Here is a 144,179-nt window from a genome sequence, read left to right on the forward strand (position 1 = left end):
GAACAGAATTCACAAAAGATGTTATTATGAGAAATGTGATAAAAAATAACATAAATATTGAAAAAAGAACTATAGAAATATTAATTACCAGTGCATACATTTATTTTAAAACAATGGTTTATAGATGAGATATTCAAGAAAGTAAGATGAGAAAAGTATTTTCTGATATCCAATGATCTACAAATGTTTTAAGGGGATCTTATGTATCTTCAGGTACCAGTCTTCAATTATTTTTTTTTTCAAGCAGTCTAAGAGAGCTAGGCACCTCAAATCCTTAATAACATATTCCACCTTAAGTTCCTATAATGTGCAAGGAAATATTATTGCCTACCTTGAAAGGGAAAAGAATAACTATATGTTATGTATAGGTTGACAGTCAGAGCTCTGTGCAGGCAGGAAATAAACCTTTCTTCCCAAATTACTTAAGCTACCCACTTGTATTAGACAGCCATGACTACAGGCTATGGAGCTTTCAGAGATTCTTGGATTCTTGACATTAAAAATTTCTGCCCTGCCAGCTGACAACTGCATTCACTCCTCGTCAGATAGCCTATGGTTAGAAACAAGGGGTCACGCTTTAAGAACCTGATTTCTAAAGAAGACCAACACAAATGTGTAATTTCTCAGATGATGTTGTCAGGAGTCCTGTAAATTGTAACTGGCATGTCAAATGTCGTAAGATCTCCCTTAGCGAGAAAGCAGAGCGAGCGAGTACCTTTCCTGATAAAAGATTGCTCTTCCCTATGAAAATTCCTTGTGACAGGCAAAATTTCAGTCGCAGAGATGCCATCAATTGGTCAGTTTCACTTAGGTAACAAATTAAACTATTAAAGGTTTTGTATCTGGCACAAGAGCAGCTGCATGTTTTTCCTTCCTCTTGTAACAGGTCACTGGTATTTGTTTCCATGCCTTTCTACAGCTTATCAGCAGTGGTCGTCTCCGCTTCAGGGTCCTCGTTGAAGCGTTCATGGAAGTTGAAGCATTCTAGAAAATAAATCTCGGTTGCATTTACAGAAATCACTGTAATCCTAACGAACTGAAACTGCCATCCCACTTTCTCTAGGGGTGTGGTGCCAACACAGTATTTCTGAATTGGACTGAGGTGCGTACACCCGCTCGACCGTCCTAACGATGTACCTTCAGGAGGCAAAACTTCTAGATGATTGCTGTTGCAAGCTCTTCAAATTTTCTAAGTTCTTATATGCAATCTTGTCTCGAAGGTGTAGATTATATCCCTGTCCTCATCTTTCTGCATGCGCAGGTATGACGTGCTGTGGTGGTCCAATGAATAAGGCCCTTTCAGGGTACTGCGCTGGGCTCAGCATCCAGCCAGCTGCTCTCCACCATTGCTGCAGCAAGTGCTGCCTCCGCACTGGTGCAGCTCTTGCAGTTTTTCCGAGAACTCTGGCTGACCTGGTGAAGGCTGCGGATTTTCCAGAGTGTAAAGAATTCTTTGATATTTTGTAAACGGTGTCCTAACTATTGACCATGTGTAACTCTCTTTCCCAGCCTCTAGAAATGTAGATGAACAATATTAATCAGTTTTATCTGAACTCTTCAGCATATAAAATAATAAACACTTTAAATTAAGAATTGCTGCGTGATGTTCTTTGAAGTTTTGTTTGGTTTTGATTTTATAGCCATTTTGTAAATTATGTATTGCAAAAATATATTTTTATTTCTCGCACATAAAAGGTATAGTTTTAATTTTACTTATGTAGCTCATTGGGTAACTCATCGGTCTGTTCTTTCATCAAAATAGACAGTATCTTATTAGGCTAGAAAATAACTTAATGTGTGTTAGGCTAGGCCTAGAATGAGGTTTATGGCTTTTTCTCTGAGAACATGTTTTTGAATACAATTATCCAGATCTCTCAATACATTTTTGTACTGGGTTCAATATATGAAACAATATGAAGTCATTGAATCTATCTCAAAAATATTACATCACACACACTTTTGTGCCCTCAAAGAGAAACATGAAATGTCTTTGAAAGCTAGCAAGAGTCTACGATTCTTGCATAGACATTTAACTGCACAGTCTAAAAATCTAGACTAAAATTTTAGCTTTCTATGTTGTAACTTCATATTCACACCTCTCAAAATCTAGAGGTTAGAGACAAGCAGAAAATAATAAATTTTTCCCTGAAGTCTCTTCTTTGCAGGTATTGTCCTAGGTTGCTGAACGTGCCCAATGATACGTAGAAAACAGATTCCAGAATAAGTCCTTCCATGGGCTTATTACCGATCAACATTGTTGCAGGTTTTTTGTTGGTTTATAGGTTTTTGTTTTGTTTAATTTTTTTTTTTTTTAAATAGCTATGCAGGTATAGCCCAAATTCAGAGATAGAAATCTCTCCACTTGTAGATTAGAGCATCTCCTTCCATGTTCAATAATACCCTTCAAAGCACAGGAAGTATTTTACACTTGTGTTCCTTTCTCATACTTAGTTGTTCAACTGTCAAGCATCTTGATTAATTTACTCTTTAGTGCTACCATCCCCAGCACTAAATAAAATTAAATCTGAACCTTTTTCTTAGACCACTACAATTTCTTTTCTTCTAACAGACCTTTTATGTCTTGGGGTTTCATTTGTAGGGGAAAAAAAAAAAGTGGTTATGCTAGAATGATCCTAGCATCTTTGAAGCCTAGAAAAAGCCTAGTATTGCCCTCTCCATGATCAGTCCCAATATAAAATATTTTTCTCTGTTTTTATTTATTATTAAATAAATTAGATTTTATTTATTAATCATAGAAGTATTTTTATTTTAGATTGGTACTGGCTTTTACACTGTGATTTTGCTAGGCTACTGAAAAGTTCCAAGTAGGCCTGTCATTTTTGAACTAAAATTTCATTAATTCCCAGGTAATTTCTCCTACTATAGTATCTCTCTCTTCTTGACTTCCTCTCTCTTTCTGTGAGCAAATCTGTCTTTCACTATTCTCACTACGAAAATCTCAGTATGTATTACGCTTGTTAGTGACATCTTCATGTTAAAGTTATGGAATTCAGCTGAAATTTCCAGACTCATGATCTAGAAATATTATTAATATGTGGCAGGTCAGACTGTTCTACACTACATGCTTCTAGACTACTAAAATCTGGGGTATTGCAGAAAGGGGTGAGAGATGTATTATGCCACCGTAGTAGTCCTGACCAACTTCGGAGCAGCACAAACATCATCAACAACCTGTTACCATTCTCAAAACAAGGTAAGTCAGCACAATACAAAAGCAGGAAAATGAGTAAATATGAAACACGTAGTATGAATTTAAGTGTATAAAGAATGGTATAAGGTTAGATTCTCTATGAAACTGGATGAATCCACAGTTAAAAGAACAAACCCTGTTGAACCCTACCAAACATAACGTTTAAAAATATTGTATTAAAGCACAGTTCAGCTGGGTGATGACTACCTTTAAACTTCACAGAACTCAATGAACACTGTTTAGTTTAGACTGTGCCCTTGAGTAGTGTCTCTTTTTAGTGCTGAGCGTATTTATTACTGGGAGCCATCCAGTTCCCTCCAAGTGGCATGGACCCAGGCAATTGGGAATGGTGGTGTGCAAAAGCAGCTGTGTTCTTCTCACCCCCTGGGTTGCACTGAACATTGCCTGGTCACAGCAAGGATCAGGGGCTCTGTCTTTATTCTTTCAGTTCTACAAAACCACTTATTTTTGCAGTTAACAGTGACTTTGCAGTAAATATATGTTCTGAGAAGCAAAAAGCAAAGGGTATGTTGGTGGCACAAACCACAAGGTGTTTGTTTTATTACTCTCCCTTAAACATTGTTTTTAATCAGGCAGAGTTGCTCCAGGGATGTTTGACTTCTGCACGTGTTCCAGCTGTACAATAAGCTGTATTTCTGCAGTACTTCTGTGTTGGAGAATTGACATTGAGATGACTGTTCTCTAGATGTTTTTTTTTTTCCATTAAACTTATAAAACACATTTTGAATGTAATATGGTTAAGATTATGGTTTAAACTATGTATGCCAGTTTAAAATGAGGTTTTCACCATTATGACAGATTTGGATAGAAACATTCAACTGAGTAAGGCAAACCGTGACTCTAAAGGAAACTTGAAATCAAAAGCATGTAAGATGAAGTGTTACATTACCAAGAGACGATTCCTAGCTGAAGGAATCAAATGCATTAAAGTCTTGTATCTGTATTTAGTGAAGTGGCCATGCTAACAGTAAATTAGATATAGACATTAACGGGAGGGAGGCATTATTACAGTATCTTGTATGAAGAGCATAAATTGAAAAATTGTATCCCAACTTGCAAATTTTTGCACACACAGCTCTGACTTTTGTACCATATGGAGACACACTGGAGTATAGCAACAAAAGTGGTCAGGATCTTAAGTTCTTTTTCTTTCTGGAGTTCAGCTGTTTTCCCAGATAGCTACAATCAGAAGTATACTTATTGTAGGCTCTATTATTTTTATATATATATATACACTCTCCCACCCCACCCCCTTACTTCATGTAGCAAACTGCTTATGCCTGTATTGTGCTTATGAACTGGTGAGGGGGGAAAAAAAGTTAAACTTGACTGGCTGCTAAATACCAACTTTCTGGTCATAGACAAATATTCAGCAGAGTTAAATATTTTTATTTTAAGAAGACAGTCAAAAAGTTTATCTTCTGAGAGCTATCATGCCTGCACTACAAAGATGGACAACAAAATTGTCTGACAAAATGTTAGGATGGTGAGAAAATGTAATAAATGGAAAAGCTTCCCAAAAGTAGCCTTTCAGAAAGTTTGTGGTCTTATCAATAGAGCTAGGCAAATCCATCCCTTACTGTTGCTGTGAAATAGTCTTGCATAACCCTACTTTCAGGATAAGTATGGATAAAAGTGGGATGTCTTGAACTTTAGAAGGGTGGAAAACTAAGGTGTGTTTATTCCATTCTTGAAGAGGAAATTAAATTTGGTTACTGAAGTTTTAATTTAGGAATGTGAAGGATGCAGGTGCTGCTCTGAAGTTATTTATAGATGTTTTCAGTTAATTTTAATATTTCTGAATGTTCATTGTAGTAATCCATTGGCTTCATTCAACAGCTAAGTAACTATATTTTAATCTGAGTTAGTTGGTTGATATTTTTTCCTCTTAAATGTATAGTGTTAGATTTTAAGACAGTAGAGAGACCATATAAGCATGTTACCAGCAAGAACTATGACTGATTATCACTATAGTAATAGAAAAGCTCTAAACGGATACATTTTTTTCCTCAACCATATTGTAAAATCTCATGTCACTGAAAAAAGTTCTAACAGCCATTTTCTACGTGTAATTCCAAATTAGGTTTAGTAAAAGTGTCCTTTCTTAGAAAAAAAAGAAAAAATATATTTTTTTTAATGTTCAAGATTATATTCCTTTCATTGTGACAGAGATGATATATAATCTGATGATACTCTCACCTTGACTCCTTCACTCTGGTGTTTTTCAAGTTTTGAGAATTTTATTTTATGGACTTAAAATAGGACATGCTGTAAGAACAGTTTTTACTGCCATCTCTCCTTCAATTTTCTTAGCAGGCAAACACTTGATGGTGCCTCTCTTTAATGGTTCAGAGAAGCGGAGCCTGAGTTAAAGAAAATGTCTTTAATTTTTTGAAGAGTCCTGGTTTGACTTCTATAACATTCCACAATTAAGTTTTCATAGATTCTAAATGTTTCATCTTTAATTCTTGCAATCTCTATTTTATTCCTACTTTATTATTTATTTAATTGCCATGTGAATTGTTATAAATAAATCCTAATGTGTTTACAATGGGATCCCCTTGTCCATATGCCATCTTTATAATATCCAGACAAGCACGAACAAAAATCTAGTAGTGTGCCTAACCGCCAGTTCTCCTTTGGATCCAAAAAGTATATAGATGCCCAGGGCGCTTTCTGGGCACTGTGTGTTTCACCTCTCCAGTGCTTCCCGCTCTGGTGCAGGATTGTTGGGTCAGGAAACAGAGGACCAGGAAATTTGAGCCCACATCTCTACTTGCAGTGAAGAGCGTTACTCTTTGTGCCTTGATGTTTCACTTTCATTTATGTTACTATTTCCACAAGGGTCCAAGTTCTTCTTCACAGTTTCCTTGCAAGCCATAATCATCTCAGAATGCTTTTGGAGCTCACGTTCACTAAAAAAGCCTCTATATAGAGAAGGACATCCTAAATAATAGCATCGCACATTTTGACAGGGCCAATTTAGGCTGAGAGAATTGTTGTTTTCTTCCTGAAGATGTATTTGTTTATTTTTGGCAAATTCTTTTAACAGAACTCACATGAAGTTAGATGAAAAAGGAATTCTTTTTCAGTTAAAATATTTTGAAAGACTCACAAAAGGAAACTGCACATATAGCTAAGGTAAGGATTTATATTCTTGGTAGTTTCTGAAGATAATGTTAGCGCAGATTCATGACAGAAGAAAGAATTGATCTAGACACATAATGCAGATAAGGTGCAATCTATTGACTCATATTAATTTAAAATCTTTTTTTTCTGTACAAATTATATAATCAAAATAATGCTATGCAAGGGAATTGGTGATCTTAATGACTCTTACAGCTGGTTAACTCTTCATTCTGTTTACAGATTAAAATTATATACTTGTTTGTTTGAAACAGAAAATCGAAAAAAATGTTTATTCCGAGAACTGTCAGTGTAGCCCCAAATTTACATGCTTTATTACCTAACACCTCCTAGAAATACTGACTTCTGAAATCCATCACTTCTTCCCAGAGCTGACCCGAGGGTCAAATCTAGCCCTGCGTCTGAAGACTGAATAAACAGGCTTTGCATTCCTGTGTTCTTCCTAGGGACAGCAAAATTGATTTTGCAGAGCCATTGCTGAAGCAGCAAAAATGCAGGTTAGTATAATAATGATCGCTCATTATGCTAAATTCCTGCTTACAGGTTAAATGGAACCCCTGTGTGGAGATAATTTTTTTAGCACAACTGTAAACTCCTGCAGATGCCTTTTACTTCCTCCGGCCCATTTTGGCAGATTCTGCTGGACAGGGCTCAGCACTCCTCTTCTGGAGGTGGAGATTGTACTCCTCAGCAGCAGCAGCTGTCTCTGAGGTTCTGCTCTCGCTCTCTCCCCAGCTCTGACTCACTGGGCCTGGGAAATTAAATCACTTTTCCTTGCGTCCCAGTTTTCTGTGCGGAAAGGATGAAAATATTCACTTTTGTACAGTAGCTGGGAGTCCTGACAGCACGTAACTAAGTTACTCTTACAAGCTGTTTGGGAAAACCCCCTGATGGCTCATTGCTCCACACCTAACATGTTTGTGGCTTATTCCCGCACTCCGTGCCTGCCGGGGAATCATGGAATCATAGAATGGTTTGGGTTGGAAGAGATTTAAAAGATCATCTAGTTCCAGCCCCCCTGCCATGGGCAGGGACACCCTAAGGAACCGCAAAGGAACCATCCCTCAGAGAAAGGGTTACACAGGACGGCTACAAGAGTAAACCTGAGCGAGTTTGTCACCTGGAGATAACCCAGCCAGGGAAGACCTCCTCCTACCCCTGCGGCAGGAGAGGGCGAGGAACCCTAGGAGGACGCTGCTTTTCCACACGGATCCCTCGGACTGGTTTCGCACCTCGGGTAGCCTCAGTTTGGTGGAGTTTTTGCCCCATCACCTTTTTTTTTGACTACGGATGCCGAGGCACGGCTTCGGAGGGGTTAAAGGAGGGAGGGAAGAGGAAATGGAGGGCGGCGCGGGCCGACCTTTCCCCTCGCGACGCTCCCGACCAATGGGCGGCTTCGGCCCCGCCTGTTCCGCCGGCGTGTCCGCGTGCGAGGGGCCGCTCGAGCCTCTTCCTCTCAGGCGGGGCCCGCGCAGCGCGGCTCCGTCAGCTGAGGTGAGGCGAGCCCGCCCGCCCGCGCTCCGTCTCTGTCTCTCCCCCCTCAGGCCTCACGTCGCTCCGCCGGGCTGTGGGGAGGGGGAGTGCGGTAGGGGAGCCGCCGGGACGGGGCTGAGGGGCTGCCGAGGCCTGGGAGGCGCCGCGCCTCCGGCTGGCAGCGCGGGGTGGGGGAAGGTGTTTTCTCCGCGGCCTTTTCCAGGCGGAGGCTCCGGGCGCTGCGCTCTGCTGGGAGCGTCTCTCGGTGAGGTGGAAGGGTGCGCGGCGGGACGCGGAGCTGTGGCGGGGGCGTTCAGCGTGCTCTGCTCTGTGCTTTCAGATGCCCCCGAAAAAGGGAGGCGAAGGGGTTAAGTCGCACCCGATCATCGGGAGGTTTGGGACGTCCCTGAAGATCGGGATCGTCGGGCTGCCGAACGTTGGGTAGGTGGTCAGGGGAGCGCGGGGCTGGGGGCCGGCGGCGGGGCGGGCCGGGCCGGGGCTCCTCGCTCTGCCGGAGTTTGTTGCTGCTCCAGGTGGAGTGACCTGACACAGTTGCTGGGTGAAGGTGGTTTCCTGTAGGTTCGTATACGAGCTGAGGGATACAATCCGTGTCGTTTTGGTCATCTTCAGCTTGGACTACTTATAGGTGGAGCCATGTAAGACACTCAGGTAGCGTGAGGCTGGTAATTACAAGTGTGGACGAGTAGTAGTGAAAAATGGAAAGAAAAAAAGTCTTAGCAATTGCTGTCTTATAAAATACTACGTCTTTGGATGAGGCTTTGGGCAACCTGGTGTAGTGGAGGGTTTCCCTGCCCATGGCAGGGGTGTTGGAACTAGATGATCTTTGAAGTCCCTTCCAACCCTAACCGTTCTGTGATTTTGCATTTGCTTACTTCCACTGTTGTTGCGTGTTTTTATGCAAATACATATGCACACATGCATGTGCATACAAATTCCTTTCATGTCATATTATTTTTGAGGAGATGATATGTGCAGGAAGGAGTTAATGATACCTTAAGTGTCATTAGCAGTGAAGAAGACTTCGATTCTTGAAACTTATTCCATTTGTGATGGAAAAGTTTTGTAAGTTACAGTTTGGGAGAGGTGATGGAAGATGAATCATTTTCTGTCATGCTTCTCATTGGTAGTTGTTAAGGCTTCTCAAAGGAGTTATACTTAAGGCACTTAAAAGGGATGATGGATTACCTGGAGGATATCTGTGTGAAACTATTGATATTAATTTGTGTTATAATTACTAAAAGAAGTTCTCAGCATTCTCAAACTTTAAATCTTTAAAAAATTAGAGGAAAAGTCTTTGAGCGTGTCTCAGAACTGTAAGTACTACTTTCTTGTCTTTTCATTATAACTTATTTTATTTTTCAGGGTGTAGATAAGTTGCACACCAGAAAGCAAATAATTAGCAGTAACATTGTATATAACATGGGGCAAATAGTATTTGCAGTTAGGTTCTGATGTAGCTTTCAAAGAAAACCATGACTGACTTTTTAGCATTTTGGCTGTATGCAAGGCAGCTTTCAGATTTTTTTTTTTCCAGTGGCTGAGAAGTTATGTGAAATTAAAAAAAAAAAAAAAAAAAAATCCAGAATATTTATGGTAGAAGATTGAGGAGTTGAACTTTCTCTTAGCAATAACTCAATAATTTTTCTCTTTTGGTTTAATAAATGCTAGCTAATAAGATAATCTGCTGCTTGGTTTGAAAATATTCTTTTTTCCTTGATACCACTTGCAGGTTTTTTTCCATTGACATTTAACAAGGATGAAAAATGTTTGGTAAGGTAGAGCTGTCTAGATCATATGCACAAAAGATTACTTGTAATTGATTAACTGGTGTGTTTTGCTTTCTGTGCCTCTTTTTTCTCTTTTGATTATCGACTTTTATCACTTAGATACTGACGTCATGTTAAAATGTAAATAAATCTGAAGAAACAGTACAGTTGTGGAAAGAGCTGGTGAGTCTTGGCAGAATAAGTTTCAAACATCCTTACCAGTTTCTTTCTTTGTGCTTGAGGAAAATGAGTGGTGGCCAGTAAAGCTGTGCTTTGCTTTTGACTTAAAATGTCTTTGCTGACTGACATGTGCAATATAGTCACTTAAGGGAATTTTCAAGGGCAGGAAAGAGAGGTAAACATCATTGAGGTTCCATGGGACGCTCCGTGTGCATATTTGAAAGTGTCTTGCGCTAGAATCAGGGCAATGGTCACTTGTTGAAGCAAAGGGAAAGTTCAGTATTGCTTTTAGGTTGGAATAAGATGTGTTTCTATCCAGCCCTTTTAAATGCTTCTAATTTGAACTTCTTTAAGAATGTGTGTATTTCATTTATAGGAAATCGACATTTTTCAATGTGTTAACAAAGAGTCAAGCAGCAGCAGAAAACTTTCCTTTCTGTACTATTGATCCAAATGAGAGTCGAGTACCTGTGCCAGATGACAGATTTGACTTCCTATGCCAGTACCACAAACCTCCAAGGTAACTCAGTTTCTTAATATTTTTCTTCAGTTAAGCTACCGAATTAGTATTACTGAACCCAAAGTTTTCATAGAAGTTTAATGCAACTATAGTGTCTTTAAGCCTTTACTTACATCCGTTTTAGAATGTGAAATTATGTATATATACCTGGATTATACCTCCCCCCCAATATGACCTTCATGGTATGAGAATGAGAAATCCAGGAGCTGCTAGTTGTTGCTCAGCACCGTTTGGTGCTTGGTGTTCCTGTCTTTGAAGGTAGTGGCTCCCAGGTGACTTGGAGGATGATCTGAAGAGATTTGGAAAATGAACAGTAGTGAACATAGCTAATGTGTCATGGGATTACTCACTTGTAAAATTTCCACCCGGTATTTTGTATTGTTCAGAATATTTTTTTATGCTGTAGTAGCCAAACAAATGTCTATCAATGTACCTGTGTCCTCAGTCTTTTGATGGTAAGTTTTATGAGCAGCCTTTTTTCCCTGACTTTCCTTTTTTCCTCCCCTTTTTATAGGCTCTCCTACTTGTAACCTGGTATATTCAGGGATATTCCTACAATATGTCTCTCTAATTGTTTTCTTATTCTAGGGATGTATTAATTTTGTCACATCAATGGTTTTTGGTGTTAACCATTTCTGTAATCTGCCCTATATGTTCAGTGTGGGAACAGAATTTTTGCTTGAACAGCAGAACTTAAGGTGCTTTCAGAAGACAGAAACTTAAATAGACACTTACGGCTTGTTAATTTCGGTTTGCAGCTACTTGCAGAGGTACCTTGAATAAAGCGAGTGTACATAAATCTTAGGGCAAATTAGCCTAGACCTCTGTGCTTTTGTGCAACAGTTGGCCCTCAGTTTTAGAGTCAAATCACACCCACAGTTAAAAAAGATTGATTAGTCACTGATAAAAAATTCATTTGTTAGCTTAATTTTCAAGTTCAAACAAGTTGCTTCTGTCTGTAATTCCTGTGCACTTTTCAAATACTGAAAATGCATTAATATGGAGCTGTTTGTTTAAGTGGATCGTTATAACATGTTACCTTGTTTTTCCTGCTCAAGTGAGCATTAAGCATACTTGTTACTCTATGGATCATAAGACAAAACTCTGCTGAATTTGACACACAACTTTGTTCATTGTGCAGAGATAATGGTGCGGCTTTAAGTTTTGTTGACAAATTCGTTCTAAATTGTAGTGTTATTGCTGCGTTGGCCGCATCAGTAATACCTTTTTCTTCTCTCTTAGTTATGACTAGCTACTTCTAAATTAATAGTTGAAGTGACAAAGAGATTATTACCTCTCCCCTCATCCTGCCTTTGGCTATCTGTCCTTACAAGGAGTGCTAAGATTGTAAATACTGGTATGCATGTTCTCCAACTTGCAAACTCTCTCTCTGGAAAAAAATCACCCTTAAATATTAATGAAAGTAGTATATTAACTGAATCTGTATTCAGTAAATATACTGAATTGCGTAATAAGATGGATATAAATAGTAAATCAGCTTTCATTTGAATGGTCTTTTGACTTTAAGAGAGTATTTGTTACTTAAAATCAATGGATGTGGGGATTAGCAGATAGTCATAGCTCCTGAGTTCACTTATGCTGCTTGTATGATTCCACTATTTCACTATACAAGTAATAAAGCAGTGATAATTCAGTAGCACAGTAAACTAAGGTCACTCTTCCTTGGGCTGTTTGTGCTTGTCTGTCTGAGACTAGCTCAGGAAGAGAAAGCTGTGGTCATTAAGATGCACAACTGAATTGTAGTTTAAATTCCTAAATTTCTCTTGTGTAGTCTTGATTTTGTTCTTCATCTTTGTGGTACGTTCTGTGTTAATTTTCTACTTGTTTGGATTAGTAGATGTAATCAATCTGTGCACAAAGAATGTTTTGTAAACAGTGAGTTCTACTTAAATTAGGCTTTTGTCTATCCTCAAGATTTTGTCTTATAAAATCTAAAGCATTTGGGTTTTTATTTCCCATATGTTACACTTAGTCATCACATAATTGCAGTCATTGTTGGGAGGTGAGGGCGGAAAAAAAAAAGGGGACTTTGTCTTAGCTAAAATAATGTATGACGGGCCAAAGTGATGTTGTCTTGATGCCTACTGTGAGCGAGGGAAGGAAGGAGTGGGACTGGGCCAGGCTGGCAGTTGCTGTCTGTCACGCTGAGCTGGGATTACTGCTGCTGCTGCAAAGAGACGGGCTCTATTGCCAGGCTATTGCTCATATGAGTTTGTGGCCATTCTGCCACAGGAGGAAGAGTTAGGCTCTTCAGGTACCGTTTGTTGCTTGAAAATCTGTTCCTATCTCCAAAAGAAAAAAGCATCAGCATGGATGGGAGTGGTGTGCAGTTGCTTGCTAGCCCATGCTGGAAGCCAACTGGTATTACTTAATTGGAAATGTAAGTGTTTGTAAATGAAATCATGTAGGCGACAGTTTAGAGACTATTATGTGAAGGTAGATCTGTACTTAATAGATTAAGGTACGCTGCCAGAACTTAGAGCCTGTGCTTTTTTTTCTTTCTGCAGCAGTGGATGATGTATATGACTGTTTACAATAAATAAGTTCAGTGATGTAGACTGTACACAGAAGGTGGACTCCAAGAACTTCCAGCAAAAATTGCTATGTCACTGCCGAATAAATTAGATGAGCAAATTTCCTGGAGCTTTAGTGTTACCTGTGGCTCACTTTCTAGTGTGAATGAAATTGTGGATATTAAAAAAAGATGAGACCTTAATATATTAAAGTTAATTCTGAATGCTTGTTATTTTAAGGTCTTAGTTTATATCCTGTTACTAACTTAATTTATGTATTTAAACTACTTGTTTGTTTTAAATTTTATACAATTTTCAGTGAAAACTCCTATTTGTTACATTGTGCCAACACATAGCCTTTTCAGAAAGGAAAGACTGTTGGCTCTTTATTTTATTGTCTTCCTACCCCTGTTCGCCCATGGGTATTTTCAGGCGAGTTTTGCAACGTGTCTACTTTCAGGCAAGATTTGACAGACTAATTTTTTAATTAGTTCCAGTTTAGCAATTGGAAAGAGAATATTTTCTTTGAACTGATTCACTTCAGCAGGAACTAAAGGAAAAAGGTGTATTTCTGCCCTCCCCTCACCATGAATCTTAAGCAGGTAGCAGAGGATGAGATCCGCTAATTCTAAAATGGAAGAGATGTTCTTCTCAGCAGATAGCTCCTGCCTTGAAAATTGGGACTTGGAAGCCAGAAGCAGTTGATCTGTTAACTGCAGTTAATGTTTGAACAGGACATTTTGTGTTTAGAAGTGATGGGTTTCTTACAGAAGAACTGTGTGTGTAGCACACTAGAGAAATTCTAGTAACTTAATAAAAGCTTTAATAATGCTTGTGCTTTTTTGTTCTAAATTTCATTGAGATGCTACTTAATCACCTTAAGCCTAAAAATATTTCTTTAGTCTAAGTGTGTCTGATGTCATTTGGACAAGTGATTTGTGTCATAACTCGCAATATCTTGAAAGCCTCCGAGCATATGTACCCACCACGCTCGGGCTGTATGGTGCTGCCTACTACCACAGCTGTGCCTGACCAGGTGCTGTGTCTCAGTAGTGACGTTTGATTCAAGCCTCAGAATGATTTTGAGTGAGGTCTGGTGGAAACTGCTATTTCCTCTTTTTTTTTTTTTTTTTAATTTTGTGCCTCAAATAATCTCCTCTCTGTAATTATTTGCATTCTTTCTTTTTTAAGCTGTGTGATTGAACTATAATACTCAGGTAGAATCACTGTAACCCTAAGATATGTTTTAATTGTAAATAGTTAAAATTGAAGGCCGGTATTGGCTGATAGTAATCAACCTGTGTGAAAACATTAATTAAAAAAGTGATTTTTAAAGTCTATGTTTCTGCTTCTTCCTCTGGTTAAAATCAAATGAGATTATAAACAGGAGTGAGTAAAATGTAAGTGTAGTTTGGTTCATCCTTTCTCAAGTTATCAGTATTCATTTAATTCCTTGTTTGTTCGCACCCGTAAGCGGGTACGTTGCCTTACACGTATGTGTTCACATAACACTGTACTTATTGCAACCACAAACGTTTCTATTTAACTTAGATGGGTTTTAATCTATCTTGGGTGTCTTTTTCAAACTTCGATTTTAAAGCAATCCTGGTTATCTCACAGAAGGATAATGTGTAAAGTGAACTACTCTTCTTCAGCTCTAGCACAGTCCAGCATCCTTCAGGATCCCTGTCCTTTTTGTCAGCAAATTGCTTTGGTTTATTCTGTTGTAGATCATTAAAATTCATGCATTCGGATCTTTAGTGCTCAAACGATGGTTACTGAGCTAAACCTGAATAATTTCCATTGTTGTCTAGGTCATGAAAATCCTGTGTAATGTTAAGTAAAACATTACTTAACTCTTGAACTTTCTGTAGGGTAGCATACTCACATACTTGATAAAAGTTTTGAAGTCAAAATTATGTAATCAGTTGGTGGAAAGTACTACTTAGAAAACAGATCAGCAGGGGGACTTTTTGAATGACATTATGTGAGACTTCCCCTAGGTTTAAAAGGAGCATCCACGTAAATGAAAACCACCTGTAATTCCAGAGTGAAACACGAATAACTTAGCTGGATGTTACTGGTATATCAGCATCTATAAGAGAACCCCATTTTTTACAGAAAACAACTGAAAATTGGCAAGTGTATCCTGTTGTTAATGTGCCTCTTTACTGCCTTTGCCTGCTCTTCAGTTAGTTCTGAGCCTGTGTAAATCAACTTGGCTGTGATGCTTGTTCTAGCATTGCAGATGAGTAATATGCCGGCAGTGAAAGAAAGACCTTAAGTAGTGGTGACTTGAGCCATCTTTTCTGCCTGGTGGGAGAAGGCAAAATTTAATTAATTGTATTTTGTTGGTGTAATAACTTCCTGAATAGCTTGAGAATGCAGGCATTTGATATACACAGGACACTGAGTATGTGTCTTAATCCATATTGAATCTTTTACCTTTTTATAGTACATGTAAATGAAACTTAATTAGCAGATTTTTCACTTCTGGTTCATGTGCTGTTAAGTTCAAGTCCTATTTGTCAATACCATGAATAAAATGCTATTAATGAAATTGTTCTTGCATAGAAATGATCAGAGTTCATCTGCAGTACCTAGTTCTTCAGAAGCAGATTCCTTTAATCACCCTGTGAGGTATTTGGCTGACATTGGTCAAAAACTACCTGCAAGATGGACTGCAGAAGCTGTAATAGGGAGTACAGTCCCCTGGAAGAGGGAGGGCATGTTTGGAAATGAACCAAAATAGTAGTGAGGACAGACTGAGAGTTGAATGGCTTTCTAAGAAGTTGTCACAATATACATGTTCTCCTTCTATGTTGCTGCTTTTACTTCAGATCATTTGCGAACTCTTAATGGATGACTCCTACTTAAGTTATGTGAATTTTCGGGAAGGAAAAAGTTTCCTTTTTCTAACAGATTTCAAATAACAACTGTTAAAGGCCTGTGCTGGAAGCCTGTTCCAGCCAGTGCTGGAAGCAGGAGATGAGTACCATGTTTGACTTGATGGCAGGAGAAAAGAGGAGCTGCATGTTTTTCCCTAATACTGAAGAATCTGGCCTTTTTGATATGTGGGACCTAGGATCAGGTAGCCTTTTGAGTTAAGAGAAATTTCTTGAACTATTCAAGAAATTAATAAAAAGCAAGTGTGTTATGAGAATTATCAGCTAGGCTTACTGGAAAATTGCTGCATTTTGAACTTAGTTGAAGCTGTAATATGGCTATCCAGGGTTTCCTGGTGGATATGACAGATTTCAGTAAACTGTAGTAAATACGGCAGAGAAATTATTGGAGTGTTGTTTTCATTAGAGAAGTACATTGTGGAAACCTAGAATAATAAAAACCCAGGGAGAGAAAGAGCATTTTGATTATGCTGTGTCAATCTAAGTCAAAGCTTCAGGTGTATGCTGCCTGCAAGGTTTCTCAACTAAACAATTACTTGTGGAAACTCGAGAAATAAATGTATGCCTCTTCCCCTCAAATTTTGGCAAAAAAAACTGTATGCACAACAAGTTGCAGATACTGTGTGTGTGTATTATAAAAGAAAAAAGGTAACCGGTTGCATTGTACTGTTCAATACTGCTATATTGGATGAAGAGATCGGGTAAAGAAACTCCTCTTGCCTGTTTAAATAACTTTTGGACAGAAGTTTGAAACAAAGTTGGTGAGAAATAGGCCTCCCCCTTCAAAATGCATAACCCTGTGGATGCACAAGTGTCTTGTTCCTGAGTAAATACCCTAACCACTGGACCACAAAACTGTGCTTTCTTTGGCCCGGTGAGCCTCGTGCTCTTTGTTGCTTGTACAAGTGAAGGTAGTACGTTAATGCCAAAACGCTGCTGCTGTATTTCTAAGTGAGGCAAAAAAAAAATCCTTGCTCAAGTATTACACTGATGCGTAAAATACAGAGATACTTCCGGATTTGGTAGTCTGTTTCACATTATAAATTCCTGTGACATGCTTTATGGTGGATTGGTGTTGCACTGATTTGTACGAATGATCAGTTAATGCCACCTGTTCCTGATGATCATTTGAGGCTCAGTGACATTATGCTAATGCTGACTAACGAATCTTAAGAAATGGAAATTAATATGTTTAGAGGAGGGGAAAAAAAAAAAAAAGAACAATCCAGTTAAGCTGCCTACATTTAAAAGGACTAAACCACTCGAGATATATGGTGTTTTTCTCCCATTGCTTGCAGTGTTTTCTGTTTATTTAATTTCATAATGTTTATGCTTTGTTCTTCAGAGCCTAGGCAAGTGTGACTAGTTTGTGCCTTTGCTTTTCTCCAAATTCATCTTTCTATGATGAAATAGAGATTTAGGCCTAGGAAAGGGACTGCCAAGAGTGGGGATTACTTTATTTTCCTTGAAATGTTAACTTTGTGATAACCAAGGTGAAGGTGAGAAAATATCCTGGAAACCAGGATGCTGGTCTTCAAAGGTCTGTTGCTCTGTATTAGTCAATTGTGAAATAAATGTGCTGGGGGTTTCTTTCCATTGTCTAGCAAATGAGGTTGACCCTGGTGGGTGATAGAGTGGTCCATCTGCATATGAAGGTATGTGACTTGCTCTAATGTGGCATCTTTGTAGAGAAAGTGTGAATTCTTCTGATGGCTGGCCAGGAAGTTAATCCTTCCAGAATGATGAGAGGGGAGCATGGGCAAAGTTTCTAACGGCACCTTTGTTTTTCCTAAAATGCCGTTTAAAATGACAATGGAGAAGTGCTTTAAAGAGTGGCCTTTTTTTACCTTGCTGTTGACTTACGTATCAACAAGCAAAGAATTATAACTATTCTGACTGGGAAGTTACTGCTGTTTCTTCTGAGGTATGTATTAGCTTTTCGGTTGTGTCAGGCAAAAGGGGTTAGGGGGTCAATGCGTTAATAAAATTACTTTTTTCTGTCTTGAGAATGTGCGTTACTCTTGGTGGTAGTGTGTTAAACTTAAGGGTTTGCTGTTTCCATTTCAGTTTATGTACGGGTAATTAAAAAAAAAAATAGCTTGCTAAGAAAATAGTAGTGGGACAAACTATGACGTTTTCAAAGTTTGTTTACTCACAATGAACTTATATTCATGTTCTTTCTACTGCATTCAGCAGCATCAGCTTGCAGTACACAGCATCTGTCTTCCTGAGGATGGGTCCTTCTTTTCATGGGCCTAGTGAAGTTTAAATCCAAAAGTCAACATATTGTGTTCCTGAATTTAAGTAACTTATGCAATGTTGTAAATATTTTTGTATTTTTCTAAAACTCACTCTTCTGGGTATCATGTTCTATTTATGCCTGTTTCTAAGCACATAACAAAGGTATTAATGACATGAGTTCCTAATTTATTACGCCCAACAGGCTTAGTGATACTTTGAACTTTACCCTGATCAAGAAGAATATTTTATCCAGATCTTGTATTGTGAAATTAGTTTACTTAAAAGCAATATTTTTTCTTGGGAAGTGTTAGAGGAAGATTGAAAACAAAACCAGGATCAGATCTTTGGCTTTTAGGTTCACCACGCTTCCAGAAATACTGATGTTGCATACTAAGACAAACTAATGAGATCATCTCTTCCCAAATTAGGGAGTTCATTTTAAGTGAGGCAGCACATCTGCTAATATTAAACTATGTGTTGTGTTATCTGCAGTTGAATGGAAGTGAGATAGCACTAAAAAAAAAGTTGAAAATGTGTTTTGTTCTACCTAAGCCCATTGCTCTAAGCAGAGACAATGGTCCACAGATTTCTTTTAACTACAGGTTTTTCTGTTTGGGCCATAGCTGCCATACCAGACATCAGGATAAGAAGAGAAGAATGATTTTCTGATGCTAGTGAAGTTTTCTGCTGTTACAGATTTGACAGATGTCATGCTGTCGAATATTTCAATATTTGGAAAACCAAATACATTTATCAGCAAGCTGTCTCACTAATAAAAATAAAGCTCAGTTTGGGCTGTGGGCAATAGAGACTTCAGAAACGTAATGCTGTTCAGAGAAGGTTTCTTTACTGGGTTAGCTAGGGCGTCTCTGGCCAGGTCACCTCAGGCACTCGTTCACACCGATGTGGTTGCTTCTGTCTGTGAGCAGCGCTGCAATGGTAGGTCTTTGAAAAAGGCATCTTAAGGTAGTCCACAGAATTTATGTCTTTAGATTTGAATCTCATGTGGAAGAGCACTTACCATAAAAGAAAGCTTTTTACGGCCTTATAGACTGGCACTGTATGCTTACGCAGACTTGGTAGCGTAAGTCACACCCTTCTCGTCGTTACCAAAGCTATGGATTTGAGTGTTTTCCATTAGACTCGCTGTCAGTAAAATACTGAACTGGTATGTTAATCTTAGCGTAGTGCTAATGAAATACGCTGGTAATTTAAAGTGTTTGATGGAAATTAAGTAGTGTTCCAGTTCTTTATTTTGAAGGCATCAAGTTGGAGATCTCTGACTATGGTATGTGGTTTCTGGTCTTTTGCAAATGAGAGATTTGCAGCATTTCAGTGTGGTTCTGTGTCTGCCACTGTTGATGATGGTGTTGAAATTTGCACAGACCATATGAAGGTGCTTTTAGTCAACACCTTGTCACAAAGTTTTAGTTTTGTTTTTTTTCTTGACTCGAGTGGATTTTGAGAAGTAATTTGCTTTAGAAGTAACAAGAAGATTTAGAAGTAGTTTGCTAATACCTGAAAAGATTAATGCCCATTAAGTTATTTGCTCATTTTGAAACAACTTGAGAATCTGCAGAGCATAAATGGTTTGCAGTTTGTAAGTGGTCATATGCATTTCCCATAGCTCTAAAAGCTTTTTTCCATTTTTTGTAAGCTAATTTGAACTTCATGACTATTCTGTTGTTGCTATATAAAATGTCTTGTAGACACATCTGCTAACCCATTGCTGTTAACTATGGTGGAAAACATCACAGCTGTTGACATGATAATGCCAGCATCATCTTAACTTGTTTTCTGCTTTCTTTCAAATTGTTTGTGTGATCCTGGTCACTGCTAGTTTTAATCACCGTTGTATTAAAAAAAATGCTCTTGTCTTCTGAGAAAGTTGCTTAACTTACTGAACTAAAGGGTTAGGTTAGAGGTCTGCCATAGCGGAGTGCGACGGCCATTTGCATGTCTTAACCCTTTAGTACTATGAAAGCTGCTTATTACAGATGACAGGCTCCATGCCTCAGTTTTCCAGGCCTGTTCAATTGTCCATATAGTTGTCAGTATGATTTCACATTTAGAAACTGGTTTACTTCACTTTACATTAATAATGACAGAGAAATGAAGGAATGGTTGATGTTTTACATGAGAGGGGGGAATCTTGTTTTTTATACATTGCATGCTAAATAAGGAAGAAAGCTACTGTCATGTATAACTTGTTCTAGAAAAAAGAAACATTGGATTTTCATGTTCTGAATTTGTTTCTGTGCCAAAAATTTTGGCTGATATGCTTCAGTAATGAAACTTTTAACTTTTGTATTTCAGCAAAATTCCAGCCTTTCTGAATGTGGTGGATATTGCTGGCCTTGTGAAAGGAGCCCACACTGGCCAAGGCTTAGGAAATTCCTTCTTGTCTCATATTAACGCCTGTGATGGGATCTTTCACCTGATGCGTATGTAAACTTATTTTTATGTTCTCTGTATAGCTTAAGGACAGCAATGTACTCTAATTAAGACCTGGAACAAATATCCATTACAGCTTTAACTTTCCCATTCAATTAAAAGTAAATCAGGTTTTGAGTCTTTCCAACCAAGAAAATCCCCATCCTCTGCTATCTAACAGATACGTCTTTCTTCATTGGCATTGTGCTGAAGACTTAAAAAAGAACTGGATTTTTGGAAGTCTGCAGTAATGGTTTGTAGTTTTCTTCTGCCAGCAGTGCATGGCACTTGATTTGTTTAGTTTTATAAAGGAGAAGGAATGGAATGTGGTAACAAAAGGCTAAATTGGAAGTAGAAAACGAAAACGTAGAGTTAGTAGCAGACTATTATAGGGTTCTGTTCCTCACAGGGCAAACCTCACTTTCCTTTTCCTGATTTCTATGTGACTTATCATAGAATTATGTGGGTTGGAAGGGACCTTGAAGATCATCTAGTTCCAACCTCCCTCCCATGGACAGGGACACCTTCCACTTATCTCAAGACTTATTTTATGAGTCTTGAAACCTCCCCACTCCCATGTCTGTGATTCTGAACGTTTCTCAGTTAGACCAAGGGCTCTGATGTTCTGTCTTTCATCACCTATTACCACAATACAGAGCTGGCCCTTCAGAGTCATATTAACAGCACTTACAAACTTGGCCCTTAAAAGTTTGCTGAAAGCTCGTGTTGGTTTGCAATACACTGAGTGTCGAAAAAGGCTTCTGGTCTGAAAAGATTGAGCTTAATGATGTTTGTGCAGATTTGAGGAAACTGGATGCCTTTGTTGCTGTATTTGGTTGGCCATTATTATACAGTGAGTGATGAAAAAATAGAACAATAAAAAGTATTTCTGTTTTCTTTTGTTTGTTTATTTGGTGATTGGAGCAAAAATTTTTTTGTGGGCAATGTGTTTCTAAAACAAAACCTAAAGACATGGAATATTACTATCTGACAGTACTAATTTAGATGCTTAGAACCAGTGTTCCCACGAGCTTGTTTTTGAAGCATATTTATACAGAGCAGTGAACTGATGTGCCTCTACAGTCCGTGTGATGGGTGAATAGGTAAGCCTGCTGCCTCAGTCACGTGCCATTTATTATGCGTCAAGAATACCTGGACACTGATTTGGTGCAGAGTGCTAGTACTGTGTTTTCAATCAAGTGAGACAAACTTTATGGGGAAAGTTGTTATGTTCTTAGACTTACACTGTTAAAAATAAGATGTGCTTTTGGGAACACTGGCTTTTTTTAAGGTCTTCTAGTACCTGGAAGCCATCTATAACTGCATGTGTGGAGCATTACTTCTACTTTGAAAACTTGGCCTTATTTGTGTTTTATATCTATTTGTTCTATTTTCTGTTAAAGTCATTTGGGGCATGCCTTCAGTAGAATAGAAAACTATGGGCTATTGATTTTAGCTAAGCAGTTAGTAATATTTTAAAGTAAGACGTTTTGAAGAGGTGAGGCCAGATCCTTACTGGGTAGAGTGAAGTAAGTCTTTTGAACTTGTGCATCATTTTAGGAACTAGTTCAATATGTGAAGGCTGTACGGATACATAGGCGTATTTTAAATATTTGTAACTACCCAAAAAACATTGCTACAGTGTCCCTAGAAAAAAAGGGGGATCAGTTTCCCCAAATCCATTGCAATTCTGGGATTGTAGTTACTGTTTTGCTTGGTGTCAATTGAGAACAAGTGATAAACTCTTTATACTTGCTGTGTTTTGATACTTGGATGATAAATGCTTTTAAGGAACAGGTTGATATAATAGCCAGTGGAGAAGATGCTTTTTAATTTATATGTTGAATAATCCTAAGCATTTGTTTCAGGTAGTTATTATAAAGTTTAACACCACTTGTATTTTTCTTTGGGGACTGAAAGAGGAATGAGACTATTGTTGTGGGTTTTTAAACCATTTGGATTCTTACTTTTTATTAACATCTATTTTTTTCTAATCTAGTCTTGAATTTACTTGTTTTAGTTTCTTTCAAGGGTTCTGAAATGTAATGATTGTGAAATGATTGTTGCTGTTTTTCTTCTTTGGGAGCAAAAGAGATAACGGAATCACTTTTTAAATAGCACTTTTTAATTTTTCTTTTTAAAAACTTAACCCTGCCTCCGGTGCTGCTCTTGCTACATGTAGAACGCAAGCTAGTGATGAACTGAAGTAGAAATCCTGTGTGTTGATTGTCCAATAAACACAAAGATCTTTCAAAATACTACTTAGGCATAATAATTATAATAAAGTAATGCAAAATTTTGTGGTTGAGAGATGTGCTACTACTCTTTTTTTCCCCTGCAAAGTGCATTAGTTCTACTTTCCTTTCCCCACAGTACGATAAAAATGATTTGGCACTAAAAGCTAGTAATAGCTCTCTAGTAAATTAAAAAAAAAAAAATCTATTGGTTACACAGCACAAACTCTAGTTAAAACCTGTAACTCACTGAAGTTTTCAACATATATTTTAAAAATGTGTAATATTTTTTTATATGCTGTAATGTTTTTATACCCACCCACCTGTCAAAATTATTTCCAATGTAAAAATCCGTTTTTATGAGTCTGTGGCATATCTGGAGTTTGCACAGTTTCTATCAGATTATAGAAACTACCTACACTGTTCTTGTAAATCCTTGAACTTTTCAGATCCTGAGAGGATGAAGCTTCTTTGTTGCCCTTTACCAGGGTTTGGTCCGAGTTCTTATCAGGCTGTGTGTCTTTAGGAACTGATGTCCTGAGACCAGCTGTGGCTTTTCAGCCTGGCAGGTAGGCACTGGATCTCTGCAGTCACGTAGAAGCTGACTTAAAAGGAACCCAGACAGGTTGCTCCTGTTAAATGGGAATAGGCAGTGGACTGGAACGTGAGGCTCTGTATGCCAGCAAGCTGGAAAGGAGGTGTTGCTGAAGATGAAGAGAAGATGTGAATGAGAAAATGTTCTTACGAAGAGATGCACTAGCAAGTGATCTGGAGGCCATGCTTTTTCAAGCATGAGAAATTTAGCATTTGTTTCACTAAGGTTTTGAGTTGATCTGGAACAAATTTTCACCTTTGAACACTGAAACCGTCACTCCTTGTGTTTATGCTGTTGTAGCGTGCGCTGCTGCTGCCCAAGTTAATGGCTAGCATGTGAAGAGCCCTTTGGAGAATTGGTCTTTTCTTAGTTCTGGATGCCAGGCAGAGGGTCAGAAGCAGGTCATTGTGGGGTTTGTGCTTTAGACTTCAAGGTCTGCATGCCTGAGTGTACTGAAGAAAGGCTTTTTAGGCTTTGACTTGGTTCAGTGGGAATTTTTGCAAAAAGCAGTTTGAGAATTAACTCAATTTGTTTTAATTAAGGTAATAGTGGGCAAGGAAATGGCTAGCTAGGAATGGAGAGCTTTTGTTGAGTATGATGAGCCAAACTTTGGGAATCTCTGAAGGTGTTTTATAGTCCTAGGTTAAAGGTTTTGATCCTGTTATCTTTATTCATTGAGAGTGTGTTGAACGGTGTTTTCTTTAGGATAGAAGATTTGTTTGTAATTTTTTTTTTTTAACTGCCATAACAGAATTCACTGTTACATCTTTGTGTTATGAGATAGTGTTTGAATAAGATTGTTGCCTATCAGTTTATTCAGCACAGGGCATATGGTTGAGCTGCAGCTGTAATACTTTCAAAAGTTATAATTACATTTTTGTTGGAACTGTGGAAGTTGTGTGGTGTTTACCTAGACTGTTTCTTGCATGGCATAAATCTGAAGAGAAACAACATTTATTTGTCTGGTTAATTGCTTTCCTTACTCCACTTAAGGTGGGAGTACTTTGCTTTTTTTAAATGGTTATGGATTTTCAGCCTTCAGATTTCCATATCTTAAATACACCATTCCTTTGCCTGAGAGACACAGTGTTCATGAAAACATTAGGTTTATGTCTAAGATATATTTTAATATATCTAATGAAACAGCAACACATGTGAGAACAGCATGTGGTAGGGTAATAGGCCGAGTGAAAGGAGAGGTAAGTTTGTGTTGAGTACCTCTTTATTTTTGTACATGATTAATAACAGTATGAAGTAGATCCTCTTAGCTCAGCAAACAAGGTAAGTTTTCCTATACAGAATTGAGCGATGCATTCTTGGATTTTGATACTTCCTGTAGATATTTGTTTTCTGTTAAAGTGCACAAACTGAAAATGGATTACTGGTATTTAAAATAAACTGTTCGATCTCAATAGACTTAAAAAAAAAAATAATTATTTCAGAGATTGTCCTAGTTTCTTAGGGGTAGAGGCATATTGTATTTTTGGCCGAATCTAATTATGAAAACCCCAAACAGATATACTTGCCTACTTACTGGCTGAGTGAATGGGAAATTTAATTTCAAAACTATTTTCTTTCCTGGATAGTGGCATCTACAGCGTTAGGACCATAGTAACCTGACACATGCTTTAAAGTAGTTACAGCTTTGTTTGAGTTCTGAGTTTCACTGTTTAATTTGAAACATTTCTGACAGTTCTATTTTTCATGTTTCAGGTGTATTACGGTTTTAACTGAGGCAGCGGTGTTTTCTTGGTGGCAGAATGCAGGCTGTCGGAAGATTGTAATAGTGTTTCTTCCCAAGTTGCATGGCTTTAACTACCTTTCAACTTTTATGGCAGATCAGTCACAAGTACTTGTAGAAAATTACTTCCTTTGTATGGAGGACTAAAACCAGCAACCTTGTTACAAGTGTAAATTTACAAATTACTGCTAATGCTTCAGTGAAGAAAATGGTAGATGTCAGTATTTAGTCCCTGCTACAGCTCTGTTGAGTTTTTGAATGTACTGGATGTTAAACAGCCAGAGCTCTTCATGTTTTCGTGTCTCTTCCCACTGATATCCCTCCTGCAGTCCTAGTTTTCTAGAAAATACGTTCCACATTTTTCTCTTATTTTTATTTTCTTTAATGAAATCCAGTCTTTTTCTTCAAAGTTACAGAAACTGGAAGGAAATGTGTCTGTAAAAGTACTTTGCTATCAAATCCTCCTTTTTAATAAATAAAAAAACCTCAGGGTTTGATGCCCAATGTTTGAAGTAGGGCAGGCAGCATTGGCTTTTGTGATAGAACTTGAGAGCTCACCTGCATGCCATCACCTGTCTTCCAGTCTTGCAGAGGAACGTGCGAGCCACCCATGGTGACACAGTTGGTGCTGGGGGAGCGCAGGCAGGTAGGGGTGGGGAGCTCCTGCTTTGCTCTTCTGCCTGGAAGTGCTCTGACTCCACAGCAGAGGAGATGTAGCTGCCTTTTAGGGGCAGGATGGGGAGTCTGGTAACTGATAATCCGTGAAATATCGTTCTTTGTGACAAGAGTGAAAGAACCATGAATGAAGCTAGGTAAACATCCCCTGCGGTCTTATAGAAGTGACTGGTGTGACCAATGTGAATTGGTTCCTAAAAAGCTTTAATTGCTTTTACTCCAGTTTTATATCTGTTATAACTGTAAATGTTTAGTACACCCCCTGGTTCTGCCTCCTTCAGGGTTTTAAGTAACTTCTAAATCAATTTGCCATCATTTAAAACTTGGATAGATATGAATCACGTGAGCTGAGTGTAGTTATTCTTGTTTGAGATAAACACTAATTATAACCAAGTTTGACAATATTTGTACTGATTTTTGCTCAGCATTTAAAATCAAGTTGACTTGGCTTTATTTTTTGTCATCATGAGGGTTATTGGGAATGCACAGTAATACCTGCCAGTGTTTTTCACTTGCCTGTAAAAATCAAAGTGGTGATAACAATGTTATTTAACTGAGTAAGATGCATCCTCTGTTCTGACTTCATTTTTTTGTCTTTCTATAAAGCTGTGTATATCTTCTGTATAAAGATGCTAATTGTTCTGTAGCTTTTATATACTTGAGGCACGATGCATTCCCCCCCCCCCCCCCGCCATGTTCTCCAAGAAGAAATCATACCTGCCGTTTGCGGCTCCTGGAAGCTGACTCCTACAGAGAGGAGCCGTGTGATGATATCACTTAGCCACATGCCGCTGCACTAGCGTGTCTGCGAACAAAGTAGGAGTGTCATCTCATCCCTTCAGCACGTGTATTCGCTGCATTGGGAATCGCAGTGGCTCTGTTTACACAGCTGTAGCTCGGCTATGTCACTTCTGATATCTGAAGCTGTTTTTTCATCTTTATAATGTGTCAAAATTCACCTTGAAATGATGTAAACATAGCTGTCTTACAAAATTTTATTGTCTTCATTCAGTTTTATGAAGATGCTTTGGTTTTGGTTTATGTTACTTAATGTAATTGCTACCTGTTAAAAAAGAAAAAAGTTAGGGTTCCTCGTTTACAAATACAAACCTTTCACTGCCAAGCTACCAAAGCTTAAAAGTAGCTTGCACATATTAACCTTGTTAGTGTTACACAATCAAGATATATTTCTGTATGCTATTGAGTAGATAATAGTTCTTATTGATATTTTCTCTTCCTTCTTATTGGTTTTAGGGTAACTAAATTAATGTTTAATATTTGGAGTAGCTTACAGTTCAGCTAAGCTTTCAGTTAGCTTTCAGTGACTTCTCTGTATTAAAACCAAAAATTGCTAAAGCTTTAAAATTAAAGTGGAAGTTGTGGCCATGTGAAACATTTTATTGTATTAGCAAATGATTTTTTTTTTTTGGTAAAATATTGTGAAGTGTTTTGATTCTGGATAAGGCTTTGCATAGGAGACTTTCTTGGCCACAAAGTTGTGAAAATGGCATTCCTCTACCCCTGTTAGCAAAATCTTAACCAAAATGGAAATAACTTTTATTGGCAAGACAATTTTTGCATTGAATGTTGCAATTTCAGAATATCAGGTTACAAACCCCCTGAAATTCCAGGTGTAATTTGTCTTAGGTCATGTGATACTTGTCTTTGAATTTTACCTCTCAGCATTCAGATACTAAGCCCAACACCGTGAAAGGGAAGGGAGGCTAATAAAGGTGTTTCTGGAGATGCATGCAAATTTGTTTATCATTAGTTTTTCCTCATATAAAAAGGAAGTGCTTTTGTTGCAGGTGAGGAGGATTTTTCAGAGGTGCTTAGCTTTATTTTACCTCAGACCTTTTGTTTGTGTAGATGATACAAGCAGAGGCAGCAGAGTTCCTCCTCTCCTCCTTACAGTGGTTTTGTACCTGCAAGCAGAAAAAGAATGCACGTGTAAGGACTACTAGCTGAATGTAGTCAGGCCTTTGCAGCCCTTTTGATGCCGTGTGGGAATGGACAAGACTGGGGAAGGTGCCTTCTGAAAACAGATGAAGTTAAATTCTGAAGCAAACAACAATGTTGCATAGAGGAATTCTATATGTATGCAAGTGTTCCTTCACCTTTTAAATAACATAAAGCAACCAAAAGGGAGCACATTTGAATAAAACTTTTTTTTTTCTTTTGGGTACAGAAGTCAGTTTGAGGCTGTAAAAAAACCAAACTAAAAACCAAACTACTACCCCACAAAATGTCCGATGAAAAATGGATTGGAAGAGGCAGTGAGTCATGGGAGAAAAAATTTCAAGAAGTACTGCCTTAACAAAAGTTTGTTGCAGGGAAATGCATGCAGTCATCATTAGTATCATGTGCTAGGCTTAGATCATCTTGGAGAGCTAGTGCTGTCTAGTGCTGTTGGACTTTTCTGTCTGATCCAAGGATGGAAGCACAGCAGTCTTTTTGCTCAGAAAAAGTGTTGGTAGAGAGAAGAAACGTTCATACAGACATCTGCTTGAAGAAGCATCTTGAGAAATAACCACATAGGATTGGAGTAAGTGTTTGTGCAGCATCCAGCAGCAGAGACAGTGGATGTAAGTGAAATTGGGAATAAATTAGGGGTGAGACCAGGCATCCCACTGCATACGTGCTACAATGGCTGTTTTTTCTCATGTGCCTGTTTTTCAATTCAACAACATGGGAAAAGGCCCTAGTATGAAGGCTGATGTGGCAAAGCAGTTGTCTGTTGATGTAGTGTACTTTGTAGAAGCATCTGAAGAGCAAAAAAGAGCCTTGTGTGTGTTTTGGATAGTAATAAGTTGTGTGACCAAAACGTTGGTAGTGAAGGTAAAAGACCAGGATGGGATGGACTCTTGCGAATCTTACAACTTGCAGCTTCAACTAGTGCTGCCGCTAAACCTAAACCTGCAAGAGGGAGACGTTTTGTACACCTGCATCCTGTTCGATAGATCAGTGCCAGTGCAGGATCAACTGCTTAATTTGGCCAGCTGTGGAAAACTTTTAACTATTTTTTCTCTTAGACAAATAAGATTAATACAGGAAGGACCATAACGTCCTAAGCGAAACTATTGCAGAAGAATTTTGCAAGACCCGTCCTTGTTCTTACTTGAGCATAATATGCGCGTCTCTGAGATCTAGGAAGTCACGCTGTAAAATCACCCTCATCTCCTGTTTTACTGCTGGTATTTCTTTCTTTTTGGTGTGCGTATATGAACACCACTTAGGGCTTTGTACCTCAAAACGGTTTACAGTATGCAGTTTGCAGCTTTGTCTCCCACAGAGGAGTGAATTTGTTTTCCTGGGCACGTGGGTGCAGATTGTGGAAAAGGTGCTGGAAAATTGGCAGCACTCTAGTGAGTTAGCCTTTGTCTTTATTGAACAGTAAATTACATCGCCAGGCTGAGTGAAAGTGATACCTGAGCTTTAATCCATATTCCTCTAAGACCAGGTAACTACAGTTTAAAGCACAAATAAACTCAGATAAGAGTTTAAATAGATTTTATTCTTAAATTTGTCAGATGTCATTGTTATTCTGAGAGCTGAATCATCCTCCCCAAATATATGGGTATGAGGAGCGAAAATTTGTATGTTGCAGAGTGGTATCGTTTTAATCCCTGATAATTAAGTAAATGTCTTTCAAGGATATACTTTACTTCTTCAGAAAGTGTAAGATGAGATCTGTGAAGTTCAAACGTTTTTGTTACTAATCAAAAACTGCAAAGTTTGTTTTACATTGAGATTGCCGCTTGGTGCCACAAATCAAATTTTGATTGTACAGTACTTAGGAAGTTTCTTTTTGGTCTCAAATATTCTAAAGTCTGTAATTTTAGTTAATTACTTATGCTCATTGAGAAGGGAAATGATTGTTCTTCCATTCTTCTCTAGCCTTTATTGTGGTTTGATAATGCTGGAATTGTAAGTCTCATGCTAATTGAAGTTTTGGAGCCCACTTTGTCATTCATCCTTAGCCTAATATCATGTGCCTCTCTATGTCCAATTTCTTTTTCTTATCAGAACAGATGAAAACATAAAAATCTCTTGTCTAAAGGCCACCACCCTTGCTGGAGTAGCAGCATCTAATGCCATTCTATTTATAGATGGAACTTGTTAAGTTTCCTCAGCAGGGACTTAAAGCTATGACCTCGTAGGCCAGAAACAGGAGAGCTACCTACTGAGCTACAAGGGCAATCTCTCAATTCTAAAGAATACATAGAAAATTTCTAATATACTGTACTGTGAGTCATAAAGTGCTTGACCAGTAAACCCCTCCTCCCCCGAGAATAAAGACCGGGCAGGTTATCTTTACTGAGTCATTGCTATTATTTGACCTACAACTACTTTTATTGTAGTTCTGTGTGTCATATGGCAGTGTGTAATCGCTATTTAGGCAATACAGGCGAGACGTAAGTTTTTCTCCGTAGTACCTTAAAGAAATTATCAATATGTGATAGTGTTAAGAGGGTGTTCAGGTGACTGTTTTTGAAACATGTTTACCTGTTTGAGTGTCTTTACTGATGGTGTAGGGTATCTTGGCTTTAAGACGTTGATAGTTTAATACTTCATAAGTAATTTCTTCTTTGCTTTGCCATGTACTTTCTTGAAAGCTTGAAGGGAAAAATACTGCATGCTGTTGTGTTTGGTTTTTTGTTGTTGCGTGGGTTTTTTTATTGTTTGTTTTGGTTTTGATTGCTTTTTTTTCCCTGATGGTAATATGAAATGTGAAAGCCTCTTTTCCTTTGGTTGGAGGAAGGCCACCTCAGAAAAGGTAAAATCAACAATTCTTTGCAAGAATTAGGGAACAGAAGAAGATAGGTGGCTGACTGTTTGTCAGCATCATTTTAATTAGCTGCACTGATTGCATCAGAAAGGTGAGTGGTTTGTAGACTGAGAATATTATAATTTCCCCTTCAGAAAGTTGCTTTCTCGGAAGTGCATTCCTCAAAAGAGGCAGGGAGTTGTTGGTTTATTTTTAATGCAGAGTTTTAATGAAAACTTTGAAATAAGCTCTTAAAAGCACTTCTCTGTTTCCTAATTTGTACATAGATGGCCATGCTCCCTAACACAGCTGAGGACATAGACCTGTGTTGGGTTTGGAAACAGCAGTAGGAGTTGACTGTTTATGCTCAGGCGCTCTTCATCATTGTCTGTCATTGCTCCAGAGTTGAATCATAGAATCATAGAATGGTTACGGCTGGAAGGGACCTTCAAAGGTCATCTAGTCCAACCCCACTGCAAGGAACAGGGATATCTCCAACTAGATCAGGTTGCTCAGGGCCTCGTCCAACCTGGCCTTGAACGTCTCCAGGGATGGAGCATCCACCACCTCTCTGGGCAACCTGTTCCAGTGTTCTACAACTCTCATGGTAAAAAATTTTTTCCTAATATCCAATCTGAATCTACCTCCCTCTATTTTAAAACCATTACCCCTTGTCCTATCACAACAGGCCCTCCTGAACAGCCTCTCCCCATCTTTCTTGTAGGCCCCCTTGAGGTACTATGTGAGTACCTTGAGGTACTATGTGAATATGTGAGTGTGTCAATATCAAATGAACTGATTTAATTATTGTGGAGGCTGGTGCAAAATTAGGTGACTTCATATTAAGATAGACAAGGAGCACTTGCAGAAGTGATTGTGGTACATCGTCTGTGGGAGTGGTGGTCTCCAGGTGAGGGGAACCAGCACTTTGGCTCCTGCTAGAGGTACAAGTAGTATGGCTTTTAGTGCCTTGAGGCAAGAGACCAAGTTACTCTGAAGATTTTTCCTCTTCCTCCCTTTAAATAGGAGCTAAAGTCTTAAGAATTTTGAGTAAAAAATCTGGAATGACAGTAGTCTAGTTGAAGGAGGAATAAAATATATTTGGAGCGCTTGTGAAGAAGAGTAGCGGTGAGCACTGTACGTGCTCTTTTGTGCTGGCTTATTTTACTTTATTAAAGAGAACTTTGCCATGTTATGGGCATGTGTTCAATTCATATTCCTAAAACAAATGTACATACATCACTGGACATACGTTAATTGTATTTACCTTAATAGTAAGCTTTATGCTTGCAAGTGATTTTTGAATACATTTTATGCTCTGCTAGGTCTTCTGGCCCTTAAAAAGTATGAATTAGATTCTCCTTAGTTGTCTGTGTTTCTTGTATTAGTGTTTCCATGACGTACATATGTGATACTGCTGTGTACTGAACAGTGGAGTAAATAATGCAAACGAAGACTAGGAGGAAGCTGGCTCTGGGTTTCTTATTCTGACTATAAGTTACTTGTCCTAGACAGACTAAACAAGGCTCCCAGCTTAGTTAAGATATGTAATCGTAAGGCTTAATTAAAATGCGAATCCATTTTTGTGTGTGTGTGTCAAGCAAATCTGTCTGAGATCCTTGGGGTGTCAGTTTAGGGTGCTTCCTTTTTCTTTGCCCATAGTCGCACAAGTGCTTAAAAGTCGCTGGTGGCAGTTACTGCACATGAGAAAGCCAAAGAGTGTTCTACCTGTGCCAAAGGAGCTGCTTTAGGAGTCACACCTGAGTAAAAGCTCTGTTCAGTAATGTGATTCAGATGCAAACTTTTTCAGTCTATGAGGCTGTTTAATAAACTGACAGAAAAACCTTTGGTTCAGTTTTCTTTCAGGGTTGCTATTTATTGGAGCAGTCCTGGTTGCCACAATGACACAGATGCCACTTCTAGAAGAACAGGTGTCCGCCCCTTCCCAAATCATAACTTTGTGCCCAACTTGTACCCTGGATAAGTCTGCCGTCTGGTAGCTGAAGCAGCTCTGTGCTCCAACACCTTCTCTCATCTATATGCTGCTGCTTTCTCCTGTGCTGTTGGAACCGACTGTAGAACCGTGTAGTAAAAGGGCTTTTGGTTTTTAAAAATAACTATATTCTTGCTGGGTTATTTTAAAAATAGGTCATTTCTCTAATCAGATTTAACGTGTAATCCAGCAAACAGTCGTGCTGTTCTAGCTGAGGGAGCATTAAGCTGCTGTGGTAAGTTGAAAACGTTTGTAAAAAGACAGCCATAGGAAACACGTGATGCAAATTGCATTGTCTTCTTTTTTTTTTTCTTACAAGTCTGCAAGGCTTAGAGGTGTTTTCTTTCAAACCTTGCGTGTTGTCCACTGGAGTCTGAGGAAAACTGACTTTTTGATGGCTGTTATGTGTACTGGAGATGTTGGTGAGATGCAGGGTTTGGTTGCAGATGTGCCTTTGTGCTGTTGTTATAATGATAAAAGTATTGATGTGGAAATCTGCTGACTTCTTTTGGTGAGCCTTCGACAAAGAGAGTTGGTATTTTTCCAGTATGCTTTCCAAATATTCTCTTCCATCCTGATGAAGTCCAGCTTTTCATTGGCTAAGGATGAAGTTTTAGTTTTGTGCTTGGGTTTCCGGGTCATCATTTATTGATCAGTTATCATTGGCATCTTGGCAGAAATTCTGACGGTCAGGGTTTTTTTTTTTTTCTATTTGGAAGTTGTCACTCTTGCATTTGCTACACTCAGGTTTCTCCCAGCAATTTGTTACTGTATTTCAGGATGTATTTTTATCCTGAAGTCTTACGTGGAAGAACAGAATTAGCATTGGGCTGGATTTAAGTGCTGGATGTTTGTGTTAGCAGTAGTTGCTAGAGGTGCTTTGAAAGCTATTATTTTAATATTGATGCCAGGGGATCTCTAGCCTCAAATGACATCCTGAAGCCTCAGTGCCTGGAGACAATTAACAAAATGTATTAATTATCAACCCAACCATTTGTTCTTGCGGAATACCTCAGAAAAGCTACTTTCAGTTCTTATTTTGAGTTTTGCAGTTACAAGTAGGGCTTCATCTGTTGTTGGGTACAACAGCAGCAGGATTCTTCAGAACCTCAGTGTTTCTCTTTAGATATGGAATTTTCTGAGTATTCAAGCATTACATGGTTAATTTATTTTCTGTTAAAAATTAAAAGACTTTATTTATAAAATCAAACAACTTCTCTTCTTCTTTCCTTCTCTCTACCTTCTTCCTTCTCTCCCCTTGCTCCACCCTGTCATACAGGTTTTTCTCCCAATAATGATGATGGCAGGATAAGCTTCCATACCTCAAGCTCACTTTACTAGTTAAACTTTTAAAATATGTTTGAGGGTAGGTTTATATTTCAGTACTCGCTGAGATAGCTGTTACTGAGATAACAGTTCCTTGAGGCTTATTGAATATTTTTATGCACTGAGCTTTGGTAATTTTGTGTGAAAATTGATGTCTCAAAACTAAATAGCAGTAGGAATGGGAAGTCAAGTGTGTGAAAGAGTTGCAAAAGGGGGAGGTATATAGCTACAGGAATGTAGGCTACCTGAGAGGGATTGCTTGCTTTCAGAGAAAATATGGAAAGAAGCAGGAGGAATCTGAAAGATAGGCAATCTGAGACTATGCGTTGAGCTGCTCTGCACTGCTCTAAAGGGTCGTAAAGCAGAATGATTAATCTAGTGAACATCACCATAGAAATTGCCTCTGTGTGTGTGTGTGTATATATGTAGTGTACAAGATAAAAATATTGATGTGTCATATTTGTTAATTGTTAGGGATGGTAATGTCTTGGTACGTGCGTTTAATCTATCCGAAACAGCAAATACTAAAATGTTTTAATCATAAGCAGATGGTTATTTCATAGTTTAATTACAAGGCAGAATATAAAGATTGTTTTGGTATGCTTGTTGCATTTTTGCATTCTCAACTTATCTTCCTATTTTTTTTGATGTAACTGAATCAGTCAATACCACTCTTTTTAAAATTTTTAATCTGAATTATTTATGTGTTTATGGTGTCTTTTGTTTTGCCTGGAAGTCTTTTGCACTTAAATGCAAGTGCAGAGTATTATCCTGCATCCTGTGCAGTGTAGGTATTTTAATTATTTTTTTAATAACACTCTGTGCTTAAAGAAAACAAAACTGTTCATTGGACTGTGCAGTATTTAGGAAAAAAAAAAAACAACCAAAAAACAACAACAAACCAACATTTTTGTAATGCCACTCTCAACCCAGAACTACATCAGGCAACAACTGAAACACATCACTTTCAGTTGGTTTAAAGACCTGAAAGTAAAAATTTCCTTCCAACTGTGCTACAATATTCAGTTATTGTTTGAGATAGATACAGAAAAGATAGTCAGCAAGACAATATAAAATTTCTTGTCTTAAATTAATTTATATATCACAAGATGCTGTTTAAATGTTGAGTGCTTGACACAATTGCAAAACATTGTGAGTGTAGGCAGAGCTCAAGTCAATGGGATGCAGAACCTTACCTCAGTTTCTGCTTTTATGAAAATAATGGATAATTTTCCCTGAGCCATAGTTCATCCTTGTAGTTAGTATGTTGAGCTTTTATTTGTAGAGATTGTTTAGTCATTATGATAAAACATATTATAAAAATTTTGATAATGAAGAGTTAAAAAGCTCTCAGTGTTTTCTTTTTATACGCCACCTGTTGCCTTAGATGCGTAAGTATATAAATTCGAACAAAGTGCTCATCACTTGTCAGCCATCGGTGGCAGCATAAAAATTACTTGTGGTGCTTGCTTTGCAAGAAGTTCTTTTGTGTTTGTGACATCAGCTTTGTTTTATACAATTAAAGTATTACACGCTAGAATAATCTAAATTGCAACCACTAAATGGTGATGTAGTTCTTTTTTTCATAGAACTGAATTTGTTTACTGGTTGTATACAGCTATTGACTACTGTTTAACATGACATGCCCCTTTTGCCTTGGAACAATCTTTGGAAAAGGTGTTTTTTTGTGTCCTGTTCTTGTCTCCCACCCCCTCCATTCCTCCTCCCTTCTCCATCATAGAAGGCTTTTCTCATACTTTTTTTAACAAGTAGATATAAATACATGTTAGGCTGCGGGTTTGTGTTTTTTGTTTTTTTTTTTTAACTAGCAAATTAACGGCACATGATGATATTGCAACAGAGAAAAAAGCCTTACTGTAAAGCAATCTGGACTGCAGGAGATGTTTTTTTCCATACGAACGTATCTTGTCATGGACAGAATAGTTTTAGTTTGCATAGTTTAAAATAAAACCCAAAAGCAAACTGTAGTTTTGCTAACACTCACAGGGTTTTCTGGTTCTGACCTCACTGTACTAATGACTGTACAGATACCTACTGAATAGCTTTCTCTGTTGGAAATACCTATTTCGTGATGTTCTGTTGCTCTGTTATTGCTGTATTTTTCTTTTCTTTACATGTCTTTCCACTTCAAAGTGAATGGGAAGAATTTGCATGTGACTGGGTTATGATTTCTTAATATTAAGTGGTTTTCCTTGTGTTAAAGTGTTAAAGCACTATACTCAGTGCTATAGATATTCATGGAAAATACCGCTGTGTCCTCCTCAAATCCTGTAGTCTTGAGTAAAAAATGATTTTTGTGGGAAGTTCAATAAAGCAGTTAAAATTAGTATAGTTTTTTGTATGTTGGTTGTGTGAAGTATGTGATATGCCTGTCTTGTTCCACATAACCTCAGTAAAGGAATAACATGTCTTCAGAGTTTCCATGTACTTAAAATTGTCTGAGGCATAGTTCCCAATTGAAGAAATCAGGCTATAACAAAGCTACATCATTACTGATTTTTACGTTAAATTGCTCTGTTTTTGTAGGGCATACATGACAACTGTGTAATTGTATGGTAATTTGCATGCAGGAGTTACTGACTGTACTGAGTTTGTGATAAAATCTCTGTGGCTGCATGTTAGTCCTGGAGCGTTAGAGGCAGCCCTTAGCGGTTACCCCTCTTTCTCGGGCACGAGGAACTGGGACAGGAGCGCATGAGCTCAGCTTTCCTGTTCTGTCACATAATGTTGATCTAGTAACTTACCCTTTGGAGAAGTACTGCCAAGTAGGCACCACTTCCCTGGTGACTCCATCTTTTTCTCAAACCTCCTTCCTCTTTTGCTGATGGTGAAGTGAAATAAATCCAGCTGTGTTGCTCATGTGTTCCAGCCGCTTTGTAGGGCCCTGCTGGAACGAAGAGTCTGTTCGTACTGGTTACAACTGGGACAAAAATTACTGAAGCTTGATGCTGAATTTCTTAAAACCAGATAGCATGGTGTTGGCAGGTTTCTTGTTTTACTAGTTAAAGCTTTTACAAGAGGAGGGGAAAACTATGCAATGGTATTTCAAGGTAATCCCTCAATCCACAAAAAATGGAAGTAGCTTACAGTTGAATAATGATTACAGGACTGTTCCAACAATAATTCTGTAGTGATGGAATATGAAAAGGATATAAATGCAAACTAAAAATCACACAGAATAGTATTAAAAAATGCAGCTGTACTCGTATAGTTTTTTTCCCATGCACTAGTTTTGGTAAGAATATGGTTATTTTAATGCTCACATTTCAAAACTATGTTTAAACTGATAAACCATTAACAACAATCACTTTACCAAGATGATATTTTTTATTTTTTTATTCCAACATCATTCTAAGCTGCTAACGTAAATTACTGATTCTTGCTCTTATCCTTTCACGTTTTTTCCTGTTGTTGTTTTTCTTGGAACGTGTATGTAAGCAAGTAGGAGGAGAGAACAAAAGTGACTTTTTAAAGTACTTCTATATCCTTTCCAAGGGTGCAGTTCTTTTATTTAGTCATACTGTGTTTGTGATTTAAATTCCATGAATTGCAGTCAAGTTCTGCTCAGTGTGAATAAAGATGGCTTGGGCTGAACCTAAACTAATCAGTATATATTTATAAAAAATGAAAATAAACATCCTCTCCTCTCCTGTATTGATTACATTTGCAGACTCACATTAATGTGTCTGTGCCACACAGAATGACTAATTTAGTGTATGAGTTAATTGATCATTTACAAATACGCATTCTTCTTGTGTGGAAAGAGAGAGAATGTTTCCTTGTAGTTAATTTATCCCATACTGAAATGAAATAAGAACATCGGTTTGCGTGTTTAAATTAAATTTTTTTTCCCTCTCTACATTTTCACTGTGAGTGGCTTTGGGTGTTAATGGGTGCAGTTGCACTCCTCGAGTAAATAATTGGGGAATTTCGTTATGTGCCTGTTTTCCTTTATGCAGAAGCGTTACAGTGTCACTGCTGGAGTTGCCGTAGCGGTGGTTAGAGCTGGAGAATGCAGTGTGAGTACGCCTCGCAGGGCAAAGGTACCTGCCAGCGGAATCGGCTGCTCAACTTTTCAGGTGTCTTGCTCACTAAACCTCAGCAGGGTTTCAGTTATTGACAGAGGAAAAAAAACATTCATAATTATTTAATAATTTATTTTTAATGAAGCTATATACTTTTATTTAAAGCGTTAGGGATTATTAAGTTTCCGTTTTCCTCCTGTGTGGTCAGTGTAATGTTGTCATGCTAAGATATTTTGACTACCTCACTTGAGCATTGTTGTTGAATAATATGGTGGACTAGATGCTTCAAAAGTAAATACATTGTAATTCTGAGCTTTCAGACAAATATTTCACAGCTTTTCCTACTTGTGCCGTAGATGGGAACATAGAGCTTTCTGTTTAATGAAATAAGGGAAACAATTAAGTCGAGGAGCACAGTGCATACTAGTGGGATCTGGGTACGTAAACTGGGGTTCTTGTACTGGTGCCGTGCAGATGCCTGTGTATGCCCCATAGTAAGAGCGATTAGCTTATGGCGTACAAGCCTGTTCATGTCTGCTCTGTGCTTGGTCCTTGCTACTGCAGACTGGACAGCTTGCTCAATTTCTGCTCCGTTGTCGTGTGTCAGGAACATGTCAGGCCAATGTTTGGGAGGGAGTGTGGGATTCCCAGGAAGCGTGATGCTGAGAGCCTGCAGGAGTGGCAGGCGCTACCTGCCTGGAAAGTGCCTTCAAGCTGCCCGAGCCGCCTGCGTATTGACAGGTTGTTGCGGACCGCCGTCATTTCCAGCGTGTGTGTTGCAGTCACACAAAGAGTCCTTACTTCATGTCCCTTCATCTGGTTCTCATAAGCAGCATCCAAATTCCCTCCCTGCTGGAGAGAAATGCTGCCTTTGTCAGCTAAAAACCTCAAGTTAGGCTTTTCTCTCATCTCTTTCTGTTTATGGATTTTTTTTTTCTTCAGATTCCTCCGCGCGTGGTAGTAGTTACTGGTTTGGGTTTTTCTGCATTCCTACTTGTTGTTTTCTTGCTGTGTAACAGCAGAGTGATGTTGGTTAACAGGATTTTGTACGTCAGTGGTGCTGTTTACTAGAATGTTGTTAATTTATTATACTAGAGCAGGGAAAATATCCGAAACAATTACTTGTTCGCAGTCTCAGGGATCTAAAAGCTTCTTGATTAGAAAGATATCTTTGGGACCGCTGCAGCTATAGGAAAATTATTTTAAATTGAAATGTTAAATCTGGTGGAATTTGATAGTTTAACACAAACAAACTTCAAATCTCATCCATAAAACCAGTGTGAAGTTACTTTTTTATTTTCTGTGTTTTAAACTTTGCCTTGGAGAACAAATAGCTGTTCTTTGTTTCAGAACAAGCATAATTATGCAGAAGTGCGTTATTTTAGTATTATGCAAGCACTGCATAGAAATATTTCCACATAACTCAAATGAAATATTCAGCATGTTTAAGAAGAAAGAGCCTTCTGGAAGTCTTCGGTAAGGGGGAAGATTACTTGTATGATGCAGTTTGAATGCATAAATCAGTCTCACATGTATAGCATACCAGCAGTTTTAATATCTTGATGGAGTGACTAGATGGGTAAGCTGGGCTTGTGGATGGCGGTGGGGAGGAGGCAAATGGAGCCTCTTCCCGTGGAATGTAAGCAGGCTCTAAAGGCCTCTCTTAGGAGGAGGGGATATTGTAATATTATCAGCAATGTTGTGTAGAAAATTGAAAACCAGTAACTGTAGGCACATTATAAAGAAACAGATGATTTTAATGACTTGGAGAACATTTTTAAGGTCAGTAATCAGCAAACCACAAAGAAAATTGTCTTGTGATCAGAGTTCTGGTTTTTCACCAAGATCGAAAGCCTAGTCAAAGGTAATCCATCTTCTGTTCACTCAACATGTTTTTTCTTAGCTATACTGCCTGCCAATTTGTTTAAAGAAAAAGATTTTATACATTTATATACTATTAAATAAATGACGGAACAGAAACTTCATAGCTTTATAGCTTTTTGACAGTTCCTCTCTTCTGCAATAGCATCTCATAAAACTTCTATTATTTCATAGAAACAAATTGTTTGAGAAATCATCATTGAGTAAACACTGGCTTGCTGATAGTAAAATGCAGCCTATTTTCATACCATTGCAGCATCTATGCTGTCTTCAAAGTTGTTTTTTTTTTGTAGCAGAAAAGTCTCTTGCTGATTTGTGGTGTATTTCTAACCTTTTTGAAGTTTCTGCATGATATTTTCATAAGCTCAGAACATTAAGGTTTTCTTGCTGAATGAAAGGGAAGGAATTTTACATGGCTAACACTTTATTTCTGTGTTATGTGATATGGAATTTTTCTATCCTTGATCCAATTTAGGTTAGAACGTTTCATTATGTAAAAAGTTATGTATAATATTCTTTTTCAGGGTTGTTACAAAAAGAGAAAAATTCAACAGTGAGCTGTGTCTTCATAACAAAGTTAAACTGGTTTGAAATCGTAAAGTCACTGAAAAATAGCATGTAACTCTCAAGATATCTTCTCTTCTGTCAGATTCTCCTCTTTCAACTAGCAGGTGATGTGGAGTCTGCTAGGACAGTTCCAGCTTGCTCCTGTCAGCCCTCTTTCCTGTGGACAAACGGCGAGCAGGCTGCAAGTTGACTGAAACTCCATGAGGCGATGGTGGTGCGTGACTTGCTCTTCTGGGAAGCCATCTATAGCAGTAGTGCTGGAAGTGTCTATATAAATGCTTATATATTGTATATGCCTTTTTCATGTCCCTTGAAACTTGGGGTGTGTTTTTGGTCATCTGTCTTTGATCTAATGTGAAATAATCTAAGTGGTGTGGGTTCAGCATCTACTTAGAGTCTACTAGTTTTAGAAACCCTAAAATGATTCCATATATTTTTATAAAAATGATAGCCTCTTGGGGATAGACAAGGTCCAAGATAAATGGTACATGATAGCTTTTGGGGAAAAAATTGCAAGGAACCTTGCTACAATAATTGGATGAAGATTTATTTATTTTTTAATAGATTTAAGTGCTGATGAACAAGGACTTTCTTCAGGGATTTAAAAAATTGCCAGAAGCATGATGGCCAGTATGGCCCTTTTCTTTTAGAGAGTTTCTTTGAAAGCCGGAGTGTTTTGAGATGGAAAGGATCTTCATTCTGTCTAAGAATGTTTTTTAGGCTTATTTTATTGGGAAAATAAGACCAATGTCAAACCAGACCTTAAACTAAAGATGTTGCATGCTGGAATTAGCAATCAAGATTGTCTTTTTCAGAGTCTTTTCTCACTGCCTGTGAATTTGACAGCTTCTGGCACAACCTAGTAAGAAAGTTGTGGTAGTGGTGATGTTTAAAAAGACAGTGGTCAAGTGAAGGATGGCAACATTAGTATTGATTATTTTTCATTCTGAAATGTTTGGATTTCAAATACTTTTTTTTTTTTTAATTAGAGAGGGAATGTTTTAAGATACATTTCCTTGTGCAAAAAGGCAGTTTCTGGTGGCCTGCTTGACTTTTTTGCTGTGTGATACAAATGTTCATACTGATAGTCATATGTGGATATTTACTTTGAGAATTAGAGTGTACCTTTATATAAGCACTTCTTTTGGATTTCAAAATTAAAAAAAACCTGCAAAGATATACATACTGTTGCCAGCTTATAGTGAGTAGGAAACTCACTATAAGCTGACTAATTTGGTGGCCTTCTATGATGAGGTTACGGCATTGATGGATAGGGGAAGAGCAACTGACATTGTCTACCTGGACTTATCCAAAGCATTTGATACTGTCCCATATGACATCCTTATCTCTAAACTGGAAAGACATGATTTTGATGGATGGACCACTCGGTGGGTAAGGAATTGGCTGGATGGTCGCACTCAAAGAGTTGTGGTCAACGATTCAATGTCCACGTGGAGGCCAGTGACGAGTGGTGTTCCTCAGGGGTTGGTACTGGGACCAGTGCTATTTAACATCTTTGTTGGTGACGTGGACAGTGGGATTGAGTGCACCCTCAGCAAGTTTGCAGATGACACCAAGCTGTGTGGTGGTGTGGACACGCTGGAGGGAAGGGATGCCATCCAGAGGGACCTTGACAGGCTGGAGAGATGGGCCTGTGAGAACCTCATGAAGTTCAACAAGGCCAAGTGCAAGGTCCTGCACATGGGTCGGGGCAATCCCATGCACAAGTACAGGCTGGGCGGAGAATGGATTGAGAGCAGTCCTGAGGAAAAGGACTTGGGAGTGCTGGTGGATGAGAAGCTCAACATGAGCCGGCAATGTGCGCTGGCAGCCCAGAAAGCCAACCGTATCCTGGGCTGTATCAAGAGGAGCGTGGCCAGCAGGTCGAGGGAGGTGATTCTGCTCTCGTGAGACCCCACCTGGAATACTGTGTTCAGCTCTGGAGTCCCCAACACAAGAAGGACATAGAGCTACTGGAACGAGTCTAGAGGAGAGCCACAAAGATGATCAGAGGGCTGGAGCACCTCTGCTCTGAAGACAGGCTGAGAGAGTTGGGGCTGTTCAGCCTGGAGAAGAGAAGGCTCCAGGGTGACCTTATAGCAGCTTTCCAGTACTTAAAGGGGGCCTGCAGGAAAGCTGGAGAGGGACTTTTTACAAGGGTGTGTAGTGATAGGACAAGGGGCAATGGCTTTAAACTGAAAGAGGGCAGATTTAGATTAGATATAAGAAAAATTTTTCACTCTGAGAGTGGTGAGGCAGTGAAACAGGTTGCCCAGAGAAGTTGTGGATGCCCCATCCCTGGCAGTGTTCAAGGCCAAGTTGGATGAGGCTTTGGGCAACCTGGTGTAGTGGAGGGTTTCCCTGCCCATGGCAGGGGCGTTGGAACTAGATGATCTTTAAGTTCCCTTCCAACTCTAACCATTCTATGATTCTATGAAACTGAGGCAATACCACTGACAGGCAGTCTGCTGTCCATTCGGTGGTGGCCACGTATTTTTTCTTGTGCACTGTCCTGTGCCTATATGTGAGCACAGAATTAATCGTTGTTGTGTGCCAAATTTCATAGAAGGCCTGATTTTGTTTATTACTAACCAACAACTAATTTGCAGCTGTAATCCTTGTGTTTGCTGTCTAGTAATTGTGAGACTGGAGGGAAAGCTAATATACCTTCCTATGCACTGTGTTTGGAAAGCTTAGCAAAGAATGTGAGTGGTAAAAAATAATTCCTGATGTTGAAAAGTTACATTAAATAATAATAGAGATAAGCATATATAGAAGCTGGTGAATAATGGTGAGATACATGTAGTGGGGAAAAAATATCAGAAGATATTTTCATATGAAAGTGTTGGTCTCCAAAGAGACTACTTGCTGGGGCTGTGTGCACAGTTTTCCTGGCAAGCAGTTTTAGGTGTTACTGTTGATACATGAAATATAAAATATGATGTAATAAATAGAAGGTGGGTTTAAAAGTAGCATGTAAAGGTAAAATATTGTCGCTGTTTTAAATTGATAATTTAACTGCAAAACATAAACCAATTATCTAACGAAGTACACTGCGGAACTGCCGTTGCGAACCAGCGCATTTAAAAGAGCACAGTAGCTGTCTTGACAGCCGTCTCCAACTCCAGCCCAGGATGCCATCGTCACAGCCCGAGTTGTTCTTTGCTGCCTGTCCCTCGTCGCAGTTCAGGTGCCGTGGTGATGGGGAAATACATCTTACTGCCATGAAAACAGTGGAACTGCATTAGTTCTGTAACTCGGTGTAAGGGTAATATAGCGGTTGGGCGCGTTCGCAGATGCTGAGCTGTCCTGAGGGGTGCAACCATTTGGTTTAAGGGTGCTTGCTCTACACGAACCACGTGGTGAAAGGGTCGTCCCTGAACTGCTCACCTAACTCTGCATAACTTGCACTGACGCTTTTAATTCATGAAGTACTGTAATTTCAGATTCCTGAGTTGAAGTTTTTAATGTTTTAAGTGAAAATGTTTATAACAAACTGCTCCTTATGCTACAGTACTTTATAACATCTTTGTCTTTTTCTATCATTAAGAAAAGTGTTTCTGTAATGTTAATTAGCTAGTAACTGCTGTTTTCAGTGTGCTTTAATTACCGTATGTTGCTTGATTATATGTTATGAAATAAACTTAAGGTTATTCTAGATTGTTAAACGGTGAGCTAATATATAACTACTGTGCTCAAGATGAGGTTTTTCAGATATGGTGGTGAGGATATTGGTAGGGGGAAAAGCTAAAAATGCAGTCTCATTCTTCGTATATGAAGACAATTTTAAGAATTGCGTCCTAGATTTTAAAATTAGTTTATGAGAAAAATCTGGTAAAATATCGTGAAAATACTTTGAATCATAACTGTGTATAATCATAGAATAGATGGTAAAGATACAACTCTCGGATGATTTGCCTAAGTGTTACTAACAGACATCCTGTGCTGACAGTCTAATTGTACAATGCAAGATACGTATCATTTACTATCACTTAAGAGCTTTAAAGAAATGTTCCTCTTTGAATTACTTTTAATAATAGCTACATTATTAGTATATAAATTACATGTACGCAGTTCTGTCTGTGCATGTAAGTAAGTATTGCTGCAGTGACAGTTGTAGTTTTTAATTAGCAAAATGTTTAAATAACTTGGTGCTCATGGGCAGTTTTACATTCAATTTCAGGTAGAACAATGCTAAATAAAAGGCTGTACATAACGGTTATGTTTGGTCAACAGAAAAAAAAAAGTAAGCTAAGCTTTATAGATCAGTTAAAACTTCTGATAACAAATACATTTGATTACCTTCCATATTAAAATAAAAAAGTTGAAAATTTTTTTTGAGCAAAATTTTTGTGTTGTAAAATGTATTCTGTATAATTTCATCTCCTTTTAGGAAGATATTTACAGTAGTTTTTATATTAGCTATTGATGTAACTGATCTAACACTGGAAACCACTAAGAATTTTAATATTGTTCATGTATAATTGCCTTCATCTCTGATCTTTGCAGGAGATTGTGCTTTAAATACTCAAGAGTTTTTTTTTCATGGTGTTTCTTTCTCAGATTGCTAGAATAAAATCCGTATTTGTTTCAGTCCATTGTACGTAGAAATAAACAGTTTACATTTTCAGTTGATGCATAACTTTTTCATTTGCTTTACTATATTTTGAATTCTAGCTTCATTCCTAGTTAAATTTTGTGGTTATGTTCACATACCTCCCCTCAGATCTTCAAGAAGTTCAGTGAAAGCAGCTGCATAGCTCTGATCATGAGCCAACTTTGCAAATGGTGCAAAATATACGAAGATAAATTGTGCTAGTTTATTCCCCCAAAGATTTTTGTCATCATTTCTTTTACAGAAATGTTTTCAAAATGACTTTGCCAAAAATACTCTCCATAAACCACCAGTCAGGAAAGCATTGTATTCAAGATCATCTAGTTTTGTGGGATTTTTGAAATTATTTTCTCATTTAAAGAATTTTTTTTTGAAGTAGAGTGTGAGCATGGTTCAACGATGTTGATACCTAGGAGGATAAAGTCAACTGCGTGGTTGGTTGGTTTTTTCCCTGTAGCCTAATAAAATGTGGCATTTTAAGTGCTGCAGAAAGGGTCTCAATTGTGGCTGCTCTGAGAGTTAAGTAACTGCTTAGGGGCACTAAAGACACACATTTTCATTCAAAGAAAAGGAAACAGTTAAGTGTTCCTGCCTCTACAAATGTTATAAAATGTAACATAGCTGTTAATTTCCCTTATTTCACTATACCTAGTGGACACGGTTGCTTTGGTAGAGGTGGGTCCTTCTGTTGTTTCTTTTAAGTTTGATACATTTTACAGCAGTTGTTTTAAGTATCAAATTCTCAATGTCAAGACATCAAACAGTAATATGTTGTGGGTTTTGTGTTTGGGTTTTTTTTTTTCCTTCACTAAACTTACTGCTAGTACGGTTTAGTACTATTGGTGACATTTTTGTATGGAATGTTGCAAGTCTTCTGAAGTCATTAGTCAGCAGATAAAATGTGTTTGTGTAGTTAGTGATTATTCTGTACTGCATTTTGATGCTTTGTACTTTGATGAAAATGTAGTAAAATGATTTCTAGAGTTAATTTTGCAGGGTTGTTTGGGGTAAGATGAGGAAGAGTATCTTTTTTTTTAAGACGTGGGAATTTGATGAACCATCATTATTAATATACAGTGTATAACTGAGATTTTAAAACATTTCAATTTCACTTGTATTTAAGGTTGATAAAAATATGAATAAATCAACCTGGGCTTTAGGTGAAAAGGTTTTCAAGAAATTTAAAGCTTTCATGCCCCTGTTGGGATTATTTCAGTGGTTGACTGAAACTTTGTAAGAGAAAGAAAATGTTTCTTTAACTCTAAACAGAGGGAATTGAGTTGGGAATTGGGAACAGAGGGGAAAACCTTTTAAACTCCCCTCTGATTATGATTATCATGAAACTGAGCTTTGCTTCAAGATTTTTACCAATGCTATGTTCTTATAATTTAATTTATATGTATTTTCTCAGATGTAACTGATTTGTGTTTCTTAGAAGATGCCTATAACAAACGGGGTCCATCAATAAATAACTCATTTACAGCATTATTGTACTCAATCATGAGAAGTTTAATTGCAGTTTGCTGCCATCCTTTTTCTTGGCAGCTGTTGAAAATAATGTGGTAGAATTGGATTTATACTGACTTTTAGGAAGCAGATATTTGTTCAAAAGCAGTCGGGGAGTGCAAAGATCCATGCCAATATTCAGAATTCATATTTCACTTGAATGGAAGGTTGTGATAAAATGGTACATGGTGTGTTTTCATTGCCTGTTGAAAGACTTTCATGCAGTTAAAATAAGCATTTTGATGGTGGTTGAATTAAGAGTTTTTGTCAGTCTCTTCTCATCATGGATGATTAGACTAAAACGTCTGCTTGTCTTGACTTGAGATCACCACAGCTTCAGATAACATGCTTTGTGATTGAAGGTCGAAATATTTTGAATTCTAATAGGCTGCCAGATGAATTGCTTGAAATAGACTGTAAAATTTCAAGGCTTCCTTTTCCATCTGCTGTGAAAAGAACCATTGGGAATGGTTGAGCTTGATGATCATAGAATTACGGGATGGTGATTCTAAAACCCTCAAAGGGAAGTTGCTATGGAGATCTAGTTCCAAACTGTGAAATGATTCACCTCTGAAAGGCTTCAGGGTCTGAGAAGCTGAACACATCATTGTTCAGGTGGTCATTGGTTAGGAAATTGCTGGTGCCTGTGTAATCAGCACTCCTGTGGTAGTTAACGATCTAAAAAGGTTTGTTCTGAATGATGTGGGACAACAGCAATGTGCATAAGATGGCTTCTCTCAATCATAGTTTGCTCAGCCTGGTGCTTGTAAAAATACAGTGAGCTAAATGGCAGAGAAATGAACTGCTTCATTGAGGAAGTCTTTTAAAAACAAAATTCTTTTCTGTGATGGATTTGACATCTAAAGTAGAAGGAGAAGAACCGTTTCAGTTTAAAAAGCTGTGGTTAGATGTTGCAAGAGTATCACATTTATATATTTATTCTGCAAGGAGCATAATGGCGGGGCTGTATATTTGTGTTTGCTTGCAGGCTGAAGGAGTAGAACTGTTGGAAATGAAGATTTCTACCCAGGCACACCTTGGGAGCATAATGAAGTAGCTTCTGTATGCTCATATTGCTGCCCCTCCCCTTCCCAATTTTAAGGCGTGCTAAACACTGTGCTTTGACACTCATGGGGAAAAAACCCATCCTGTATATCCAGGATTCAGGTTAATCAAAGCATATGTTTTCTTTCATAGTTTCTAACTTACTTGTATGTTTTCAGGATAGTGAAAGGGAATAAACAGAAACTGTTTGCATACATGTATAAAGCAATGAATTTTGTCTAGTATTTGCTGAAATTTGCCAGCATATTCTTAAATTACTTGGAAACCTGAAATTACACAGCAGTATTGTGCTTTTTCAAGGAAGGCAGAAGGTGTTTTCTTAGTGTACAAGTAGCTCCTGACTATGGCTGTCCCTACCTAATTCATGATAAAACATTTGTTTGACCGTATAAGATTTGGATAAAGAAGTTTGTGTTATTATTTCTTGCATTATCTGTTCAGTATCATGTTTGTCACAGGCTCTGTTAATGGGATTTGGTAAAGAAGACACCACTGGCTACTAGGTGGTGCCAGATAGTTACAGAACGCAACTGACACCTTCCAGGATGTAGCTGTCATTGAAGTAAAATGTTACTAGAAAGAAAAGCAAATCTCTTGAGTGTAAGGGATTCCTTCTGGAAATAATGTACAAAATAGTGAGTTCTTTACTTCCCATGTAACTGGTCAGCCAATCTATAGCAAGAAATATGCTGTTTTCTGTTGTGATGCTGTTTTGAGTTTTATAAGGAAGAAGAAGGGACTAACATCCAATGTAAAATACTAGTATTGTTTTTTGTCTGGTTAACTGTTACATTAAGATTTGTAGATTGAACAGGAAATATTGCAAACCCTCTTTATCAGGTCCAGCATCTCAAATAAGATGCAAATTATGTATTACCTTTTGTTTTCAGTATTCCAGGTGCTGTTCTAAAAAATTTCTTGTGATTCCAAGCCTGTACCCTTATGTGAGATTCTAAATACTGTGACATCATCTTTAATTTGTTGAAAAGTAATCATTGCATGTGAAAAATCATGTATGAAGAACAAACTGTCTCTTAACCAGCTAATTATTTTTTATTATCGTTAACAGGATTTCTATTAATAGAAACCAGATAGGCAGCACTCATAAAATTTGAATTGGTTTGCAAAGGATGTATCTGGATGAACTTTATTGCTACTTTTGCATTAAGTTTATGTATCATGTTATGAATGTGGGCCAGAGTGTCCAGAGGGAAGATTGTATGATGAGGCACATTATTATAAGGTAAATTTACTGATAGACTTTTTGCTTTTGTTTTTAAAGGTATTTTATTTACTTAGCAACAGAGCACTTAATTGCAAACTTATGTAGGTCATCTACATACATAACGACACTTATCAAACAATTTTTGCTTGCCTAAGTCTTCATCAACTCTCATTTTTGTTATACATTGGCTGGTCTTTCCTCAAGTATGGTTGCTCCTCCTCACCTCCGTTGTGCAATGAAAGATCCTCGAAGGAGAAAGGTTCAGACATGGAGAATAAGGTTCTTTGTTAACACACAATGAGTTTACAACTCCTTGTAAATATCCTTCCTCTAAAAAGTCAGTTATTCTTTTTGTAAACAATGACTGATCTGTAAACATAACATTTGTTTTTTCCACTCTGCCAAATTCCATAATCCATTTTTATAGCATTTTTGTAAGGCACTGCAGGAAGTTGTTTGGCAGTTTTGTAGTGCTCTAGTTTTATCATAGCAACTGTATCATTTTAGATTTCAGATATTTGGGAACCACTTAGATAACTAACCTCTTGAAGCTGAAAACTTGTCATTACTGTGCTTTGTCTCGGTATTTACATAGCTTAAGACATTGCTTTAAATGTTTTTGAAGAGAAATGGTCTCACTGAAACATTTTTACACCCTTTGTTGTGGGTTCCAGGAGGGTTGTAATTTTGCATTCTGTGCTGAACTGTTCGTTCTCCGTTATTTTACAAAGACTAATCACCCTCCAAGGTGCTGAAGTATGCAGAAAGAGAGGTGAGCTGGCTCTGCTCAGGAGCCAAGGTGGGCTCAGCAAAGTTTAATGTCTTGGACTTCGTTGCAGCATTAGGTATCCGAAGCGGTTCAGTAGGAGTACAGTCGTGGTAACTGCTGTGCAGTGCTATGCCAGACCCAATAAAAACTTCAGAGCTCAAATGTGTTTTTTTTTTTTTTTTTTTTAATGTTTCTGCATCTTTGGTGTAGTCATTCTGTGACCCAGATAAATAGTCCATGAATAATGAAAATGTTTCCTGTGTATCTGGTCATTCAAGGCCAGATAGAACTGCCCTGTGGGTTTCTCTTGATGGCTGCTGGTTGTTATTCATGAGCTGTGTAAACATGTCTTAAACACAGTTACTGTTAGCGATTGTACTTTGTTAATGGTGACTCTCAGTGATTCCAGTTAAGACTGACACTGTAGAGCTTGTCACTGAGTATTCCTAAAGAGAAGACCTTGATGACTGACCTTCAGAAAGAAGGGGTAAAATGCACCATGGAGGTGGTGATGGGGGAAGTAATACGAATACACAGTTATATATACAGGCATATTTCTACTTTCCAAACGTTTTCTGCTTAAGAACCAGGTTTTTCTACAGTGTAGATGCCATCAGATTGCAAATACATGTGTTCCAGTCTGCTTTTGAGTAGAAACGTTGTATTCTGTAAACGGTCTGGATATGTGGTACACAGAGGCATGTTACAAGTTAACCACTGGTGTTTGTGGCCATGCCTTCCTACCTGCACTACCCTCTGTGGAGGCGGTGCTGTCATGGGAGCGCTCACCAGGGAGGGTGATACTGTGGAGACTCTTCCTTGTTCCTGTTTGCTTCTCTTTTCATGACTTAAATTCACAAAGGAAGGTTTTGGGTCGTTAGAACAGAAAGTAACATAAAGGAGAGCATGGCTGAGCTCACGTTGACAAGAGCGCTTGTCTCTGAAACAAACATTCGCCGCCTTCAGCTTTTTTGGCTTTTGGATGTTTTGCAGCGGTCCAGGCTAGGTTCCAAATGTCCCTTCTTCTTCCAGTTAACACAGCCGTATTTTGGAAAAATCTGAACGGAGAGGCTAGTTTTTCCTAGGGAATTCTTGTTTTCAGGAATTTGTGTGGTATGTCAGCCATCTCAAAGTTTTACATCGAGTGCTGCCCTTCCTAGTCACTTCTCATAGGGAGTCCATGCGAATTCCAATGTGCTGTGATCCTGGGTAAAGTGTGTTGCAAGAAGGGCAACCAAGGAGTATGTCCCAAGCACTATCTGGTGGGCAGGGCAGCACAGTGATAGTATTTCAAATATATGATCAAGGGCAGTCGGAGCGAGCCCTCTGCAAACGGAGGCATGAAGAGCTCAAAGATTTATTCCTTCAGCTGTCTAAATAATGTCCTTTACCTAGTGTGACCAACTTGATAGCAAATCTCAGCAGGGAGAAGGTTTTGCCTGCGGAGTGTTGACTACATCGCAGTGGTGCTAGGATGAAAGAGCAATGGCAAGTAAACACATTTTACATCTGAAATAAATCACTAATATTTGTCAGACAGACTCAAGGGTAGGGGCTCTGGAACAGGATTTTACAGATAAGCTCATTGGAGCGACTGTCTTGGTAACAACTTTTCTCTGTTAAAACTGCTTCCACTAGGAACAGAATTGTGGTTTCATCTGCTGACTTACGTGTCCTGAAGTGAATTGCTTTGCCTCCGTGTTTCCCAGGGAGGTTATAATTCTCATCTCTGACCTTGTGCAGTACTCACTTGACGAGTACTTTTATGCAAATGTAAATTCTTTGTATGCTCAAGAAGTTGATACTACAGTCATTTAAAATCCTGTATTGCTGCTACACGCTCCCATTGTGTGTCTGCCGGTGCAGAAATAGACTTGCCCTTTTTTTGTGAAATGCTCCCAATAGATTTGGTATTGAAAAGACTGCCATTCAGCCGCGATTTCAGACTTTTGGGGAGGGGTGCTTGGTTTGCGCTCTCTTGACTGATGCGCTGTTAGAGCTCAGCAGGGTAAACGTAGCTGCTTGTCTCTTATATAGGTAAGTAATGAATTTGAGTCCTAATACCGCACCAGTCAAGAGAGCCCAAAGCAGCTGCTTTTTCCATCCTGTGTCTGCATAGCCATATGGTACGCATAAACTGTAACGTTGTGTTCAGAGTAATTAATGCTGCAGCTAATACTCTGAACTGTTTTTGTGTTGCTCAGAATCAGCTAAACTTGAGAATAAAAACAAGTGTTTTTAATGGGAATTAAAACCTTTTCTTGTATTTCTACGATGCAGGTAAAACAAAATAATTATTGCCACAGTGGCGGCTTGCATTTTAAATAAATTTATACATATTATTTAAAAAAAAATCTAGTTAACTTTAAAATATGTAAGTTTTCTTGTCATTTAGGGTTCTGTGAAGCTGATCATCAAGAGGGTTGCAAATCATTGGCGGTTTCTATTTTCAGAGTTCCACATCCCAGAGTAATTTGCTTTAATTTCACCCAATTTAACCTATACTTCACACCATCACCATTCAGCTTTAATAGCTATGTTCTATGCATAAGAAAAGCAGATAAATGTCCACAATTAGACTGCGAGTGATTACAACTAGTTAGGGCTTTATGAAGACAAAACTTAAAGGGCTGTAGCACAAAACAAAGCCACAAAAGATGTCTGAAAAAATTCTTTCTTCAGAAGTCAAGGTTTACTACAGCATTTTATTTAATGTTTTTTGTACTTGATTTTGCTTATGTTGAAGATGTAGGCAGGTGCACCTTCTTCAACTGAAAATTACTCTGCTTAAAGAATATTAGGTTTGTGTTACAGGTGATTAATTTCACTTGAAATTAGCTTGCAAGGGAAAACATGCTAAACCTACTTTATTTGTTGGTTCTTTGTTAACATGTGCTACGTTTAAGAAGCTTTAAAATGTTGACTCTGACAGTATTCTTCTGCGCTTTTAGTCATGAGTATGCATAGTAAAATGTACCATCATCAAAGTTTAATACATTCTATAATGTTAAATGTACTTGCACCTCAGTCAGAAATAGCGGTATCTTTTACCGTTTAAATCTTTATAATACTGATGATAGCATGTCAAGCCAGTCTAAGTACAGATATTATTTATAATTTAATGTTTTGTAGTCTTGTTTCTTTTGATAGCTCAGAGAAATATCCTGCTTCTAGCCCCCCCCCCCCCCCCCCCCCCAAGTTACCCTATTTTATTTCTTTTGTTGTCTCTTCTATTCCCACCTCAGGAAGTGGCCAGATGGATATTATTGCTCATTTATTTCAGGGCTTATAACAGGGTACGTGTGTATATTGTGATGTGCCATATCAGTCTGTGACGAGCTGCTCTTTTTGATAATAGTCGTTGAATGTATGCTGGAGAGGAAGTGCAAGTATCAATTATTCTCTAGGTCTGGTTTTTAGTGGTGTTATTAAACATTCTCTTATAGCTTACTGACAAGAAAAGCTGGTTGTTACTCTAAATACTGATGGGAGTTTCAGCCTTTGATGCTGTTCAGATTCTGATCAAATTGTAAATATCCCTCTTAATTACAGCATAACGTATACCAACACAGTTGCTTACTTTTTGTAAATGAATACAAGATGCCAAAATGCTGTTATGTGGAGCTTAGTATTAGCCAAATATTTTGTTCAGTTTTACTTTAAGGATAAGGAGAATTAGAGAAATGAAGCAACTGATATATCAAATATTAACTAATTTCCATAATTGCAAGTAGGAGCAGAATAAGATAAGTCTAGTAGTATTATTTTGGTGTGGTTTTTCGCATCTCAGTGGCAGCTTGGAACAGCTAGAAACAATAAAGTTTAGGCTATAGGCAGCTTTGTTTTTGTGTCAAACTAGTTTTATATGCTATATCATAAAACTTTCAGTCCAATCAGCAACTACATTTAAATACTGCAAATTGTGGCAGCAAAACAATAATTCTGCTGATTAGCCCCTTTCCATTTCTTGTAAGTGAACTGTTTATGCTGTTGAGTACCTTTTGAAAAAAGAAAAAGCCAAAACAGCCTTGATTAGTCAAGGAGTAATTGGATGACTTGATTTTAGCAAGAGAATGAATTGGTTGATGATAGCCTGTAACTAAGTGTAGTGGTTCTGTTCAGATGAATACATAACATACAGTCATCAGATCTTGACAGGTATAACATAAGCAATGCAAAAATCTCTGGAGGCTGAGAGATAAATTTTGTCAAAGAATTTTGAAGCTGATTCTTGAGAGAAATGGAAAGAAATGTGCATGCCATTAGATGATACCATTTAAAATGTGGCATTTGTTACTGCTGTGCTGTATACATATTTATCTGCTATTACTTTTGCATGTGAAGAAAAGGTGTAGTCTCTGTGTCCTGACAAATAGTTCCTGCTCTTCCTCAGGAAAAAAAGTGTCAGTTTTCACATCTCCTCCAGCCAGTTATTCTGGTTTTTGGGTCTTTTTTATGTAGCATCACTTTAAAGCAAAGTACAGAATGAGCCAGCACCACGTTACTTCTTTAATGCTGCTTTTAAAATATTTTAGGGCCCACCACACTTGGACCCAAACAGCTCAGATAGAGTGCTTACGTGAAGATAAATCCTTCCCTGAAACTGAAGAATCGTTTAGGTTTGGACCCACTGGCAGCAGAAGAGGGAGCTGAGTGTGTCAGTGATCATTTCCAAGCTCTTAGTTTCTAGTAACTTCAGGTTAAACCATTACTTTTGGTGCTGTTTGATGGCAAAATGAATTCTGCTGCTGTGTTACACTCTACTATTTTCTTATCTAAATACTTGCCTTATTTTAATAGCAATATCTGCATGCCACTAAAACATTATGGGAATTTGCCACAGCAGATTTGTTTATTTACAGCAAGCTTGAAGTTTTTAGCTCTGTAGTCTTTGTTGTTTTACGCTAAAGGAAGTAGCAGGGGTATATCTTTCAAGCTAGAGTGCAAATCCATCAGCGTTTTCTGGGAGATTATTTGAAAAAAGACTTACAGCAAGGATACTTAAAATATAAAAGAAAGAGGTGGATTCAATTCAACTTCCTTTTAACTAGTTTCTGATAAAAACATACTTTACCTCTGGTGGGATATGCAAGACACCAGGGAAGCTGTAATCAGTTTTTCAAATCATGAAATTACTGATTAGGGTTTCCCACTTGACCTTCCTGTATTGCTGTATGCTTAGCTTAGTTGTTGACAAACAGATGCTTCCTTGGGGAGTTTATTGATTTTATGTATATATTTTTTTCCTCTCCATATGGTAAACATTCCTTTTTCTCTTATAGTAGCATGCTGTAGTTTCCTGTAGTAGAAGGAGGCGGTTTTGGAGCACAGACAGTGTAACTTTAGGAAGTAGGCAAAGGGAAGGTGCCGTGGTTTGGAGTAATGTTTGAGAAGTGCTGAGTTCTTCTGTTCTAAAAGCAAATGCAGTTGATGAAGACATGGTAAGAACACTAGATTTTCATTATATTCATTGGAGAAGGACATTGTCTGTAGGTCATGCTGTCTTGAGAATGCAGTGGTATGGCTAGTTTTGGAGAATTTCATATTAAAAATCTCTTTTAATTAGGTAGGTTTTTTTTACAAAATAATAAGTAAATATATAAAGTGGCATAATTAGATCAGTTTATTGTTTGATGAAATTCCAGATATCACAACATTTTTTTTTTAAGACAAATTTTTTAGCACAAGTTTGAAAAAAATGATTTTTTTCTTTAATGAAAACTTTGGAAGCTAGACCACAGAGCTCAGCAGCCAATAGCCTGGCAGGTGTGAGTATGCTGCAGAGGATGGTGTATGGACAAGTTTCTAACCCTGGAAAGGTCCCTCATATTTACAGAAGTTCAACTCTCAATATGTCAATAAGAGGACAGACACATTGTGTTTGAGGTTCACCTTAGTTAAACAGAGTTTATAATCAGAATGGAGTTTACATCTGACAGGTGACTGTTTGTGCTCTCTGTTCTACTGCAGCTATCCCATTGTAGTCTTCTTCCTCACCTGGAAGACCCATTGGTATAATTTCAGGGAGCTTTTCCTCCTTTATTTTTCTACCAAGCTCTCTCAAGCTAGTAATCAGCTTGAGATCAAAATAAAACTACCACATCTCCTTTTCTCCCTCTCCTCGTGTTTTTTTTTTTACTCACCGATTCTGTTGTAATCAGTGATCAGTATCAGCCAAGCCAATGTCAGCATTTCTTTGTCAGTATATTACTTTTCACTTGCCTTCTTCAAAGACTTACTTGTCCATGAACGAACTGGTATTCTTCTTCTGTATGATACCCAAGATAATCTTATTGGTTCCTTCAGAAAGCTGAAATTCTAATCTCCTTGCTGTCATCTTGCATCTTGAGACCTACTTCTATCTTCCCTGCGTCTTCTAATTCAGCATATTTTAGTGGATCCGTTTAATTTTCAACAGGCTGCTTTTCTACGTAGTGCTGGATATCAGCTACTTTTACTGCTGCTTACTCAAGGTTCATGGCCTGAGTCTACCTTGTGCATCTTGTTCATCGTACAGGTGTTGCACTATCTTTAATTGGACAGTGATGTCATTCTTAGTCTCCTATTCATTGTATTTTAAAATAGAGCCTTTGAGCTTTCTGTTTTGCTGCTGTGTGGTAGAGGGACGGAGGGGCTATCATATCAACTTCCCTAAAAAAAGAGTTAAAGTCCTTGCTTGACAGAGGAATTTCACTCACTAATAAAGCAAACAGACATATTAACAGCAATATACTGTTAACAATCTATATCAGGTAAGATTTATAGATTAATATTATAGTTCTTATTTTGATCTTTGTAGGTTGCAAATAATGCACACGTTTTCTGGTATGCCCTATTTCTTGAATCAGTTTTACAACTCCATTTTTTCCTACTACTTTACATTTTTATATAGACTTTTTTAAACCAGCGACTAGGTAAAACATTATTCTAATAGTTTAACTTTGTTAATTTGTCACAGTTGTACTTTTTCCAAGCGGTCTCATCTCTTGCACAGAGCCAAATTCCTAATGTTACCACCAGTTCTTGCTTGCTAAGACTGCATTCAGCTCTGCAGATCAGAATTGAATTCCCTACAATGCTCAGTGTGATTTGGGCTAGACCATCTTTACAAAGCAGGCTTGAGGCTGGCATAAGAGATGGCCCAAGCTATATCCCACGTGGATATTAAGACGAAGTTATAACTAAGGCTCTTTAATCATAGCAGTGTCTCTCCCTTTTCCTTTCCTTCTTCCTTGAGTGTCCCATCGTCTCACTTCTGGCTAGGCTGTTAGTCAAAGGCTGGTCAGTTTTAGGTTGATGACTGCAGTCGACATTGAGAAACCCTGAACAAGAGATTCACAAATAAAGCTCAATGCCTGTTGCTTATCAAGAAGAGTTTCTCAGTTTATGCCAAAATCTGGACATTAAGGTCAGTTTGGCCTTTTGTGTATACAAAATCTTACACCTACCACTTCCTTATGGACTGTGGATGTCTCAATGGGAACAGATTTAAATTTCTTTCCTCTAAGTGCTCCTGATAACTTAAGAAAAAAAAAAATCTGCCATGACTAATTTAATGGATTTCCTAGCAGTTTAGAAGGGAATTGTATGACCTTTGTCAGCACACCTGTTTTCTCCATTCCAAGTTAGAAAGTAGAATTGAAATGTAAAATTCTAAATGTAGAATTGAAAACTTGAGCTCAAAATCCGATGTTTCAATGGAATATGCAACTAGTGTTCATTTCTTCCATGAGAAGAGTCAAGCAACCCAGTCAGGAGGAGAGAAGGCTAAATTGTTGCCTTGGATGAGAAATCATCAGTTTGTAGAGGGGCTTCTTATCTGACCAAGCAACCGTGTGTTGCCAGATGTGAGTCTCTTGCCATCGATGTTGCCTAAATGAGCTGCAGGATGGCTGCTGGCACGGGCATGAGGACAGCTGACGGGGGGAGGAGACCTGAAGAAAACTCTGGCAGAACATTGAAGTGTCCATGGGTTAAAGCGTTTATTGGACTGAGAAGAGACTGAAGGTGAAATATCTATGTTCAGTTTTACAGGATTGGAACTACACTGAATTAATTGGTTTTGGAGGAATAAAGAACTGATTTTTTTTTGTGAAAAGGAATGGGAAGATGTGAAGACGTGAATATAATTGCTGGAGAAGCATTTTACTGTTGTTGAAGAAAATGGAAAAATATAAGTAATATATAAGCTGTGTTGTGTTATTACTGACTAATTCACCTTACACATACTTTTTCAGAAAAAATTCGTTCTTCCTTAAGACCAAAACAAGCTGTTTATTTTACTTTTTATTATGTTCTAAATGCAAGATCTTTATAGTTGTGAAGCTTTTCTCCTGACTTCAACAGTGTGGGGTTTTTTTATTATTGTGGTTTTTTTTTTTTAAAACCAATGGACACCAAATGCAGAAGGAAGATGTAAACAACTTGGGAATGTATTATGTAAATGGTAATGGACACTTTTTTCTTGATACAAGAAAGAAAGATAAGCTTCTCACTGTTTCAGCTGCTTAAATACTACTCGTCTGTTGAGATGGCTGGGCCCATAGACATTTCTTTGATCTGTATGGTGACATCTTCCTAATTTTTTCCCCCTTTTTTATTCAGTATTTTCCTTGTAAATCAGAACAGAGCCGTTAAATTAAGTTTTCTAATATTTTTTCATCCAAACAGCCCATGTCCCATTGAGTCAGGCACGCAGATACAGATTTATGGAAAGCAAAGGCTGCAATATCTCTTCCTTAATTGCTTGGCGTTGATATGGGTTAGTGTGGTGAGTTTCCATTTAACAGAGCAGCCTGTTCTTCTGTCATGGCCAGCATCAGAGTTGGATCTATTGCCGAGGTGGTGTTCCTTGTACCAAGGGAGCCCACTGATGATCTTTGGAGAGAGACAGCTGATGAGAGAGGAGGGAACTTCTGGTAACCACTACTTTAAAATAAGTTTATGTGAAAATAATATTTATATTTGACTGTCAACAACATTTTAAACCTGTATTCCATGTGTTTTGCTGAAAATGTTTATTGCTAAACCCACTGTTTTCAGTAATTTAAAAGAAAAGATGAAATTTAAGATGTGCGTGACGACAAAGAACTGCAACTTTCTCTATATCAGTTAAGGAACCGTTTGTACTTTTCCCTGTTTCCTACCTTATATTTAGTATAAGAAACGCCTTGGGTTTTTTTCCTGCTTAATAAATCAGTTGATTTTAATTTTGGTAATATTAAAATAAAATTATTTTTGTGGTTGATGTCTCAGTCATATCCTTTATGTTACAGGATAGGCACGCAAATACTCTGAAAATTTATCCAGGAATAAGTCATAAACTGTTTCTAATCATTAACATTTTTATTTTTTAAAACTTTTTTTTTTCCGGGGGTGGGGCGGGGAGGAGATTTGATGCTACTGCTTATCTGATAATTTAAATCCTAGTTGAATTATGTTGCCAGATTGTCTTCAGAAGGGCATGAAGTCAGCACACATGCTTCAGTAATATCTGGTTGTTTTACCCTTATGTTTCCAGTTGGCAATTTGAAATTACGGCTTCAACTGCACTTTAAATATGTGATAATAGCATGTGTTTCTAATAAGGGCCAGCACCATTTTGTTCATATAGTGTGAATGGTTGTCACTCATATATGACAAATGCACCTTCATCTGCTTCTTTGATGGCCCCCTAAAAACCATACCCTCAAATCAGGCCGATGAAATTAGCTGCTGTGTAAATTGTGTGTCTGAGTGGTTCATTATCTAATCACCGTCAGAACCACAGTGATAAAGTAGATTGAAACAGGGACGAGGTCTGCCAGATGATTTCAGGCCTTTTTTTTCTAAGCCTTGTTTCCCTTGGAAACACTAAGAGTCATTCAGAACTTCAGAATTCTTTGTCTAGAACTTCTTCTTTTCTTAATGCTTAAAATTGGTCAGCCAGTGAGGGCTGCCAGGACGATTAGTGAGGTTTTCTTTCCATGAGACTTTTAGTCGTTACTGTGTGTTTTAAAATGTTCTGTGATGTTCAATTTAGCCTCTATGTTGGGTACTGCTAGGCTAGGTACTGTTAAATACAGTAGTACCCATTTTCAGGAAAGTGCTCTAGCCTGTTCCTATTTAGAAGAAACTCTCAAACACGTGTTAAGTGCTCTCCTGAAATGGTAAAGTACTGTGCTTTGTATGTATCTATGTAAAGCTTTGGATTCTGGAGTTGATGCATAAATTAAGAGACTAAAACAATATGATCTAAAATATTGCAAGTGACACTTGCATATGGGCAGTATGACAGACCTACTGACTTTACCTTTTAATCTCAAACTCTTGTGACTCTTAATAGTTATGTTGCAAATATATCTTTCTTGTCTCTTTAGCTTAACATAGAATGTAAGTATTTTTTTGTTTTAGGAGCTTTTGAAGATGATGATATCACTCATGTTGAAGGAAGCGTGGATCCCGTTCGTGACATTGAAATAATACATGAGGAACTTAGACTTAAAGATGAGGAGCTGATCTTGCAGAGCATAGACAAGCTTGAAAAAGTAGCTGTAAGAGGAGGAGACAAGAAATTAAAACCTGAATATGTAAGTATAAATATATGATCTATAAAAGTATGTCATTAAGTACTCTTTTTTATTGACTTGAGATTTTTTATTGTTGAGTTTCATTATTGATTTCCCACATGTATAATATGAAATGCTGCTACTGTTTTTATGTGTATTTTAAAGTAATTATTATTATGAGTTGAAAAATTATTAGAATGAATTATTTGCTGTGTTGACATTGTAAGATTTCACTGATAAAGCTAATTGTAATTTTTAGAATTTAACTTATTTTCTTGCTGACACAGCTTTATATGAGACTTGCCAGTGCTTCATCAAGCTTACATCAGTGTTTAGTTGTAATTTCAAGTCCAGTAGTCACTTCTGAATTATTCTTGCTGTTAACTTCTAGTCTAATGTTGATACTAGTATTCCTGTAGCCACCAAGGGAATAGATTTTCTTGATGTGGTTGCACTTTGTGTCTTTTAGTGCATGTATATGAAATGCTGCTAGTTGAAATTAATTTTATAATGTTGTTGTGGAAAGCTGCTTAAATGAGCTCAATTATCACAGGGTAGTAGTGGTGTTTCTTTGTAAATTAGAAATGTGTAATAATTATCAACTTCAAAGTGTATTTTTGTAAATGATTGTTTTACTGCCACTTGACTTTTGAGTCTGCTACACTTTGCCAGTAGTCTAGTTATTAATTTTTCTTCATTTCACTAATCTTCTGTAAATATTTTAGGTGGTATATAAAGCACATTTTCTAATTATTGCAGCAGACTAGAAATAGACTATTTATGCTTGAAAATTAAGTAGTAAGAAATACTCTTTTCTCCCATGGGTTTTTAGATAGCGAGCAGTAAGAAAAACACTGTCATATCAATGCTGGTGTTTCAGTTTATCAGCATTGAAGCGCAGTGAAATTTCTTGGCCCTACCTAGAGTTTGGAAGTGAACAGGAACTGAAAGTGAACATCCCTCTCCAAAATGTTCATCTTCATGATGCGATGTTAAAAAGCGTTTTTTTGGTAGCTTCTGTTGGTGAAGAACTAGTCTTCATCTGGCTTGAAAAGTGTTTTATTCCCTGATAGGTCTAAGCCGGCAAAAAATAGGTATTGTTGAATGATTTGAAGGCTTTCGCAGAAGCCCCGAGAGAGAGAGAGAGAAGCAGGTATGCTTCATTTAAGGTCTTATTTGACACGTGTCAGCCCAGCCTTGGGTACATGTAGGCAGTGACTTTTATCTTTTACAAAAGGTTGCACCTTCTTAGAGGAGCAGTGCAGCTTATGCCTACGGATTCAAACAGCACCCACACAATCTTTCACCTTTTAATTTATCTTAAAGAACGGGGCAAGCAAAAAATCCTGTCCATAGGGAATTTAAAGTTCACCTAAGGCTAAATTTTACATTGGTATGAGATGACGAAAATGAGGAGTGTTGTGATGCTGTTCTACCCCAGCCTTGAGCTCTTCTCACTTTCTTTCTCATATGGCCAACTTTGGGAACAGCTTTGCTCGACTCCTCGTGATGGAGACATTCTTGTCCGGTTTTTGAGTGTACTCTGGATGCTTTAAGAGTTTCATATCATACTCTATGTTCTTGCTGTGTGCAGGGAGAAGTCAGTGCTTCGGTGATTGCAAAGGGATGTAACTGAAGTGTGTTTTAAATAAAATTCTTAATAGTCATCATGTAAGTGGAATGGGTGGTAGGACAGAGCTGCTTCTACTCGTTTTTTAACTACAGGAAGTTGGTATGTGTTTGCAAACAGAAAATGTCAGATTATTCTCAAATCAAGGGCGACAGTAAATAAAACCCTCAAATCTAGAAATGCAATTTAAATTACTTAAAGAAAACTTTAAAATCTGCATTATTACTGCCTTTACTCAGCTGCACTTTCTCGTCCTTCTCTTTGCCTCTTCCTTCATTCTCCTAACTATTACTTCATCTGTAGTTCACCTGTCAAAATGACATCGTCATCTTGTGTTCGTAACTTACGCTTCCTGTTATTCCTTGTCTTCTTTTTTACCCTTTCTTCATGAACATACGCGCGGGTCCTTGAAGTCACGTTGCTCCGCCAGTTCCGTTCTCAGTAACAGCTGCTACGCTTGCCCTGTCTCAACAATAGAAGTTTCAAAGGCATCAAATTCCTTTGTTTCATGGAAAGAGGTGGCTGAACAGAGTGTAGAGGCACAAATTAATGCTCCCCTTGAGACAAAGGCTGCACGTGGGAAGTACAGTCACTAGAGAATCTCTTCGGGGAAGTGCTGGGGGGCATCACGTCTGTGAGTCCGGCTGATCTTGGACCTTCTTGCCTGTCTGTCTTTGTGACTTGTATGCTCGAATTGTAAGGTAGACAGTAGACCTTAGTAAAATGACTGTTTTTTAATGGTAGAGGGCTGTGAAAGCTCTGCCTAGTTACTTTTCCTGGCGAATCAATCCTTAGGGCTAGTTACACAGCTTCTGCACATAGATTTGTGCAGTTGTAAGACTGTAATAGCAATTCTCGAGCTTTTCCAGCCACTGGATGGGTTTGTTTAGATGATCAGCCGCAGGGTTGTGAGGCAGTCCTGTACAGTTTGCTTTGCCACTTTTCCTTCAATGTTTTGTGTTGCTTAGAAGGCCTATGAATGCATTTATATAGTGTACAGAGTGATTAACTGTGCAGTAAATGACTTACAAGTCTAGGAGAGAAACCATACAGGACTGGTGAAAAAAACGGTTAAAGGTTATGTCTCAAAAGCAGTAGCAAAATGTTAGGAGTGTATTTTGGCTGTTTGATCATTCCACACTTGCTCAATCTGTTGCATTTTGCAGTTAGCTCGTTGGGCACAGAGGAGTTCCCTGGCCAGCACAATTTGCGATGTTATTTCCATGTGGCTTGTGGCTGCTGCTCAAGGTTTCCTCTTTCCGGGGCAGAAGAGTCGTTAAGAGACGGCATAGGGTATAATTAATACTTTTTTCCAAACAAGTTGTCTTAAAGTGAGGGGAGAGGGAGTGACTGGGAGAGAGCTTCTCAGGATTTGCCTTTTTAAGTTAATTACCAGTATAATATGTAGCCATTGCTAATACTCTGTTCTTTCCATAGCAGAGGTGCACAACAAACGGCTCTTGTCTGTACTCTAGGTGTTCCCAGTCATTTTCCCTTTCAGGAAAACCAGGAGGTTATAAGGGAAAAAAACCTAGTATTTGTGGGTTGTTTTGGTTTTGTTTTTAAGGCACAATATTAAAATTTTAGTCTCTCTTTTTTTCATTGTTTTCCTTTCCCCATCCTTTTGGGTGTACTTCAAGTAAAGACACTTGAGAATTTCCTAAGAGTTTTAACTGGTTGAGAGTAGTGGAAGTTCTGTGCTTCATTCAGATAAAGCTATTGTGAGCTTTCTTACCTGTATTGCTTTCAGGCCTTCCACTGACTTGCTTCCCTCTGCTGAACAAAACCATCTAGCAGTTGAATTGCATTTTTTGTTTGTTTCCACTTTTTTTGAGAGCACTTTGAGATCTATTGAGGAAGAACACTATATAAGGTTAGGGAAAGAAGAAGGAGGTGAGGAAAGAAAAGAAATAATATTGATCTTAGTCAAGTATGTTTTTCCTTTGATAGTTTGCTGAATATAACAAGTAAGCTTAATATGAAAAGCTAAGGAAAAAGTTACTGATTTCAGAGAGACTATAATCTCTGTATGAGCCGTGTAAACTTATTGTTGTTTTCAAAGGGGATTTCCCTGTGGAACGTAATTGAAAATAGGAGTCATTCTTCTTATTTCATAAATACGAATTGTCTGCTTTAGAGGATTCGCTTTATCAGTAAGCTTCCACAACTGTAACTTCATAGTTTGAAATCTCCAAAAGGTTTAGGAGGAGAAAAAAAGAAAATTGTCAGTCTTTATCGGTCAACAGTTCTTAAATCTGAGATTTGTGTTTGACGTCCCACCTTTTCGCATCTGTGTTCTAACTTACTAATTATCATTTTTGCTTTGCGTAAGCCCACATTGCATACAGTTGGTAAGTTCACCTTTGTGCAGTGACCTGGCTTTGCAGCTGAATACAGTGTTAACTGTTCATGCTGTCTCTCAGAGAATTGATTTCTCAATCCCCTGTAACCAGAAATAAAATAGACAACTGCTGTTACGGAGCCATCAATGAAATCATTTTCAAGTTCTACTTAAAAATCAATGACACGATATGGTCCAAGATCAGCAACACATAAAGTTGACATAGGCTTGGAATAGCTTCCTTTACATGTATGTTTGTGCCTGATTTGCAAGTGTTCTCCCTGCATTCTCGGAAATGGCTGTCTGCTTTTAGTAAGGGTACTGTTCTTTTAGACTCAGTACGTCTTTAAATGTTATTTTGGCTATAACCTTCTAAAGAGATATTATAGAACAAAAATACCCCTGTTATTTGCATGTATTAAAACATCTCAGCAGTCAGAGTAATTTTGATTTATATTTTAAATTTTTCTGGTGCTGGTGTCTACAGAGACATGAAAAAGAGTTAAACTTTATTATTAGCTTATTATTCATCTATCACTTTGGGTAGCAGGAGATTTCAAAGTAAAATTCAAATACATATGAATTTATAGATCAGAATGTACACATTTTAAAACTTGGTTTAAAAATACGTATATTTTAATTAATTTATGGAATTTTCGGTCCTGAAGACAGAAGTCTTCAAGTTAATACAATATAATATAGTTAAGTGAAAGTTATTGCAGGATTCTGTTCCATTACCCTTCCTGTGCGATTCAATTCTAGTCCTTAGAGATTGACCCTTTGCAGTAATAGCTATTCCTTCAGCCCTTTGTTAGTGCACCGCATCTTGAATTCTGGCACAGAATAATGCTTAGTGGTGACGGTATTGTCATTTATATATCTGACCATAAGAATATTATTTATAGTTGAGTTCATGCAGATTATTGATGTTAGTGACACGAAGACAAAATCTCTAGGTCAGTATCAATGTCCGCAGTGTTTGAGCTTCCAATTTTCAGTTGACAGGCAGCTTTTACAGTAGGTCAGGATCAATGTTCACTGCATTTGAACATCCAGATGCAGTCGAAAGGGGTGCTTTTCCAAGTCCTGCGAGATACCTAAATGCCATTGTTCAAGTCTGCCAATTTTAAAACAAGATTACTTTTTCAAATCAAGCACATCTTGTAAGAGCAAAAGTAATTGCAATTATGAAAAGAACAGTTAGAGACTCCTTTTTAATGTAATGGTACCAGAACCATCTAATGCATGTTTAACTTAGAAGAAAGGCATCAAGCTTTGTTTTGTTAATGTGATGGGCGATGAACTAATAATGGATACAATGACTGTAGGCGTAGAGTATGAGTATATGTACTATGAGGACTAAATCAAAATCTTCCTAATGATGTTTTAAGTAACTTTAATCCCTCCCTTCCTCCTCTGTCTTGGTCCTGTCCTGATAGTACAGTAACTGTTTGAAAGACGTTTTTTTTTGTTAATTTAAAATTACTGATACAGTGTGAGAGATATTTCACAAACAGCAGAGAGCTGGTAGATTCAATTTCTTCTCATTACCAATATATACTAGGTGAAAATAGAGTGAAAATCTTTCCTTCCCGCAATATTCTGATGAATGGGATGATGCCGAGAAGTATTCACTGACCTCGTGCTGCAAGCACTTGCCAGAGTTCTCACGGATGGATGAACTCTTATTTCCTCTAACTGATGATGTCAGTTGGGAATTTTCACCCTTCTTTCGTTTCAAGTTGAAGATAAATACAGCAATGAATTTTTTTTTTTGGGGGGGGGGAGGTGTGTGTGGTTCCCCCCACCCCACTTTGGTCTCCTTTTGTGAGGAGAGTTTGAGAGACCAGTTTGTTCCCCTGGAGATGGAAGGAAAGGAGCAGCATATACATACGCTGTTGACATACTTTCTGCCAATGGCTGTTACAATTAGTAACTTAAATGTTAAATCAAAGGGGAATCAAGAAAATATTTATATTCTTGATGCATATAATTATGCCTAAAATCTTTAGTGGACCATTTACTATGCTTAATGTGGTATTTAGAGGAAATTAAAGTTCATTCTGGAGAACGTTTTGAATGTAACAGGAAAATATTCGTGGCAGATGTTTGTGAATTAATCGGTAGTAAAGCCTGACTTAAAAGTACATAATGTGTAAATACACATTTGGATTTCTTTTGGTGTTATCAATAGACAAAGAGAAGTCAATGCTTAAATATTTTGTCAAGGTTGATCTTTCCTGTGTAGATGTTAACATTGGCTTAAAGTGATTACTTTTGTAAATAATGTCTGTTTGGATATGTCTAGATCCAAGCCATGGTGTAATTTTTAAATAGTGTATATATATATGCCAAAAGAACTCCATATATGAGTAGTTGTATTCTGAAAGACACTCTTTTCAGTTGGCTTATTTCACATCTAGAACAAATGTATTCACACTTGGATTTGTTTGGAAATAAGTATGTGTGGACTAATGTAGTAAGAAAAATTTACTGGAGCTCTATGGAAGATGTTTCGTTTTACTTTTCAGTGCAATTTCGCTGTCTGAATTCCTGAACTGCTAGAAATAATCACTGGTAGATAGACTGCTTTCTGTGTTCTTGGCTGCTTTTTTCTTCGAGAAGCTACAAGTGACTGTCATTTTGTGTATAATGCCTTAGAACCCACAAGAATGACCCACACAAGAGAATTTGGAGGTTATTGACATGAATTACATTGCCTGGAATGCTTGTAGGATGTTTTGGGTGAAAGTACTTGCTGCGGTTCATAAACATTATTGGCATCTAGCTCTGAGTAAATCTTATGTACAGCATGTACAGCTTGTACTGGCTGTATTAGAAGATACTGAATAGAAGAAAGGATAATACACTTGTCCTAAATCCATTACTTCTCCCATTGTATTTTTATTAAAGTCAGTGAGCAAGGGAATTGTAAGAGATTAGACATTGTTTTGTACCACAGAGGAGCTCATTGTCACTCCAGTTGTTGCGGTACCTGACTTGTTATCTTTCTTGCACTCAGCTGCTACAGCTTATTTAAGCAGTTAACACAATTGAAAGACATGACCTAGCCTTTTTTTTTTAAACTGCAAAATTTGTCTTAATTGTCCCTTAAAAATACCACTGTTTCTAAACATTGTTTTTACAACAAATTCTTACTTCATCCTCACTCTTAAGTCACCGGAAAACCTGCAGGAAAAGTAGAAAGCTGAGAGGCTATGCTAAATAGAACTGAAAAAGATTTCCAAGGAAAACCATGAATGGAAGGACTGTGGGCACGGCACATGCCGAACAGCTTGCGTTAACAAGGAACTTGGTTTGCACACAGTAAATTGTTTTTGGAGCACCTCAGTTTAACTAGGTATGAGTACTCTTTACCTCAAATGACATTGTTCTCTATCTGTATGTGAAAAACCATCATAGCTATTTTGAAGGTGAATGAAATACTAATTGTTATCTAGTTTGTTCTCTTGCATATCTCAGTTCAATTTTCATAATTGTGATTAAAATAGAATATATCTCTTAGAGGAAAAAATAACCTTTATTTAAATATTTTCTGGCTAGAGATAAATTACAGTAACTTGCATAAGCTGTGCCAGTGATTAATTATCTTTACTGTTTAGAAATAAGACACAGCTTTACTCTGTATTTATCAAGCTTCGACTTTCAGCCATTTGATTTCCGTGTGCTAGTGTGAAACTTTGTACTGTGTGAGTGTTTTGTTAATTGTATGTATGTATGAAAAGCAATCAGAATAAAAGCATAAGATTGAAGCCCACTTAGTCTCCATGTATAAGCACTTTTTCAAAACCTCTTGTTTTTCTCCAGTTTTTCAGTGTTTCAACAGATGTAAGTGTAGAATTATTCACGTTGGACATTAGCCTATATATAGACTCAAATATTGTATTAGGCTTTTAGTTGCAGTACAGTTCATTTGCTGGTGACCCTCAAGGCTTCTCAGTCACTCTCGCAAGGGAGAAGTCCTCTACCTGGTGAATACGGTATTCGCCCTCCCTTATCCCCCACCCAGCAAGTGTATGAACTTGAATTTATCGTATTGAAAAACATTGTTTGCTTTCACTAAATCTGTCTAGTGGACACTACACACATGATTCATGTTGTTAGTAATTTACTGTTTTCAGAATCTGTGTTGTTAACGTGGTCTTTTTTAGGCTGTTGATGAAAGATGATAATTATCAAAATGCAAATAATTTGTCTGGAGCGCCACCAGAAACACACTCATTGGATTTTCTATTTACAACCTACTGGTTGGGTGATGTTGACTCTGTTTTAGTGAATCCAGTGGTTTTTGATTTAAATACCTTACATCACTGAGCCAGACTCCTTAGGGAAGTCTGAATATATTAATTATACACTACTACCTTCGTTATTGATAAGCTATGCTGTTGGACTACTATATGAAATGAGAGGAGCTAACTAAGAGCTACAGGTAACATTTTAGGTACTACTTATAGCTTTTCTGAGAAGCAGAGCAGTGAAAATGATAGAATTGTTGACAATTGAAACATTTTAATAAAATGTATTTTAACAGCTTTTGAAGTATTTACAGGGAGCTGGTCAGTTGTTGCATCTTGGAAGTTTTGAAGGGAACACATAAGGTGCTGAGAAACACTCCTTACTTCCCAGAAACATCTCCGTTGGTTGGAAAAAAAAAAGCCTACTCTACTCATAGTTACTCTCTGTAGTAGTGGAGGGTTTTGCACTGCCTGCAGGATCACGGAGAATTCACTGGTACTTTGAAGTGTGAAGTGATAATCCTCACAACTGCTTACTTCTTTATTAAATTTGCGGAAGTTAATTACATGCCCTGCTAATTTACAACAAAAACCTCACAATTCTCTGATGCCAAGTAGGCGAGTTTTCCAAGCTTCAGTTTAGTCCCTCATGCTGTAAGAAGAATTTGGCATTGGCACACATTGTTACTATCATCCATCCAGAGAGTTTATTAATGTATGCACATTTTTCTACACAGTAGTGTCTCATGAGCATGTCTTGATAAATCTCCTAAATGCAATTTAAACGTGTTTCTTTATAGTATTTTTTACGTTGGGGCTTACTGTTAAAGTCCTGCTTAGCATTTGTGGGTTGACTACTTGCTGCCTTTGGAAAATTAGAGAAGGACATAAATTAAAATCACTGTATTGCATATGACTAAATATAGTAAGTATTCATATGTGTGAAATATATTGCCAAGGATATAGTCAAAAATTAACTGATGTTTAAAAGAGTAGTATTTGATATTCATGAAGTTTGCTGTATTTCGCATGCCTTGACAACTGTAAGTAAATTGGATTTTGGAGGAGTTTTTTTGCGGCTTTTAAAATGGTGCTTGCTATAATGTTGCTAGCTGAAAAACAGAACAAGAATACCCCTCTCATCAAACAAGGAGAAGTGGATCATTCTGCTGGTGACAGATTGACCTCAAAGTGTGCAACTGGGGAGGCCGGATTTAATGAAACAAAGTGGATCATTGCTCTGTATTCTGTTATTAAGCATCTCGGAGTTAACTAGAGTAATGATTAAATGTATTTAAATGACTGTTACGATGATGGTGAAGATAAAAAGGTCAGTTCATACTCTTTCACCAGGCCTAAACAGAAGCAATTAAAACTAAAAATGGTGCTACATGAGATATAACCTGAAAATGTGCTTTTTCCTTTTTGTGTGTTTGAGTATTAGGGCAGCTGAGTGAAAAAGAAATACGTGGAAATAGTTGCCTTTCTTCATACTGTCATTAGTATTTAATGATTCCTTGTTAAGGGATTGTATTAAATCTCATTTAAATGGAACATCACCATTGATGCTGGGGAATCTGAGTTCATCTGTCCCTTTTTCCTTTTCTGGGCTGTCTGCCTTACCTTTTGCGTTGTGTGACTGCCCAGATAGTCCATCAGAGGAAATTTGACTTTGAATAATTATTTCTGAAATTTTTCTTTGTGTCTTACTGCCTCACCAGCTTCAGACATAAAGGCTGTGTTTGCTCGTAAGTTTCCGTCCTTTTATCTAAGGAAAGTTTTCCAGTACTTTGCCACCTTCCCTGTAAAATCAAAATAAAATTGCAAGTATACAGCTATCAGTTCTCCCCAGCACATTCAGTTGTTGGTCAGCCTTCCCTGTGGAAGTTAGCCAGTTAATTGCTCCTTTAGAACAAACAGCTGCTGCAAACAGCATCAAGTCAGGTACCTAAATGAGAACTCTGAAAAATTAGGTCTGTGCTGCCAAAATGGGTTTAGGTGCGTTGCTGTAGGTAGCGGGTGAATGTGGAAGAGAAGTTCTGATTGGCAACTGTGTCCTTAGATAGGCTTTAGAAACTTGGTTTGCTGTGTTGATACTTGAGATTTTCTGGAGGTTCCATGTTATGTAGCTGCCCTTACAGGGTAATTAAAAACCATTTCATTACTGCTTAAGCCTAAAAGATTGGCTTTGATAACTTGTGCTATGTTTTTTCTGTCAATTTTTTATTGACTCCGATTTATATGCAGTTATGTGTTGCTATTGGGGGGGAACCGTAATGCCTAAAGCCACATGGTAGGTGCTTACAGAATTAGTTAAAACCCGAAATAGTGTGTAATCAGAATTCCTTCACTGCTGAACAGGAATCTTGGAGATTGTTTTGATTTTTATGTATCTATTTAAACAAAAGCTGAAGATAAAGATCTTAAATGAAAAGTACCTGTCAGTAGAATTGCTTCCCTTATCTTGTTTGTAGTGATTAATTAAAAAATAAAAAGCACATAGGGTTAAAGATAAGATGGTACCACTGTTTTCTTCTTTATGTGTAATCTTGTTGCATGTCTCTACATAAGCTGTTCTGGCCACTCATCATAGTAACCAGCTGGGCCATTTCACCTGCTGGAGCCATTAAAGAGGACTCTCTCCCCCTAGATTAATCCCCTCCGACATTAGTTTTTTGCTCTGACAACTGGAGCAGGCATTCAGAATTTGCAGGTGGCCAGTGTGACGCACATAATTGCCTACAATTTTAGGCAATGAATAAAAATGGTCTACATTACTTGTCAAAGGTTGTATATGCAGTGCCAAGTGAGATCTATGGGAAGCCTTTTAGGGTTTAAAGAACAGTTAATAGCAAAGCTGCACAGTGCTTTTTTAATCATAATGCATTTGTAATATAGCACTTTGATCTTCTCCTTGTAGGAAATGGTGTTATATTAGCCACTTTTAAACATTTATGAGTGAAATTCAGTTATAGGAGAGTAAAAGTGATTATTCTTAGGCAGAACATGTTAGATTTCATTAAAAGTTTTAGCTTGCCCCTTCCTTGTTAAAATCTGTGGGGAGTCCTGTTCCTGGAGGGTTTCAAATCAGGATCTGAAGATTTAGAAGAGCTTTTTCTTTGTTTTTCACTAGAGCAACTGCAAGACTAGAAAAGACTGTAGTAAATACTGATGTTATTTGTGGTTGTTTATACACGTACTTCAGCCGCATAGCATTAAGCGCAAAAAATATTGTGTGCTCGACGGTTTAGGGAATGTTTCCTTCTATTTTAAAGATCTAAATTCTCAGTTGCGTCAGTTATAACCTAAAAAATGCATTATTTAAAGCATGATCATAAATTATCTACAACAAAAAATAGGCGACTCTAAAATGTACTACTCCTAGAAGAGCCGAGTTTGACCTTTCAGACCCAAGAGCCTTTTATTAACACCTGCCTGTAAGGAGAACCGTGCCACACGCAGCTTTCGGATTCACGACCACAAAACTGATGAGGAAAGGCTTGAAGGGTTCAGTTTGTGTCACTTGCTGTTTGCCGTTTCCATTTCACAGATGATTAATCTTTCTGTGAAGAAAGGCCAGAGAAACAAAGCACATTGGGCTCTTCCTGCAGTTACTCCTTCTGAATGCACACTAGCTTGCTAACTAAAAGGCCTTTAGATTTCCTGCCGAGAGAGATGTTCTGAAAGTGAATGCAGCTGGTTGGAGGTCACCAGTGCAAGGCTCTTGCCATTGTGTAATGGAGGCTTTGGCAGGTTTCGTTTTGGGGGGGAGGGAGAAGGTGTTGGCGAAAAATTAATGCAGAATAAAAAGGGCTTTGGCCATTTGAATTAATTTCTTGAAGGGTGGATCATCAATAATAGGCTCGATTTCTTTTCCTCACAATTTAAAAAAAAAAAAGATATTTGCTGTGTTTTTTCCCACCCATTCCCTTTTCTTAATGGCATGTTTATATTGTACGTGGTCTCTCCCGCTGGATGCTGAAATGTCGCGTCTTACTGAGTTTGAAAAGCAATCTAAAATATACTGATTTTTACATATATTTTATGAGCTCTGCTAATTTTCGTGGTGACGAGAGATGATACTTGAGTGTTGTGTATTTAACTTCTTAATTATGGGATTTGTATCGCTTTAATAATCGATATTGCTCTTTAGTGACTTTTAAAGCAGCAATTTCTGTTTTTCTGGGAGAGTAAAAATTTGGTTTCAAAAGGTGTTATCTAATTTTTAATTTGTGTGTATGTTTTGAATCTTAATATGTACACGCCTTGTTTATAGAAGAGAATGTCTGATATCTAGCTGAATTTTTGACTTTGTTTTTTCTTAATCTGGCATAGGATGTAATGTGCAAAATCAAGACATGGGTAATAGATGAAAAGAAAGCTGTCCGCTTCTATCATGATTGGAATGACAAAGAGGTAGGCTATAAATACCATCCCATGAATCGACTTCTAATTTTGCTACCTGTTACTGTCTTTTTTTAAAAAGATTTTTTTAGATTTCATGTTCATAGTGTATTGAATGTTAAATTTATCAGCCGATTCTGTATTTCTCAGTGATCTATGTATTACGCTTTAATTCTGTTGCCTTCTCAGACATGCTATGAGGAAAATGGTCGTAAAATTAACTTAAGTTGGTAAAACTCGTTTTTAAAATTCTCCTTCTATATTTTCACTTCTAGATTGATGTTTTGAACAAACATTTGTTTTTTACTTCAAAACCGATGATCTACTTGGTTAACCTCTCTGAAAAAGACTACATTAGAAAGAAAAACAAGTGGTGAGTGTGTTCGGGTTAAATATCTAAATTTATGTTTCTGTTTCATGTTTTTCAATGGTGAATTATCCTTGCGCATTAAGATCACCAAGGATATTAATTAAAATAGGAATAAAAACTAATGTTGCACTTTTGTTACTTGTTATGCTCCCATTGACATGCTGCTTGAGTACAATGCATATGGTGAAACCCTGAATGAAACTGCAGAATAGAAAAGAATGTGCTTTCCTTACTTACATTTTTATATGAATCCATTAGCTGTGAAGAAAATAGATTTGATTTAGAAGTACTGATTTAAATAAACATATGGTTTTATCGTGTTATATAACGCTGATTGTCTGAACAACATCTTTTTCATTCCTAAGGAATGAATTGAATGCCAGAGGACTAAAGCTACATTGCACAGAAATCTTTCAAACTGTGGCAAAATTGCACATTTTAACAGTACTCTTCTGTTTGCAGTTGTTTGCCTGGCTCCTTTGCCACTGCTTGCACTCTGCTTACGGTTTGCAGGCCTGTTTTGATGGGCTTTAATGCCATGAACAGCGCAGGCTTTATTCAAGTACTCCTGACATCAATATTATGACTTAAGTACACGATAGTTACAAAATCAATCTATCAGACATTCAATGAACTGGATGAAGATCCAGTCCTAACATGGTAGACGTATGGTGGGAATCAGCTGTTGAGAAGTAGAGCGTTTAGCATGTCATTGGCAGCTCTAGATGGGGTAAATATTTGGTTTGTGGAGGAGGGAACAGATTAAGTAGTATACGATGAAGAAAAATCTGTAGCAGTACATTTAGTTTAAAGGAACCAAGCAAACAACAGACCTTTTCTTAGTATTCAGATCTTTGAACACTGTACTTGTGAGATACTTTGAAGATGTATAAACGTATGTTTGTGAACAGGTACATGCGTGTAACTCATCCAAACAAATCAAAAGTATCTAAAGCGGAATATCTGAATTCTCCTAAAGTACACCCTCTGTTTCTCCCTGTACTTCATTAAGTACTTAGATGCACATGGTTTCAATTTTCCATTAAAAATTCTCATTTCCATATGATATCAAAGAGTGAGAAGGCTTTAAACTGAAAAATAAACATTCATAGACTGGAAGCCAAAACAATAATTAATGTCAGATGGTTAACTCCAATAAATCATTAGAATAAATTCTGTGAAATTACTGCAACTAAAACTGTCCTTTTGATACTCCAAGACATTTTGTGTTAGTATTAAAGAACCAGAATTTAACCTATTTAGTAGCAAACCCTCTCAGCTCAAAACACAGACTTTGGAATAAACTTGATAACCGCTGTAATAGTGTCAGCTTTTCATACTTGGCCAAATTTTATAATTTTAAATTAATTTGTTCCTTCTTTGAATGTTTTTTCGGTATGATGGTTTAAACATTAGAAGTGGTTCTACCGAAGGAAGTCTTTAAAAATAAGATAGCAGTATTTGCTCTGCTATTGTCAGGTGATATTTTTTTTTCTAAGAACAAATGTTGAGGTCTCCTAAGGTTTGCTATAACAGGACAGAGGTGGAAGTTTATGTGAAAATGGATGAGTCGGTTTCCCTGTCCAAAAAAGGATCCTCGCACCTGTATTTGGATGATTACAGGTAGAGCTCACTGGCTCTAATTGTACAGTAAATACCATTTCCCAGACCCTAATGGTAGACAGACTACTTAGGAGACGCCAGTCTGTGATTTAGCTGTCGCCAGTCACCCCATGTTTTTTGCGAGACTAGTTGTGATGATGACATAGTTAAACCCAATTGAAAGCAAATTTTTGTATAAATTGCAGTTTTTAATTTGTAAAAAATCGGATGTTTGAGTTGGAGTCGTATAACGAAATAGTTTAACTGTTTCTTTCACAATTAATGATTTAGTTTTTAAAAAGTATATCCAGATCTCATGGATGTGAGTGTAATTGTAGCTGAAAGATCAAAGCCTGGGTAGCTGAGTGATGTTCCAGAAGAGAATTTACCACATAGCCATTTTCAGTACAGTTTCTGCCTCCTGCTGTTCCTATTTTCCCTCAAGCTAGCCATTGACTACCCCCTGTGCATCCCTGCTCGTAAAAAATGATTGAGGAAGTATTTGTCATGTATTTATGAGTGGGAAACATTGTGTGATAGGGAAAGGCATCTACTAGAACCAGAAAGCTTGCCATTTTCTTTCATTCAGCCACTCTGCCACAGCTTTAAATCCTCTGTTTATGCAACATAGCTTTTATGTTTAAGAGCAGAATAAATGTTTTCTATGAAGGGTGCTAACGGTAGGCTTTTGTCATTTGTGTGGTGCAAGCAGATGTAAATTATTAGAATATATTTTGCTGTTAGATGCCACTTAATTTGTGATTTTTGTTATTATTTTGAGGGGTAGAGGTTCCTATTTGAAATGCAAACTGCATTTAGACTAGTCGTTCAACTTGAAAAAGTTTACTTCTGAGCTTAATTCATAATATTACTGTAACAAAAGTAAGGTGAATGCAGGAAACACTCAGCAGTAAAATGTTTTTACAAAACTTTCACAGCTATAAAAGTGTTTAAAACAGCAAAGGAGAGGAGAGGCTTTTTGATTGTGGGTAGAGAGAAAACTAAAATTGTCTTTGTTTTACTGGGTCACTCTTTCAGAATTAATGAACGTTTTAATTGTTAGTTAAAACACACTTAGATTTAAGTGCTAACATGTTATTTTTCAATCCAAGAAAAGAAGAAAACACTGTGAAAGATAGGACTATTGTGTGTTTGAGTAGGTGTATTGACCTTTTGAAAGATGTAAAAACTGGAATGGCTCCAAGCAGCTACTTGCTGGTTTTAACAATGTTGAATTAGTCATTCAGTTGATTTATGATTAAGACCTAGCCCCTGAAGAGAAGCTGACATGGCAGCTGTGTTAGTCGTACTTGTGTTATGATCAGATGACAGTAATCATGATGTTGTATGGGGGAATCCACTGAAACCATTCTTACTGCATATTGCCGTGTTCTAAATGAATGCTTAAGCCCTTCTTTTAATAATTCCTAGTGGTTTTTATATAGATCTGCTACCTTAACATGGTATACATGCATTCGAGTTGTACCATGAAAGTATTCTAAATAAGCCTATTTCATTTGCAGTTAAAACTACTTTCCAAGTCACAGGGTGTCATATAAATCCAGGACATGAGATTTATCAGCCCCTTTCCTACTTAAAGGCTTACATTTCAGTCTTGCTAAAGAGGGTGTTTGTAGCGAGTCATAATATGGAATCCAAATATGAAATATATGGAGCTAATTAATGAGCGGATGTAGTGGACCATGCCTAGCATACTGTTCGGTTCAGTATTTTGAACAGATTCTTTGCAGTGAGGACCAGCAATACTGTATGTGTCAAAGCTGCATAGGCTGATCTTTTGACTCAACTTCTCAGCTCTAAACAAGTGAATTTTTTCATCCTGTCCATATACGGTCATTTAAAGAGCTGATTATACTGCTTTTCAAATATCTGCATCGTGACTAAGTCGTCTGAGGCTTGATATGGATTTTTAAAGCGTTGTTTTCTCTAATAGAATTCAGACTTGTTGAGTGTCCATTTGTATGTTAACATTATTTTCAAGGGATTGTTTTCAAAATGTTAAAGCAGATGTTCTGTTAACAAAAATAAGTTGAATGTTGATGGGATAAGAGTACCTCTCTTGAAATATCTTACTCCTGTGCATTTAGAAAGGTGGCATGTATGTCATAATAAATAACCTTTTCCTCGTTAATTTTTATAGCATTTTTATGTTCTTAAGCTAGAAGAGGCGTATTTAGGTCAGATGAAAGGTCTATCTTTTCTGGTATCATGTTTCTGACAGGCCACTAACAGATGTCTGGGGAAGAGTATAGGAACAGATTAAGCAAACACAGAGTGTATGCGTCCAGCTTCTTGCAATCTGTTATTGTAGAATTTACTAAGCCAGATATGATATACTTGTGGTTAATAATTTTTGACTTATTTTTATTCTATGAATTTAGCCATTGTCCTTTTGAACCCGAGTATACTTTTGGCATCCCAATATCCTGGAGCAGGGACTTCCACAGTTTTAACTATGTGCTATATGGAGAAGTACTTCCTTATGCTTGTTTTGGATCTGCCACATCATAATTTCATTTGGTGCTCTTTAGATCTTGTAGTATGGGAGTGAATAATCCTTTTCTATTCATCTTTTCCATATTGCTTCAGATGTTCCAAATATTAAAAAAAAAAAAAGGAGGGGAGGGAGGTGGGGAAATCTGACATGAAGAAAGAAATATTGAGGGTAAAGTACAAAGAAGACTCAATGGGCTTGAATATGAATTAATCTGCTTCACTCAGTCTTTCACTTTTAAACTAGTTAGGAAAGAAGATTATCTGGTGGTAAATGGAGACTTGGTGGTCTCGGTTGTACTTCTGTGGTATGTGCCCAGTGGTAGAATAGATCTAGTAGTTGTGTGTTCACCATCTTAGCAAAAGACCAAGGCAATGTCATGTACTCGTAGAGCAAGAGTATGGTGACAGGAGAAGAAATGCTATCCAGAACGCTTTCATGGCTTCAGTATGCCTGTTAAAAACACGAAAAGAAAACAAAACTTAGAAGAAACTCAACAACAAAAAAACCCTATGCTCCCAAACCTCCCTTTCCACCCTTAAATAATGTCTGTTTTTAGACAAGTCCTGGAAATACCATTTTTGTACAGACTCTTCTTAAATTTCTTAGCAATAAATATTTGATCTCTATGTAAAAAAAAAAAAAAAATTACAGTGAAAGATCTTCCTTAGCATTTTACCTGCATTTTGGTTTAAAAGCTTTCAAAAAGACATTTTAAAACCCAAAAGAAACAAAAATGAATGGAAATGATAATATTAACGTGACATACCTTGAAGCAAAACAAGATTTAACAAGCCGTATAAGGATACATATATTTAAGAATCTTAGTAAATAAATTCACAGGAAATAAAGTTACGGGAAAGAACAGCTGCAGGCCAGTTCCGTCTCTGTTACGACTAGAAATACAGTGACTCAATAAAACTGTGAAACATCTCCATCTTAGTCCCACAGAAACACAATCTCCTTTCACTATCCAAGTTTCAGCCCTTTTCAGATGCTGTCTGAAATAGATGAACTTTGCATATTTTGCTAAAAACAAAAAATTTCCCATTTGGACCAAATAACAAAAGTCGTTCCTCTTCTAAAAGGAGGGATGCTGCTGTTAGTGAACCTCTGTAGTGCAGAGACAAACAGAATTACATCACTTTTGTATGTGGGATAAAGTCTTAAACCAGCTACAGCCTTGAAAGCAAACAATTATTTGCAAATACCAGCGCGTTAATGTAGCAAGATACCGAGCGAGGGCAGAATGCAGTTTTCACTTCCTTCAGCTTCTGAATTATGTTTATTTCCTGAATTGCGTTATTTAAATATACTATAGGTCATAGTCATGGATGTTTAGGCAGATGATAAATTTTATTCTTATCAATAAATTTCAGAATGTGTTTGATGTAGAATTCTTTAAATCGTTAAGTTGTAATGCCAGCATGGTATTGAGATCTTTTCTTGGCATAACTGCTTAATAATTTTAAGACTGTCTTCTATGCTGACGGATTTGGGAAAATATAATTTTTTAAAATATGTTGCACTTCTTGTCCCTGCTTTACAACTGAAATGTTTCTAAAAAATATTAAAAGATTATTTATTATCTGTGTATAAATGGATTTTTGTGCACACAAGTTGTGAAGTCAGATGCTCCACGTTAACAAGATGCAGAATTTAGGCTTCCCGTTACACATTTACTGCCTGGGTGAGAGTGAATACCTTACAGCTCAGGTTGTTTTAACTAGAGAGTGGCATATGCTTCCCATAGAGCACACGCTTACTTTAGTAGGGGATAGTTCATGCTGTTTGCTTAATAAACAGTTATTCTTTATTATGTCTTATACAAATTAATTAACGAATACCAATTAATTTATCATCCATCAACCTAATTGCAGTCTCTTTTCTTTCCAGCACTTTTGCCTGATGTTGCTAGTTGACTTCATGTAGCCTTCTGTCTTACTAATTCCAGTGACTTTTCATTTGTTCCATCTATCTCAAATTTTTCACCTCACCCTTTTCCTAGCTGAAGTGCTCTCTGTGGTTCTTTGTGAGATTGTCTCTCCTTCTTCTCTGGCTTCATCCCATTCTTGCTGGCTTAGTTCCAGTCCAGTCCTTCAGTCTGGATGATTTCTTTCACCAGACTTCCTGCTTTGCTTTGCTTTCCTTTGCCTCCCCCTCTGGGGTCCCCTCCCTGTTTGAATGTGAATGCATGTTGTTTGGGTAACAGCAGGTGTTGGGGACATGTCTCTATGCATGGGGAAAGATGGGTCCCTGCTCTCAGCTCCAGTGTGTGACCTCACCCCAGACACAAAAACATCTTCCAGGAAAAGTCTAGCTGCACTCCAGTGCTCCACTTGAACACAAGTGTTGTGGATTACAGAGAGACATTAAATCACTGAGACTTCAGTCTTAAATTTGAGCAGTTTTGCTACTGAGGACCTGCATTTCTGATTTGGATGGACTTTTGCACAAGTGTGATGGTTTATCTCTGATACCAAGTTTGCTCTGTGCCAAATGTAAAATCTTGGCTTCTAAGCATTAGGACAGTAAATTTTTTCAAATAAAATGTTTCTGGGATGTTTTAAAAATGAGCAATGCTGTATGGTGAAGCTGGTTTTGAAAATTTCAGTCCACCTGGTTACAACATGGCACTTATAAATAGTTACAGTGTAGGTTGCCAAGTCAGGTAATAAAGCCTCAGTAATATACTTGGGATATATTGAGTCTTGAAACTGGTAAAAAGGGGTGGCGATGGTGCAGAGGAACCTCCTGGTTTTTGGGAAGACCTGTGCTGGGCAGATAAAGGTAGCTTCAGGCTATTCTTACAACTCACCAAAGGCTGCAGACGACATGTAGAGAGCAGGATGATGACCAGAGTAATGAAGAATACTTTCTGCAACGCTGTGAGTGATACATGACAGCCCAGCCTACCACAACACCGAATGCCAGCCCAGCAGAGCCATACCCCAGCAACCGTCTTGTGTTCTCTGAGAGCATCTGTGTGCGTCAAGCTGATGATACTGAGTAACACCAAGGAACTACGTATTAACACTGCGTATCAGTAAGGCTGTGCTGAGTGAAAGCAGCTATGAGTAACTTTTCAACTTGGTTGCTGTGTGTATGAGCCCTGTCTTACCAGCTGCATGTCACACCAAACCTGCTTTTGAACAATTCAGCTTTGCTTCTCCTGCTCTGTTCCTCCTCTTCTTCTCTCTCCGGGTGCTCTTCACGAGTAGTTTTTTTTTTAGCTGTCACCACCATCATTTCTGAGCTGTTTGTACGCAGTTCTATGGGTGCAGTTACACAGCTTTGAGTTCAGATGTCCCCCCAGTTTTATAGTTGCTTTGTGTAGTCTTATGAATTGCTACCTGCTAACGGTAATTTTTTTTTTTTAATCTGCCATGATGGTTTGGAGAATCAAGTAATTTGTGTGATATTTTGTTTAAACACTTGGATTTTCATGGGCAAAATCTAAGCAATAGATGCTGGCTTTCAAAAAGCAAAAACCTAATAAAGTTATCCAAACATGATGCATCTTTTTTTGTATATACTATCTGAACGCTTTGGAAACTTTGTTTCTTCCTGATCTTCATTGGAATTGGGACTTTTCAATGAATATTTTTGTCACCTTTATAAACACATACTACTTAAGATATATAGTACTAGGGGAGAGAATAATGTGGCACTAGATTTCAAATAAATTAATTACACAACTTTGCTTCATTCAGTGTATAGACAACATGAGCAGTGAAGAGAGGGACTTCCACAGAAAAATGGTATGTGGTGACATTGTCAAAGGCAGTGATGTAAACTTAATTGCAAAATCGTTCCAGGACAACATTTTCCTGACTCTGGATGCATCATGAGGTACAACATCCTTTTCAAACTTCAGTCCGTTTAAAACTGAAGAATGCTTAAACTGCTCAGAAACAAGCCTGAGATGCAGAGATATATCTTGAGTATAGATTTAATTATTGCCTAGTGGATATGGAGAAAGCAGAGACTAATAAATAACTGCTCTTCTCTCTTCCCAGTATGGTGTGTGAAGGGCTTACTTCAATTTTCTCCTACTTACTTTCCACTGATTGGGAACCTTGTGCTTTATGCTTCAGTTTTCCTTACTGTTTCCCTAAATGTGTTGGTGCTGGTGAAATCAGAGTGTTTTGGAGAAATGTTCTCTACTTTAAAATCAAGTTACCCAATGATAATATTGATATTGTCTAGTAATTGCATATTTTTTTCTGGAATTGTATCAGTGATTTATCTCCTGAATGGCGTCTGCAAAGAAACCAAGTGTTCTGTCAGTCCACTTTTTCAAAGGCCTTCCAAATGTGCTTGTGTGATTTCAGCGTATGCTCAATGTAGTTGTACGAACCACCATGTCAGTGCTGTCATCTCTCTGCAATATCATTACCTCAGATGCAGATTTCAAATCCTATTTCCAGTGGTAAATAGTCCAGTAGTGATTTCACTCTTACTGATTTTAGAGTAAAGCAGTTTGACTGTTCATGTAAGCCTGTAGATGTTTGTGTCAAAATATCGTTCACGTTTCAAGTTCCTGATGAGAAACATCGTTACTAATGAAGAAGTAGAGCACTTTTTGTTTCTTTACTCTTTTGTGTTGTGTTACAAGCACAGCCACCTTCACGGCGGCGATTTTCAGATGTAATAATATTGACGAAAGAGAAGGAAGTAAGGTGAAATAGTCTGCTCAATTAAATTTCCCAGGGATAAAGATTATCCTTTGTTTGAAAATCAGAGTCTGAGTCTGCTTAAGAAGATGAGCTCTGTTCTACTGTCTTTTTCTGTTTATTGTTGACTTATAAAAATATTTTAGATCGCCTTTGTGATGCAAGTTACAAAGGTCAATTACACTTATCTCATTGCAGTTAAAATGCTATCAGCTAATATGGTATAGCTGAATCAAGTTACCTTTCTCTGCTTATTTGAATCTCAGGAGAAATTTGACAGGGAAAGAGAGTTAGAGAATGATCTTCATATGCCATGGTTTGGTTTATGAGCTCAAAGAGTAGCTTGAATTGGTCGCATTAATGAGCAGGTCTTATCCTAGAAAGTAGATTTTTTTTTTTTTTTTAAATAAAGGGGAGGTTTGCTCCCTTTTGCTTTACAAATGAGCTAATAGAGAATTGTGCAAGAGATTATTATTCTTGATAGTAGTTGTTTATTCCTAAGTTATTATATATTAAGTTATTTATTATTACTATTTTTAGTTTATTGAGCCCTATGCCTTTCAGAATGAATAACCACTGTTAGCCTGTCTTTGTCAACCAGACCACATAGAAACAGTTGTACGTAGTCCATAAAGCAAATAAATTACTCTTTCAAATCCAGGGGAAGATAGATACTATGGGTATTTGTCCCCAGCTTTTAACATCTGTTGGGTCATTATTATTGTATCTGACATGACATTTAAAACCCACCAGTTATCTTTGTGTGGATCCCATTGAGAGTTTGGAACAGAGAGGAAGGCTGTTGAATGACTGTAGAGAGGTGGCTGTGGTCTCACTTGGTGCAGTGGGACCAATGCGAGTAGCTACTTCTCTGTGTTAGGATCTGATACCTCCTTTGTGCTTCTACCCAGTGGTTTTTAAGAGGAAGGACAGTCTTTCATTCTCATGGTAGATACATCAACAGTTGTAATAACTGACAGATTAGCTTTCATTTTAGATTTTTTTTTTTAAGTGAGAAACTCTCTGATAATATTGTCTTCTATTCTGAAATAACAAGAGGATTACTTGTATTGCTTTTGCAGAAACACCTGAAATTTGGATTGGGCATTGCAATCAGTATCACTATGATAGTGTCTCTTAAACAACGTCCGAATTAGTAAGCAACTTTCCTTCCATAATCTGTTACTCAGTACTAGTGTATCTGATTTGCAAACAAGTACATGAATGTACTGCTAAAATTTTGCTTATTGAATTTGTCAGGATCATGTCTTTCTTGCTATCACGTGCTACAGAGTTGTGTTAATCTCGTAGTTAAGTTCTCATAGTTGAAGTTAATTTTATTTCACCTACCATTCTTTATTTTACTGCAGTTGATATTTGAGATATTTATGGGGCCTGGGAACAATACTCATCTTGAAATTGTTCTTTGTGAATCGTCCATTCTCTGGGGGAATATTTTATGGATTATTGTTCTGTTTCTACAAATAGAGGCTAAATGGGAACATCAATCAATCAAAAATAATTTATTATAAATAGAAAAATAGTGCTTAAGAACGAAGATTCTTTTATACAATCAGAAATGTAGGCTGTGGTGGCTTTGAAACCAATTTTTCAAGTTTACTTTTGCTCTGAAGTAAATTCTTTGTTTCAAAATTGACAGACACGTTTTCCATTGACTATTTTGAAAATCTGATGCGTTCTATTTTTTTAAATCGTTTTCCTTTTAATTTTATGGTTATTTACAGCTCAATTTTATGTATGAAGTATATGGAAATATGTTTTCATTTAACTACTTGTTTTTCCCAAGAAATATTACTTACCTTCTACAGTTTCAGCAGAGTATTTTATTTTTACAACTTGAGTTTCTTCTAATGACTAATGTTCAAATGTTGATAGTCACTAGTTTTACAATGAATAGAACTATGTATCCTGGTTTTAAAACCCAGAATAGATGTTTCTTCATGTCTAAATTGGAGAGGAAAGTTTGTAGGTTATATATGTTTAATGGAAGACCTGTCAAATGAGACATTTGGTATGGGTACCTTGTTATACTTTTTTAGCAATGCTTGACTTTAATTATTGTTAATTTGGAGAGAAGTTGAATAAAATTGTGTTTGGGATTTACTGTGCTCTGGCAATAGTTTCTAAAGCCTGAAGAGGTGTTTAGAAGATAAATATTTGAAAGAGGATAAGTGCATGTGCTGGTTTTGTACTTCGTTGAGTTGAACAATGAAAACGCATTAATCAGATTCACTGTATGTCAAGTCTCACTCTTGTTCTCCTGCACTGGCACAGTGGCACAGTGTTATGCTTCTGAAGTGAAAATGTATTTAAATCCAAGCAAATGTCTTTTATTAAAAGAAAAAAAGGAAGAAAATATTACACCTAATACATTGAAAGCCTGCACAATGTTGTCGATCTAAAACATGTGATGGTTCTTCCAGCTTATGTTTTATTTCAGAGGCTCATTAAATCCATACCTGTTTTTGTTTAATAAAATCTTTATGTCCCAGGATACTCAGATTAATGAAGTGTGCATGCGTGTTCAGTTTCCCATAGGATTTTGAGAATTATTATTAGTATTTAAAAATAACTTTATGGTGGGTAAATGTTTGTCTTTGGCTCCCTCTATCTGCCTGTCTCTACTTTGTGAATTAGTGCTTTTTCATAACCCGATCCATTAGATTGGAATCAGCAGATAAGATGTCTGCAAATATTCAGTATAGGCATTTGGTAAAATAAATAAATAAATAAAAATATCATAAAGAGACATGGAGGACTAGTAAAAAATTTAGTTACTCAAGGTTAAACAAGGTTAATGTCTTCGTGCTTAGACAGTATATTTTTGAAATATTTTTTTCATTCTCGTCGAAGTCTAATTTCTGTATCAGGTTTTTCGTAAAGATACAGCTATATGCTCAAAGTTTATTCAACAGAAACATGGTTTTAGCTGCCCATCTTGTGGCAGTGTGTGGTTGTGTGATAGCCTTTTGTTTCTGATTTCTAGTGATGTTAGTACCCTATTGACATAGACGATAACCAGATTGTTCTATTAGTGATTTCTGACAAACAGAAATGATTTGATATGCTGAAGCTATTTCTGACAGAATATACAAAGTTTTGACAAACATGCATGGCACAGCAAGTGTCCAATTCTAAAGAGCAAAATAAATGCAAACCACCATTATGGGGAACACAAACAGCCTGAAAGCAAGTTATCAGTAAGCAAATAATTGTTGAACTGTTATGAATGGAATAGGATGTTGAAATAGGGCATGATTGGCTGATGTTACATATGTCCTTGATTACCTTCCTTGTGCTTTTATCCTAATAAGTGACATTCTTTGTATTCCCTTGGATGGCTAGACAGTCTGACACTGAAGAAGAATAAATATTGCATGTGGTACACATTAAGCTGTCATCTAGGACAGCATTTATAAAAAGTAACTAGAAAAATTCATAAGAAATTCTGCAGTGCTACAGTTTCCTGGCTCCAGTCATAATTGTCAAAGTTCTTGACACATTCATGTCTTCTGAAATGATTTGGGTTTACAGTTACTCGGTGTATGAATAATTATTAAGGATTCGTTTTCTCTGATGATGCAGACTGTTAATGTTAGTGCTCAAAATGTTGCATTTTCATTAAAGGCCATGTAGTAATAGAAAAAAAAAATATGAGTGTGGTGTATGTGGCTAGTCCTCTTGCAGAAGTCAGAACCAGGAGATGTAAATGTATAAAATAAAAGTAACAGATAAAATAAAAAAGCTCTTTTTCAAATGCTGTCTTTGAATCTTAGTGGAAAATCCATTATGGGCATTCATTGTTACTGTTATTCTACTTTGGAAATAGACCTAATTTTTTGTGTAAAATATCAGTCTTCTGTTTTTCTTCACTTACTTGAAATTAGGAGTTAAAAGCAACATAGCAGGCTGTCATCATCTCTGCAAGGGCAATGGAGAAAAACCCTTCTGAACTCTCTAAGCTGATGAGTTACTGTTTGAATGGTAATTATCTTAATCTTTAATTTTGAGAAGAGGAAAGTGTAGTAGTTACGTTCTTCATGCTCTTAAGTCTCTGAGTTTCTAGTGAGGACTTGTATGTTGACCAAAAAATATTCAATGGTTCCTTTGTCTTTCTATGTATTTGTCTATTGTCTAACATAATACCATGGAAATCTCTGGAGTTGGACATAAAATTTCACTATAAATATTTTAAAGGATTTTTATAGCTCTATCACTGACCATGTCAGTAGAACATTCTCACTGTATACTGTACTCATGGTATATAATCTGGTTTTGCTGCATGTGCAAACACAGCCTTCTTCCATTTGTGGGTACATGTCTCTCCATTTGTGATAGTATTGTCCAGCTCATATGATCGTGTTTTTATTATTTTACTGAATTAAGAATACTCTGTAAAGGAAAATGCCACCTCATCAAGTTACTTGAGGACTAACAATTTTATAGGTGACATTGTGCTTATTGTCATCCCTATTCCAAGGAGCCTATAACTTAAAGACCTCATTGCGAGTAGCTTGGAATGGGAAAATAGAACCATTGACTCTTTCATAAATTTGCATTTAATGTTAATTGAAAAGCCTTAAAATAGTTCTTAGAACAGAGCTGGAAAAACATGTGTATTCATGGCAACAGATAAAGCTGAAACACCTGTTTGGGTTGAAGAAAGTTTTCTCCAAGTATAACACTGCTCAAATGTTACAGGTAACTGTTAACGCTGTAGACCACTACAGAGCACAAAATGTTTGCCCAACTGGTAAATTGAACTGTAAGTCCCACTGTGGGAAATTGCTTTGCTGTGCTCCAAACAGCAGTTATCTTAGTAATTGTACCTGAATTCTTTTGTGGCTAATAGACAGTTGATGTCCTTCTTACCATGACAGAATTATTTTATTGCAATATCATTAATTGTAAAAAATTCAGGTAAGATGTGTTTGTGGAGTTTAAAATGGGCTGAGTAGGATTTTTTAATTGGTACTCTGAGAGCACTGGTTTTTGAGTTGAGAATGTGCATAACCCCGCATTTCACATTCTAAACTGGCGCTCACAACAAGGAGCTTATCAGAGCAAATTGTCTAGTCCATCCCCTTCCTCACTCAAAACCTAATGACCCTTTATCATCATGGTTTAGATTGCTGGACACAGATGTGAGAAAATACAAGTAATCTACAGGTAACTACAGTAGCTGCACTGATGTTCTCAGAGAACTGACTGCTGGGAAGATAAAAAGCTTCCCACAGAGCCTGTGACTTTCCAGCAGCAAAGCACATCATGAGCTCATACATGAAGTTTTATTTGCTGAAGATTCACAATAAGATGCATTAGGACATTCAGCAGGATCCCTTCTTAGATGAGCACAAGAATTCAGAGAGGTTGTTAGTTGATGCACTAGTGCATGGCTTCACACTAAAACTAGAAAGTCCAACAATACCGATAATGTTTCTTTTTGAGAATATCATGAACTACAGCTCTAATATGATATTGATGTTAACGTAGTTTCTTCCTTGATAGTAAATGATCTAAGGTCATTTGACTTTTTTTTTCTTATTATGGAGAGTATTCAGGTGGGAAGCAAATGTACTTTAGGAAAAAAAGCTGCTGGCTGTTGAAATACAGAGTGAGCAGCACATGCTAGAATGAAGGTAGAAGGAAAGTCTTATGTGAAAAGACTTGCATATGATTAATTTTTTTTTTCCTTAGCGTTTTTGGTTGTAATCATGAAGTAGATCTAAAAATCTCTGTGTATGTGATTGGATACTTTGCCAAGGAATGGGAAGAAAATAAAATATTTTTCAGGTAAATTTCACGTACCTTAAGGTTAAGAAGGTAATGATCTTATTTACTGTTTTTTTTGAATGTTTTTTTTTTTTGTAATTCAAGAAGCTGCTGTAATACAGTTTTTTGGTTTTAGTGATTCAGTAAAGTTAAAATGTATTTATTAAACCAGATGGGAATGATCAATGTGAATCAGTCTGTCTGCACTTTCATTCTCTACTAAAGTAACTTAAGTATAAACATAGTTACTTATGAAGAAAAATGAATTTGGATGCTGAAATGCCTTTTTTCCCCCGTTTTTTAATCATCTGTAAGTTTGGGGTTTATGAGGAGAGAGAACATGGCATGAGAGGTATAGGTCCTCCAGAAATGAGGATCCACAGAGGGTGGTATTAAGTAGGCAATAAGCATTACAGTGGTGATCTTTACAGAAAAAGCTAATCCTGCAAAAAGCCTAAAACCCAAGCTAAACTAAAACTCTGAACAGCCTGCTCCCACCCAGAAAGAAACAAAAAGTAAATCCCACAAACAACATCCCCCCTCCTCTGGTAGTGCGAACGAGACAAACTTAGGTCTGTTCTTAAATTTAAGTCCTTCCATCCTCTTTGATCACCCTCAAGGCTTCTGTGTTCTCTTACTGGGCTTGAGGAGTTGCTCCGTCAGGATTCAGAGCTGCTGCCAGAGGCGGACCTTTGAGCAAGAGCAGGCAGGGCTGGCTGTAAGGCTGTGGCTCTCGAGCTGAGCCGGTGACCATAGCAGCAGTGTCCTTAATTTTCTGTTCTATTGTTGATCCTTCATGAGAGGAGACTACAAGACACTGTGCAAACTGTATACTGTTTGTTCTCATCGTTGCCACTTGCCTCTGTTCCACGTTTTTATGCCTGTTTTCCAGTTTATGCCAACCTAAATGGTAACAAGCAGAACTTCATATTGCAGAGCCCAACAGACACTTTTTAAGAAATTATTTTCAGTGATTACATATAGTGTTTGGTTCACGGTAAAGAATGCAGAAATATTTTCTGTTTTCCACTAGCAAGCAGGAGCTACAGGAGAAGAGATATATATTCTCTTGTTCTATTTTGTCTTTTGATTGAGGAAGACAAAAGAAGTAAAGGGGTATACATATTGTAAGATTGATTTCCCCTTCTTTTTTTAAATCTTGAGATTAATTATAATGAAATTCATGTACAAATTGCAGAAAACATTTGCTATATATCCTTTTTATGATATATACTGTGTTTCATACTCTGTAGTTACTCCAGTTCTCAACTACAGTAGACATACAGAAGAACAGAAAAAACGTTGACTGTTACAAAGTTTTGTTTGAGCTTTTTAAACTGAGTGATTAGCAGAAATAATGACCCTGTCAGCCTTAATCACATTAAAATGTGGTTAACATCATTTAATTTTTTCCACTTAATATGCGAAAATTTCCAGTAGATTTGCAGTGAAGGCCATTGAAATTCCATTAGAACAAGAATAAAAATTTCAGGCATCATTTATTCAGAGAGGGAATAAAGGTCTTGACTGAAAACTGCTGAATCTTTCTATTAGGGAAACTATGAATCATTGCATTGAGCAGTACCTTCAGCTTCTATAGTACTGATCTGAGTTGCTTCTAAATGAATGGAATGTATTTGTAGTGTGGTGCTTTTCTGAACATTGCAGCATCTACGTTTTGCACAAATTCAGTAAATGCTTTCGCTGTAAAGGATTATGCCGTAGTATTTTAAAACTGCTGTAGAGCTGGGGAAATACTTCTAGTTTAGGCATCTCATCACTGTGGAGTTCCGTACTTTGCATTAATTTTATTCAAACATTAAAAAATGTGTCCTCTTTCTGGCTGATGTATAGTTTTGGTTTCTTAGTGGTAAATAGCAAAATGAGGGCATCTGCAGCTAGAGTATTGAACCATGTCAAGTCTCCTGTGCTCTTGGCATTTCTTGTTGCATGCTCCACAGGTATGTACCAAAAGTACAACATACAATAATTATATGAATGTGCTAGAGAAACTATCAACTGCATCTTTTTCTGAGAGAAATTTCTCTTTCCAGGAAAGATGCAATGTTTGTTAGCTTTACCATGTTTCAGTCTGCTCTATTTAGGTTCTCGTTTTTGTCCTTTGCCTGTGTAAAGAGAAAATTTCATCTGATAAGTGGAGGCACTAGAAGTACAACTCTTTGTTCTGTGCTTTTCTAGACTCTGCTGAAGGACTTGTATTGAATATTTATTTAAAACAAATATTATTATTACGAATATAATACATTTATTGTATTTTTTTTTGTGTCTCTGGTACTTAAGGAACTCTACAGTGGATTGGGATTGTGGTTTTTTTTGTTTTGTGTTTTTTTAAATTGATATTTTCTTCCTGAGCCTAGTTCATTTCAGCCTATTACATAATTACTTTGTCCTCTTTCCAGTAGGAAAAAATCATTAAAATGCACTGAATTTGTGCAGAACACAAGTTTTAAAATTTCAGTGTTTGTATGATTTATTTTTTAAAGAAAATGTAAGGAAGTGCAGCAGTTAAGTGTTTGATGTAGTGCTAGATACTGTGAAATACACAGCGGCTAAGGAATTTTTCTTTGAAATAGCTGTTACTAAACTTAAGAAGTTAAGTTAAACTTAAGTTTGGAAGCATTTTGCTAAAGAGCTGTTGGACCAGGATGAAAAGCTTTGAAGACTGGAGAATGATACTGGGAAAAGAAACCAGCATGAGCAACAGAAGGCGAAGAACTGTCAGAGGGAATGAGAAAGGGGCTGTATTTTGTGAAGAAGGGTCAGATGGGACTGTACTCAATAGATTTTTCTCCTTACAAAGCATGAAATTCAGAGGTGCTATGTCTTTTTGTTTCTCTGCTCTTAGCAAGTATCTGTGACATCTGATAGCAGAATGCCTTCCCTCTTTCCAGCTTCTAGTCTGTTGAGAGGCGAATACTCACTGAAGCTCCATTAGCTCAAAGATGGGTTTATATAATGGGTGTGTAACGAGTACGTTCAGTTTAGAATTTAGCGTGTTTATTGGTTGCCTTTTTAGAAATTGGAAATTATGTACAGCTATATTAAATGTCTTAGTGTTGTAACGGGAAACACTTCGAAGTCAGAAAATGTCAGAATGAAGGTTGCTAATGCATTTCAGAATCCTTGTCCTGCCCCAAAGGGCTGTTGGCTCATGGGTGTACCAAACGGCTCCCTTTCCTTTACAGCCAACCTAGTCTTGCTCCGTGCAAGGGACTAGCTTGCTCTTGAGGATGCAGTAGGGTTGGGTAGGATAGGAGACTTCTGATGAAGGGATTCTCTTCATCTGGAGCAAAACTTGATAGTGACGTGGAACTGGAGGAGGACAAGGGATGGCTTTATGTTAAAGGCATTTTACATGCCTGGAGATTTGGTGATGGAGAGCTGGGGTTTACTTCCGTCGCTTTTAGATTTCTCTTTGTGATTCCAAGTAAGAAAATACCATTAAAATTTTCACACATTTTTAAATAATCAAGTTCTTAATTGTCTTCATTTGACCAATTAGGATAATGAAGTCCATCATTCTCATTAGTGCTATTTTAAAAATGTGTATCTTGCCCGAATTTTGAAATTACTTACCGGCAAGCTGTGATGCAAGTATTGCAGCCACCTCTTCTGCCTTGCCTGTGCTCTTCTCATGAGTGGTACTGTTAATTATACATGGTATTACGGGCTGCTTCTGACTTTTATTACATTTTATTTTGGAAGAGCAGAACTCATGAAGTCCACTTTTCCAAGAGGCTGAATATTAAAGTCTAGTTTTCCAAGAGTTTGAGTCTCATTTCCTTGCAATAGTAATTCCTAATTTATACTCATTCTTGAAAAAGCAGTGACATGGTGCACTGAACAGCAGGTAGCATCATGTTCTGTGGCTTGGGAGGACTTTCTGCATGATGAGCAGTCTGCCAGCCTGCTGCTGGTCAACTGGCTAGCTCCAGCCAAGTTGAATATGTGGTGGTTGAGTTCTTGGTGCGTTTTCCCCAGTGGAGGGATTGTTTTTTACAAAACGTTAAGGAACTTGACTTGTATGAGATTGAGACCTCTTTGTAGCCCTTTTGCATTTCTGCATAGCCTTTATGTATTTCTGAATTCACAAAGTGTAGTGTTTCCTTGTAACTATATGATAATCCCTAAATTACTATAATCCTTCCTCTGCATTCAGTACAGAACCAGTTATTGTTGGTAGCTACACAGTATAATGACTTTCATAAATTAATTAAGTTTTTTTTAACAGTAGCTGATTGTTTTGCACTTAGTATTGGGATGCTGTTCACAGAACCTTGCTGCTGCGTTGGGTTGAAAATGTTCTGCTAATTTCCAGCCTACGTTTTTCCATGGCTGGTTTATTTTATTGGTGGTTCTGGCAGCTTTGTCCTGTAGATTAAATAGTATCTTATCTAATTGGTGTTTACCTCCAGTATTTATTTAAAGCAGGCATTATCATTTTTCTCTGTCTCTGTCATTTACATGAGGTTCCCATTCCTCTGGTAATCTTAGACCTGTTCTCAATTTAGCTTACCACAGCTGCATGTGGCATCCACATGCTTTTGTGAATACCTTATGTGCAGATGTAATCCTTCCTTTCGTTTAACAGGATGCATTTCCAGTAGGATTTGTGGATTACGTTTGCCTTTTCCCTATTGCATTGTCTTGGTGGCTTAGAGTTGCTCTGAAGAAGACTAACCCATCATGATCTCCCTTCTATGTCACTTCCAATTGATGATGACGATGATGACTTTCCATGAGGAAAATGTCCCCTGCTCTTGTATCCAATGTAAACTTTGCATGCAACTAGTGTTTGTGTCGAGGTCATTAATGTATTTAAACAAGATCAGTCCTAAGTTTGACCCTTGTGAAACTCGATTAACGACATCCTGCAACACCAATTTGTTCTCCTGTTAACAGCTCCAGTGCATTACTCAGTATGTGGTCTGTACAAATCCACTTCCGCCTCTTCTCCAGCTGAATGAGTAGCTGCATACGCAGCACACTATCAAATATTTTATAGATGTATTTCTCCTGCATAGAAAATCATATGTCATATCAATGAGAGAATAAATTTATCAGGGCATGCCTTATTTTTTCTTTTAAACCAAATTACTTGTATTTGCCAAGGTTATTTTCTATGATCATTTCTTCTTTGATGCTGTCATTGCTCAACCAAACTAAGTCTAAAATAGCATTGTATCCGTTGATTAGGTGACTCTTTGGTGGAGAAATGTGTAGACTATCATGTCCCAGAATAACTGCCCACTGATTTTTCATTATTTTTCCTTTGGCTAGATCTGCTTTTAACCATATATTACTTACTAGGGCTCTTGCCTGCTGAGCAGGCCTTTTCCAAACTTAAATTCTATGGCACTTCTATAATAGCAGAAGAATCCGTTTGAGCATTAAAATAGGACTGATGCTTTTCATTGGTTATTGAAACTTTTCTTACAACTCGTGCTAAAAGAGTGTGAGTGATTGCTTTAAGCAAATAAACAGTGTTTCTAATGGTAAGAAAACATCTGGATGCAAGTTGAATAATTCACAACTTCACTATTGCTTCGGGTGTATGTATTGTTTTATGACTGGTGAAGTGTTTTCAACTTCTGTTTTGTATAGAAAGGATGAATATACAGAAAATAGAAATCATTTTATAGAGGCTGTTAGGAGTCTAGATTTTTTTTCTTTACTTTGGAGCTGATTAATGTGTTAAATTAATTTTTAATGACAATGCACATTTACATCTCAGGTTTCTTCTTTTTCAGTGTAACTGTAGATCAGACCACATTCCTTATAGTACATCCTGTGCATATTTGAACTACTTTGAAAAAGTGAAATGATGTGATGTTTAGCTACAGAGAAATGTCAAAAACAGTGCATTTATATGATATGAAAGATTTGCAAGCGCAAGCTAGCAATTGATAGTAATATTATAATTAGCTCTTTATACAGCCTGTTTTTTATTCATGAACATTTTCATTTATGTTGACAACTATCACGTATGCCACCACACATGGAGCTTTTCTTTACTCAGAAAAGACTGAACATGAATTAGTATGATTTTGGGCTTGTGTTCTGACTTTCTATCAAAAAATGGTTTCTGGGCTAAGTCATAAAAATTAAAGTAGCTTGCATTTTAGATTTGGCTTTTTGATCCTATTGTTGTTAGTGCTAGTGTGTGTGTAAAACATACCACAGAGTGCCATATCTTCAACATGGAATTTCTTTTCAGTTAAATAATTTTTTGTTATTAAAATTGCTGGAGGCGTTGAATGCATCCTAATTCCATAATCAATAAGAAAATGAAGATAGGTAAACTAGTAGTTTCATAATAAATTAAATTTTAGTTTTGTGTTTGCAAATAAAAATGTTTTGTACACACCCACCCACGGAATAAGAGTATTTATTTCTGACAGAAATTTACTTTGTCATTCCATTTTCAGCCATAAAAATCTTTGTGTGTAACAGATCCTTTACAGTCCATCAGATAAATGGAGCATAATTTTGGGCACTGATCCAGATACTTATTCCTGCTCCTGAAAAAAAAAAAAAATCAAAGTTAGTGTTCCCCTAGGACAAGTATGTTTTAGTCGATGATTCAGCTATTGTTAATTTTTTTTCATTTCACCATAGTTTAGACAGGTAAACAGACTGTGTCTGTAGAATTGAACCTTTTTTGTGACAGCTTTTCAAGTTAGTGAAGAGCATTTCATACAAGACATCTCTGCCCACTGGGAAAATCCCTAACTCATTTAGTGTTTTACTTGGACATGGACATGTTCATATGACAGTACAGTATATGCTGTTGTATTTATTAGACAGTATTTTGGGGAAATGTATCAGCAGGAGGTAACACTGTGACACACCACATAATTTTACGTAAGCAACTTAGGCACTTAAGGTCAGGGTTAGCTTCTAAAGCAGCCTATAAAAAGGGGAGAGGGAAGATGCAATAAGAAGAAAGTGAGAACAGGAGCCCTAATTGAAGTGCTCTGAATTGCCCTCGGAAGAGCCTCCTGCTTCATTAACTATACAGGGAACAGAGTGAGATTAGGTATCTAAATCAGATGTCTGAAATTAAACCTTGCATTCTTTCAGTTGCTGTAGTTTGAGTATTAACCATTCAACTAAACTCTTCCATTGCTATACTGAGAGCTTAGATGATATTCTTTCTTTAATAAATATCAAAATTAATTTCTGATTTATTGAGCAGAGTATTCCAGCCTAAGAACAAGTTTGATCTTTTCTATGTCAAAAAAAACCCCACAACTTAGTACAGCATCACCAGCTCCTATGATTCTTATTACTAGTCTCTTTAAAATTGTTTCTTAAAACATCACTTGCAGTATTGTGCGATCACAAAATGTTAGTACTTGGTCATAGTTGAAGGAGGTGGAGGGAATAAGCAGGGTGTATTATTTTAAATCTAATGCTCTTATTGTGGTAATGTTTAACTCTTGCAATTTTAATATTTACATAGTTTTTAACAACTGATGGAAAGAGAGAGGGTGTTCATGTGAACTTGGTGGTCTCCAAAGGCTCTGCAGTTAAGATCATGCAGACTAGTTTTCAAGAAGTGAGGAAGGCGTATCTCGCTGTCGTGTGTGAGCAGGAGAGGATATTCCTGACCAGAACTGGGGGTGAATATGCTGACCCAGTTTGTTTAGGTTTCACCAAATTGTTGTGTGACATTAGTGAAAGCCAAAACTAATGCATGTTGTAGTCTTTATTTCTGTTACTCATTGCTGATTTTTAATTAGCACTAGTGGAGTATATTCCTAATTATTTTTTATAGTGTCTTATTTCAAGTGTTTTTGATATGTATTTGTCTCATTCACAGGAGTTTTATGTAGCTCATAGCTTTTGTTTGTGAGTACAGCCTTGTATTTGCTTGCATGCAAAGCAAATACATTAAAGAATCAAAGAATATAAATTTAAAATGGTGTTGTCCATTGTGCATTTCATGTAAAGTTTATTTTGTTAAGGCATCACGTGTTCTTTCGATCAAATATTCTATGTATGCATGGCTTGTAATTCCTTTTTATGGGATTACATTTTTGAGACTTTGCTATAATAGCATTGATATGAATTGTCCTTTTTTTTTTCTTGTCCAAGACCCTTAAAAATACAGTTTTCCATGTGACCTAAGAAGCCTTGTCAAGAGACAAAAGTTAAAATTATCATGCCATAATGTAAACCTGCCTATGGAATAGGGATTCTTTCCGCTGATCTGTAGCAGTAGCTCAATCATCATCATTTTGCACATAAGTCTTGTGACTGAGATTTGCTCCTTGTACTATAATTTATGAATGAGCATTAGTTAAATTATTTTGTTACAATTTTCAAGATAACCTTTCAAAACTTTGCGTTTTATAAATGGTAGCAGAAAGAATGACAAGATGTGACTTTCCAAAGGCATCTTTTCTGTCCAAAGTATATGTGCTACAAGTAGAGCTTGTTACACCTAAAACTATGAAATGTAGTGTGCATGATACGTTGCATTCTGCATTGTTAGGCGGTTTCATCAGTAGTTCAGTCTTGACTGCACTTGATCCTTGCTGACAGCAAGAGCCATGTCTTTTTTTTGAGTTAAGACAGAATTAATTTTCAGAATTGGCAGACCAAGGAGAACTGGAGACTGTAAGCCTTTCACATACCAGCAGGTGCTACAGCAGCAGTGTAGCACCGTTTTCATTATTGTTTAAGTCATAATTGGTTTTGATCACTTTAATGGGGATCATAATTTGAATAGAGAGATACTACTGAAGTCTTGAAAATTAAATCAGAAACAAATGTTTTAAAAAATGCATTTCAATATATTTATTCTTCATGAATGATGATTCTTACAAATGTCTAAAATAGGGTGACCTCGACTGACGTTTTGTTAGATGGAATTTGCTGTCTAAAGTACTGATAAAACTTTTGTTACTGGGAGCTCTATATAGATTAGCAGAAAAGGTCATTCTGGATTGTTTTACCTCTTTCTGTCTTGTCTTTCTACCATCTTAATATTTTTTAATTCAGACTTGGTTGTAGGTCATCAACTTGATTTTTGTACTATGTATGCTTTATTTCTCCTAGTTATGAAAGTATTTTGTCCATTAACTACTGTCTGTACTCGATTTACAGGTAATATCATGTTCTCTGGTATTATTTATTTCACAGTTCCAACACCTTGCAAACCCAAAACAGCTTAATAAGTTTCATGTCAGTTAAGCCAAATCTTTATATGAAATATGTTCAAAGAGTAGTCAGTACTTTAAATTTGTAAGTATAGTTTATGTCCTTACATGTTTTTAATATGCCATTAAACAGCAAATATCTCTGGGTAGCTTTCTAGACCAGATAAACTCAGAACTGTATACTACTACCATATGATGTTAGACAATTTCTTAAAAGAGTTCGATCTTGAGGGCATGAAGTGCTTTTATATGAATCTCCAGAATATTGCCTTGATATTTTTCCCCTGTCAACTAATACTGTTTTCTGCCTTGAAGAATCTATTTTTAAGTGGTCTCATATGGGACAATTTTTACTCAGGAGTCATGCCATTCAAGCATACAAGCATTCTGCAATAATAAACACCGAAATTCCTGATTGAACGTGGCTTCATGGCAGTGCTATTTTTTTGGATGGTAGGCTAACTTAAGACACTCCTGTCCACCTGTTCCTGCACCACCCTTTAGTTATGTTGGCAGTTGTAAGGATGCATGGGAAAGTGAATTGGTCCAGCTTAAAAGAAAAGGAGTGGGGAGGGAGCTTATGAAAGAAAGAAATTCTCCCTCCCAAAACTGCTTTTTGGCAGCTTATTTTTGTTGGTGAACAGCTTGAGTATGCTTGCTCCATGTGCGGCAGAAAATCATGTGTAACATCTGAATGGATAAGGAATGGTATCAGAATCTCATGTCCAGATTATGAAAATGTTTCTTTAGAATCTGGGATGCAACATGAACTAAAATAGTAGATGCAATATTGATCACCCCATCGAACAAATGATGTTGCAGAATTATAGGGCATTTAAGATAATGGCCGTGATAGAGATCAAGGCCCTGAAAAAACTTGCTTTGATACACATGAGGCAGAGAGTCTGGGATTACTTACATTTCAAAGGAGAATGTTAAGGAAAGTTATAAACCCATCTGTGATAAATGGCAAATGACAGTGTTGATCAGGAACTCCTATTCTTTTCTTGATACAGTGTCAGTTGAAGTTACAATGAAGTTAAAAAGTGTGAAAACCGGGTCTGGTAAAATTAAATACTTTATATACATAGTCTATCATAAGGTTCTTGAGATCGTGGAATGTGTCACAAGTTCCCAGAAATGTTGTGGTAAAGAATTTTAAGGACTATTCCACTGCACATTTCAAGGCTCAAGTCAATCTGTGTTGGAGGTGCGAGTGACGTCTAACGTGTGAGACAGCTTGTCTGCGTTGGTCACTTGAAGGGTTCATATGGATGCAGTGACTAAATACCAGAGAGGATACAGACATCGGACTCTAGGATGGCATTGAGGAACTTAAAGCATTCAGGATGCACAGGATGAATGAAGTGCTGAGTTCCTGAAGCTCTTGTCCTGAGAGGCTGAGAAGAGGCTCCTAGCCAGGGAGCAGCCCGGTGTGTGGAGGCGGTGCTTTTGTTCTGAAGTGTTACTAGAAAGTATTTGCAGGTGAGGGGTGGGGATTAGGAAAGGGCCTTTTGAAATCTCAAGATTGTTGTATTCCTCCTGACCATCTGGAAATAAAAAGATAAATTCATAAATGTCACTGATGATTTGAAATGGGATTGCCTAGGTCAGTAACAGGTGCTCCCAAACCTTCTGTAGATTTGTTGTCTTCATAAAAGGCAAGCTATATGGTGGGGAAGACAGTACATTTTTTTTCTTTAATATTTTCCTGTTTAGTCTTCCTTTCTCTTTAGGTAGTGCAAGAAGAAAGGGATACCCTAACAAAGGCAGGTAGTGATGAGAGTTACAGCACATTAATCTGTTACAGCAGAGTACCACCTGTGCTTTCTGCTTCCCGTTCTTTACTTCTTCCACTGACCTATTTTGTGATACAAAATTATTACGTATATTGGTTTAATAATTTTCACCATTCCATTCTTTGTTGATTATATAAATTTGGAAAGAAAGCTTACTGAGGCTGTAATATTTCTTATTTATATGAGAATTTATATACATCTATATGTACATATGATGCTGAGAACAGTGGGACCTGATCCTTGTGGAGTCTCTGCACGCTAACAGAACAGAAGGGAAGGACGTCACTTGTGAACTGTGTCACACTGTACTGGTGCTTGGGTAAATTAGATCTTCCTCTCCCATCCCACCAAATCAGCCAAACCCTTAGCAGAATGTAGGTACTCATAGTAGGGCATTTTGGGACCTGGCAAAAAAAAAAAAAAATATTGTTGTCTAATTTATCATTATTTTATATAATTTATGTATGACGTGTGAGGCTTCAAAAGGCAAAAGAGAGACTCAAAGAGGAAAGAAGAAACAAGACATTTTTAAGTCAATGAATTTTCCTTTAATTTCAAGAAAAATGCTGGAACAATTCAACTGTTTTTAATCACCTAGAAGCAAACCAATTGTCTTCACAAATTCATGTTGACTATTACTTGTCCAAATTGTCAGATGACTCTAATATTTTGTTTGTGATAAGCTTGATGGTCTTGCATATAGTGAAAAAATATATTTTACTACATATTGGGATTTTTATTAAGCCTTTAAATGTTTCAATGCCTTACAACATTCTCATAAAAAAGATGGGAAATACCAGCTAGATGGAAACTACTGGAAGTTGAGTGTGCAAGACTGGTTGGAAGATAACACACAGAGCATAGTTATCAGTGGTTCACTTTGCAAATAGAAGAATACCTCATTATGAGATCTGCTGAAGCAGCTGCTGGTTGAATACTGTTAATGTATTTCTATTAATGAGCTGAATGATGAGCATTCTTGTTAAATCTGTAGATGACCCCAAACCAGGTATGTATAGAACAAAATCAGAGTTTAGGAGCATCTCAGGAAATAGAAGAAATTGTTAGGAATAAAAGAGCTAGGGTGCAACTTCTGAGAAGGATTTTATGCAGGAAAAATCAACTATGCAAATATGGTATTAAGAATAGCTAGTCAAGCAGGGTCATACAATAAGTTATAAACTGAGCGTGAGATAATGTTGCAGTGTTGTCACAAAAAAGCAAATGCTATTCTGGGATTTATAAACAGGAGAATCACCTGAAAAATGTGTGAGTTAATCCTCTAGATACTTTAGTGCTTATAAGACGTTATTATTGAGAGCTCTGAGGAGTGCATTAGGTACTCCTGTGCTTCCAGGAACTTTTAAACCAGTTGGAGAGAGTCCAGAAAAAGGTTCAAAGTTAGAAGTAATACACAGCTTGCGAGGAAAACTCAAAATAATAAAGACCGACCTCAGTTTTTGGGTATGTAAAACCCTTCTGTAAAGAAAAGAGGGAGTTGTGTATTCCCAGTCCATAGTGTATAGGCTCAGTTAAACTAATGACTTTAAATTGAAATAAAGGTGGCTTGGGCTACACAAATGGAAAACTTTTCAATAGTGGCGAGCAAAGCACTAAACAGATTGAATTTGGAACGTTTAAAAAATGTGGGGTTGCTCAGAACTGCCAACGAGAAGAGCCTGTTGGAATTGCTTGGTCCTCTTTTTCTCACTCCTATCTGTAGATCTTTTTTTCAGTCTTTTGTATATTTTGATCACTTAGCTTGATTTTATCTCATTATCTGCATTTGTTTCTTTCCTTCTTGTGGTGCTGCCTAGTATTTTCTTCTTCACTGCCATGCTGTTCTGTTTCTGCCAATTTCCACTCATAGTTCAGGTGTAGAACAGGAAAACAATTATTTCTCTTCCATGAGTTAGATGGGGTTTTTTTTGGTCCTGCTTGTACAAAAGCCTACTTTCACAAATCACCTTTCTTCTCAGGGGTCGGTTTTTCAGATCATCTTGTCTTGCAGGTGTCCACTGAGCTTAAGTTCTCTCTGCAGCTTCTCTCTTCCATCGCTACTTCTGATTTTCATCTGAACTCTGTCTCTGTTCCCAGCTGGATCTCTCATGTGAAACTCTGTCAAATATCGATTTGTAGTTAATGTACATTTTGCAACTTTTGTACCTCTTTATTTTGGTTGTCTGCAGGTTTTGGTTTCTTCTGCCTCGGGAGCCATCACCGTTTTAAAGTGAAGGCACTCTCTTCTGCACAGCTCCCCTTTCTAGTGCTCTTTGCTTATTGGTTTTCTCACTGAGCACCCTAATTTTTAAACCTTTCTCCAAGGTCTGTATCTTGATTTAATATCAGGAGTTAACTCTGATAACTGTCCTAGTCTTTCTGCTTGTGAAGTCACTGGCTTAGTTCATTTACTTTTTCCTTATCAGGCTGATGCAAAGTTAAAAGCTGGAATGCCCTTAAACTATACCTTTGTCAAATTTTGGAATCTAGTAGTGGCAAGAAAACATCTTGGTTTTCACAGGTTTTCTGAGTTACTAGTAGATGTGCTGATGTGCTTTTGTCCTTCCTTGTTTCCTTATCCAGCCAACAGTAACAAAGTTAGGTGGAAGTGAGCATCTTAATTCCTGTTAGCCATTTTCTCTGGTCAGAATTTTGAGTGCTGCCTTCACTTGCAAGTTGTTCAAATCTGATTTTGTTCTTGTCTCAGTTTTGTTCTTGTGTCAGATTTTTACACACTTGTCTTTTTAATTAAGTTTTCAATTCAACTTTTATTTAAAATTTTCTTTTGCCATCACAGAATGAATGGTTGTCTCTTGGCTCTATATTTTTTCCAGAAAGGATATTTTGTCCATTTGTGGTGAATAGAATCAAATTTCAATTCAGGAGCCCTCTGCAGTTGCTGTTGGCACTCTCCTCCTCTCCACAGGGTCGCCTGGAGTGGAGAACCAAAGCACCTTGATAGGGGAAGGCTGTTGGATGTTCAGAAATGCTCTGAGAGATCCCTCACTGTTTTGCTAGAATAATAAGCATTTCTTCTTTCTGCTCTACATCTTATAATCAGAATTTAGTTTTAACTCTACCAATAACGGCATCTTTAGAAGCCTAATTAGGAAAGAGGATAGTTTTAATTGCCTGTAGTTTGTATGCTGTTTTCACGTAGTTTTCAGTTTACTTTGTCAAGAAGGGTTTTCATCTCGAGCACTTTCTCGTTTCTTAAAGTAGGTTCAACTGTTAATCATGGTCATTGGTTCTGCCAGTTCTGCTGGTTTGGTTTTTGTTTTGGTTTGGGTTTTTTTACTTTTAATGTTCTTACATTTTAATGTTTCGAGTTTTTTTTAACTGAGATTTTCTTAAGTGTTAATAGTCTTTTCTCTCAGCTTAAACCCCGATACTCGTCATCATTCATTATCAAGTACAGCATGAGATAATGGAGAAATACTCCAGGTTTTTCTTGTTTTAACAAAGGTCCAAATGAGTGTACTAATGCTGTGCTTTTACAGACATACTGCATTTCCATGGAAAAATTATGTGCTCAAATAAAACAGATTTTGACATTAATAGTTACCATTTGTTAAGAGAATTTTGTTCTGTTTAGCACACTTAGTTATCCCTAATAGGAAAGCAAACTTGCACTATTACTTTATTGGTTATTATTCAAGCATTTTTGCTTTGGGGAAAATTTCATTTAGAAATATATCAGCATTTATATTTGAGTATTTACTTTTTTTGTTGTTGTTTTCTTTATTTTGATCACCATTAGAGAAATTCCTTGCTAGTTTTTAGTAATTCCTGTGACATTGAGAGTCACAAAAGTGAAAGACTCGGGCAGAGAACCTGACTGTCTGTACAGAGTGGGATGTAGTACCTTATTCTTTCAGTGAGGCTGTAGCAGGTCTGATGTCAGTCACTTCAGAGACCTTTAGACCTCAGTGCTCATTTATTGCTAAAATGTACCAGCTCTGCTCCTGCATTATGAAGATCATCTGTCAACACTTTGAGATATTCTCCTTTGTTATTAAGCTTGTGATGCTCTACACTGTCAGGTTTTTTGCCAATTATAGTTAAGGTACAATGGTGTATTCACTGGATCAAAGTCTCACACTGGCGGTAGAGGAATGATTTGTAAGTCTTTATTCATCTGAATTGTACAATAGAATACCTGAGGAATGCAAATAATCCCTCTAAGGACTCAATAGAAAAGCTGTTAAAATGTCAGTCTAAGACTATTATTATTCTGAATTGGTGTTTTAGCCAAAGTAATTATTTCTTATCTTGTTGTTCCACAATAGTTCTTAGTTTATTAGTTACGATGACCATATTTACCAAACACAATTTGAATCCAATTTTCGACATTACTTTTATGCTTATTTCACTTTTTCGAGTTTGCATGTTTCATTCTGTCTTTCACTTGGTACGTTATTTAATTAGCCTAGAGACCAGTGTTAGATACTTTTTTAAACAAAATATAAAATAAATGTATGCACTGATGTTGAAGTACACTTATGAATAGCAGATCCATTTTTAGATCCATCTTTTGTAAAAGGTTGGCATTTATAAGCTCTGAACTTTGATACCCAGTTTGTAAGCCAAAATAAATTAGTTAACTACAAATGTCAGTTTTAGAAGTGCTGTTAAATGTCACATGTCTCATTCAGAAACGCACCTTAATTGTGATTTTCAGTTCAGATGTTTCTGAAGGCAATAGTGTTTCAGTATCAGTCCTGGATACCAGACTATATTTTCATTGGATAACTGGAGGAAAAAAAGATTAGTATAATGAGGATTGAAAGCCACTGATGGGGTATTTACATAAGTAAATGATAGAAGACCAGCCTTATATAACAAACGTGTGAAAACTGTTGAGTGAACTTTTATATTCTTTGTCCCATCTAAAACCCTACTCAGTGGGCCATGCACTTAATCTCATAATAGCTCTGATCCCCTGCTATTTTCTTTGACAAATGTGTGTTGATGAACTTGTGGTTCAGTTCATTTTTTTTTGAAGTGACGTTTGCATTGATTATTTAAAGGTTTGCAGGCCACAGTTTCAAAGCACTTTAGTATAATAGCAGTTAAAACCTTAGTCTAAATCTTGGAGATTAGCAGTACTAAGAAAAAGAACTCAGCAAGCATAAAACCCTGTGCTGTATGGTGGGTGCTTCAGGTCTGAAACATCTAAGGCACCCAAAGTACTGTGTTTTGTACTTTGTGTCTTAGTGTACAGGATGTATTCCCAGGGCTCTCGAGTTTTCTTGCTGAGCATACGGTTGTCGTTCTTACCGTTCACACCTGTCCAGAAATAGCGCCCTATAAATGACATTGAACTCCTTACAGGTAATTTATGAACGTCTCCCTTACATTTAAAAAAAATAGTATTTGCAGTCATGAGTGAATGTGATGCCTGTGTTTAAGGATTGTTTAAATATCAGCTATTGCTGCCAAGATTTTCTTAATTTTTAGTAGGATATTGAATGTTCAAACACTAGCACCTTAAATCTGCAGCTCTAAATTTGTAGTTTCATTCAACAACAAAAAAAAAAGTGTTAGAGGTACAGCAAACTGTTACTGATGCTGCCAGTTACTGAAGATGAAGAGAAATAAGAGATTGATTCTTTATTTAAAAATAATAGTAGTATAATATCTAGAAGCTTTGTCCTGAGGAGGTTGTAGAAAGGTGGGAGAAACTAATAGAAACACAGCCCTGTATTCATTAGCTATGGGATACTCCAGAATCAATAGCCAGAAAAAGCAGGGTGCTGCTTGCTATCTGGGAGTTTATAGAGTGTAGTATTCTTTTCTGACTGCTAGTATCAGCAGCCCTAGCCACTGAGATGCTTTTTTTTACAAAAAAAAAAAAAAAAAGTCAGAGGAAAAACTGAAGACTCAGTTTTTCCGCGTTTGATAAATATCACTCTTGGAAGTCTCAGAAAAATGTACGTCCACAGATCTACAAAGTTGTATTCAGTTAGCGTTTTAGATTGCAAGTATTTAACCTCCACCAAAAACCTAGTTATTGTCTCAAATCGTGCCTATTTCCGATAGATTAAATGCCAAACAGAAACCAAGAAACAGCGAAATGTTAATGGAGTACACCTGACGCAATTGCTGCCTGTTAATGCCTTGACCTTGGAAAGCAATACACAAAAAGATGGCATCATAAAACCGTGCAATTCTTATGAATATGTATGTGCTACTTGATAATAATGAATGTGGTACAGCCATGCATGCACTACAAGATAATGTTGTGCCCTTTGTTGTCTACAGGTTGATAAAAATTAAAGAGTGGGTGGACAAGCACGACCCGGGTGCTTTGGTCATTCCTTTTAGTGGGGCCTTGGAACTCAAGTTGCAAGATATGAGTGCTGAGGAGAAACAGAAGTATCTGGAAGAGAACATGACACAAAGGTTAATTAGCATTCATTTTCCCTACACTTTATTATCAACTATTTCCTTGCAGTAATTTAATTGCTTGCGCTGATAGAATAATAAATGACAGAGTAATTACCATTATAAAGAGAGAATCTTTTCCTTTCTTTACCATGAGACAGAGTGAAAAGATTTATTTTAAATTAAGTTTTTAACTGTCATCTGTCATCTCTGTACAGTGTTTTAATTATAACATAGGTATTAGTTATGTATATTTTTGAGATGGAATGATCACCAAAACTCTTTCGTCATCCATGAGGAACAGGGACGGTGGAGAAAATTTTGCCGTAATTTTTCTGAAGAACTGTAATAAATTGTTTCAATATTGAATTTCAGTCAAACAGTTATGCTTTTGTGACCTGGAGTCCTGAAAATTGCATGAGACCAGAAGTGCTGGCTGATAGAGTGATTTAAATTTACCCCGTATTTCTGTATCCTGCCGAATAAACAAATCAAAATACCATCTTTATGATGCTGCAGTAAAAAAGTAGTTCTTCTGAAGGGAGTTCAAAGAAAAAGGCTACTGTGATTATTGCTGAGCTTAAAAGTAGACCCAGTGTCTTCAAAATATGTGATGTCTTTCCATGTAAATTGATTACTTGGGGCATTTAGCTGTTTTATGTGTATATGTTGAATGAATTGGATTCATTTTTTTTTCAGTGCTTTAGCAAAGATCATTAAGGCTGGATATGCAGCACTCCAACTAGAATACTTTTTCACTGCAGGCCCAGATGAAGTGCGTGCATGGACCATCAGGGTAAGATTCATACTTATTCATCAGCTATATCCAGTTCCACACTATTGAATTCAGATTGATATCACTGACTTTGAAGTTTGTCATGGTGGCGGTTAGCTAGTCATTACAGATGAGGTTTTTGTCCAGGATAACTTTAATTATTTGTGAGCTGCTGAACAGTGAAAGTGGAGCTGCATTGATTGAGGCAGGTAACAATTGATTCTGCCTATTACATAGTCTGAATTTCTTCATCCTGTAGAATCTGTCTACCCTCCTCCTGTGGTCAGAGATAAGACGTACCAGTATTGTGCTTGCTTAATCTGTGTGACTGGGTTTGTCTGCAGTGAAATTGATGTTGCTTTTCATTTTGTATTCACTAAGTTTGTTTGGGTTGCGGGTGGTTCATTTCTCCTTTGCTTTGCTCGGATTACATTTTCGGCAATAAAAGCAATATAACATCATTATATTCCTCACAGATACACAGTTGGGCTCAAAACCCTAAAATCAGTGTGCAGTAATTCGGGTCTTTTCCGGATTTTAATATTTAGACCTAGTTTATTTTGGTGGTTTGTGTGTTTATCCAGGAACTTACGTAATGCCTAAAATTATATGATGTATTTTAAATATTGATGTAGAATAGTTACAGCCATAGAGATCGACTAATTTATTCCCAGAGGACAGTGAAAGCTGAGCTGTAGTGGTTTGCCTTTGAATGTAAATATGTTATAAAATGAAGACTAGTATTGAAAAATATTTTGAAATGCATATAGTTACAAACTATCTTAAAAATTACAAAAATGTCAACTTTTGGAAGTGCAAATCAGTCATTGAGCTTTTATGTTTTGCATCAGTGTATTTAGTGCTGTGCAGTGAATTTCCGTGCTGTATTTAATTTCGTTCAATTGAATTAATTTGTTTTCATTAATCAACATAATTTCCAGTAAATTTATATTTTTATTAATACTGCTACAGATGCTTGTGTATATGTTTTAGCACATTAAACTTATTTTCCTAAAGGTGCATTTATTTTTTTAGCCTTTTCATCTCATCTCCTTTTACATGGTAAAGTCCCTGAAATAGCTACCAAAATAATATAAAAGCAGAAGTTTTGTTGTTCTGATTTTTGCCACAGCTTATAAAGCACATTCTGAAGCTCCACTGTTTTCAGTAGGAGAAATGCTTGCTCTTTATTAGAAAATTTGAAAGCTGGTTTATCTTAAGACTGATTGTAAGTATCTTTGATTTAATGTGCAAAGATATTTAGTCAGGTAAGCATCAGTGAGTAGCCATATTAACCCAATACATCTTTTATTGTAAAAACTATGCTTTACACTGTCAGACTCCTTAGCACTTTAACATGCTTTATTAAGCAGCCTTTAGGTCACCATTATTTCTCAAATTTCTCTCCATGGTTGTATGTGCACAGAATGTATGTCCATGTAATTTAGGGCATGCAGTTATAATGCATTCTCCTCTGTTGCATAAACTTAAATTATCTTGCAATAGTTGCCTGTGAATTTTTATTTTTTAGTCATTCAATTGTTGACATTTTGGTAAGAATACTCATTTTGTTCTATATTGGACATAGTAAAATTATCCTGAAATAAAAATAAGCTAACATGTAGGGCTTGAGATCCATAAATCATTTTTGATTACAAATGTAGTTCGCCAATGAATATTACCATTTAATTGAAATGATTCGAATGTAAGTAAAAGTCTTGAGTAATTCAGATTTGAAAGTTATTTAAAAATCTTTATTTTCCTCACTTTCTGTGTGGAGAGCTAGGGATCGAAGTGAATCCTACAACAAAACACAATCATAGCTTCTAAAATCAATACTGCTGCTGATACCTATTAGGAAAAACAAAGCTGCCCTTCTTTAATATCAGTTGGTTTATCTGTGGCGAAGGCATCTATCTGTGTGTCCCAATATTGAGAATTACCCAGCTGTATGCCTGACATTTTAACTGATATGAAGCAAAGTTTCAGCAGATCCTGAAAGCATATCAAAAAGGAGAAACCTTTCCTGCAATCAATCTTCTTAAACGCAATTAATTTTCTTCGGATCTTTCCTTTGACAGAAAGGGACGAAAGCTCCTCAGGCAGCAGGGAAGATTCACACAGATTTTGAAAAGGGATTCATTATGGCTGAAGTAATGAAATATGAAGATTTTAAAGAAGGAGGTTCAGAAGCTGCTGTCAAGGTGAGCTCCCCATCTTTTTCTTCTCCCTTCCTCCATATGTGGCATTTTTCCATTTCAAGTCTATTTTTAACTGGGAAGAAATTCTTCATGCTAAGCGAATCTTAACAGTCACCTCTAGCAATAGACCAAAATCTATTTTCATCTTTTACTTAGGAAAGAATTCAAATGCACTGACTGACTGAACAGGAAAGCAACTATTTCAGTATCCAAGATACGACACTTTATGGACTAAATGTCAACATTAAGACCAAATGCTATGCAAAATTTTTTTCTGTTTACATGTTAGTGTTCAGAATTTAGTGAGCTTTAAAATTAACTTGTTTTTGAAAAATCAAATTTTTAAGATGCGATAGCAGATTTTTGAATACTCTCTAAAAGGAAATACAAGAAACAAAAAAATCTGTTTCTTCTAATAATGTGTCATCTTGTTTTGAGTTTGTAGTGAAGGTATTACAAATGTTAGATGCGAACGGTTGACAAAGTAGTGTATTATAAAATGTACCCTTTTTTCCCAGTGGATTCCACTTCTAGAGTCTGATAGGCATAGTTAGAATCTTAAAATTTACCATTTCAGTACTTAGTTGAATTGCCCTTGGATGTCTTACTCAAAAGTGCCGTACCTTACTTTGATTGCTCATGGTACCAGTAATAGTTGTGTGTAGTCCACGAAAATATGTTACCATAGGTGACATTTCCTAGCTACTGTCCACTGAACAGGCAGTGCAGATATTTAATGAAAAACTTTTTTCTTGAGCTCACGCTTCTTTGTAGTGACACTTCTATTAAGAAGAGTTTCATCTGCTTTCTCAACACTAGAGGGCAGAGACTGATTGGGTGCCCAAAGTTGTGCCCTTCTTACAGCTGACAAATTATGTCTGATTTGAAGTTATTAAATATGAAATGAACTTGTACGTGGCAAATAAATGTCATGAGAAAAGCTGTTCTTCTCTGTGTTGCTATTGGATTATTTCCGCCTTCTTTAAGCAGAGAAACGTCCCTTTATTTCATGCACATTTGATTTCTCGTTTGGCATATTTGATGTTTTATTAAGATTTGTATTTTATAAAATTGCAATGACAAAGCATGGTAGTTTGATTTAGTCAATCTCAGTATTTGAAGGTTCCGACACACTATAATGTGTTAAAGAATTTAAAAGGTTCAGCTTTATTGTTTGCTATTTGATAGCTTGAAAGGTATGCAAAACTATGATTTCAGATTCAGCTTATTCTCAGTGGTATCACTAAGGAAGATCATACTGAGCAGCGGGACTTTAATAGGTTTGTTTGAACCCCAGGAAGTGAGGGAAAAAAATCCCAGTATAATTGGTTCGTTGCGGCATGTGAACTGCCTTATGAAAAGGGAAGTAGAGTTGTAGCTGTAAAGTGAAACCACAGCTATAAATAAATCTTATATTCTGCAGTCAGAAACCACTTCATGTAACAGATTCAAATTTTGCCAGCAACAGATTTTGGTGCTCAAACCTGAATGTTTTCCCTGAGAACCTGCATCAGTTAATACCTGTTAAATTAACCTATAAGTATTTCACTTGTGTATTTTTATTCGCTTTTCACAATGTGAGATTCTAAACATCAAGCTTCCATGTCCAAATTATATTTAATGATTAAATGTTTATTGTTTTGAAGTATCTGTAAAGCAAGCATATTTGCGTTTGTTACTCAGTTTTCAAATCAAGGTTAGAAAAAAAGCCTTGCTCTTGGAAAAATATGTTATATTACTCCAGTCTTTTCTAATTTGCATTTAATACAATGTTTCATGCCATACACAATACTAATTACTTTTATATTGCTGGTAAATTTCAAAATTAAATTTGGGAGCTTTTAGGAGTCAGCTGAAATAACAGTGGTAATGGGAGTTGCTTGCTTTGTATGTTATCAAGTTGATCGATTTTTAAGTTTGATTTTGTGTGTGTCTAACACCAGTACAGCATAACTAATTTAATGCCAGTGCTGTGAACTATACACTGAATGGCTCTGTGTGGGCTTTGTAGTCTACAGGGATATCACATTATTAGCAATCATATCTGCTTAGGCAAAGCTGGCTTCTACAGATGGCTGCTTTCAAGTGCAAATGAACTGGTTAGACGTGTCTTGTTTAATACATACTCAAGATTCACAAATGGTATTGATTTTTTCAACCAGTGTTTCTGATAGCAATGGAAATGGATTAAATGGTCTCTAGAGAATTTAAAGGAACACTGTCACTTTTAATTAACTGTAAACTGGTAACAAAAATACATAAACTCGCATTTATGTGTCAAAATGTATTTGATTAAAGAAGTCTATGCCACTTTGACAGTGTGCAATAGTTCACTAAAAAAACCCCACATTGTTACTTTGTGGAGGTCAGTTTTTTCTACAAATATTTGTGAGTAATAAACGTATTCGACTCTAAAATGTCTCTGTACCTGTGCCTGCAGCTTACGCTTGCTGATGATTTTTACAGCACTGTTTTATTAGTGTTTATGCCATCAATTAGTCTAATTAATCTTGACTATGAGCGTTATTGGGATCTTCAAAGGAAAGAGCTACTAAGTCTACTTGAAAGTAAACCTTTTATAGTCTAAACAGATTTCCGGGGGAGGGGGGGAATATAAAAATGTTTGCAAAGTACTATTTTTTATTTATCGATAGTGTCATATGGGATAAGGTCAGTTACTGTTGCACTGTGTATTTTTTGTCGAGGCTATTTTATCTGCAGTTTTCTGTAGGCTAGCATCACTGGTGACAATATTTAAATAAGGAACGACAGCAACAAGGTTATCGAGCGTCTGAATTCCTAGACAGCAATATGGGGAAATGCATTGCTTTACAGAGCAGGTTTTGTGAAAGAAAGGTGTCTAAGTTAACTATGTACCATTAATCGGATCTGTCCTACTGCAACTAAGGTCATTAGTTAACAGCTTTCCTGTCATGGGATCTTAGCATGCCACCACTGTGATAGTGTCATTGAGAATAATGGCACAGTGAGGTCTTGCATGGAAGCACTTTCTCCTGCAAGAGAAAACTTCAAAACAGGAATGGTTATTGAACTAAAGCAGAAGCTCTCAACTTTTCCATATTGTAGATCACTTTTCAAGATAAATGCTTCTGCAGACCACCTCCCGCCCAGTCTGTCAGTCCTAACGCCACAGCTTCTCTGTAGCCTCTCCAATACCAAGTTTAATTACGACAAGATAAAGATAGAAAAATATAATAATAAATTCTAATGCAGAGAGTACTGATATTGAATAGATTCCTTGCCTATTTTCTGCTCTCCTCAAGTATGGCATTTTCATAACGAATTTCCTTTTCATGTCTTTGGTCTATATGCCTTCTTCTGTATCCTGGTTTCACAGCCTATCTGCTCTTATATCTGCCCTTCTGAAGCAAATATCTTCTAAAGGAAATTTCTAACAGAAAAAACGAGCCCGTATTTTGTGCTCCTCAGTCCTTCATCATCTGGGCACAAGCAGACAAGAGAGCCCCGCTCGAAGCACGTACTGTTGTGACTTTTGCATAGTGCTCCGATCTTTAGTTTTGACAGTACTTGCTTGTCCTTCGCTGGAGCCGCTTGAAGTAGTTCATACACCAGTTTAATTGCCATGAGGCAAACTGTTGCCGGTCGCCCTTTCTGGCAATACCGTTTTAGATTCCTGCCACCAGTGTTTGCCATCTGCAGGTTTTTCAGTTAAAGAAAAAGAAAGTCTGAAAGCTGGGGGGGAGGGGAGGAAAAAAAAAAAAAAAAAAATTTTAGTGTCCTTTATCTTAAGACTTTCCAGGGTTTACAGATTGACCAGTATGTAACGCAGATGGCATTTAAGCACCGCCATTTCAATGGAGGTTGAATTCTTTTTCTATATATTTTATATGTATGTAAAACGAAAATGATGTCAAACGGGGAGTATTGTGTCTGTCAACCTCTGAAGCTGCAGTAGTACCATTTCTTTACCAAAATGTATTTAAATAATTGCAATTTGAAAATACTATAAAACGTTTAATGAAATAACCCATTTTCCTTTCGTCTGTCCTATTTACAGGCTGCTGGAAAATACAGACAACAAGGCAGAAATTACATAGTGGAGGATGGAGATATTATCTTCTTTAAATTTAATACACCTCAACAACCCAAGAAGAAATGAATATCAGATGTTGTTCATTGCTCAGAAATAAACTGTGCTGCTTCAAAAAGCATATGAATTTTTATTTAGGACGGAAAATCTGGAAACAAAAAGCATACAGTTTCTACCTAGGGAACTTACCCTCCCCCCAGTGAAATTATTCTTGTTTGTTTTGAATTAAAATATGGCACCTCCAGCGAACATGCAAGTTCACTAAATGTGAACAGCTTTGCATTTCAAACGATTAAGACCCTACTCCAAATTGTAGAAGCTTTTCAGGAACCGTATTACTCTCATGATACTTCATTAATCTCCATCATGTATGCCAAGCCTGACACGTTTGACAGTGAGGACAATGTGGCTTGCTCCTTTTTGAATCTACAGATAATGCATGTTTTACAGTACTCCAGATGTCTACACTCAATAAAACATTTGACAAAACCAGCCTTGGTGTGTTTGGGGATGTCTGTATTGACTGACTGTGGTGTGCTGAATGCGATACGGCACCTGGTGGATGCTGATTACAGAATTTTAAGACGTGTATGATACAGTAACTGGCAGTGTGGGGCAGCTGCAATTGTATCTCGAAAGTGAGTCTTTCATGGGAATCAGAAGATTAGGATGCCAATGATTTGTCTCAGAAAAGTTAATGAATTTGTAGATGGACGTTCACTGAAAGATGATAGTAAGGATAATAAGAACGATGCAGCGTAAATTTTTTTTACTGAAGAGAGGAAATATATTTGAAAAATCATGTTGTCTTTGAGACTGAAGCTTTTTTGTTCAAGTAATTAAAAAAAAATTATTTCATTCTTGACTTGGAAGTGTTCAATTCTGGAGGCTGGAGCAGTGGTGCCTGATGTTGTCTGTTGTCCTCTCAGGTCTGGTTTTCAGGCCAGCGGAGGTTGACACAGATAACGTTGTGAAGGAAGAGGTCACACTGTGCCGGATAGGCAAATCATTCCACTGAAATAAGACTGCAGATGTGAGTACTTTTTTGTCCCTTTAGCCATGAGGGAGAGCTAGTCTCCTTGGGTAACACAGGAGAAAAAATTGTTGGCAAAAATACAGCCAAGTTTGTACTTTTAAAGCAAGCTGTAGAATTGCCCTTGCTTTGCAGTATGTTTAATGTATTTAAAACAGTCTGAGTTTTTCTCAAGTGCCTGTGGTTTCAGCTACAGATTCAGTGGGGTCAGGGATGGGAGAGATGCTGATGTTACCTGCGGCTTGTTGCTGTGCCAGACCTCTCGTGTGGCCATGAGAAATTTGCTTGCTATAAACTTTGAAACAGCAACTTATCACTGGCTACCCTCCCCTCTGTGTTTTTGAGACTGGGGAGTGCTGGTCATATCCTGCTCAGAGGCTTCCCTTGAGATGCCACCTTTGAGCTTCATCAGTCATTTCTGAAAGAGTAAGACATGGGGCAGGCAGAGCCACGAGGCTCATTGTTGAAAAGTTGGCATCATGCCTTTAATTGCACTGAGGAGAAAGAGGGAGGGCAAATGACTTCAATACGTAGTTGTTGATTTTGTTTTAAAGAGCATCTCCTTTTTTCGTGGTGGCAGGAGGGGGAAGAGGATTGTAAAGCAGGGAAATTAGGTCTTCAGATGTTTTGGAACCCTTGAAATTCTCTTTTGTATCGTCTCCCTGGTGCAGCTAGTATTTGTTCTTGATGTTATTTTGATGTTACATAATTGAGAAAAGATTAGGACCACCCAATTCTTGTGTTAAAAGTAAAATCCAAAAGAAAGCAGAGCCCACCTGTTTCTCTTGGAAGTCAGCAAGGTGCTTGTAACAGAGAAGGGCTCGTGCTGGGTTTTAGACGCGATGAAAGGTGGGCAAGAAGTGGAGCGTATGTGTTGGTGAAAGAGAAGTAACCACTCTGCTGCACTGATACCCGCTGAAACGTGTTCTCTTGTCCTGTCTGAAATTCATTCTGGATTCCAAAATATTCCCATGCTCCCTAATTATTACATATTGGCAAAGAAGTTGTTAGAATGGACAGCACAGTGAAGGAATTGCTTTGTATTTTTGCATCTCTTAGTTGCATTTAGTAAGCCGTATTTGTTTAGATTTGAATGTGTTTACTTCACGATACCTCCCTATTCTAAAAACAAAAATAATTAAAAATTTAACAAAGCTGTTCTTGATAGACGGGGGGTTTGAAGTTATTACAATATTCTGAACATAGAAAATGAACTTAAAATATTTGCCACATCTTCTTTAAAAATATATATTCTATAATGTTTTATGTTTCAGCTTATTAACTTGCATGAATATTTTATCTCTTCAGCAGTTTTAACTAATGTTCTTTTAACCACTGAAGCTAATCAATTATTCCAGAATAAAACCAAGTTTTATTAAAAGAAAGAATAATCTGATAAGCTCTGTTACTCCTATCGCTGGTCACTTGTGTCAACTACCACATTAAACGTGTGCAGCCTGTGTTTCTCCTCAGTGGGTCTATGCGTTTAAGATGTACAATTCCTAAAAACTTGTAGATATACGTAGCAAGTCTCAAGCTCTCTGTTTTAAATAGAACTGTGATTTAACTTAAGCCAAGCGCACGTTATTTATGCATTTCAACCTGCACAGGTGACTCCAGGTGCAATGTATACATCCTACTCACGTTTGCTATTAAAGAAAAAAAAAAAAAGTGAAGTCTGCCTCAGTGCTCTTCACAAAGTCTCAGTGACCTCTTCTCGCTGGGGATGGTGATGGCGAGTAGAAGGACATGTCTTGTTTCTCCAGCTGGAGAAGAGTGAGAAAACATTTTAGGCGCTGCTCTTCCAAAATACGGAAAGCAGGTTCCTCTTAACTTGCATTCCTCAGCGCCCAATAGCCATGGCACTGATGGGATGTTTCTAGGATTAAACAAATACTAGTGGAACAGGGAAATCAGTGCTGCCTTGCCACCAAACTGACCAGAAGGGAGTGCCTGAAGTGGGTGTGGAGATGTCAGTGAAAGCACCCATGTGGGGTGACTCTAGGAGTAGATCTGGAGAGCAAAACAGTTGGCACAGGAGACCTGATGTTCCCATGGGGCATGTATTTGAGGGGCTGCCTTGGACTGGTTGCAGGCTGGTCCCATGAGGAGTTGAGTGCAGTTTTCCCTTCAGTCTCAAGAGAGAACCAGTTTGCCGTAAGATGCTGAAGCCTCCTGTGAGACTGCTGTGCAATGCAGAGCAAAGCAGGGAGACACTGTGTGTTTGTGAAGAGGTGTGATGAGGAGCTTCACTTTTAAAAGTATGTTCCTGGCCAGATAAAAACATTGCTGTAGGCATGTAAAGACTTACTGCTGTCTTTTATTGACAGCATCACTAGCAATATCTAGGTGATGTGCTTGGGCACCCCGATACGTGACATTTCAGACAATTAAGACGCACAAACAAGAACAGAAATTTAACTTTTGAAGACCATTTGTACCCATGGATATCTCTCTTGTAGGATATAGTTTTCTGTCCTAATCAGTGTTTCCCGGAACAGCACAAGGGCAGCAGACTCAGGCTTTCTGTGTGGATTAATATGTCAGATAAAACATAATGTTATTTTCATAGTATGTTACCTAAAGTAGAACAGTAGTGAGTGTGCTCAGTGGTCAGTGATGAACTAGAAAAATGAAACTTGTGTGTGTTGAAAATTTAAGTAAACGTTTTAGTAGAATAAGAGCCACCAAGATGTAGGTGGCCATCTCTCAGCTGCTGTTTGAGCATCTTTGGGGTCAGAATATTCCACAGAGGAATGGATTTCCGTGTCTTCATAGTACAGAATGATTTCCGTGTCTTCATAAATCCAGTGCTTGGGCTGATCTGGGTAACAGACTGAAATAAATATTTATTTTACATGGTTTCAGCTGTACAATTCTTGCCACAAGATTATGTGGATGCTAAAGGTTGGCAAGGGTTCAAAAATGCTTGGACAAAGCCACGGGGGAAGAAAAAGAGAGTTTACTGGGGGGGGGGTGGGGGGGAAACTGTTAAAGACAAAGGTATCACTTCTGTGTTTGGAGTGTCCTTAAATCACAAATTGCTGGATGCTGGGAGAGAAACTGGTATGCATACCTTGTCTCTGTCAGGCATCTGTTGACCACTGTCAAAAACCAGAATGCTGGACTGGGTGGGCTTCTGATCTGACCCAATACCACCATTCTTGCCTCCTCTCCAAAGCAACTTTTCTTCAAAGGCTATCACCAAACACCGGTAAAGAGCATGATCTCTTTAATGTGCTTCCCAGTACAGCCCTGCCGAGCGCAACGCATCCCTCAACAGGCTCCCGGCTGGGCAGCAGCATCCCCCCCGGCACTGAGCCCGGAGGCAGTGTGCTCTGCTCTTGGCGCCAGCGAGTTGGCAAATAACCCTCGGAGCTTCGGAAGTACCAGGAACGTGCTTTCTTGGTGCAGTGTTTTATGTTCTTGTGGCTACCAGGCTCGTTCAGAGCGTCCTTGCAGAGCGCTTTCCATCCTTACCACGGCAGTCGGCAGTGGTGCCGCATGCCCGTTCTGTCAGGTGGTTTAAACACGAGCGTTTCTTCTACCAGGTGCAGGGTGGACCATAAAATTGCATTTTGAAACAGCAACATGTGTGGCAAGGTTTTCAGTTTAAAAAATTTTAGCTAAATTTTAACATTCCTCTCCACTCGTGAACTCAGCTCATGGAGGATGAAGGGGGGAAACATTAGACATTAGTAATTGTTTAATAAATCTAATAAAACAAATAATTGTTTGAATTTTAACTCGCGCATACTAATTCCATATGTTTGATTATGCTAATCCACCATTTCATTTCAATTAAACCAGGAAAACCACCGGAGGCTTTGAAAAAATAATAACAATAACGAAAGCAGCGGTATTCATCACAGTATCCCAGCGGGCTGAAATAGTGGCGTGCTGGTTGGGCTTTGAAAGTTTTAAAGTAAATTCTGCGCTTCAAGGCTGTCTTTGAAGCAGTTATTTCTTGGCTTCTGTCTACAGGTAGTGCCTGTTCCTGATCCATGAGAATAGACACATATGGCAGTGCGTTGCGGACTGTGAAATGAGTTACAGGTGTGCGCTCGCTGTCACGAACCGATGATTTGGTAGGTGCCCGCTCCTCGGAGCTCGTTACAGCTCTGCGTAGTTATGGGATGCCTGCGGCGTTTTATTTTCTACATGCAAGATGTATGTGCTCAGCGCAGAACAACTTTACAAACCATACAGAAAATAAAATCTGCAACTGTTGCAAGAGCAGGTGTGGCGTGGAAGTTACCAAAATACGTTCACCCAAGTCTCAGAAGGTAAGCAGGCCTGTGGATCTGGGACAGGGACACAGGGCTTTCCTGCCCTCTGTGGCTCCGCTGCCGTGGTGGGAGGGGAAGGGCTTTGGCTTCGGCACTGCTGTGCCCTGCGGGGCTGGAGCTCGGCACAATGGGGGAATGGAAAAGGCTGAGCTTATCTGTGGGAGTATGTCCGAACACGGATCAGCAAAAGGCCGAGGGCTGTCTCGGTGAGGGTAGGGATGGAAAAAGTACCGCTCTGTGCCGACCATGTTTTTTTATCCCTGGTGACCCCTGGAAACCCGTCTGTGGGGACCTTCACCACCTTACGGCCGCGGCTGCACAGAGGAGCTGCCTGCGCCTGCCACGCAGCCCGAGGTGAGCACATGTGGTCCCAAGCACGGTGCCGACACCAGCAACAAAGAGTGGGATTGCACAAAGGGGGTCATCAAATTTTATTTATGGAAAACGTGTGGTAGTGTAAGCTTGCTCAGTAATGAGGAAGGCTGTTGCCAACATAAAAAGGTTCCCAGGTACGAGCCAGAGCAGCAGGATGGGTTCCGAGGGAGGACGCGGCAGCTTGGTGTGTCAGCGCTGTCACGAGGGTTTCACCGGGCCCAGCCGCTGCCGCCTGTCCCAGTGCGGATGGGACGGAGGTGGTGCGGGTGCCCTGGCCCAGGATGGGACCCGCTCCCCTCTCCCATCCTCTGCTAGGAACTCACCTGCGCCATGCAAGGACAGAACTGGCTTTTACTGGGGGCTCCGATGCTGCCGAAGGGCCACTTTGCCAAATTTGTCAGCAAAAGACACAGTGTTTGCTCTCCTTCGAAAATTGCACGCAAAACCTTTGAGTTGCCAAAGAGTTAAACTTTCCTGAAATCTGAATCGCGTGTGCGAAGTATCCAAATTTGGTTATAAATCCTGTTTAAATTTCAAAGCACAGCGTTGTTGGAGGTAGCAATAGTAACATCAAACAGCCTTGATAAGATCAACAAATTACTAAGTATAATTGTTTGTGCTGGGGTGTGTGCAAGGAGATAAATAGCTCATAAATTAAACACCACTGCCTGAGGGTGAGTCATTCGTGGATTCAGAGCTGTCCTGACACTCACAAGCAAAAAGTAATTTTCTCTTAGTTCAGTAATTTTGCAGTTCGAGATCTAAGATCAGCAGTCATCACTAGGTGCGCTTGCAAAGGTGGAAGGGTACTTCAGCTGCTTGAGTTTCCCATACATTGACGAACAAGGAAAGTCTGTTGCTTGTCCCTGTAAGTGGGGAATGTTCTGACCAAGGTACAATTCTTCAACAAGGTAATGAAGACTTGCACAAAAAAGGGATTAAAAATGGACTAAGGGTCAGTTTCTGCTGATCAAAATTGGCAGCACTCTCTTGGCCTCAATAGAGCAGTACCAGTTTACGCTAGCAGAAAATCTGGCCCAAATTATTAAGGAAAATCAACAACCCCCCTGTGATAACGGCGGTTCATCAGGCAGGCTAGTGCCTGTTTCTGAGAGGCACCTGGCACCTCGCTGGCTGCGCGGCAGCTCTGCACTCTCATGCGGGGTCATTAGAGCCTCTTCCTGACTTATTCATAAGACCCCGTGAGGTTCTCGGTCTAATCACGGTTTTCCTAAGGACGGAGAATAGTAATTTAACCTGTTATTGTAGCAACATCATCTTGATCTGCTTTTATTTACTAATGTTTTGCCAGCCATTAAATATTTTTCTGCCAAATTCAGGTACAGATCACACTGAGAAATCATATTTTTTGGAAATGCGGCGTAAATCTCTCAGCTGCTCAACAACTGTCGCTGCTGGTATAAACTCCCAGACTTCAGGAGACAACCTGATGTGTAACCTACAACCCTCCTGACCACTTGGATCTCAAATAGCCTTCACCCTGTCTGTCTGAGGAGCGTCATGATGGAGGAAGAGCAATGGGAACCTTTCTGGAGAAGGATGGGAGGTCTGTGACAGTCTTTAGGCTCTCCCGCACAGATGGCTCGCAGCCCTTGCTCTAGGCTCCACCCTGATGAACCAAATGGTTGTCGTCATCTGGCTGTGCAAACAAGTACACTATGAAATAAGCAAGGATAAAGACCCATCAAAATTAGAAATTATTTTTGAAGCCTCTTTTCACTTGCCATGCTAGGGTGAAAAAGTTTATGCAAAGATGTTTTTACTTCCTGAGTGGCAGCCAGGCCCACGCATCTCCTTTGCTCATTGAGCTCTACTCAATTGCCCGAAGCTGCGGAGTCCGACTTGTGGTCCCCAGCAGGTTCCAGGGTTGGTGAGTTCAGGCTCATGCTCGGCAGCGCAGCAGTGCGACCTCGCTGCACAGAGACATCCCATGCAGGAAGGAGGGAGTGAGACCCACCCATCTCCCATCTAATGAGGAAAGACTAATAGGAATTAGATGTCCCACCCTGGAGAAGGAGTGTCCGTATTGCTGTTCCTGCCAGTCACAGCTCCCGTCCCTCCTCCTGTGGACCGGGAGCACGCAGGAGGCAAGACAGAGCTGGGAGAATGCTTCTTACATGGAAAGGTGCTGGAGATCTGTGTGAGGCACAAACAAGGCTCTCAAGTTCCTGCCAAGGGATGGCTGCTCTTTAAGTCCCACTGTTGACATATTTATGTTTTTTGTAAATAACGGTGGGATCCTGCCCTTAACGTTTGAGGAACCTTTCACAGAGCAAAGACTCCAACTGTCAGCTCTTCCCTGGAATGGCTTCCCTCACTCATCAGGAGGACTAATGGTGCATCAGTTTTCATCCAAAGATACATAGAAGGGATGGAAACATAGGTGGTGTAAAGTTACACGTGTGGTGTATGAGGCGTGTCTTCTCCACTGGACGATGCCTTCCTCCTCACATCTCCATCCCTTCGCTCAGAGCCTGGCTTTTGAAAGCTTGCATGTGTTTTCTGCAATTCCTGCCAACCCAGTGGTACAGTCACCTGGTGCTCAGGAACTTTTCCCAAGGTGAGGTCTCTTCTCCCATTGCAGGCCACCTTTTACATGCTGTGTTACAGGCAAATCCTTCACCTTGGGAGGTTCGTGTTTAGAGCCAGCTTGTTGGTTTAAGAAACACTTGTGGAAAGTGTTCGAGGTCAGCCCTGGCTGCACTGGCAGATGCCATTCTGGGAACAGGAGAGAGATGTTTAATTTATATTTACTATTTAGGAAAAAAGCTGTAAGTGTGCTTTTTTATTCCAAACTAAAAATGCGTTAATGAGTGGAGTGCTCGGCGCCTTGGGGATGTCATTGTTTTCAATTACGTGCCATTCTGACGGGAGAGCACAGATTCTTAGGCTGAATGGAGATCTGTGCTGCAGCTATTTGTGCCTTTTAAAACACTTTCTTTACTACTTTAAGAGAAAACTGCAAAATGGCAATAATGACATATTATTACAAGTAAATTACACTGTAAAATAGCATTAATATTGCGGTTGAAACCTAGAATTTTAAATAAGATGGAAATATTCATTTGCACACAGCTTTTGTTCTTATCAAAAGCGATTTGGATTAGGAATGAGATTTACTTAGCGCCTGCACTGGCGGGCGAGCTAATGCTCAGTCACCTGGCTGCGGCGCGGGCTGTCAAGCTCATCTGTCACGAGCTGCCGCAGGAGCCTGGGGTGAAGCCTGGCACGCCCCAGGGGTGGCACGCTGCGCCATGCGTCCCCAGGGGAGCGGAGAAGCTGGAAAGGCAGCTCGGAAAGACCTGGTGCATGCAGCGATGCCTCAGGCTCTGCCCCCTGGAGCGGGCTGGGCAGCCAGGGCACCCGCCGGAGCGAGGATGGCCGCGTTTTCATCTCCGTGGCAGAGGTGGATCAATATCGCGGCACGTGAGACCCGTTGTTCTGCCGTCTAATGAGGAAAGGCTAATAGGAATTAGAAATTAATAAAACCAAAGTGGGTGCAGGATAGTAATGGGGGAGCTTGTGCTTAGGGAGTGCGCTGAACAATTTAATACTCCATTTCATGAAAATGGTCCCTCGAATTTGACAAGCCTGTTCTTTAAAGGTCAAGGTTTTTTGGACTCATTTTTCCCCTCCTCCACTCATACGTGCAAAATTGTCAAACCCTTGAAGGGACACTTCTGTACAGAGAAATTCTGCACCACTAAGGTCTGCAGGAGAGCTCCTTCAGAGGGTTATGTAGAAGGCATGAGGTATCAAACTGCATTTAAGATGCATTCTTTTCTGGGCTGTGTTGGCACTAAAGAGTAAGGAGGAAGAGAAACCATTTTCCCTTAATTTCAATGTAACCCCACTAAGTACATTGCTCTGATAATAGACGTGCATTTCCAAAGACCTGGCTGCCTCTTACATATCCTGCAGCACTGTTTGCTCACATCCCTCACTCACCTTTCAAGGACACACTATTGTACATCTAATTGTAGCAAGGCCCCACAAACTCCCTGTGAAAACGGGCCCTAAATCCTCCCGTCTCTCCCTGCTTCATCCTCAAACAGAATGGACCTCCCCTTCCTCGCACCTCAGGCGCTCGATGGGTGATCTGCCCGCCAAGGCATGGCACCAGCCGTTTGACGGCCACGGGATGAAAAGTGAAATCCCAAGAACCCAATAACCTTTTTGCCACGACTTATTATTGATTTGTGTTCCCATCAGCACAAAAAAAAGAGAGTAATAAATATAGAATTGATCCTTTAGGCAACTTCCATTTGATGTTACGCTTCTAGCGCATCTTCTCTCTGCCAAATTGAATAGTACAAGGGACGCACAAAATCCCCATTTGTGGAATAAGGTGGCGAGTCACCAATATTTCTATAAGCTCCTTTGTAGCAGCGATGGGTCTCTGTTTTCTGTTTTTGCAGTGATTCTACTGTGGCACAGAGAAAATGAACTGCCAGTTGCCGAGTTCCGTCCTGTGCTCCCCGTGACCCTACGCAGGGGATCTGGGCCACCAACAGTGTCCATGGGAAACCGATGCTGGCAGGGCAGGCCAGAGAGCACTGCTGCACTGCCGCTGCCATCCTGGCTCTGAAAGGTAAGCCCCAGGCAGCCTTCCCTCTCTGCTCCGTGCACAGGGCCACACTGGGGCTGCTGGACTCCTCCTGGCCCTGCAAACAGTCTGTTTGCTCCTGCCTGACCCCCACACAGGGTGAGCTGGGAATAAACCAGCGAATCCTTGTCAGAAACACCCTTACTCAGTAATTTCCAGTATGCGAGAAAGCGCGTTTGGCAAAGGATGGAGGAGCACCTCGACCAGCAGCCTCTTGTATCTGCGTCCCAGCCCAATGCCCAGGAGAGGAGCCGTGAGCGCGGCACATCCGCGCTCCTCCCTGCTTCCCCCTCGTGTTTCTGCAGTGAGTGAGGAGAGGGTGCTCCCATGACAAATCAGGCAGTGTTAGCATTTAACATGAGTTTTAGGAGACAGGAGCACTTTGAAATTATGTCTGAGCCATGAAAAAAAACCCTAAAAATACAAGAAATCAGGGTGGTGATGGGAGCAGGAGGAAGCAATCCCAAGGGCTGCCTACAGCTGCTTGTGGCAGCCCTGGCCAGGGCTCAGGGAACTTGCGGGGTGCTCTTGCTGCCGTGGCTCTGCCTCCCTCCCCTGCTTCTGCCATCGGTTGTTTTAAACCAGGTTGTAAATATCCAGCATGCTCCTGATGGCACAGTCCTGGCAGCAACGCGTTAGCCAAGCTAAGTGACACTCAGCTCACCTGTACCCTGCTGCTCATTCTTCCTGCAGGATCAGGTGTGTTTCTGATGGGAAGATGGCTTATTTTGGCATACTGTAGTTTTGAAACTTTTTTCAGTTCTTCCATGAGGAATAACGTGAGGTGTTGTGTAAGACAGCCTCATAAAACGTATGTTTATTTGCTAAGTGAGCTCCTGCAGTGGTTTGGAAGTGCATTGGCATTGCGGCTGTTCTGAGATGGGTACGTTCACTCTGAAATTAGTAGCTCTGTTTTCAAAGTCAATGGAGGTGTATAGCGTGACACTTGTACTTTAATACTATGCCAAATTGTATCTTAGAAGTATTAACGTATTATTTCTAGCAATCAGAAAAAATACATATGTTATTTATATTCCATTTGATGCCTTTACTTGGGAGAAAATATCTTGGAACACATTAGAAATAAAGACGTACCATATCCCTGACAGTCAAGGTGGGCACCTTCAAAATAAGAGAGCTTTTCTTTTGGGGGTCCAAAGAACAACCCATGAGCCCAAAGGCATTTGGTGCCTGAGCCTTGCTGGGGGCCTGGCTGAGGACCCCAGTGCCTGGCAAGTGTGTTGATCCTCTTCATGACCCCACCGAGTACCCACACCTGAAAAATATCTGTCTCTGTTCTCGTACCAATGTGCGATCTACCAAGCAGAAATACCCGTCTGTCACACTACTGGTTCCATGTGTTCCCTTTGGATGTAGGAAGTGACGACTAAGACTCAGTCTGGGAACGTGGGGTGTAAGAATAGATGTCCTTCATTTGATGCTATCGAAAAAAACCCAAACCTCAACTGGTTATTCAGGTTTTGAAAATGTCTCTAATAAGACAGATATTTAAAAGCACTTTGACAAAAAGTTACCTCATTATAACAATGAGCAAAAATAAGCACGAGAGGTCCTGAGATAGGAGAGAGAAAATGTGGTCTAGATTTCTATGCTAACAGAAGAATTTTTATGCTTCGTATCTGAAATAGCCAAGAAAGAAGGCAATGTCTCAGGCTGGGTCTGTTATGGTTTCAGGCAAATGAAAATTTATTCATAATAATCTCACTGTATTCAGTGAAGTTATTCTGTGCTTAGAGTTACAGATGCACCTAAGTCTTTGCCTAAAGATAAACACATTTTTATAAGCAAATTTAGGGTATTCATGCTCTAAATCTTGGTTTTCCTGGTGAGTTAAATTGAGGACCGAGGAAGCTTTTCTGAGTGACAATCAGAACAGACATGTTATCTTAATTATCTAAACATTTTTTGCAAATTTGATATTTACCAGTGCTTAAATGATGAGTGAGTATGTGGGAAACGCAGTGAAATATTAAAACGTTTGTGACAGATTCTTGCATATTTAAAGATTTGAGGGTTTTGTTCGTTGGCTGGGGTTATGAGCCTGCAGTACCGACTGTGCGTTCGTGCTTTCATTTCTTCATAAATCCACGGAAACTTTTCAGAAAAGTTTTAACTACAACATGTCAATGAGCTACAAAGGAAAGGTTTATTTTGTATATACCCTCTTTACCTGAGGTCTGTGGTGAGATTCTGCATTAGAGCTTCTGGCTCTCATGTGCTCAGTTTGTGCTTTTGATCATGCCACTCTTTGCACAAAGCTGCAAGAATTTCTGCTTCATAAAGAGGAAAATACAGACACGTTTTGATGTCTATAGAAACGCATGTTTGCTCTTATTTTTGAGGCAGGGGAACTTAGGGTTTAACATCTCTACAGTTCTTCCTAGGTCTCTGTGCAATCAAAGTTCCTGAGGAGGACTTAACGGGGAAGAGAAATCATTTGGTTGTGGTGGTGATGGTGTGCTTGATACATTTTTCTTTAAAGGTTGCACATTGATAAAAATAGTAAGTAACCTAGTCTACTCATAACTGCTTCATCTTTTAAGTTCATGCAAGTTTAGGGAGCTGTAAGTGACTAAAAGGACAAGTGGCTTAAGATTCACTGAGTGATACTGCAAATACAAGAACTGAAATACCAAAGGAGTAAAGGATATATAGACCTTTGCCCATTACATCAAGGAAATGAAAAAGTTAGGAAGGGGGAGGGGGGATTCCTGTGCTACATTTTTCAAGTCCTACTCCAAAAGGGGTAACCAGCCCATTAGTATAGGTGCCAGGAAGCTCGCTTTTGTGACATCTCGCCAAATGCACCTACTTTCACTGGACCATAGAAAGATCAATCCTGTCTGAAAACCACCCATTACCTAAGACACCTAATTTATATTAGAAGCTCACTAAAAGGCACTGTCTGGCCCCCAACCTTCACTTCCAATGATAAAGAGGATGTTTTACACCGTATGTGACACTTAATCAAAACCGATATTCTTTAACAAACCCTTAACCTCTAGCACACAGGAGTCATACGAGGCCAAGGGACAAGACACAGATCCAGCTCAGGGTGGCATATCCTTTGATTAAGATGATACAGATTTCCCATTTTATCAGGGTGATGGATTCTGGATATATCCCTTTTTGATTTGTCAGCATTAAATTTCAGTAGAGGTTCAAGCCAAAGAGAGACCAGGACTAGTTCTGTCTTCAACTGCGTATTAGGAGATAATTTCTCTGAATCCTCTGCAGTAATGATCCTCAGATCTTCTGATCTTTCTGTAAGCAAGTTTTCCTGGGAACCTGGATTTAAACTATGGCACAAACCTTGCTTGCATCTGGGTCCTTTCTTAAGGAGGAGTATCTAAATACACTTATTCTGTGAGCCCTGAAATGGACCTTTTTTCCCTTTCCTCAGGTCTTTTTCAAAGACGCAAACCTTCAAGTGAGTTCTTTCACCCTCCCTTGGATTTCTGGGGCAGGAGGTTTTACTTATGGAGTACACAGTACTTTAGACGAGGATTGCAAACTTCAGGGGGTTAGACAATTTTCACTGCCTGCAGTACATTGGAATCTCAGTATAGTCGACTTTACTCCTGGGTGATTCCCCCCTCCCCTCACTTTTTTAGGTAACCCCTGGTTCTAGCATTTGTATGTGGCTGATCTGAGCACAGGGAAGTCTCTCAAATTCCCTGACATGGGAAAGTTTGGCTGATTTCTCTCTTTTTAGTCAATTTTTTAAGTTGGATGTTTAGATTTTGTTAGGACATGTTTCTGCAGAAATTATTTCTAGCAGTTATTCCTTGAAAATAATGTGCTGCTTGATTATTAGTGTGTAAAGAAGATCTTGGAAAGGGTTTTGGTTCTCACTTGTATGTTTTTAAACACTGGAACGGAACATCTGCTCTGTGAGGCTGGCTGGAAAATGACTGATATGGGATCACTTCTGCTAAGCTCGCTCAGCACCCAGAAATGTTCTTATTTAGACAGCTTTAATTTTCATGATCATTACTAATACATTTATAAGTTCTTTTTGTAAGGAACTGCCTTCCTCCTACTTTTCCATAGGAGCAAGGAAGTCCCTCTTCCCTTGCGGAGAGGCCCAGTTCATTTCTCTAGCAAAATTTCTCCAGCAAATTTTTCTCATCAAATTTCTCTAGCGAAAAAAAAGGGAAGGATGAGATTTGGATGACTTTGGGATGCCAAGAAAAAAAGACAGGGAGGAAGCATTGGCTCTCAAACCTTTCAGGCTTTTTTTTTTTTTAAAGAGCATAAAGGAAGAAGGGGCAATGTATATAGGCTACTTTCAAGAGACAACTTCAGTCTTAGAGATCTGAGACCTGTAATCATGTTAAATTATCTTTAAAGGCAACTTCTGTTTAGTAAATGCAAAGCTGACAAGCAAAAATCTGGAGGACTGGTTCTAGTTTATGGCATACCACATACATCAAAGGTCAGCCTTTTATTTTGCCGTACCTTGGTTTTTAAAACTTCATTAGTAAACAGAAACATAATCAAGGAGAAAGACTTGCATCTCAGCTGCCTCTCCCAGTTCTTACCCGTCTTGACTTCTTAATCAGAAAATTAATTGGGCCTTGAAATCTTACTTTTTCTTAAATCTCTTCAAATTTAATCAGTGTTCTGCTGGAAGCAATCTTTCACTTCAGATTTCATAGCAACGTAGCTAGAGAGACCATGTCATTTCCTGCATCAAGTACATCAAAGTTGTGCGTGTTGCGTTTTTTCAGCTAAGTATGTCCTATGCTTCAGTTTTGGTTTCCTTGCTCTAAGGAGAGTGTGTTTTAGTTCTCATTTCTACTGGGGGGTGAATCCGCTCTACTGCGCTGCAGTCTAAAATTAATAAACTCCCAGGGAAGGAGGAGCAGACCCCTCCTCCTGCGCCATGTGCTCGGGTGGGAGCTGACAGCAGCGGCAGGGATGCTTTCTACAACCACCGCCTTCCCTGTCGCACACGGTACGGAGGAGAGCCTCTTCGTGCTGCCGTCTAATTAAAAGGCAGACTCTGCCGTGACCGAGTGCTACCACTAAGAGCTGACGACGCTTTCCAAATGTGAGCACTTTATGGGAGAAGGGACAGGTAGCTTGTGGGAAACCTGCGGCGGGCCTGGTTGTACCTGAGATGGGGAGATGTACAATTGCGTAGCAAAGCCCAGTGGGTTTGAAATTGTTTCTTGCTGCTGCCCCTTGCAGGAGGACGGAGCCTGCCTTATCCCGAACTTGGGCATTCGGTTTCCTATTCGTTATGTCCCGGCAAATACTTTCATTCTTGAAGGAGACGGGAGGGTAGTTAATATTTCCAGGTTTAAAGCTTGCTGATGCAGAGATTTGGCTCCAGAGTTCAGAGGAGGAAGGTGCCTGGGGCGGCCGAAGGGCTGGAGCAGAGTATTTAACAGCTCGCTCAGGTTGACTTTATATATGGGGTCAGTTAGAAGCCGGGCAGTCCCATGGCAAGGTGCCAAGTTTGTGTTACCTTTTAAATTGAGCCTGGCAGTCCCATGGCAAGGTGCCAAGTTTGTGTTTCCTTTTAAATTGAAGCTTTTTAAAGAGGCTTATGAATGTCAGGGGCGGGTTTTCTTTTTTGGCTTCATTTTAAACCCAAGATTTGGCCCCAGTGCTAAAGGCGTTGCCCAGTGAGGAGGGAAATCTTGCTTGGCTTCACTGCACAGGTTCAAAACTCATCCCCCACCCCTGCGCAGGTACAAACTCACCCCTGCCCACACCGCAGCTTTGGGCTCCCGCTGCTGACCCCCAGCTTGGGGGACCTGGAGGGTGGTCCTCTGAGGCTTCGTTAAACCTGATTTCAGCCCAGCTGAGGATACGTGGGTATGCCAAAGGACCCGGGGCACAGCTCGTCCCTGCCGGCACAGCAGGCATAGACTTCGCCACCCAGGCAAGAATCTCCCTCAATTACTCTCCTGTCCTTTTATCCCCTGGCTGAGGTCCCCAGGGGCTGGTGACTTTGAGCTGTGGGGCACTGCTGCGTTTGGGGCACCCGCTTCATCCCAACCATCTTTATCCTGTGGCTGAAAGCAAGTGCTGGGTGCGGAGTGGCTGGAAGTCCCCCCTTTCTCCATGAATGCAGAGCTGCTGTAAGACAGGCCGTTGGGCTCGAGTCCCCTTTCTCTGCTCTTGCCCCTGGCAGGAGCCAGCAGTGGCTGCCTTTCTGTCCCCCGAAGCTCCTTTCTCCTTGCCAGCCCTGCGAACCACTCAGCTACACAAATCCTGGAACACACAAATTCCTGCCTGTGCCCTCTGCTTTGCAAGGCACAAATTAGGAAATAAGTAAAACACCGCCTGCCTGTTCCAGCCATCACAATAGCATCCTCAGAGCATGGACTTTTGTCCGTGTTCACAAATATTAATAAAAAAAAGCCTCTTTCATATTTGCTCAGAAAGTAAGCTGGAGCTCATTATAGCTGCATGCTCTATGGGAGCTTTAAAAGTGGCAAGTATGAGATACCTGGTAAAACTTTAACAACATGTAATTAGATCTGAGTTGCCTATTTTCTGAGCAATATATTGAATTATTTGCCAGTTTTGGCCCTAGGACTATGTTGTAATACAGAATGCTGAGAGTTTTGAGAAAATTCAGGAGTGAAAATACAAACAAGTTTGACACAGACTAATAGGGAGGGGAAAAAAAAAAAAGCTATCTTAAATGATCGTGGCAGGCCAACCTCGATATCTAGAAATTAAATCCCAAACCTGATTTGAGGACTAGCAGCAGCTTGTGATGAGTGCTACGGGGTGCAAGGGGCAGCTCCGGGGTCCGTGTGAGCTTTGATGGTCCCGTCCTGGGCACGCCAGCAACAGTGTGAGCCAGACAGGGAGTTCAAGGAGGGCTGTTCTGCCTGCTTCACCCTAGACCTCCTGACTGATCAGACAGATGGTGAGAAAAACAAGAAAACCGATGACACTGCTGTAGAAGGACTAAGATGCCTGTTGATGCCCACCTTGGCCGTGCAGCTATAGCCCCGCTCCACTGGCTGTGCCTCTCTCCAGGGCTTGCAGACATGCAGGTCCCACACACTCCCATGTGTTTGAGGAGGATGAGGATCTGAGGTCTTGCAAACCTGACCAGAAAAACAATTTAGAGCATCCATGAACTGTATCATGAAGCCATCTACGGCTGGTTGATGGATGTGAGTACCGAGAAGAAAGCTAACTCCTTCCATGGGAGACGTAGGCACAAGGCTATAAAAGACGGAGTGGGTCGCTGTGGTGGCCGGGGAGGGTCGGTGCCGCCGAGCCCCAGCACACCTGTGTCCCGCCCGGCCTTGGCTGTGAAGTGCCCTGAATCCCCATCACGCGTTTCCTTTTGCTTCCACCACTAATTGGCACTTTTTACCCATCTTTGCATGTGGAGTGTGTTAGTACAGGATAGGGTTATTATCAAATTAATTAGGAGCTCCCTCCAATTATTCCTGCTGTGCCTGACGGGCTCTCCCCGCTCCCTGCGACGGGCTGATTGGCTACTATAAACTCCCTGGCTTTAAACGACTGAGCGGTGCCACGGGCTCATTAACGGTGCTGCCTCGCTGCGCTCCCCCGCCCCATCGCCTCCCCGTTGGCGCTGGCAGTGCCGCTGCCAGTTTGCCTCCTTGGTGCCGGCGAAGCGCCTGGCACCCAGCAAGCCTTGCGGCCCAACAGGAGTTGGGATGCTGCACCAAGAGGTGAGTGAGGGTGGCTGTCCCGGCTCAGTCCCGTGGAGCTGTGGAATGGTGCCAGCTGGTGAGTGACCTTTCTTGCACACGCAAGCATGGTTCTTCAGGGTGGTCCCGTACCCTGGCAGGGCAGGGGCAGTGGAGCAGTCTGGCTTTAGCTGGCGGATGTGACTGGAGGGGACAGCAGGGGATGAGCAGAGTGGAGAGGTTTATTCCAGCGTTGCCGCCAGCAAGGATGAAGCTGTGGTAGCTGGTGTCAGGAGCAGCCAGCTGAGGCTTTCAGGCAGGAGACAGGGATTTATATACTGGATCTTGCAACGTCCAAAACCACAACAGCAGCTAAAGCCAACCAGGGTGCAGAGATTTGCTTAATTGAGAAATAAGCACATAGTTGTGGGTCAGTGACTACACAGCTGATTGGCTGAGGCTATTTTATTTCAGAATAATTTACAGTTGTTAAATGGATTTGGAAAAGCCTTAATAGTGGTTATTAAACTATTGACTTAGCCTGACGTGTTTAGTGTAGTAATCCGTGTTTGTATTTGTCGCCGTGACGAGGCAGCCGGAGCTGGGAAAGGTGCTGGAGCGCTGTCAGCCCCCGGCAGGGATCTGGGAGCCGGGGGGGCCGCAAGGCTGGGTGGGCAGCGCTCCTCCTGCGAGCCAGGCAGGACAGCGACAAAGCGCTTCAGATTTTATCTGGGTCAGAAACGATGCTTTGCTTCCCCATAGTTACAAATTCATTATGTGCATCTCCATCATCATCTGCTGAACCTAATTTAACGTCAAAAAACCCTCTCGTACAAAGAGTGGCTTTTATGCACCTGTGCAGAAGCAGATTCGTTTTTAACTCGTCTTTGCGATGAATAACTTCAAGTGCAGCACTTGTCGAGTGGCCTTCTGGCCAGCAGTTCAAAATGTTACGTGTTCATTTATACCAGGGTGTAGGGTGTGTTAGATAAGGACTACAGAGCACGTGTTTTACGATGCATAGAAGAAATCCTTGCAAATGAACTGAATATCTCCAACTCATCACGTCTGCTGTCCACGGGTGATTTACAGAGCAATTCTTATTGCCTTTTTATTGTTTTCTTTTGCACAGTGGTTAAAAAGGCAGCGGACAGACACTTAAAAGACAAATCCTCTTTTTTTGCTTTGTTTAACCCCTGAAAAGTGCACAGTACTAAACGTTGGTCTTGCCTGAAACGCCGTTCCGTGGGCTGGCAGCTGTGTGTTCAGCACAGAGGCTTTGCTAGGAGGAGCGGAACTCTTGGACGTTTTACAAAAAAGCTTATTTCTCCAAAGTGTCAGTTGGTGACTGAACTCCAGTAGAGGTTAACTAGGAAGAAGGAATGCTAAGCAGCCCGATTAAAAAGAAAAAATAAATAAAAAATGCATTTTTCCCCTTAGACTTTCACTCCCTCGTCTCAGGCAATATTATTATTTCATTAGTTGCCCAGTTAGCCAGAACCCCTCCCGGGAGAGACAGGACCTACATTTTGAAAGGAAAACAAACTAACAAACAAACCATCGTGCAGAACCTCTCATCTATCCCTGCTAGTTTTCAAAGAAAAAAAAAAATCAAGACTCTTTTAAAATATGATAAAAGGGCAGGGGAGGTCAGAGGCTCGCGGGCTGCCTTTGTAGGTCACCTCTGAGGGGTGCTGCGCGGCAGCCGAGGGCTGCAATGTTTTTATCCCCCATCCTCTCTTAAGATCGCTGCTTTGGAAACGCACCTTCAGTGTGAACGACTCGCTGGACTGAAAGGGGATTTTTAGGTTGCAGTGGAGAAGAAGAAAACCACCGATTCAGTAACAATTACAGAAATGGTGTGAAGTCCATCGTCAGGAGCGCTGGTGCGAAGCGCCAGCGTACGGCCATTTCCAGCTTCGGCAAACACTGACCAGCAGTGGGAAACTCCCTGTTGTGGCCCATTTACAGCCCGGACTCCTTCCCCAGCCCGGGCTGCCTGGCACGCTCGTTGGCACGCCAGCCATCCCATTATTGCTTTTCCAGACATTTCACAGGCCCGAGGTCAGATCAGAAGGCTCCTTTTCTGGCAGTGTTCCCAAGTCTCCATGTGTGCTTAGCACTGCAAAACCAAGTAAGAGCAGCGACCAAGCTTGCCATGTCCTGACCTGCCTATCGCACCCAAGCAGCCACGTCCCAGTATGCCCTGGTGATGCAGGAGCACGCCTGCCGCAGGCAGCCAGGTAAGGGTTGGGTGTTTTCTGCAGCAGCTTCTGTAACAATGTCAATGTTTCTTGGGCTGAAAAAAAGTGGGGAAACGGTGTTTTGTGAGTCAGCAGTAAAAGTGTGTGTTTTCTCAGCCTGAGTTCCCTCTTGTCTTAGTCATCCCCTGGTAGCTTGGATGAAAACTGCAGCTGTGGACTTTGGGAACAGTCCTGGTAAAATGTTGGTTTATTTATTATTTTTTTAATGTATCTGGACGTTTTTTCTTCCTTTTGTCTTGTTACCAACAGTCATTAGTATTTTTACTTTTAAAAGACCATGTTCTCCTTTAAACTGCGCTACAATTGATTTTTAATCTTAGAGATGAGATATATTTCTGTATTGTATACACATAACGTACATACATACACAAATACACTATAGATATATATACACTATTGCAAGTGGGAGTTGCTGCTTTTCACACATACTTAGCTGTTTAATAGTAAAGAACAACATGACAGTTTTCTGTCATGAAATGAAAAGCACGCACAAATTTAGGGGCTCCACGTATTTCAGAACTTTGTAATGTCGTCGTATTTACCTCCAAGTATCCTGTGTGAGGGCACTCATCTAGATAGTTTATGTAAGACTGTGGAAATTCAATTCCAGAAATGAACCTTCGCATCTCTAGGAACAGCTGGAGAGGCTCAGGTCTACTCATCCTGCTCAGAATGGACACAGGGAATTTGGATTAGATACAGATGGAGTGGGGATTTCGTTAATGACAGAAAGAGAGGCAAGCATGGTGAAGCATAACTGCCTGAATACAAACGCATAATATCTGTGTGTATATATTTCTGACTTTAAACTATGAACACCATAAATATGCTATCATGCAAGAGGCAAAGCCTATGCAAACGTAACAATATCCCATTACCTCTCCAGCAAAAAAGAATTTTCATAACTCATTCATACCCCATTGAATAAACGCTAAGATTCACTGCTGGCTGTTAATTATCCTCTACAAAGACCTGGTTATTGTGTTCAATCTCGGTACAGGCGCAGTTGTTATTGTAGTGTACATAGAGAGAATGGTACCTGAGGGAGCAGGGAGGAAATAGGCTTGTGCAGAATTTTAACAAGGAGAGCTCTGTTGCACAGAAGGGTTTCATAGGGTGGGATTTCGATATATGCTTCAGGAAATTAAGCTTTTTCAAGACAAAAACCTTGCCGTGACTCTCTGAATACATGATATCGCTCAGTATTTGAAAGACGCCAGCCACTTAAAAATTGCTTGTTGTCATTAAAAGGAATTTCTAAGACTACTTTGACAGAAGGGGTAGGAGGGAGGAACTGGTCTGTTTTTCTCCTGAAGTCTATGACCCCATAATCATATCAAGGTAGGCGTATGCAAGAGCTCACAAGGCCCGTTCATCTCCCTGCGGCTTTTGAAGAGCACTTGGAGGCCACCAGCCTAAGGTAGCAACCTGCTTCCCCCACACCAACACAGTGGAGAAACTGAGACTTCACTCAGGAGCTTTCCACGCAGGTCCCAGTGCAATGGCACAGTAGGAGAGAGACAGATCAAACTGCCATCTGGGCTGTGTGCAATGCCAAGGCCACTAGGACTCCTCAGACTTCAGAAAAAGAAGAGATAGGAACAAAGGTGATTTATCCCAGGGAGCCACGTGTTTTCTGTGCTGAACTCTTGGAAACGCTACAGCCGCTTGGCATTTCTGCAGGTCCAGGAAAGATCCGCTGAAGGTGTTATTTAATGGGTGAGTTCTTTCCTACATGCCCTCCGCTATCTGAATGTCAGGCCAGGAGGAGGCAAATCCTTCTGACATTTGGGTTGCTAAAGCCATTCCTTTTGGTATGAAGTGGGTTGGTAGCTCTAGGCTCATGTGGGAGGACTAGCCTTGCTCAGAGGTGTGATGCCCTTCCTTGCTCAGAGGTGTGATGCCCTTCTTCTCCTTGGTTGCACAGAGACAAGTGCAGAGCTCACACAAGTTGTGCTGCTTGTTCCAAACGTGCATGTTGAAAGGAGAGAACAAAGCATGTAGCTTTGGGTGGAAATACTGAGAACAACAAGAAAACAGAAAAAACAAAGCTGAAGAAAAGAGAAGTAAAACTTCTATAAATACCAAGCATAGCTGGGGATGAAGGGAACAGAAAGAAAATATCGTAAGTCAGGAAAGTGAAGCAAGAACTTTGGGGTAGGATATAAGAAACCATGAAACATTGCAGGATGAACCCCTTTTGGTCCAGCTTTCTGAGATGCTGGCTATGGCACAGCCCCATTGAGCTGCCCTTCCCTGCAAGGGCTGTTTGGATATGACTCTGGAAATCCTGCCATTGCCTGCTCAACGGGGCTCGAACAGAATGGGACGCTTTCTTTTGCAGTCTCTAGTGGCTAGACCAGTACGGCCATTAAGAAAGCAACACCAGAAGACACAGTTCACTTAAGAGATACTTGGATTCTTGCCTTGCATTGAAAAGGAAAGACCTGTGTAGGCTTCCCTCAGAATCCCAAACTTCATCAGAAAGTAACAGTGAAATACATTGATGATACCTCCCGCTCATCTGCTAGCACTGTGTTCAGCATTAAACCCTCTCTGACCTTTGAGCAGATACTGGTTTTCTTTGCACCACTGCAGTTTAGGATACTAGTACCAGTTCACGCTCAGAGATTTCCAACTTACAGCAGCTAGAAACAGTTCATTAGTAAGAGTCTAAGTAGTGTGGTGTGTGGTTTCATTGACTTCTTTTATGTTCCTTGAGGCCACGCTGGGAGATGCCCTCTGCCGATGGCCAGTAGGAGCTGTAGAGCATCTCTCCTATGGTGAGACCTGATATTTAAACCTGATGTTTGCTGCTCAAACAGTGTATGTGAACAAGCAGGACCGCAATGCATTTCCACTATTCACAGCTTGTGAAATGTTGCAAGGCTATTTTGTCTGCAAGTCGTCTTGCTACCAGAATTATTTTTTGCATTTTGGCCCACCTCTGGGTTAGAAGGGAAGACTGTAAGTATTTTGTGGTTTTAACAGTGTTACTACAAACTGTGTAGTATTCTAACAGCTGCTTGCAAAGTTCTTATTTATTTGAGAGTGACTTGTAAGTATCACATCTGTATAACTTTTAATATTAAAATATCTTGAGAGGATTTTAAAGATTTTTTTTTCCCTCTGTTGATTTTTCTGATGAGTCAGAAAATAGTTGTGATGCCCCTTCTGCCTCTGATTTTCTTGACCCCTAGCTGCTGTCCTGCAGCTGTACCAGTTGCATACTGCACCCCCTGGGCTCTCACCGGCAGCACCAGGGGAAAATGGCCCTCAGCGAAATTCCATGGGAGGCATGCTGTGCTCCATGTGTCACGCTGGTGGGTCAAAGATGTAAACTAAGAGTATGTGGGGGGTATTTTTGAGTTCTCGCAGGGAGGGGTAGGACTTGCCTTAACTAGATTTACCTTCTAGGAACACAGTGTCAGAGTGGAAGAACGCTGGGTGTGGGCTGTATTTATCAGATGCCTTACAATAAAAGGATACAAAAATGAATATGCAAAACATCGTAAGGCAGAAGAGATCAGCTGGCCGGTGCCTAAGGAGAGTGTTTGTAGTCACATTTCAGAAGTGCAAGTGTGGTAACGTTCAGGTGCTCAGGAAGAGCGGGCACTGGCCGGGCTCCGGCCCGAGGAGCGGTGACCGTTTGCTTTCCTTCCTTCCCTCCATTTTTTTCCTTCGTTCGACCAAGCAGCATAACCACCTATCGCTGCAGCATTTAAGTGCTATTTTGCAGCAGACACACACAACCCTGAGTATGGGCTTTTCTGGTATATGCATTGCATCTTGTTATTATGACTCTCTTAATCGATTTCTAAGTGTGCTACTCCCAGTGAACCGCTGCCGTTTTCTTAGGGCTCAATTCTTACCATGGACATTACCCAGCAGATGAACAGCACCTGTGTGGCCTTCGGTTTTGGCCTGAACAGTGGTTAGTCTTTACAGCGAGGGAAAGAAACACCAAAGCAAATGTTGTCTGCAAGACCAAGAGCCATTGAGATGAGCTGGGCCTCGGAATGTTCGAGCAAATGCGCATCAAAATACAGGATACCTTATTGCAGCTTCTTTTTGTAATCTTGCTTTTCACACCTTGTTTCCTGGTGAACGTTGAGCCTCAACGTGATTCAGGGCAGGGCTGGCGGGAAGAAGCAAAGGAGCTCAGCTGAGACTGCCAGCTCTGAAGGGTCTGGGCCAGCACAGTCAAGTCTGGATCAGCCCAAAACAGCTGGCTCGTCTCCCAGAGGAGACTCTGCACAACTGGAAAAAGGAGAAGCTGTATCCCTACCTGAAGAGTAGGGAAGGACGTTGAGGACAAACCTGAAAAGGGAGAAGTCTAAGCAGGGCCAGCGCGCAAGGTATGTGACCTCAGCTTCGGGCACCTGATACACAGCCGGTCTGGGCTGCGTAACAGAGCTCACTTGGGACTTCAGCATGGAAGCAAGTGCCTGCGGAAAATAAACCTGTGTCAGATGCACAGGTGATGGATGGAGTGAGTAATCTCACAAGATATGTGAGAAAAACACGGAGATGAGATCAGCCGCAGGGGAGGTAGAGCAGAGACTGGGTAAAAGTGGAAAAGAAACGAAGGGAGGGAGAGTTATGCCTCCTTTCTTGACAGTTCTTGGGACTAAAACAACTATCCAGCGTAAGCACTGAATCAGAACCCTTTTTTCTTCTTTGTGTGAAATAACCTAGAATGTTTTCTACATCAAGAACTGCCACTAAAATGCAAGCCTGCTTCCTGGAATGGAAAAAGGAAACTTACACAGCAAGAAGGGGGTTCAAAAGCAGCAGGAGGAAGGACTTCATCCTTCTCCTTAACCTTTTCCTGGGAACTACCTTTCCTGATGGAAGGATGTGTCATGTAAACCATGCAAATTTGTTTTTTATATCATGGTTTCACTTCAAAGGTAAAGACAAACGCGCTGCTCCGAGCTCTTGCTGGGCTCCTTGGGCGAGTGCGTGCGCCCAAGGCAAGCACCACCGCCTTGCCCACTGCCTGTGACCCTCCAGCAGCCAGAGAGCACTGGGGCGGAGAGGCAAAGGGCCAGGGGCACTGGGCGCCTGGCGCTGCAGCCTGGGTGGGAGGGCAGCCAGTAATGCTATTTTCTAAGTGACAGAGGCAAAATATTGGGACGGACTGTTTCTGTGATGTCCGGGTACAACAACAGTGAGAGCAGCAACTGTGGGACCCACAGTGCATCTGGCCAAGGGAATGTTACGTCTTTGTTTCTGTTACTTTTAGCATCTTCCTGTTGTTAACAATGATCCTGCTGAACGCCCCTTCCGATACGCGAACAGGCTGCTTGCCTGTAGGCACGCCAGCGAGCCCAGCCCGTGGCCGTGTGCGTGTGAATACCTCCGTGCCCTGAGGAGTCCGGTTGTTACATCTACTCAGGTGAGTAAAGTGATGGTTTGTATAGGCACCAGGTCAGTCTGGGGGGGTATTTTGATTTGATCACGTATGGTATATGGCAACGCGTATCATTGTATTTTTCAGCTTCGCTTTTTCCAACCATTTAGATACCTCATGTGGGGAAAGTAGTACCTTTTGAAGAATACGTTCTATATTTGGTAATGACTCAAGGCACGAATGTGTCTGAAGGAGAAAGGCTTTTCAAGCAGCATGCTGCTGGCTCAAAGGTTCCTCAACACATTCAACCGGGCTCTGCCTCTAAGCCGTGCTGCCCTCTCACCAGCCTGAGCCTGGAGGGATCCATTCGGGAACTGCTTGAGACTCTGCACGATATTCTTCAATGGCTCCTTTCTTCTCTGGAAGAAAGATACAGGGAAATGTCAGAGAGAATTAACAACTTAGATGGGCGGGTGGCAAGGGCTGAAAACCATACAGAGATGATTGAGAGAGGAGCACTGTCCCACAAGGAACTGATACTGCACAGGTGGTCTTGGAAAAATTTGTTTTGTTTTGTTTTGGGTTTTTTTAAGTACAGTACAACCTTAAAAAAGAAAAAAAAGGTGGAAAAACTGATCTAACTAATCTTCAGCCAGTATCTTGGCAATAGCACTAACCAACAAAATGTTGGGAATGACTTCTATTAACATCCAGGCTGAAAAGCTCAAGTTGTCCATAATGCCCAGGTGCTGTAATGGTATGCTTCTACACACAAGCGTGTGTGAAATGGTCCAAACCACAGAGCGTGGGCCAGGTGTCTGCGTGGGTGTTGCGGGGTGCCCACTTGGATGCTGAAGCACCCAAGAGGACACGGGGTTGCTGCTGAATTCAGAGCTGCTCTCACCATCGAAGCTGTAAGTTGTTTTCCTCTGTGTAGCTACAGACGCCTGGTACCGGCAGAGCCTGGGCTGGTGTTGCTTGGGAGCTGGGTCTGTAGCCTGCCTGCTGCTTCCCAGGGATGGTCACTGACGCTGTGCGGCACCAATTTGGAAATTGTGAAGGCATGTGTATGTGGAAAATCTACAACAGGAAGAAAAACTTTTTCCAAATAACAGAATGGAGTCGTAGCCAAATAATTAGGCTTTTACTCAAATCAGAGGACAAGGAAGAATGTTGCTCCGTTTTTCTTCTTTGAGGTGGAAAGATGGGGAAAGGGAAGATGGATTCGGGTTAAAGAAACGGGAATTCATTTCTTGGTTCTGCCATAAGACTTCATGTATGAGCTGTGGTAAGGCTCTGAATACTCCTGCACATCTCACTCACAACTGTGAAATGGCGATAATCTCTTCCATGACCAACAGAGATTTTATGAGGAGAACATCTTCAGTGTACCGAGTCCTCAGACAGGGAGGCAGAGCAGTAACAGAGGGAGTTCTCTGATTTCTTTCTACAATGGGCACTGCTGAATTAGATAAGCAACAAGCCAGGATTTCAAACAGTTCTGGAGTCGAACAGTGCTGGTATCCAACAAAGAGGAAATGTTTTATATCAGGAGATAAGGATATTTTGTTTCTCACAGTGTAAACATGAAAATATTTGTCTTTGTAGATTAGCTGCAGTAATGAAAATACTTTGCATAGTCACCAGTTGGGAGTTCTCAGACTGTTAATTCATCCCAAACGATCTGGTACAGACTGGAACGGGAATTGAATTAAACACAAAACACTGGGCAGGTTGAGACCTTTTCGCTCAGGATACAGCAGATTATGTTCTCTGTGAAGTCTCTTCTCTGCTTATAATCATCATACTGATGACCTGCATATCAAATGTGGACAAACGGTAGATGAATCCATGAGGAAATGGGAGACGGGAGCCTTGGCTCACTGCTGTGTCGGCAGCCACTCGTTTTTGATGTGCAAGCGGCTGCGTCTCTGCCCCCGTGGGAAATCATTAATGCACTTTAATTCCTATTGATTTCTATCTAACAAAAGTAAGATCTCACACTTTTTACAGAAGCCAAAATGGGGCTCTTTATGCTGACTTTGACCACTAAGTTTCTACTCCCCATGGAAAGCCCAGAGGAAGATCACAAAGTTTCACAGACCATTTGGAAACCCCTAAAATTGTTTTGGTTGGTTGTTTTTTTTTTTTCCTTTCCTGTGGCCTTTAGAAACCTGCTTCCCAGCCTGCTGCCTTCATTGCCTGAAAATCATAGGAATAAGGAAATGTTTTCCAACTACAGCACTTCCAACTAGGAGCATCATCATGAATTACAGAACTCTGAGGGTCTGGGTCCCAGAAATTCAGAAAACAAGTGCGTGTGTAACTTCTAGTCCATGCAGAGTCGTACTGCCCTGCGGTCTTAACTCCTTAGGGATCAGTAAATAAGAATAAAGCAGCTTTCTCCCTCCGGCCTAGAATTAACTTGCAGATTTAGTTGACCTGTTTTATTGCAGATGTTTATGTCGAATTGTCCTACTACAGAAATTAGCGTTCATCCAGGAATTAAAATGGCTCCAATGACTAACTTAAGTGTGACATAAAAAAAGGTAAGAGTACTGCCAAATTTCTAAGGTTTTATGATACTGTTCCCTTATACTGTTAAAATGCAAGTCAACTTGTTAAATATTTACTTATTCAACAAACATGTTATTCTAACTTCCTTTCTATATCCTTAAGTAGTGAATTACAGAGCACAAAAAGAAGGTTACTTGTCTAATTTATTTTTGATTAGTGTAGGAAAAACAGGGACAGATATAACGTACTGAAGAGCATGGGTATCTATTTTCCCATAAAATTGCAAAATGTAGCTAGTTTAGAAGACTGTAACTTGATTTTATTGCTCCGAGCCTTGGAGATTCTTATTACTGTGCCAGGTCATTATTATTCTCTTAGCATCAAAAGATTAAAAAAACTCTAAAAGTTCATGACAAATATCTCAGGCTAAGCTCACACACGTGTAGCAGCAAGAATAATAATAATGCCACACATATCTGTTTGTCACCCTGTGACAAGAATGGGCACTTCTGTTTTTCTTGGAATTAACCTTTTTGGGAAGAAGAGGGCAGTAGCAGGATTTGGCTGCTGAATTCTTTCATTATCTCTCCTTCCTTTGTGTGGGGCACGAAGGACTGTGAATCAGAGCACTGCTAGATATGGCTACCAGCATCCAAGGCGCTCTACGTGCATTGATTGCCTCAGCACCTACGAGCAAGATTGCCGAGCTTGAGAGCCAAGTCTCCCTGCTACACAACGTGAAGACGAATCAAAAGTTCCTGGATATTTTTAGAGATGTGAACGTGCCTAGCAAAGGGGGGGGTCTGAAGTATACAGTGCAGAAGAGAGGTATAGATGCAAGATGAGTTACTGTGACTAGGACATAAAAGGTAGGCAGTCATACAGAAGGATGGTGAATGCTGGAGTACCAGAGGTTGTCCCTGGATCATCAATAAGTGATGAATGTGCAACTCTGGGGTGAAGTAAGAAAACCTTGTCAAACGTGCCCCAGCTATGAACAGGGAGGAAATACGACCGAGACAAGCACTAAAGTGGATAAGTGTCACGAAGACAAGGTGTTCATTGGTATATCATGCAGCACCTGGTTTGCACCCTCTTTTGCTTTCGGTTTTCCTTTGGCACCCAAGTGAGACACCAGAGACACATGGCACTGGCGTGTGTGTCTCCTGCAGACCAGCAGCACAGAGGGCCCTGCCCTGCACCAGCAAGACACAAGAGTGCCAAGAAGTCTGACCTACTCCTTCCTCCAGCTGCATCTTCTGCATGGACACCACACCTCTAAGACACATATTTCTCACCACACTTCTGAGAATGGTTAGACCCTTGAACATCAACGATGTGACAGGTTAGAAAGTGGGATGAAAGGCTTTTTAACCGCACTGGCTCTTGCTAAATTAAACAAGACCAATGTCTCGGCTACCAAGGCATGAAGTTTTTCTCCAGTCTCCAGGGTTTGAGAACCTGCAGATGCTGTTTTCTCTTTGTCAAGTGTGCTGCATGCTGATCACTGAGACTCTGGTGAGAATATCCCATGGGGTCTTTGAAAACACATTCTGGTCCTTCCTTTCATCTTGGGTTTCAGACTATCAGGTTTGAGAACTCTGTATAAAAAAAAAAAAAAATCTTTTCTTCCTCAGAGACAAAGATCAAATATTGAGTATGTCATCTTCAGAGCTGGACAGCAATGGAGTAGAAATCCAGCACAAACCAGTAGTCCTGTGAGCTACAGATCTGACTTGGTTTGCCTTGGGCAATCTGTTGTTTGGATTCTCCTAGGTCTACATAGCTGGAAGCTCCGACTGCAGCTTTTCCTGTGGGTGGGTATTCATAACAACTTTCATCTTTGCAGCTTTCTTGGTCTTTAATAAGGGTTTAACTCAAGCTGCAGTGGATCTCTCTTCTTTTACTTAGCAGCCTGTTTTCATGAAATGTATAGGAATGTAACATTTTTAGCCTTTTATGTCAGATGTGGTTAAAATGGGCTGTTTGTTCTTGTTCCCTTTCTCTTGCACGTGCAAGTATGTACATGCACAGATGTGTGCACACACACAGGGAGATTTATTATACATACGAAGAGATAACGATCTCAAATCCTTTTTAATTTCTGTAGGAATCTAGGCTAGGAAAAAAAATATTGTAATACTTTTTCTTCGGGAAAGGAAAGGAGGATGAATTAATTTTTTTTTTTTTTCTACGCAGCAGACAGAATATTCAATTACCGCTCTGTTTAAATATAACGTGCTGCTGACGATCTGGCACTACTATTGTAAAGTAAAAGATGTAGTGAGAGCCTTGTCGTGGAACTGCAGACTCGTGCTTACGCATGGCACGCGTGCTTCGCCTTCGGTACCTGAGTGATCCTGCTGAGACTGGAGGAACGTGCAGGGAATGTCGGCTTGCTGTGAGATCCTGTCTCCATTACATCTTTTGGAGTTTTGCCACAAGAAAGGAAGGCATTTTACCCTTCATTTGTAAGTAATTAAGATGACAGTAGAGTTTCTGAGTTTTCCAACTTTGTGAAAACAAACTAATAGCAATGATCCACTTCAATAATTCAGGTATTAATTGACACAAGAGAGAGAAACAATACATTAAAAAATAATTAACTTTTGTTAATTAATTTTTAGAAATAGGAAGGACACCTGCAGCAAGCGCAGACGTTTGCAAGTGTCATTAGATTGGGAAGGTGTGCAGCAATTCTGAAATGAAAACAGGTCAAAAGGACCAAGAGCGATCTGCAGCATGGTCTGAGAAGTAGCATGAACTACATGATTGCTAGTGAGCTGCAAAAAAGGTGATGAAGACGTGCATTTTTTTTTTAAAGGTGTCTACAGAAGCCAGAGGTTAATTAGTAGTTAAAAAATGTCTATTGGTGTTTTATGTCAGCACCATCAGCATGTTAATTATTGTCATTTTAAAGCCTCAAATGTGTCTCTTTCAGACTTAGGCTGAAATAGATTGATGATTCTTTTACTGAGGCATTTCTTAGATAAATTTTAATTAGTATCTTTTTATCCCCTGAAAATAGCTTTTTCTATGACCAGAACTGGAATTTCAAATCTCACTCAGCTTTCTCTTTGTGATGTAATTCCCACTGGTCTGTGGTATTGCAGGAAGGTAAGGTGAACCGATCTATTACCGTCGTCCAAATTTTAAGAAATTTTGATTTCTCTGTAACATAGACACAGAAAAACCTGAACTGAACCCTAGAACTTTCCACCTCCTTTTTCAAAGTTAATAAGTAGGAAGGCGCAAATCTAATTTGTTCTGCTGCTCTCAATGTTTATGACTACTTCAGTGAAATTATGTTATAGGAAAAACTGCAAAGGCTTTATATGCCACCATGGACATGCCAGAATTCTGTTCAACAACTGGAGTTCCTCATGGGGGCAGTGAGAGTGGATCAGGCACCTCGGGGGCATCCAAGCCAGCCAGTGTAGAGATGGCACAGGCTGCCTGCGGTCCCACCGTGCCACCTAAAACAAAATGCTGAGAACCGCTGTGTGTCAGCTTGACCCTGCATCAGACACCTCCTGGGGAAGGTTCTCCTGCCATATACGCATGGTCCCCAGCCCTCTTCTGGAGGTCACTGCCCACAACTTCTCTTTCAAAGATCCTGTCAAGGATTGTTGTTGTGCCTTTTTTTTTTTTTTTTTTTAAGAAACAAACAATAAAACCCTTCCTCACCTGAAGATATGTAAAGGCTTAGAGCTGTCATCCAGGTTTATGAATCTCCTTTACATGGAAAAATGTACATTCACTTGATCCCTTGCTGTTCAGATCACCTTAATGCTCTGGCCCTTAGGCTGCTGCCACAGGGGCTGCTCACCCACAAGCCTGAAAGGAGCCAGACAGCACAGGGATGGGTTTGGACTGTAGCCCGAGGCTGCCTTCTCCTAGAGGGAGCCACAGAGTCCTGCTTGATCTTGCTCTGGGAACTGGAATTCAGACCGAGATCCCTAAAAATATGTCACTTCATCTCTCTAAAAATATTTCCTTTCAGAGTACCTAACTCCTGCTATTAAGTTTTCAATTTTTCAGTAAA

The 144,179-nt window shown here is 38.9% G+C and overlaps 1 protein-coding gene across 2 annotated transcripts; it reads left to right on the forward strand.

Moving 5' to 3' along the window:
- The first annotated feature begins 7,825 nt into the window (after positions 1–7,825).
- OLA1 (Obg like ATPase 1) lies at positions 7,826–112,491 on the forward strand. 2 transcript variants are annotated; one of them, XM_086615542.1, is made up of 11 exons: positions 7,826–7,873; positions 8,193–8,293; positions 10,196–10,339; positions 20,337–20,464; positions 59,852–60,027; positions 72,569–72,649; positions 72,913–73,010; positions 104,845–104,985; positions 105,667–105,763; positions 107,824–107,946; positions 111,983–112,491. In XM_086615542.1, the coding sequence occupies exons 2-11, from the start codon at positions 8,193–8,195 to the stop codon at positions 112,082–112,084; spliced, it is 1,191 nt and encodes a 396-aa protein (XP_086471668.1). In that variant the 5' UTR covers positions 7,826–7,873; the 3' UTR covers positions 112,085–112,491. The 2 variants fall into 2 exon arrangements, with proteins under 2 accessions (XP_086471668.1, XP_086471669.1); XM_086615543.1 differs by lacking the exon at positions 7,826–7,873 and adding an exon at positions 9,603–9,643 and having other exon boundaries at positions 8,267–8,293.
- The last annotated feature ends 31,688 nt before the right edge of the window (positions 112,492–144,179 follow it).

Source organism: Tauraco erythrolophus, chromosome 8 (assembly GCF_009769465.1).
Source record: "Tauraco erythrolophus isolate bTauEry1 chromosome 8, bTauEry1.pri, whole genome shotgun sequence".
Lineage (NCBI taxonomy): Eukaryota > Metazoa > Chordata > Aves > Musophagiformes > Musophagidae > Tauraco > Tauraco erythrolophus.

Coding starts and splice junctions, on each gene's coding strand:
- OLA1 (XM_086615542.1), top strand. CDS start 8,193: ATGCCCCCGAAAAAGGGAGGCGAAGGGGTTAAGTCGCACCCGATCATC. Junction 20,465..59,851: donor TGGGATCTTTCACCTGATGC/GTATGTAAACTT, acceptor TTTTTGTTTTAG/GAGCTTTTGAAGATGATGAT. Junction 107,947..111,982: donor GTTCAGAAGCTGCTGTCAAG/GTGAGCTCCCCA, acceptor TCCTATTTACAG/GCTGCTGGAAAATACAGACA.